This window comes from Scomber japonicus, chromosome 8 (genome assembly GCF_027409825.1).
Source record: "Scomber japonicus isolate fScoJap1 chromosome 8, fScoJap1.pri, whole genome shotgun sequence".
In the NCBI taxonomy this organism is placed as follows: domain Eukaryota; kingdom Metazoa; phylum Chordata; class Actinopteri; order Scombriformes; family Scombridae; genus Scomber; species Scomber japonicus.
This window is the reverse complement of record NC_070585.1, coordinates 17,288,003-17,432,181: the sequence shown is the minus strand read 5'-3', so window position 1 is coordinate 17,432,181 and position 144,179 is coordinate 17,288,003. Positions and strand designations below refer to the sequence as shown.

The window sequence follows — 144,179 nt, the reverse complement described above, 5'->3', positions numbered from 1 at the left end:
TTTTGACTTTTTCGACACTACCGGCCCTGTCATTTTTTTCCATTTTTGGCCGCTTTGGAAAATCCTTCACAATTTTCACACAATGCCCTCACGGTGCTTGATTTTACACATTTTTCATTCAGGCCGCCCCTCTGGCCCCTTGTAGCAAGTTTTGGGACAATCCCCCACCCTTCCCATTTTTGACTTTTTCGACACTACCGGCCCTGTCATTTTTTTCCATTTTTGGCCGCTTTGGAAAATCCTTCACAATTTTCACACAATGCCCTCACGGTGCTTGATTTTACACATTTTTCATTCAGGCCGCCCCTCTGGCCCCTTGTAGCAAGTTTTGGGACAATCCCCCACCCTTCCCATTTTTGACTTTTTCGACACTACCAGCCCTGTCATTTTTTTTCAATTTTTACCCCTATGGAAAATCCTTCACAATTTTCACACAATGCCTTCACGGTGCTTGATTTTACACATTTTTCAATCAGCCCGCCCCTCTGGCCCCTTGTAGCAAGTTTTGGGACAATCCCCCACCCTTCCCATTTTTGACTTTTTCGACACTATCGGCCCTGTCATCTTTTTCAATTTTTGCCCGCTTTGGAAAATCCTTCACAATTTTCACACAATGCCTTCACAGTGCTTGATTTTACACACTTTTAATTCAGGCCGCCCCTCTGGCCCCTTGTAGCAAGTTTTGGGACAATCCCCCACCCTTCCCATTTTTGACTTTTTCGACACTACCGACCCTGTCATTTTTTTCAATTTTTGCCCCCTATGGAAAATCCTTCACAATTTTCACACAATGTCTTCACGGTGCTTGATATTACACATTTTTCATTCCGGCCGCCCCTCTGGCCCCTTGTAGCAAGTTTTGGGACAATCCCCCACCCTTCCCATTTTTGACTTTTTCGACACTATCGGCCCTGTCGTTTTTTTTCAATTTTTGCCCGCTTTGGAAAATCCTTCACAATTTTCACACAATGCCCTCACGGTGCTTGATTTTACACATTTTTCATTCAGGCCGCCCCTCTGGCCCCTTGTAGCAAGTTTTGGGACAATCCCCTACTCTTCCCCATTTTTGACTTTTTCGACACTACCGGCCCTGTCATTCTTTAAAATTTTTGCCCGCTTTGGAAAATCCTTGACAATTTTCACACAATGCCTTCACGGTGCTTGATTTTACACATTTTTCATTCAGGCCGCCCCTCTGGCCCCTTGTAGCAAGTTTTGGGACAATCCCCCACCCTTCCTATTTTTGACTTTTTCGACACTACCGGCCCTGTCATTTTTTTCAATTTTTGCCCCCTATGGAAAATCCTTCACAATTTTCACACAATGTCTTCACGGTGCTTGATTTTACACATTTTTCATTCAGGCCGCCCCTCTGGCCCCTTGTAGCAAGTTTTGGGACAATCCCCCACCCTTCCCATTTTTGACTTTTTCGACACTACCGGCCCTGTCGTTTTTTTCAATTTTTGGCCGCTTTGGAAAATCCTTCACAATTTTCACACAATGCCCTCACGGTGCTTGATTTTACAAATTTTTCATTCAGGCCGCCCCTCTGGCCCCTTGTAGCAAGTTTTGGGACAATCCCCCACCCTTCCCATTTTTGACTTTTTCGACACTACCGGCCCTGTCATTTTTTTCCATTTTTGGCCGCTTTGGAAAATCCTTCACAATTTTCACACAATGCCCTCACGGTGCTTGATTTTACACATTTTTCATTCAGGCCGCCCCTCTGGCCCCTTGTAGCAAGTTTTGGGACAATCCCCCACCCTTCCCATTTTTGACTTTTTCGACACTACCGGCCCTGTCATTTTTTTCCATTTTTGGCCGCTTTGGAAAATCCTTCACAATTTTCACACAATGCCCTCACGGTGCTTGATTTTACACATTTTTCATTCAGGCCGCCCCTCTGGCCCCTTGTAGCAAGTTTTGGGACAATCCCCCACCCTTCCCATTTTTGACTTTTTCGACACTACCGGCTCTGTCATTTTTTTCAATTTTTGCCCCCTATGGAAAATCCTTCACAATTTTCACACAATGTCTTCACGGTGCTTGATTTTACACATTTTTCATTCAGGCCGCCCCTCTGGCCCCTTGTAGCAAGTTTTGGGACAATCCCCCACCCTTCCCATTTTTGACTTTTTCGACACTACCGGCCCTGTCGTTTTTTTCAATTTTTGGCCGCTTTGGAAAATCCTTCACAATTTTCACACAATGCCCTCACGGTGCTTGATTTTACAAATTTTTCATTCAGGCCGCCCCTCTGGCCCCTTGTAGCAAGTTTTGGGACAATCCCCCACCCTTCCCATTTTTGACTTTTTCGACACTACCGGCCCTGTCATTTTTTTCCATTTTTGGCCGCTTTGGAAAATCCTTCACAATTTTCACACAATGCCCTCACGGTGCTTGATTTTACACATTTTTCATTCAGGCCGCCCCTCTGGCCCCTTGTAGCAAGTTTTGGGACAATCCCCCACCCTTCCCATTTTTGACTTTTTCGACACTACCAGCCCTGTCATTTTTTTCAATTTTTACCCCTATGGAAAATCCTTCACAATTTTCACACAATGCCTTCACGGTGCTTGATTTTACACATTTTTCAATCAGCCCGCCCCTCTGGCCCCTTGTAGCAAGTTTTGGGACAATCCCCCACCCTTCCCATTTTTGACTTTTTCGACACTACCGGCCCTGTCATTTTTTTCCATTTTTGGCCGCTTTGGAAAATCCTTCACAATTTTCACACAATGCCCTCACGGTGCTTGATTTTACACATTTTTCATTCAGGCCGCCCCTCTGGCCCCTTGTAGCAAGTTTTGGGACAATCCCCCACCCTTCCCATTTTTGACTTTTTCGACACTACCGGCCCTGTCATTTTTTTCCATTTTTGGCCGCTTTGGAAAATCCTTCACAATTTTCACACAATGCCCTCACGGTGCTTGATTTTACACATTTTTCATTCAGGCCGCCCCTCTGGCCCCTTGTAGCAAGTTTTGGGACAATCCCCCACCCTTCCCATTTTTGACTTTTTCGACACTACCAGCCCTGTCATTTTTTTTCAATTTTTACCCCTATGGAAAATCCTTCACAATTTTCACACAATGCCTTCACGGTGCTTGATTTTACACATTTTTCAATCAGCCCGCCCCTCTGGCCCCTTGTAGCAAGTTTTGGGACAATCCCCCACCCTTCCCATTTTTGACTTTTTCGACACTATCGGCCCTGTCATCTTTTTCAATTTTTGCCCGCTTTGGAAAATCCTTCACAATTTTCACACAATGCCTTCACAGTGCTTGATTTTACACACTTTTAATTCAGGCCGCCCCTCTGGCCCCTTGTAGCAAGTTTTGGGACAATCCCCCACCCTTCCCATTTTTGACTTTTTCGACACTACCGACCCTGTCATTTTTTTCAATTTTTGCCCCCTATGGAAAATCCTTCACAATTTTCACACAATGTCTTCACGGTGCTTGATATTACACATTTTTCATTCCGGCCGCCCCTCTGGCCCCTTGTAGCAAGTTTTGGGACAATCCCCCACCCTTCCCATTTTTGACTTTTTCGACACTATCGGCCCTGTCGTTTTTTTTCAATTTTTGCCCGCTTTGGAAAATCCTTCACAATTTTCACACAATGCCCTCACGGTGCTTGATTTTACACATTTTTCATTCAGGCCGCCCCTCTGGCCCCTTGTAGCAAGTTTTGGGACAATCCCCTACTCTTCCCCATTTTTGACTTTTTCGACACTACCGGCCCTGTCATTCTTTAAAATTTTTGCCCGCTTTGGAAAATCCTTGACAATTTTCACACAATGCCTTCACGGTGCTTGATTTTACACATTTTTCATTCAGGCCGCCCCTCTGGCCCCTTGTAGCAAGTTTTGGGACAATCCCCCACCCTTCCTATTTTTGACTTTTTCGACACTACCGGCCCTGTCATTTTTTTCAATTTTTGCCCCCTATGGAAAATCCTTCACAATTTTCACACAATGTCTTCACGGTGCTTGATTTTACACATTTTTCATTCAGGCCGCCCCTCTGGCCCCTTGTAGCAAGTTTTGGGACAATCCCCCACCCTTCCCATTTTTGACTTTTTCGACACTACCGGCCCTGTCGTTTTTTTCAATTTTTGGCCGCTTTGGAAAATCCTTCACAATTTTCACACAATGCCCTCACGGTGCTTGATTTTACAAATTTTTCATTCAGGCCGCCCCTCTGGCCCCTTGTAGCAAGTTTTGGGACAATCCCCCACCCTTCCCATTTTTGACTTTTTCGACACTACCGGCCCTGTCATTTTTTTCCATTTTTGGCCGCTTTGGAAAATCCTTCACAATTTTCACACAATGCCCTCACGGTGCTTGATTTTACACATTTTTCATTCAGGCCGCCCCTCTGGCCCCTTGTAGCAAGTTTTGGGACAATCCCCCACCCTTCCCATTTTTGACTTTTTCGACACTACCGGCCCTGTCATTTTTTTCCATTTTTGGCCGCTTTGGAAAATCCTTCACAATTTTCACACAATGCCCTCACGGTGCTTGATTTTACACATTTTTCATTCAGGCCGCCCCTCTGGCCCCTTGTAGCAAGTTTTGGGACAATCCCCCACCCTTCCCATTTTTGACTTTTTCGACACTACCGGCCCTGTCATTTTTTTCAATTTTTGCCCCCTATGGAAAATCCTTCACAATTTTCACACAATGTCTTCACGGTGCTTGATTTTACACATTTTTCATTCAGGCCGCCCCTCTGGCCCCTTGTAGCAAGTTTTGGGACAATCCCCCACCCTTCCCATTTTTGACTTTTTCGACACTACCGGCCCTGTCGTTTTTTTCAATTTTTGGCCGCTTTGGAAAATCCTTCACAATTTTCACACAATGCCCTCACGGTGCTTGATTTTACAAATTTTTCATTCAGGCCGCCCCTCTGGCCCCTTGTAGCAAGTTTTGGGACAATCCCCCACCCTTCCCATTTTTGACTTTTTCGACACTACCGGCCCTGTCATTTTTTTCCATTTTTGGCCGCTTTGGAAAATCCTTCACAATTTTCACACAATGCCCTCACGGTGCTTGATTTTACACATTTTTCATTCAGGCCGCCCCTCTGGCCCCTTGTAGCAAGTTTTGGGACAATCCCCCACCCTTCCCATTTTTGACTTTTTCGACACTACTGGCCCTGTCATTTTTTTCCATTTTTGGCCGCTTTGGAAAATCCTTCACAATTTTCACACAATGCCCTCACGGTGCTTGATTTTACACATTTTTCATTCAGGCCGCCCCTCTGGCCCCTTGTAGCAAGTTTTGGGACAATCCCCCACCCTTCCCATTTTTGACTTTTTCGACACTACCGGCCCTGTCGTTTTTTTCAATTTTTGGCCGCTTTGGAAAATCCTTCACAATTTTCACACAATGCCCTCACGGTGCTTGATTTTACACATTTTTCATTCAGGCCGCCCCTCTGGCCCCTTGTAGCAAGTTTTGGGACAATCCCCCACCCTTCCCATTTTTGACTTTTTCGACACTACCGGCCCTGTCATTTTTTTCCATTTTTGGCCGCTTTGGAAAATCCTTCACAATTTTCACACAATGCCCTCACGGTGCTTGATTTTACACATTTTTCATTCAGGCCGCCCCTCTGGCCCCTTGTAGCAAGTTTTGGGACAATCCCCCACCCTTCCCATTTTTGACTTTTTCGACACTACCAGCCCTGTCATTTTTTTTCAATTTTTACCCCTATGGAAAATCCTTCACAATTTTCACACAATGCCTTCACGGTGCTTGATTTTACACATTTTTCAATCAGCCCGCCCCTCTGGCCCCTTGTAGCAAGTTTTGGGACAATCCCCCACCCTTCCCATTTTTGACTTTTTCGACACTATCGGCCCTGTCATCTTTTTCAATTTTTGCCCGCTTTGGAAAATCCTTCACAATTTTCACACAATGCCTTCACAGTGCTTGATTTTACACACTTTTAATTCAGGCCGCCCCTCTGGCCCCTTGTAGCAAGTTTTGGGACAATCCCCCACCCTTCCCATTTTTGACTTTTTCGACACTACCGACCCTGTCATTTTTTTCAATTTTTGCCCCCTATGGAAAATCCTTCACAATTTTCACACAATGTCTTCACGGTGCTTGATATTACACATTTTTCATTCAGGCCGCCCCTCTGGCCCCTTGTAGCAAGTTTTGGGACAATCCCCCACCCTTCCCATTTTTGACTTTTTCGACACTACCGGCCCTGTCATTTTTTTCCATTTTTGGCCGCTTTGGAAAATCCTTCACAATTTTCACACAATGCCCTCACGGTGCTTGATTTTACACATTTTTCATTCAGGCCGCCCCTCTGGCCCCTTGTAGCAAGTTTTGGGACAATCCCCCACCCTTCCCATTTTTGACTTTTTCGACACTACCAGCCCTGTCATTTTTTTCAATTTTTACCCCTATGGAAAATCCTTCACAATTTTCACACAATGCCTTCACGGTGCTTGATTTTACACATTTTTCAATCAGCCCGCCCCTCTGGCCCCTTGTAGCAAGTTTTGGGACAATCCCCCACCCTTCCCATTTTTGACTTTTTCGACACTATCGGCCCTGTCATCTTTTTCAATTTTTGCCCGCTTTGGAAAATCCTTCACAATTTTCACACAATGCCTTCACAGTGCTTGATTTTACACACTTTTAATTCAGGCCGCCCCTCTGGCCCCTTGTAGCAAGTTTTGGGACAATCCCCCACCCTTCCTATTTTTTACTTTTTCAACACTACTGGCCCTGTCATTTTTTTCAATTTTTGCCCGCTTTGGAAAATCCTTGACAATTTTCACACAATGCCTTCACGGTGCTTGATTTTACACATTTTTCATTCAGGCCGCCCCTCTGGCCCCTTGTAGCAAGTTTTGGGACAATCCCCCACCCTTCCCATTTATGACTTTTTCGACACTACCGACCCTGTCATTTTTTTCAATTTTTGCCCGCTTTGGAAAATCCTTGACAATTTTCACACAATGCCTTCACAGTGCTTGATTTTACACATTTTTCATTCAGGCCGCCCCTCTGGCCCCTTGTAGCAAGTTTTGGGACAATCCCCCACCCTTCCTATTTTTGACTTTTTCGACACTACCGGCCCTGTCATTTTTTTCAATTTTTGCCCGCTTTGGAAAATCCTTGACAATTTTCACACAATGTCTTCACGGTGCTTGATTTTACACATTTTTCATTCAGGCCGCCCCTCTGGCCCCATGTAGCAAGTTTTGGGACAATCCCCCACCCTTCCCATTTATGACTTTTTCGACACTACCGACCCTGTCATTTTTTTCAATTTTTGCCCACTTTGGAAAATCCTTGACAATTTTCACACAATGCCTTCACGGTGCTTGATTTTACACATTTTTCATTCAGGCCGCCCCTCTGGCCCCTTGTAGCAAGTTTTGGGACAATCCCCCACCCTTCCTATTTTTGACTTTTTCGACACTACCGGCCCTGTCATTTTTTTCAATTTTTGCCCCCTATGGAAAATCCTTCACAATTTTCACACAATGTCTTCACGGTGCTTGATATTGCACATTTTTCATTCAGGCCGCCCCTCTGGCCCCTTGTAGCAAGTTTTGGGACAATCCCCCACCCTTCCCATTTTTGACTTTTTCGACACTACCGGCCCTGTCGTTTTTTTCAATTTTTGCCCGCTTTGGAAAATCCTTCACAATTTTCACACAATGCCCTCACGGTGCTTGATTTTACACATTTTTCATTCAGGCCGCCCCTCTGGCCCCTTGTAGCAAGTTTTGGGACAATCCCCTACCCTTCCCCATTTTTGACTTTTTCGACACTACCAGCCCTGTCATTTTTTTCAATTTTTGCCCCCTATGGAAAATCCTTTACAATTTTCACACAATGTCTTCACGGTGCTTGATTTTACACATTTTTCATTCAGGCCGCCCCTCTGGCCCCTTGTAGCAAGTTTTGGGACAATCCCCCACCCTTCCCATTTTTGACTTTTTCGACACTACCGGCCCTGTCGTTTTTTTCAATTTTTGGCCGCTTTGGAAAATCCTTCACAATTTTCACACAATGCCCTCACGGTGCTTGATTTTACAAATTTTTCATTCAGGCCGCCCCTCTGGCCCCTTGTAGCAAGTTTTGGGACAATCCCCCCACCCTTCCCATTTTTGACTTTTTCGACACTACCGGCCCTGTCATTTTTTTCCATTTTTGGCCGCTTTGGAAAATCCTTCACAATTTTCACACAATGCCCTCACGGTGCTTGATTTTACACATTTTTCATTCAGGCCGCCCCTCTGGCCCCTTGTAGCAAGTTTTGGGACAATCCCCCACCCTTCCCATTTTTGACTTTTTCGACACTACCAGCCCTGTCATTTTTTTCAATTTTTACCCCTATGGAAAATCCTTCACAATTTTCACACAATGCCTTCACGGTGCTTGATTTTACACATTTTTCAATCAGCCCGCCCCTCTGGCCCCTTGTAGCAAGTTTTGGGACAATCCCCCACCCTTCCCATTTTTGACTTTTTCGACACTATCGGCCCTGTCATCTTTTTCAATTTTTGCCCGCTTTGGAAAATCCTTCACAATTTTCACACAATGCCTTCACAGTGCTTGATTTTACACACTTTTAATTCAGGCCGCCCCTCTGGCCCCTTGTAGCAAGTTTTGGGACAATCCCCCACCCTTCCCATTTTTGACTTTTTCGACACTACCGACCCTGTCATTTTTTTCAATTTTTGCCCGCTTTGGAAAATCCTTGACAATTTGCACACAATGCCTTCACGGTGCTTGATTTTACACATTTTTCATTCAGGCCGCCCCTCTGGCCCCTTGTAGCAAGTTTTGGGACAATCCCCCACCCTTCCTATTTTTGACTTTTTCAACACTACCGGCCCTGTCATTTTTTTCAATTTTTGCCCGCTTTGGAAAATCCTTGACAATTTTCACACAATGCCTTCACGGTGCTTGATTTTACACATTTTTCATTCAGGCCGCCCCTTTGGCCCCTTGTAGCAAGTTTTGGGACAATCCCCCACCCTTCCTATTTTTGACTTTTTCAACACTACCGGCCCTGTCATTTTTTTCAATTTTTGCCCCCTATGGAAAATCCTTCACAATTTTCACACAATGTCTTCACGGTGCTTGATTTTACACATTTTTCATTCAGGCCGCCCCTCTGGCCCCTTGTAGCAAGTTTTGGGACAATCCCCCACCCTTCCCATTTTTGACTTTTTCGACACTACCGGCCCTGTCATTTTTTTCCATTTTTGGCCGCTTTGGAAAATCCTTCACAATTTTCACACAATGCCCTCACGGTGCTTGATTTTACACATTTTTCATTCAGGCCGCCCCTCTGGCCCCTTGTAGCAAGTTTTGGGACAATCCCCCACCCTTCCCATTTTTGACTTTTTCGACACTACCGGCCCTGTCGTTTTTTTCAATTTTTGGCCGCTTTGGAAAATCCTTCACAATTTTCACACAATGCCCTCACGGTGCTTGATTTTACACATTTTTCATTCAGGCCGCCCCTCTGGCCCCTTGTAGCAAGTTTTGGGACAATCCCCCACCCTTCCCATTTTTGACTTTTTCGACACTACCGGCCCTGTCATTTTTTTCCATTTTTGGCCGCTTTGGAAAATCCTTCACAATTTTCACACAATGCCCTCACGGTGCTTGATTTTACACATTTTTCAATCAGCCCGCCCCTCTGGCCCCTTGTAGCAAGTTTTGGGACAATCCCCCACCCTTCCCATTTTTGACTTTTTCGACACTATCGGCCCTGTCATCTTTTTCAATTTTTGCCCGCTTTGGAAAATCCTTCACAATTTTCACACAATGCCTTCACAGTGCTTGATTTTACACACTTTTAATTCAGGCCGCCCCTCTGGCCCCTTGTAGCAAGTTTTGGGACAATCCCCCACCCTTCCCATTTTTGACTTTTTCGACACTACCGACCCTGTCATTTTTTTCAATTTTTGCCCCCTATGGAAAATCCTTCACAATTTTCACACAATGTCTTCACGGTGCTTGATATTACACATTTTTCATTCAGGCCGCCCCTCTGGCCCCTTGTAGCAAGTTTTGGGACAATCCCCCACCCTTCCCATTTTTGACTTTTTCGACACTACCGGCCCTGTCATTTTTTTCCATTTTTGGCCGCTTTGGAAAATCCTTCACAATTTTCACACAATGCCCTCACGGTGCTTGATTTTACACATTTTTCATTCAGGCCGCCCCTCTGGCCCCTTGTAGCAAGTTTTGGGACAATCCCCCACCCTTCCCATTTTTGACTTTTTCGACACTATCAGCCCTGTCATTTTTTTCAATTTTTACCCCTATGGAAAATCCTTGACAATTTTCACACAATGCCTTCACGGTGCTTGATTTTACACATTTTTCAATCAGCCCGCCCCTCTGGCCCCTTGTAGCAAGTTTTGGGACAATCCCCCACCCTTCCCATTTTTGACTTTTTCGACACTATCGGCCCTGTCATCTTTTTCAATTTTTGCCCGCTTTGGAAAATCCTTCACAATTTTCACACAATGCCTTCACAGTGCTTGATTTTACACACTTTTAATTCAGGCCGCCCCTCTGGCCCCTTGTAGCAAGTTTTGGGACAATCCCCCACCCTTCCTATTTTTTACTTTTTCAACACTACCGGCCCTGTCATTTTTTTCAATTTTTGCCCGCTTTGGAAAATCCTTGACAATTTTCACACAATGCCTTCACGGTGCTTGATTTTACACATTTTTCATTCAGGCCGCCCCTCTGGCCCCTTGTAGCAAGTTTTGGGACAATCCCCCACCCTTCCCATTTATGACTTTTTCGACACTACCGACCCTGTCATTTTTTTCAATTTTTGCCCGCTTTGGAAAATCCTTGACAATTTTCACACAATGCCTTCACAGTGCTTGATTTTACACATTTTTCATTCAGGCCGCCCCTCTGGCCCCTTGTAGCAAGTTTTGGGACAATCCCCCACCCTTCCTATTTTTGACTTTTTCGACACTACCGGCCCTGTCATTTTTTTCAATTTTTGCCCGCTTTGGAAAATCCTTGACAATTTTCACACAATGTCTTCACGGTGCTTGATTTTACACATTTTTCATTCAGGCCGCCCCTCTGGCCCCATGTAGCAAGTTTTGGGACAATCCCCCACCCTTCCCATTTATGACTTTTTCGACACTACCGACCCTGTCATTTTTTTCAATTTTTGCCCACTTTGGAAAATCCTTGACAATTTTCACACAATGCCTTCACGGTGCTTGATTTTACACATTTTTCATTCAGGCCGCCCCTCTGGCCCCTTGTAGCAAGTTTTGGGACAATCCCCCACCCTTCCTATTTTTGACTTTTTCGACACTACCGGCCCTGTCATTTTTTTCAATTTTTGCCCCCTATGGAAAATCCTTCACAATTTTCACACAATGTCTTCACGGTGCTTGATATTGCACATTTTTCATTCAGGCCGCCCCTCTGGCCCCTTGTAGCAAGTTTTGGGACAATCCCCCACCCTTCCCATTTTTGACTTTTTCGACACTACCGGCCCTGTCATTTTTTTCCATTTTTGGCCGCTTTGGAAAATCCTTCACAATTTTCACACAATGCCCTCACGGTGCTTGATTTTACACATTTTTCATTCAGGCCGCCCCTCTGGCCCCTTGTAGCAAGTTTTGGGACAATCCCCCACCCTTCCCATTTTTGACTTTTTCGACACTACCGGCCCTGTCATTTTTTTCCATTTTTGGCCGCTTTGGAAAATCCTTCACAATTTTCACACAATGCCCTCACAGTGCTTGATTTTACACATTTTTCATTCAGGCCGCCCCTCTGGCCCCTTGTAGCAAGTTTTGGGACAATCCCCCACCCTTCCCATTTTTGACTTTTTCGACACTACCAGCCCTGTCATTTTTTTCAATTTTTACCCCTATGGAAAATCCTTCACAATTTTCACACAATGCCTTCACGGTGCTTGATTTTACACATTTTTCAATCAGCCCGCCCCTCTGGCCCCTTGTAGCAAGTTTTGGGACAATCCCCCACCCTTCCCATTTTTGACTTTTTCGACACTATCGGCCCTGTCATCTTTTTCAATTTTTGCCCGCTTTGGAAAATCCTTCACAATTTTCACACAATGCCTTCACAGTGCTTGATTTTACACACTTTTAATTCAGGCCGCCCCTCTGGCCCCTTGTAGCAAGTTTTGGGACAATCCCCCACCCTTCCCATTTTTGACTTTTTCGACACTACCGACCCTGTCATTTTTTTCAATTTTTGCCCGCTTTGGAAAATCCTTGACAATTTTCACACAATGCCTTCACGGTGCTTGATTTTACACATTTTTCATTCAGGCCGCCCCTCTGGCCCCTTGTAGCAAGTTTTGGGACAATCCCCCACCCTTCCTATTTTTGACTTTTTCAACACTACCGGCCCTGTCATTTTTTTCAATTTTTGCCCGCTTTGGAAAATCCTTGACAATTTTCACACAATGCCTTCACGGTGCTTGATTTTACACATTTTTCATTCAGGCCGCCCCTTTGGCCCCTTGTAGCAAGTTTTGGGACAATCCCCCACCCTTCCCATTTTTGACTTTTTCGACACTACCGGCCCTGTCGTTTTTTTCAATTTTTGGCCGCTTTGGAAAATCCTTCACAATTTTCACACAATGCCCTCACGGTGCTTGATTTTTACACATTTTTCATTCAGGCCGCCCCTCTGGCCCCTTGTAGCAAGTTTTGGGACAATCCCCCACCCTTCCCATTTTTGACTTTTTCGACACTACCAGCCCTGTCATTTTTTTCAATTTTTACCCCTATGGAAAATCCTTCACAATTTTCACACAATGCCTTCACGGTGCTTGATTTTACACATTTTTCAATCAGCCCGCCCCTCTGGCCCCTTGTAGCAAGTTTTGGGAAAATCCCCCACCCTTCCCATTTTTGACTTTTTCGACACTATCGGCCCTGTCATCTTTTTCAATTTTTGCCCGCTTTGGAAAATCCTTCACAATTTTCACACAATGCCTTCACAGTGCTTGATTTTACACACTTTTAATTCAGGCCGCCCCTCTGGCCCCTTGTAGCAAGTTTTGGGACAATCCCCCACCCTTCCCATTTTTGACTTTTTCGACACTACCGACCCTGTCATTTTTTTCAATTTTTGCCCGCTTTGGAAAATCCTTGACAATTTTCACACAATGCCTTCACGGTGCTTGATTTTACACATTTTTCATTCAGGCCGCCCCTCTGGCCCCTTGTAGCAAGTTTTGGGACAATCCCCCACCCTTCCTATTTTTGACTTTTTCAACACTACCGGCCCTGTCTTTTTTTTCAATTTTTGCCCGCTTTGGAAAATCCTTGACAATTTTCACACAATGCCTTCACGGTGCTTGATTTTACACATTTTTCATTCAGGCCGCCCCTTTGGCCCCTTGTAGCAAGTTTTGGGACAATCCCCCACCCTTCCTATTTTTGACTTTTTCAACACTACCGGCCCTGTCATTTTTTTCAATTTTTGCCCCCTATGGAAAATCCTTCACAATTTTCACACAATGTCTTCACGGTGCTTGATATTACACATTTTTCATTCAGGCCGCCCCTCTGGCCCCTTGTAGCAAGTTTTGGGACAATCCCCCACCCTTCCCATTTTTGACTTTTTCGACACTACTGGCCCTGTCGTTTTTTTCAATTTTTGCCCGCTTTGGAAAATCCTTCACAATTTTCACACAATGCCCTCACGGTGCTTGATTTTACACATTTTTCATTCAGGCCGCCCCTCTGGCCCCTTGTAGCAAGTTTTGGGACAATCCCCCACCCTTCCCATTTTTGACTTTTTCGACACTACCGGCCCTGTCATTTTTTTCCATTTTTGGCCGCTTTGGAAAATCCTTCACAATTTTCACACAATGCCCTCACGGTGCTTGATTTTACACATTTTTCATTCAGGCCGCCCCTCTGGCCCCTTGTAGCAAGTTTTGGGACAATCCCCCACCCTTCCCATTTTTGACTTTTTCGACACTACCGGCCCTGTCGTTTTTTTCAATTTTTGGCCGCTTTGGAAAATCCTTCACAATTTTCACACAATGCCCTCACGGTGCTTGATTTTACAAATTTTTCATTCAGGCCGCCCCTCTGGCCCCTTGTAGCAAGTTTTGGGACAATCCCCCACCCTTCCCATTTTTGACTTTTTCGACACTACCGGCCCTGTCATTTTTTTCCATTTTTGGCCGCTTTGGAAAATCCTTCACAATTTTCACACAATGCCCTCACGGTGCTTGATTTTACACATTTTTCATTCAGGCCGCCCCTCTGGCCCCTTGTAGCAAGTTTTGGGACAATCCCCCACCCTTCCCATTTTTGACTTTTTCGACACTACCGACCCTGTCATTTTTTTCCATTTTTGGCCGCTTTGGAAAATCCTTCACAATTTTCACACAATGCCCTCACGGTGCTTGATTTTACACATTTTTCATTCAGGCCGCCCCTCTGGCCCCTTGTAGCAAGTTTTGGGACAATCCCCCACCCTTCCCATTTTTGACTTTTTCGACACTACCAGCCCTGTCATTTTTTTCAATTTTTACCCCTATGGAAAATCCTTCACAATTTTCACACAATGCCTTCACGGTGCTTGATTTTACACATTTTTCAATCAGCCCGCCCCTCTGGCCCCTTGTAGCAAGTTTTGGGACAATCCCCCACCCTTCCCATTTTTGACTTTTTCGACACTATCGGCCCTGTCATCTTTTTCAATTTTTGCCCGCTTTGGAAAATCCTTCACAATTTTCACACAATGCCTTCACAGTGCTTGATTTTACACACTTTTAATTCAGGCCGCCCCTCTGGCCCCTTGTAGCAAGTTTTGGGACAATCCCCCACCCTTCCTATTTTTTACTTTTTCAACACTACCGGCCCTGTCATTTTTTTCAATTTTTGCCCGCTTTGGAAAATCCTTGACAATTTTCACACAATGCCTTCACGGTGCTTGATTTTACACATTTTTCATTCAGGCCGCCCCTCTGGCCCCTTGTAGCAAGTTTTGGGACAATCCCCCACCCTTCCCATTTATGACTTTTTCGACACTACCGACCCTGTCATTTTTTTCAATTTTTGCCCGCTTTGGAAAATCCTTGACAATTTTCACACAATGCCTTCACAGTGCTTGATTTTACACATTTTTCATTCAGGCCGCCCCTCTGGCCCCTTGTAGCAAGTTTTGGGACAATCCCCCACCCTTCCCATTTTTGACTTTTTCGACACTACCAGCCCTGTCATTTTTTTCAATTTTTACCCCTATGGAAAATCCTTCACAATTTTCACACAATGCCTTCACGGTGCTTGATTTTACACATTTTTCAATCAGCCCGCCCCTCTGGCCCCTTGTAGCAAGTTTTGGGACAATCCCCCACCCTTCCCATTTTTGACTTTTTCGACACTATCGGCCCTGTCATCTTTTTCAATTTTTGCCCGCTTTGGAAAATCCTTCACAATTTTCACACAATGCCTTCACAGTGCTTGATTTTACACACTTTTAATTCAGGCCGCCCCTCTGGCCCCTTGTAGCAAGTTTTGGGACAATCCCCCACCCTTCCTATTTTTTACTTTTTCAACACTACCGGCCCTGTCATTTTTTTCAATTTTTGCCCGCTTTGGAAAATCCTTGACAATTTTCACACAATGCCTTCACGGTGCTTGATTTTACACATTTTTCATTCAGGCCGCCCCTCTGGCCCCATGTAGCAAGTTTTGGGACAATCCCCCACCCTTCCCATTTATGACTTTTTCGACACTACCGACCCTGTCATTTTTTTCAATTTTTGCCCACTTTGGAAAATCCTTGACAATTTTCACACAATGCCTTCACGGTGCTTGATTTTACACATTTTTCATTCAGGCCGCCCCTCTGGCCCCTTGTAGCAAGTTTTGGGACAATCCCCCACCCTTCCTATTTTTGACTTTTTCGACACTACCGGCCCTGTCATTTTTTTCAATTTTTGCCCCCTATGGAAAATCCTTCACAATTTTCACACAATGTCTTCACGGTGCTTGATATTGCACATTTTTCATTCAGGCCGCCCCTCTGGCCCCTTGTAGCAAGTTTTGGGACAATCCCCCACCCTTCCCATTTTTGACTTTTTCGACACTACCGGCCCTGTCGTTTTTTTCAATTTTTGCCCGCTTTGGAAAATCCTTCACAATTTTCACACAATGCCCTCACGGTGCTTGATTTTACACATTTTTCATTCAGGCCGCCCCTCTGGCCCCTTGTAGCAAGTTTTGGGACAATCCCCTACCCTTCCCCATTTTTGACTTTTTCGACACTACCAGCCCTGTCATTTTTTTCAATTTTTGCCCCCTATGGAAAATCCTTTACAATTTTCACACAATGTCTTCACGGTGCTTGATTTTACACATTTTTCATTCAGGCCGCCCCTCTGGCCCCTTGTAGCAAGTTTTGGGACAATCCCCCACCCTTCCCATTTTTGACTTTTTCGACACTACCGGCCCTGTCGTTTTTTTCAATTTTTGGCCGCTTTGGAAAATCCTTCACAATTTTCACACAATGCCCTCACGGTGCTTGATTTTACACATTTTTCATTCAGGCCGCCCCTCTGGCCCCTTGTAGCAAGTTTTGGGACAATCCCCCACCCTTCCCATTTTTGACTTTTTCGACACTACCGGCCCTGTCATTTTTTTCCATTTTTGGCCGCTTTGGAAAATCCTTCACAATTTTCACACAATGCCCTCACAGTGCTTGATTTTACACATTTTTCATTCAGGCCGCCCCTCTGGCCCCTTGTAGCAAGTTTTGGGACAATCCCCCACCCTTCCCATTTTTGACTTTTTCGACACTACCAGCCCTGTCATTTTTTTCAATTTTTACCCCTATGGAAAATCCTTCACAATTTTCACACAATGCCTTCACGGTGCTTGATTTTACACATTTTTCAATCAGCCCGCCCCTCTGGCCCCTTGTAGCAAGTTTTGGGACAATCCCCCACCCTTCCCATTTTTGACTTTTTCGACACTATCGGCCCTGTCATCTTTTTCAATTTTTGCCCGCTTTGGAAAATCCTTCACAATTTTCACACAATGCCTTCACAGTGCTTGATTTTACACACTTTTAATTCAGGCCGCCCCTCTGGCCCCTTGTAGCAAGTTTTGGGACAATCCCCCACCCTTCCCATTTTTGACTTTTTCGACACTACCGACCCTGTCATTTTTTTCAATTTTTGCCCGCTTTGGAAAATCCTTCACAATTTTCACACAATGCCCTCACGGTGCTTGATATTACACATTTTTCATTCAGGCCGCCCCTCTGGCCCCTTGTAGCAAGTTTTGGGACAATCCCCCACCCTTCCCATTTTTGACTTTTTCGACACTACCGGCCCTGTCATTTTTTTCCATTTTTGGCCGCTTTGGAAAATCCTTCACAATTTTCACACAATGCCCTTACGGTGCTTGATTTTACACATTTTTCATTCAGGCCGCCCCTCTGGCCCCTTGTAGCAAGTTTTGGGACAATCCCCCACCCTTCCCATTTTTGACTTTTTCAACACTACCGGCCCTGTCATTTTTTTCAATTTTTGGCCGCTTTGGAAAATCCTTCACAATTTTCACACAATGCCCTCACGGTGCTTGATTTTATAAATTTTTCATTCAGGCCGCCCCTCTGGCCCCTTGTAGCAAGTTTTGGGACAATCCCCCACCCTTCCCATTTTTGACTTTTTCGACACTACCGGCCCTGTCATTTTTTTCAATTTTTGCCCGCTTTGGAAAATCCTTGACAATTTTCACACAATGCCTTCACAGTGCTTGATTTTACACATCTTTAATTCAGGCCGCCCCTCTGGCCCCTTGTAGCAAGTTTTGGGACAATCCCCCACCCTTCCCATTTTTGACTTTTTCGACACTACCGACCCTGTCATTTTTTTCAATTTTTGCCCGCTTTGGAAAATCCTTCACAATTTTCACACAATGCCCTCACGGTGCTTGATTTTATAAATTTTTCATTCAGGCCGCCCCTCTGGCCCCTTGTAGCAAGTTTTGGGACAATCCCCCACCCTTCCCATTTTTGACTTTTTCGACACTACCGGCCCTGTCGTTTTTTTCAATTTTTGGCCGCTTTGGAAAATCCTTCACAATTTTCACACAATGCCCTCACGGTGCTTGATTTTACAAATTTTTCATTCAGGCCGTCCCTCTGGCCCCTTGTAGCAAGTTTTGGGACAATCCCCCACCCTTCCCATTTTTGACTTTTTCGACACTGTCATTTTTTTCAATTTTTACCCCTGTGGAAAATCCTTCACAATTTTCACACAATGCCTTCACGGTGCTTGATTTTACACATTTTTCAATCAGCCCGCCCCTCTGGCCCCTTGTAGCAAGTTTTGGGACAATCCCCCACCCTTCCCATTTTTGACTTTTTCGACACTATCGGCCCTGTCATCTTTTTCAATTTTTGCCCGCTTTGGAAAATCCTTCACAATTTTCACACAATGCCTTCACAGTGCTTGATTTTACACACTTTTAATTCAGGCCGCCCCTCTGGCCCCTTGTAGCAAGTTTTGGGACAATCCCCCACCCTTCCCATTTTTGACTTTTTCGACACTACCGACCCTGTCATTTTTTTCAATTTTTGCCCGCTTTGGAAAATCCTTGACAATTTTCACACAATGCCTTCACGGTGCTTGATTTTACACATTTTTCATTCAGGCCGCCCCTCTGGCCCCTTGTAGCAAGTTTTGGGACAATCCCCCACCCTTCCCATTTTTGACTTTTTCGACACTACTGGCCCTGTCGTTTTTTTCAATTTTTGCCCGCTTTGGAAAATCCTTCACAATTTTCACACAATGCCCTCACGGTGCTTGATTTTACACATTTTTCATTCAGGCCGCCCCTCTGGCCCCTTGTAGCAAGTTTTGGGACAATCCCCCACCCTTCCCATTTTTGACTTTTTCGACACTACCGGCCCTGTCATTTTTTTCCATTTTTGGCCGCTTTGGAAAATCCTTCACAATTTTCACACAATGCCCTCACGGTGCTTGATTTTACACATTTTTCATTCAGGCCGCCCCTCTGGCCCCTTGTAGCAAGTTTTGGGACAATCCCCCACCCTTCCCATTTTTGACTTTTTCGACACTACCGGCCCTGTCATTTTTTTCCATTTTTGGCCGCTTTGGAAAATCCTTCACAATTTTCACACAATGCCCTCACGGTGCTTGATTTTACACATTTTTCATTCAGGCCGCCCCTCTGGCCCCTTGTAGCAAGTTTTGGGACAATCCCCCACCCTTCCCATTTTTGACTTTTTCGACACTACCGGCCCTGTCATTTTTTTCCATTTTTGGCCGCTTTGGAAAATCCTTCACAATTTTCACACAATGCCCTCACAGTGCTTGATTTTACACATTTTTCATTCAGGCCGCCCCTCTGGCCCCTTGTAGCAAGTTTTGGGACAATCCCCCACCCTTCCCATTTTTGACTTTTTCGACACTACCAGCCCTGTCATTTTTTTCAATTTTTACCCCTATGGAAAATCCTTCACAATTTTCACACAATGCCTTCACGGTGCTTGATTTTACACATTTTTCAATCAGCCCGCCCCTCTGGCCCCTTGTAGCAAGTTTTGGGACAATCCCCCACCCTTCCCATTTTTGACTTTTTCGACACTATCGGCCCTGTCATCTTTTTCAATTTTTGCCCGCTTTGGAAAATCCTTCACAATTTTCACACAATGCCTTCACAGTGCTTGATTTTACACACTTTTAATTCAGGCCGCCCCTCTGGCCCCTTGTAGCAAGTTTTGGGACAATCCCCCACCCTTCCCATTTTTGACTTTTTCGACACTACCGACCCTGTCATTTTTTTCAATTTTTGCCCGCTTTGGAAAATCCTTGACAATTTTCACACAATGCCTTCACGGTGCTTGATTTTACACATTTTTCATTCAGGCCGCCCCTCTGGCCCCTTGTAGCAAGTTTTGGGACAATCCCCCACCCTTCCTATTTTTGACTTTTTCAACACTACCGGCCCTGTCATTTTTTTCAATTTTTGGCCGCTTTGGAAAATCCTTGACAATTTTCACACAATGCCTTCACGGTGCTTGATTTTACACATTTTTCATTCAGGCCGCCCCTTTGGCCCCTTGTAGCAAGTTTTGGGACAATCCCCCACCCTTCCTATTTTTGACTTTTTCAACACTACCGGCCCTGTCATTTTTTTCAATTTTTGCCCCCTATGGAAAATCCTTCACAATTTTCACACAATGTCTTCACGGTGCTTGATATTACACATTTTTCATTCAGGCCGCCCCTCTGGCCCCTTGTAGCAAGTTTTGGGACAATCCCCCACCCTTCCCATTTTTGACTTTTTCGACACTACTGGCCCTGTCGTTTTTTTCAATTTTTGCCCGCTTTGGAAAATCCTTCACAATTTTCACACAATGCCCTCACGGTGCTTGATTTTACACATTTTTCATTCAGGCCGCCCCTCTGGCCCCTTGTAGCAAGTTTTGGGACAATCCCCCACCCTTCCCATTTTTGACTTTTTCGACACTACCGGCCCTGTCATTTTTTTCCATTTTTGGCCGCTTTGGAAAATCCTTCACAATTTTCACACAATGCCCTCACGGTGCTTGATTTTACACATTTTTCATTCAGGCCGCCCCTCTGGCCCCTTGTAGCAAGTTTTGGGACAATCCCCCACCCTTCCCATTTTTGACTTTTTCAACACTACCGGCCCTGTCATTTTTTTCAATTTTTGGCCGCTTTGGAAAATCCTTCACAATTTTCACACAATGCCCTCACGGTGCTTGATTTTATAAATTTTTCATTCAGGCCGCCCCTCTGGCCCCTTGTAGCAAGTTTTGGGACAATCCCCCACCCTTCCCATTTTTGACTTTTTCGACACTACCGGCCCTGTCATTTTTTTCAATTTTTGCCCGCTTTGGAAAATCCTTGACAATTTTCACACAATGCCTTCACAGTGCTTGATTTTACACATCTTTAATTCAGGCCGCCCCTCTGGCCCCTTGTAGCAAGTTTTGGGACAATCCCCCACCCTTCCCATTTTTGACTTTTTCGACACTACCGACCCTGTCATTTTTTTCAATTTTTGCCCGCTTTGGAAAATCCTTCACAATTTTCACACAATGCCCTCACGGTGCTTGATTTTATAAATTTTTCATTCAGGCCGCCCCTCTGGCCCCTTGTAGCAAGTTTTGGGACAATCCCCCACCCTTCCCATTTTTGACTTTTTCGACACTACCGGCCCTGTCGTTTTTTTCAATTTTTGGCCGCTTTGGAAAATCCTTCACAATTTTCACACAATGCCCTCACGGTGCTTGATTTTACAAATTTTTCATTCAGGCCGCCCCTCTGGCCCCTTGTAGCAAGTTTTGGGACAATCCCCCACCCTTCCCATTTTTGACTTTTTCGACACTACCGGCCCTGTCATTTTTTTCAATTTTTACCCCTGTGGAAAATCCTTCACAATTTTCACACAATGCCTTCACGGTGCTTGATTTTACACATTTTTCAATCAGCCCGCCCCTCTGGCCCCTTGTAGCAAGTTTTGGGACAATCCCCCACCCTTCCCATTTTTGACTTTTTCGACACTATCGGCCCTGTCATCTTTTTCAATTTTTGCCCGCTTTGGAAAATCCTTCACAATTTTCACACAATGCCTTCACAGTGCTTGATTTTACACACTTTTAATTCAGGCCGCCCCTCTGGCCCCTTGTAGCAAGTTTTGGGACAATCCCCCACCCTTCCCATTTTTGACTTTTTCGACACTACCGACCCTGTCATTTTTTTCAATTTTTGCCCGCTTTGGAAAATCCTTGACAATTTTCACACAATGCCTTCACGGTGCTTGATTTTACACATTTTTCATTCAGGCCGCCCCTCTGGCCCCTTGTAGCAAGTTTTGGGACAATCCCCCACCCTTCCCATTTTTGACTTTTTCGACACTACCGGCCCTGTCGTTTTTTTCAATTTTTGGCCGCTTTGGAAAATCCTTCATAATTTTCACACAATGCCCTCACGGTGCTTGATTTTATAAATTTTTCATTCAGGCCGCCCCTCTGGCCCCTTGTAGCAAGTTTTGGGACAATCCCCCACCCTTCCCATTTTTGACTTTTTCGACACTACCGGCCCTGTCGTTTTTTTCAATTTTTGGCCGCTTTGGAAAATCCTTCACAATTTTCACACAATGCCCTCACGGTGCTTGATTTTACACATTTTTCATTCAGGCCGCCCCTCTGGCCCCTTGTAGCAAGTTTTGGGACAATCCCCCACCCTTCCCATTTTTGACTTTTTCGACACTACCGGCCCTGTCATTTTTTTCAATTTTTACCCCTATAGAAAATCCTTCACAATTTTCACACAATGCCTTCACGGTGCTTGATTTTACACATTTTTCAATCAGCCCGCCCCTCTGGCCCCTTGTAGCAAGTTTTGGGACAATCCCCCACCCTTCCCATTTTTGACTTTTTCGACACTACCGGCCCTGTCGTTTTTTTCAATTTTTGGCCGCTTTGGAAAATCCTTCATAATTTTCACACAATGCCCTCACGGTGCTTGATTTTATAAATTTTTCATTCAGGCCGCCCCTCTGGCCCCTTGTAGCAAGTTTTGGGACAATCCCCCACCCTTCCCATTTTTGACTTTTTCGACACTACCGGCCCTGTCGTTTTTTTCAATTTTTGGCCGCTTTGGAAAATCCTTCACAATTTTCACACAATGCCCTCACGGTGCTTGATTTTACACATTTTTCATTCAGGCCGCCCCTCTGGCCCCTTGTAGCAAGTTTTGGGACAATCCCCCACTCTTCCCATTTTTGACTTTTTCGACACTACCGGCCCTGTCATTTTTTTCAATTTTTACCCCTATAGAAAATCCTTCACAATTTTCACACAATGCCTTCACGGTGCTTGATTTTACACATTTTTCAATCAGCCCGCCCCTCTGGCCCCTTGTAGCAAGTTTTGGGACAATCCCCCACCCTTCCCATTTTTGACTTTTTCGACACTATCGGCCCTGTCATCTTTTTCAATTTTTGCCCGCTTTGGAAAATCCTTCACAATTTTCACACAATGCCTTCACAGTGCTTGATTTTACACACTTTTAATTCAGGCCGCCCCTCTGGCCCCTTGTAGCAAGTTTTGGGACAATCCCCCACCCTTCCCATTTTTGACTTTTTCAACACTACCGGCCCTGTCATTTTTTTCAATTTTTGGCCGCTTTGGAAAATCCTTCACAATTTTCACACAATGCCCTCACGGTGCTTGATTTTACACATTTTTCATTCAGGCCGCCCCTCTGGCCCCTTGTAGCAAGTTTTGGGACAATCCCCCACCCTTCCCATTTTTGACTTTTTCGACACTAACGGCCCTGTCGTTTTTTTCAATTTTTGGCCGCTTTGGAAAATCCTTCACAATTTTCACAGAATGCCCTCACGGTGCTTGATTTTACAAATTTTTCATTCAGGCCGCCCCTCTGGCCCCTTGTAGCAAGTTTTGGGACAATCCCCCACCCTTCCCATTTTTGACTTTTTCGACACTACCGGCCCTGTCATTTTTTTCAATTTTTACCCCTATGGAAAATCCTTTACAATTTTCACACAATGCCTTCACGGTGCTTGATTTTACACATTTTTCAATCAGCCCGCCCCTCTGGCCCCTTGTAGCAAGTTTTGGGACAATCCCCCACCCTTCCCATTTTTGACTTTTTCGACACTATCGGCCCTGTCATCTTTTTCAATTTTTGCCCGCTTTGGAAAATCCTTCACAATTTTCACACAATGCCTTCACAGTGCTTGATTTTACACACTTTTAATTCAGGCCGCCCCTCTGGCCCCTTGTAGCAAGTTTTGGGACAATCCCCCACCCTTCCCATTTTTGACTTTTTCGACACTACCGACCCTGTCATTTTTTTCAATTTTTGCCTGCTTTGGAAAATCCTTGACAATTTTCACACAATGCCTTCACGGTGCTTGATTTTACACATTTTTCATTCAGGCCGCCCCTCTGGCCCCTTGTAGCAAGTTTTGGGACAATCCCCCACCCTTCCCATTTTTGACTTTTTCGACACTACCGACCCTGTCATTTTTTTCAATTTTTGCCCGCTTTGGAAAATCCTTCACAATTTTCACACAATGCCCTCACGGTGCTTGATTTTATAAATTTTTCATTCAGGCCGCCCCTCTGGCCCCTTGTAGCAAGTTTTGGGACAATCCCCCACCCTTCCCATTTTTGACTTTTTCGACACTACCGGCCCTGTCGTTTTTTTCAATTTTTGGCCGCTTTGGAAAATCCTTCACAATTTTCACACAATGCCCTCACGGTGCTTGATTTTACAAATTTTTCATTCAGGCCGCCCCTCTGGCCCCTTGTAGCAAGTTTTGGGACAATCCCCCACCCTTCCCATTTTTGACTTTTTCGACACTACCGGCCCTGTCATTTTTTTCAATTTTTACCCCTGTGGAAAATCCTTCACAATTTTCACACAATGCCTTCACGGTGCTTGATTTTACACATTTTTCAATCAGCCCGCCCCTCTGGCCCCTTGTAGCAAGTTTTGGGACAATCCCCCACCCTTCCCATTTTTGACTTTTTCGACACTATCGGCCCTGTCATCTTTTTCAATTTTTGCCCGCTTTGGAAAATCCTTCACAATTTTCACACAATGCCTTCACAGTGCTTGATTTTACACACTTTTAATTCAGGCCGCCCCTCTGGCCCCTTGTAGCAAGTTTTGGGACAATCCCCCACCCTTCCCATTTTTGACTTTTTCGACACTACCGACCCTGTCATTTTTTTCAATTTTTGCCCGCTTTGGAAAATCCTTGACAATTTTCACACAATGCCTTCACGGTGCTTGATTTTACACATTTTTCATTCAGGCCGCCCCTCTGGCCCCTTGTAGCAAGTTTTGGGACAATCCCCCACCCTTCCCATTTTTGACTTTTTCGACACTACCGGCCCTGTCGTTTTTTTCAATTTTTGGCCGCTTTGGAAAATCCTTCATAATTTTCACACAATGCCCTCACGGTGCTTGATTTTATAAATTTTTCATTCAGGCCGCCCCTCTGGCCCCTTGTAGCAAGTTTTGGGACAATCCCCCACCCTTCCCATTTTTGACTTTTTCGACACTACCGGCCCTGTCGTTTTTTTCAATTTTTGGCCGCTTTGGAAAATCCTTCACAATTTTCACACAATGCCCTCACGGTGCTTGATTTTACACATTTTTCATTCAGGCCGCCCCTCTGGCCCCTTGTAGCAAGTTTTGGGACAATCCCCCACCCTTCCCATTTTTGACTTTTTCGACACTACCGGCCCTGTCATTTTTTTCAATTTTTACCCCTATAGAAAATCCTTCACAATTTTCACACAATGCCTTCACGGTGCTTGATTTTACACATTTTTCAATCAGCCCGCCCCTCTGGCCCCTTGTAGCAAGTTTTGGGACAATCCCCCACCCTTCCCATTTTTGACTTTTTCGACACTATCGGCCCTGTCATCTTTTTCAATTTTTGCCCGCTTTGGAAAATCCTTCACAATTTTCACACAATGCCTTCACAGTGCTTGATTTTACACACTTTTAATTCAGGCCGCCCCTCTGGCCCCTTGTAGCAAGTTTTGGGACAATCCCCCACCCTTCCCATTTTTGACTTTTTCGACACTACCGACCCTGTCATTTTTTTCAATTTTTGCCCGCTTTGGAAAATCCTTGACAATTTTCACACAATGCCTTCACGGTGCTTGATTTTACACATTTTTCATTCAGGCCGCCCCTCTGGCCCCTTGTAGCAAGTTTTGGGACAATCCCCCACCCTTCCTATTTTTGACTTTTTCAACACTACCGGCCCTGTCATTTTTTTCAATTTTTGCCCGCTTTGGAAAATCCTTGACAATTTTCACACAATGCCTTCACGGTGCTTGATTTTACACATTTTTCATTCAGGCCGCCCCTTTGGCCCCTTGTAGCAAGTTTTGGGACAATCCCCCACCCTTCCTATTTTTGACTTTTTCAACACTACCGGCCCTGTCATTTTTTTCAATTTTTGCCCCCTATGGAAAATCCTTCACAATTTTCACACAATGTCTTCACGGTGCTTGATATTACACATTTTTCATTCAGGCCGCCCCTCTGGCCCCTTGTAGCAAGTTTTGGGACAATCCCCCACCCTTCCCATTTTTGACTTTTTCGACACTACTGGCCCTGTCGTTTTTTTCAATTTTTGCCCGCTTTGGAAAATCCTTCACAATTTTCACACAATGCCCTCACGGTGCTTGATTTTACACATTTTTCATTCAGGCCGCCCCTCTGGCCCCTTGTAGCAAGTTTTGGGACAATCCCCCACCCTTCCCATTTTTGACTTTTTCGACACTACCGGCCCTGTCATTTTTTTCCATTTTTGGCCGCTTTGGAAAATCCTTCACAATTTTCACACAATGCCCTCACGGTGCTTGATTTTACACATTTTTCATTCAGGCCGCCCCTCTGGCCCCTTGTAGCAAGTTTTGGGACAATCCCCCACCCTTCCCATTTTTGACTTTTTCAACACTACCGGCCCTGTCATTTTTTTCAATTTTTGGCCGCTTTGGAAAATCCTTCACAATTTTCACACAATGCCCTCACGGTGCTTGATTTTATAAATTTTTCATTCAGGCCGCCCCTCTGGCCCCTTGTAGCAAGTTTTGGGACAATCCCCCACCCTTCCCATTTTTGACTTTTTCGACACTACCGGCCCTGTCATTTTTTTCAATTTTTGCCCGCTTTGGAAAATCCTTGACAATTTTCACACAATGCCTTCACAGTGCTTGATTTTACACATCTTTAATTCAGGCCGCCCCTCTGGCCCCTTGTAGCAAGTTTTGGGACAATCCCCCACCCTTCCCATTTTTGACTTTTTCGACACTACCGACCCTGTCATTTTTTTCAATTTTTGCCCGCTTTGGAAAATCCTTCACAATTTTCACACAATGCCCTCACGGTGCTTGATTTTATAAATTTTTCATTCAGGCCGCCCCTCTGGCCCCTTGTAGCAAGTTTTGGGACAATCCCCCACCCTTCCCATTTTTGACTTTTTCGACACTACCGGCCCTGTCGTTTTTTTCAATTTTTGGCCGCTTTGGAAAATCCTTCACAATTTTCACACAATGCCCTCACGGTGCTTGATTTTACAAATTTTTCATTCAGGCCGCCCCTCTGGCCCCTTGTAGCAAGTTTTGGGACAATCCCCCACCCTTCCCATTTTTGACTTTTTCGACACTACCGGCCCTGTCATTTTTTTCAATTTTTACCCCTGTGGAAAATCCTTCACAATTTTCACACAATGCCTTCACGGTGCTTGATTTTACACATTTTTCAATCAGCCCGCCCCTCTGGCCCCTTGTAGCAAGTTTTGGGACAATCCCCCACCCTTCCCATTTTTGACTTTTTCGACACTATCGGCCCTGTCATCTTTTTCAATTTTTGCCCGCTTTGGAAAATCCTTCACAATTTTCACACAATGCCTTCACAGTGCTTGATTTTACACACTTTTAATTCAGGCCGCCCCTCTGGCCCCTTGTAGCAAGTTTTGGGACAATCCCCCACCCTTCCCATTTTTGACTTTTTCGACACTACCGACCCTGTCATTTTTTTCAATTTTTGCCCGCTTTGGAAAATCCTTGACAATTTTCACACAATGCCTTCACGGTGCTTGATTTTACACATTTTTCATTCAGGCCGCCCCTCTGGCCCCTTGTAGCAAGTTTTGGGACAATCCCCCACCCTTCCCATTTTTGACTTTTTCGACACTACCGGCCCTGTCGTTTTTTTCAATTTTTGGCCGCTTTGGAAAATCCTTCATAATTTTCACACAATGCCCTCACGGTGCTTGATTTTATAAATTTTTCATTCAGGCCGCCCCTCTGGCCCCTTGTAGCAAGTTTTGGGACAATCCCCCACCCTTCCCATTTTTGACTTTTTCGACACTACCGGCCCTGTCGTTTTTTTCAATTTTTGGCCGCTTTGGAAAATCCTTCACAATTTTCACACAATGCCCTCACGGTGCTTGATTTTACACATTTTTCATTCAGGCCGCCCCTCTGGCCCCTTGTAGCAAGTTTTGGGACAATCCCCCACCCTTCCCATTTTTGACTTTTTCGACACTACCGGCCCTGTCATTTTTTTCAATTTTTACCCCTATAGAAAATCCTTCACAATTTTCACACAATGCCTTCACGGTGCTTGATTTTACACATTTTTCAATCAGCCCGCCCCTCTGGCCCCTTGTAGCAAGTTTTGGGACAATCCCCCACCCTTCCCATTTTTGACTTTTTCGACACTACCGGCCCTGTCGTTTTTTTCAATTTTTGGCCGCTTTGGAAAATCCTTCATAATTTTCACACAATGCCCTCACGGTGCTTGATTTTATAAATTTTTCATTCAGGCCGCCCCTCTGGCCCCTTGTAGCAAGTTTTGGGACAATCCCCCACCCTTCCCATTTTTGACTTTTTCGACACTACCGGCCCTGTCGTTTTTTTCAATTTTTGGCCGCTTTGGAAAATCCTTCACAATTTTCACACAATGCCCTCACGGTGCTTGATTTTACACATTTTTCATTCAGGCCGCCCCTCTGGCCCCTTGTAGCAAGTTTTGGGACAATCCCCCACTCTTCCCATTTTTGACTTTTTCGACACTACCGGCCCTGTCATTTTTTTCAATTTTTACCCCTATAGAAAATCCTTCACAATTTTCACACAATGCCTTCACGGTGCTTGATTTTACACATTTTTCAATCAGCCCGCCCCTCTGGCCCCTTGTAGCAAGTTTTGGGACAATCCCCCACCCTTCCCATTTTTGACTTTTTCGACACTATCGGCCCTGTCATCTTTTTCAATTTTTGCCCGCTTTGGAAAATCCTTCACAATTTTCACACAATGCCTTCACAGTGCTTGATTTTACACACTTTTAATTCAGGCCGCCCCTCTGGCCCCTTGTAGCAAGTTTTGGGACAATCCCCCACCCTTCCCATTTTTGACTTTTTCAACACTACCGGCCCTGTCATTTTTTTCAATTTTTGGCCGCTTTGGAAAATCCTTCACAATTTTCACACAATGCCCTCACGGTGCTTGATTTTACACATTTTTCATTCAGGCCGCCCCTCTGGCCCCTTGTAGCAAGTTTTGGGACAATCCCCCACCCTTCCCATTTTTGACTTTTTCGACACTACCGGCCCTGTCGTTTTTTTCAATTTTTGGCCGCTTTGGAAAATCCTTCACAATTTTCACAGAATGCCCTCACGGTGCTTGATTTTACACATTTTTCAATCAGCCCGCCCCTCTGGCCCCTTGTAGCAAGTTTTGGGACAATCCCCCACCCTTCCCATTTTTGACTTTTTCGACACTATCGGCCCTGTCATCTTTTTCAATTTTTGCCCGCTTTGGAAAATCCTTCACAATTTTCACACAATGCCTTCACAGTGCTTGATTTTACACACTTTTAATTCAGGCCGCCCCTCTGGCCCCTTGTAGCAAGTTTTGGGACAATCCCCCACCCTTCCCATTTTTGACTTTTTCGACACTACCGACCCTGTCATTTTTTTCAATTTTTGCCTGCTTTGGAAAATCCTTGACAATTTTCACACAATGCCTTCACGGTGCTTGATTTTACACATTTTTCATTCAGGCCGCCCCTCTGGCCCCTTGTAGCAAGTTTTGGGACAATCCCCCACCCTTCCCATTTTTGACTTTTTCGACACTACCGACCCTGTCATTTTTTTCAATTTTTGCCCGCTTTGGAAAATCCTTCACAATTTTCACACAATGCCCTCACGGTGCTTGATTTTATAAATTTTTCATTCAGGCCGCCCCTCTGGCCCCTTGTAGCAAGTTTTGGGACAATCCCCCACCCTTCCCATTTTTGACTTTTTCGACACTACCGGCCCTGTCGTTTTTTTCAATTTTTGGCCGCTTTGGAAAATCCTTCACAATTTTCACACAATGCCCTCACGGTGCTTGATTTTACAAATTTTTCATTCAGGCCGCCCCTCTGGCCCCTTGTAGCAAGTTTTGGGACAATCCCCCACCCTTCCCATTTTTGACTTTTTCGACACTACCGGCCCTGTCATTTTTTTCAATTTTTACCCCTGTGGAAAATCCTTCACAATTTTCACACAATGCCTTCACGGTGCTTGATTTTACACATTTTTCAATCAGCCCGCCCCTCTGGCCCCTTGTAGCAAGTTTTGGGACAATCCCCCACCCTTCCCATTTTTGACTTTTTCGACACTATCGGCCCTGTCATCTTTTTCAATTTTTGCCCGCTTTGGAAAATCCTTCACAATTTTCACACAATGCCTTCACAGTGCTTGATTTTACACACTTTTAATTCAGGCCGCCCCTCTGGCCCCTTGTAGCAAGTTTTGGGACAATCCCCCACCCTTCCCATTTTTGACTTTTTCGACACTACCGACCCTGTCATTTTTTTCAATTTTTGCCCGCTTTGGAAAATCCTTGACAATTTTCACACAATGCCTTCACGGTGCTTGATTTTACACATTTTTCATTCAGGCCGCCCCTCTGGCCCCTTGTAGCAAGTTTTGGGACAATCCCCCACCCTTCCCATTTTTGACTTTTTCGACACTACCGGCCCTGTCGTTTTTTTCAATTTTTGGCCGCTTTGGAAAATCCTTCATAATTTTCACACAATGCCCTCACGGTGCTTGATTTTATAAATTTTTCATTCAGGCCGCCCCTCTGGCCCCTTGTAGCAAGTTTTGGGACAATCCCCCACCCTTCCCATTTTTGACTTTTTCGACACTACCGGCCCTGTCGTTTTTTTCAATTTTTGGCCGCTTTGGAAAATCCTTCACAATTTTCACACAATGCCCTCACGGTGCTTGATTTTACACATTTTTCATTCAGGCCGCCCCTCTGGCCCCTTGTAGCAAGTTTTGGGACAATCCCCCACCCTTCCCATTTTTGACTTTTTCGACACTACCGGCCCTGTCATTTTTTTCAATTTTTACCCCTATAGAAAATCCTTCACAATTTTCACACAATGCCTTCACGGTGCTTGATTTTACACATTTTTCATTCAGCCCGCCCCTCTGGCCCCTTGTAGCAAGTTTTGGGACAATCCCCCACCCTTCCCATTTTTGACTTTTTCGACACTGCCGGCCCTGTCGTTTTTTTCAATTTTTGGCCGCTTTGGAAAATCCTTCATAATTTTCACACAATGCCCTCACGGTGCTTGATTTTATAAATTTTTCATTCAGGCCGCCCCTCTGGCCCCTTGTAGCAAGTTTTGGGACAATCCCCCACCCTTCCCATTTTTGACTTTTTCGACACTACCGGCCCTGTCGTTTTTTTCAATTTTTGGCCGCTTTGGAAAATCCTTCACAATTTTCACACAATGCCCTCACGGTGCTTGATTTTACACATTTTTCATTCAGGCCGCCCCTCTGGCCCCTTGTAGCAAGTTTTGGGACAATCCCCCACTCTTCCCATTTTTGACTTTTTCGACACTACCGGCCCTGTCATTTTTTTCAATTTTTACCCCTATAGAAAATCCTTCACAATTTTCACACAATGCCTTCACGGTGCTTGATTTTACACATTTTTCAATCAGCCCGCCCCTCTGGCCCCTTGTAGCAAGTTTTGGGACAATCCCCCACCCTTCCCATTTTTGACTTTTTCGACACTATCGGCCCTGTCATCTTTTTCAATTTTTGCCCGCTTTGGAAAATCCTTCACAATTTTCACACAATGCCTTCACAGTGCTTGATTTTACACACTTTTAATTCAGGCCGCCCCTCTGGCCCCTTGTAGCAAGTTTTGGGACAATCCCCCACCCTTCCCATTTTTGACTTTTTCAACACTACCGGCCCTGTCATTTTTTTCAATTTTTGCCCGCTTTGGAAAATCCTTCACAATTTTCACACAATGCCCTCACGGTGCTTGATTTTACACATTTTTCATTCAGGCCGCCCCTCTGGCCCCTTGTAGCAAGTTTTGGGACAATCCCCCACCCTTCCCATTTTTGACTTTTTCGACACTACCGGCCCTGTCGTTTTTTTCAATTTTTGGCCGCTTTGGAAAATCCTTCACAATTTTCACACAATGCCCTCACGGTGCTTGATTTTACAAATTTTTCATTCAGGCCGCCCCTCTGGCCCCTTGTAGCAAGTTTTGGGACAATCCCCCACCCTTCCCATTTTTGACTTTTTCGACACTACCGGCCCTGTCATTTTTTTCAATTTTTACCCCTGTGGAAAATCCTTCACAATTTTCACACAATGCCTTCACGGTGCTTGATTTTACACATTTTTCAATCAGCCCGCCCCTCTGGCCCCTTGTAGCAAGTTTTGGGACAATCCCCCACCCTTCCCATTTTTGACTTTTTCGACACTATTGGCCCTGTCATCTTTTTCAATTTTTGCCCGCTTTGGAAAATCCTTCACAATTTTCACACAATGCCTTCACAGTGCTTGATTTTACACACTTTTAATTCAGGCCGCCCCTCTGGCCCCTTGTAGCAAGTTTTGGGACAATCCCCCACCCTTCCCATTTTTGACTTTTTCGACACTACTGGCCCTGTCATTTTTTTCAATTTTTGCCCACTTTGGAAAATCCTTCACAATTTTCACACAATGCCCTCACGGTGCTTGATTTTACACATTTTTCATTCAGGCCGCCCCTCTGGCCCCTTGTAGCAAGTTTTGGGACAATCCCCCACCCTTCCCATTTTTGACTTTTTCGACACTACCGGCCCTGTCATTTTTTTCCATTTTTGGCCGCTTTGGAAAATCCTTCACAATTTTCACACAATGCCCTCACGGTGCTTGATTTTACACATTTTTCATTCAGGCCGCCCCTCTGGCCCCTTGTAGCAAGTTTTGGGACAATCCCCCACCCTTCCCATTTTTGACTTTTTCGACACTACCGACCCTGTCATTTTTTTCAATTTTTGCCCGCTTTGGAAAATCCTTCACAATTTTCACACAATGCCCTCACGGTGCTTGATTTTACACATTTTTCATTCAGGCCGCCCCTCTGGCCCCTTGTAGCAAGTTTTGGGACAATCCCCCACCCTTCCCATTTTTTACTTTTTCGACACTACCGGCCCTGTCGTTTTTTTCAATTTTTGGCCGCTTTGGAAAATCCTTCACAATTTTCACACAATGCCCTCACGGTGCTTGATTTTACACATTTTTCATTCAGGCCGCCCCTCTGGCCCCTTGTAGCAAGTTTTGGGACAATCCCCCACCCTTCCCATTTTTGACTTTTTCGACACTACCGGCCCTGTCGTTTTTTTCAATTTTTGGCCGCTTTGGAAAATCCTTCATAATTTTCACACAATGCCCTCACGGTGCTTGATTTTATAAATTTTTCATTCAGGCCGCCCCTCTGGCCCCTTGTAGCAAGTTTTGGGACAATCCCCCACCCTTCCCATTTTTGACTTTTTCGACACTATCGGCCCTGTCATCTTTTTCAATTTTTGCCCGCTTTGGAAAATCCTTCACAATTTTCACACAATGCCTTCACAGTGCTTGATTTTACACACTTTTAATTCAGGCCGCCCCTCTGGCCCCTTGTAGCAAGTTTTGGGACAATCCCCCACCCTTCCCATTTTTGACTTTTTCAACACTACCGGCCCTGTCATTTTTTTCAATTTTTGCCCGCTTTGGAAAATCCTTCACAATTTTCACACAATGCCCTCACGGTGCTTGATTTTACACATTTTTCATTCAGGCCGCCCCTCTGGCCCCTTGTAGCAAGTTTTGGGACAATCCCCCACCCTTCCCATTTTTGACTTTTTCGACACTACCGGCCCTGTCGTTTTTTTCAATTTTTGGCCGCTTTGGAAAATCCTTCACAATTTTCACACAATGCCCTCACGGTGCTTGATTTTACAAATTTTTCATTCAGGCCGCCCCTCTGGCCCCTTGTAGCAAGTTTTGGGACAATCCCCCACCCTTCCCATTTTTGACTTTTTCGACACTACCGGCCCTGTCATTTTTTTCAATTTTTACCCCTGTGGAAAATCCTTCACAATTTTCACACAATGCCTTCACGGTGCTTGATTTTACACATTTTTCAATCAGCCCGCCCCTCTGGCCCCTTGTAGCAAGTTTTGGGACAATCCCCCACCCTTCCCATTTTTGACTTTTTCGACACTATCGGCCCTGTCATCTTTTTCAATTTTTGCCCGCTTTGGAAAATCCTTCACAATTTTCACACAATGCCTTCACAGTGCTTGATTTTACACACTTTTAATTCAGGCCGCCCCTCTGGCCCCTTGTAGCAAGTTTTGGGACAATCCCCCACCCTTCCCATTTTTGACTTTTTCGACACTACCGACCCTGTCATTTTTTTCAATTTTTGCCCGCTTTGGAAAATCCTTGACAATTTTCACACAATGCCTTCACGGTGCTTGATTTTACACATTTTTCATTCAGGCCGCCCCTCTGGCCCCTTGTAGCAAGTTTTGGGACAATCCCCCACCCTTCCCATTTTTGACTTTTTCGACACTACCGGCCCTGTCGTTTTTTTCAATTTTTGGCCGCTTTGGAAAATCCTTCATAATTTTCACACAATGCCCTCACGGTGCTTGATTTTATAAATTTTTCATTCAGGCCGCCCCTCTGGCCCCTTGTAGCAAGTTTTGGGACAATCCCCCACCCTTCCTATTTTTGACTTTTTCGACACTACCGGCCCTGTCATTTTTTTCAATTTTTGCCCCCTATGAAAAATCCTTCACAATTTTCACACAATGTCTTCACGGTGCTTGATATTACACATTTTTCATTCAGGCCGCCCCTCTGGCCCCTTGTAGCAAGTTTTGGGACAATCCCCCACCCTTCCCATTTTTGACTTTTTCGACACTACTGGCCCTGTCATTTTTTTCAATTTTTGCCCACTTTGGAAAATCCTTCACAATTTTCACACAATGCCCTCACGGTGCTTGATTTTACACATTTTTCATTCAGGCCGCCCCTCTGGCCCCTTGTAGCAAGTTTTGGGACAATCCCCCACCCTTCCCATTTTTGACTTTTTCGACACTACCGGCCCTGTCATTTTTTTCCATTTTTGGCCGCTTTGGAAAATCCTTCACAATTTTCACACAATGCCCTCACGGTGCTTGATTTTACACATTTTTCATTCAGGCCGCCCCTCTGGCCCCTTGTAGCAAGTTTTGGGACAATCCCCCACCCTTCCCATTTTTGACTTTTTCGACACTACCGACCCTGTCATTTTTTTCAATTTTTGCCCGCTTTGGAAAATCCTTCACAATTTTCACACAATGCCCTCACGGTGCTTGATTTTACACATTTTTCATTCAGGCCGCCCCTCTGGCCCCTTGTAGCAAGTTTTGGGACAATCCCCCACCCTTCCCATTTTTGACTTTTTCGACACTACCGGCCCTGTCGTTTTTTTCAATTTTTGGCCGCTTTGGAAAATCCTTCACAATTTTCACACAATGCCCTCACGGTGCTTGATTTTACACATTTTTCATTCAGGCCGCCCCTCTGGCCCCTTGTAGCAAGTTTTGGGACAATCCCCCACCCTTCCCATTTTTGACTTTTTCGACACTACCGGCCCTGTCGTTTTTTTCAATTTTTGGCCGCTTTGGAAAATCCTTCATAATTTTCACACAATGCCCTCACGGTGCTTGATTTTATAAATTTTTCATTCAGGCCGCCCCTCTGGCCCCTTGTAGCAAGTTTTGGGACAATCCCCCACCCTTCCTATTTTTGACTTTTTCGACACTACCGGCCCTGTCATTTTTTTCCATTTTTGGCCGCTTTGGAAAATCCTTCACAATTTTCACACAATGCCCTCACGGTGCTTGATTTTACACATTTTTCATTCAGGCCGCCCCTCTGGCCCCTTGTAGCAAGTTTTGGGACAATCCCCCACCCTTCCCATTTTTGACTTTTTCGACACTACCAGCCCTGTCATTTTTTTCAATTTTTACCCCTATGGAAAATCCTTCACAATTTTCACACAATGCCTTCACGGTGCTTGATTTTACACATTTTTCATTCAGGCCGCCCCTCTGGCCCCTTGTAGCAAGTTTTGGGACAATCCCCCACCCTTCCCATTTTTGACTTTTTCGACACTACCGGCCCTGTCATCTTTTTCAATTTTTGCCCGCTTTGGAAAATCCTTGACAATTTTCACACAATGCCTTCACGGTGCTTGATTTTACACATTTTTCATTCAGGCCGCCCCTCTGGCCCCTTGTAGCAAGTTTTGGGACAATCCCCCACCCTTCCCATTTTTGACTTTTTCGACACTACCGGCCCTGTCATTTTTTTCAATTTTTGCCCGCTTTGGAAAATCCTTGACAATTTTCACACAATGCATTCACGGTGCTTGATTTTACACATTTTTCTTTCAGCCCGCCCCTCTGGCCCCTTGTAGCAAGTTTTGGGACAATCCCCCACCCTTCCTATTTTTGACTTTTTCGACACTACCGGCCCTGCAATTTTTTTCAATTGGCCGCCCCTCTGGCTCTTTGGTCATACACAACTTTATCATATTAATCAAAAACTTTTGGATGTTGCCAAAGTCCCATCTAAACAGAAACCGAACAATAGAAATTAGTTCCCTTGAACTGAGACCTGCTTTCTTACCTGCCTGTTTCTACATCTGTTTGTCCACCTCACCTGTTGTTTCAGCTGGCTCTGTCACAGCAGCATGTTGGATGCTGTCCTCCTCTCCTATGCCTAACGAATCTATCTCTTTCTCTCCCTGACCCTGTCTTTCTGCTTGAGCAGCACTGGTTGAAGCCTGAAAATATTGTAAACAAATTAATAACATAGCTAATTACACTGGTCGGACTGTTCAGCTCTGTTTCAGACTGATACCTCCGGTTCAGGCTGGTCCTCATCCTCAACACGTCTCTTTTTCAATCGCGGGAAATATTTTTCAATACTCATCTGGATTTAAGCAGCAAACATTCAGTGTAAGGGTAAAAAAACTACATAACAGTACTTATAACAACTTTATTTGATTCACAGCTGCTAGTGTTTTGACCTCGACAACCCAACTACATTTTACCGCAAACTTGCGACTAATTAACTTTATAAAGAAGGTGTAAGGGTCGGGTCGGGACGGGACAATATTGTATTCAAAATATAAAATATTTTATAAGACTTTTTAATGTGTGATTTTATAAAGGTGCACGTGATACCAATCTTTCTTGAATTTCACCAGCCGTCTTCTCTGCACTAAGGCACAGCTTCCACGCTTCTAGGGATGATCTCGCTGATGGAGACACGCGGTGTGCACGGAGGGGAGGGGCTGTGTGTGTGTGTGTGTGTGTGTGTGTGTGTGTGTGTGTGTGTGTGTGTGTGTGTGTGTGTGTGTGTGTGTGTGGGTGTGTGTGGGTGTGTGTGGGTGTGTGTGGGTGTGTGGGCTATGTGAGAGAGACGCGTGAGTGACAGAGAGACGCAGGGAGAGCAGGGAGAGGAAATGCAGCTTAACGAATACGATGCGTATTTTTTAAATAGCGTTAAAAAAAAATTAATAACGAAACGCAATATGTGGCGGCCGGTGTTGAATCTGTGGCGCACCGCCACGAATTAGTCTATGTGTGGGAAACACTGCATCAGGGGAGTGTGGGTTGAAGAGCCTGCGAGGCCGGCGTGCGCCTGCGGGGCCGGCATGTGCCTGCGAGGCCGGCATGTGCCCCACGGGGCGCTCGGCTGCGGTCTGCTGCTGTGTGACGAGAGGAGAGCCGGTTTCCCACGAATCTTTAGTCAAGTCGGACGGGTTGATCTGCAGTTCGTAATCCGTGGTGAGTTCACTCTTGGAGTAGTAATCGTAGCATTTGTTCAAGTTTTGTTGATGCAATGCGGGAAGTACGATCTGTTTCTGTGATGACCATGAAAGCTTGACTGAGACTGCCTGCACGTGAAACTCGAAAGCGAGAGTGAACGAGGGGGAAGCTGTTAGGTCTGTTTATATAGGAGCCGGAAGGGGTGTAATTGGTGTGTGTTCCCGCTCCTGAAACTGCGCTTATCAAGCTTCGATTCAAGAAAAACTAACTAACATGAGATATCTATTCAAGTGCATTGACCTCTGTTTCAGGTCAGGCGCTGTCACCAAGTTAAAGTTTGTGTTTGTGAATGAGGTATGATAAATACAATATTAGATAAACCATGATCATCTTCATAGCTGCAGATCATTCTTACAGACTTTGTTGTATTGCTCTTGTATACATATTTACAGCTCAACAAAGAGATCTTCACACTGCTAAACATGATGATGTGGTCCTGTTGGCTTCATCAGATCGTGACCTCCAACTCTCACTGGATCGGTTCGCAGCCGAGTGTGAAACGGCCGGGATGAGAATCAGCACATCCAAATCCGAGTCCATGGTCCTCAACCGGAAAAGGGTGGAGTGCACTCTTCGAGTCGGGGATGAGATCCTGCCCCAAGTGGAGGAGTTCAAGTACCTCAGGGTCTTGTTCACGAGTGAGGGAAGGATGGAACATGAGATCGACAGGCGGATTGGTGCGGCGTCTGCAGTAATGCAGACTCTGCACAGATCCGTCGTGGTGAAGAGAGAGCTGAGCCGAAAGGCAAAGCTCTGGATTTACCAGAGAGTTCCTACCCTCACCTATGGTCATGAGCTTTGGGGAGTGACCCAAAGAACTAGATCGTGGGTACAAGCGGCCGAAATGAGCTTCCTCCGTAGGGTGGCTGGGTTCTCCCTTAGAGATAGGGTGAGAAGCTCAGTTATCCGGAGGGAGCTCGGAGTAGACCTGCTGCTCCTCCGCGTTGAGAGGAGCCAGATGAGGTGGCTCGGGCATCTGATTAGGATGCCTCCCGGACGCCTCCCTGGTGAGGTGTTCAGGGCACGTCCCACCGGTAGGAGACCCCTAGGAAGACCCAGGACACGCTGGAGAGACTATGTCTCTCGGCTGGCCTGGGAACGCCTCGGGATCCACCGGGAAGAGCTGGATGAAGTGGCTGGGGAGAGGGAAGTCTGGGCTTCCCTGCTTAGGCTGCTGCCCCCGCGACCCAACCCCGGATAAGCGAAAGAGGACGGTACGGTACGGTACACTGCTAAACATAAAACATGCAGTATCAAGTGCCTACCATCCACAAACCAATGGCCAGGTAAACATGGATACATTTTTTTTCATGGATGGATGTTACGTAGACATTACATGATATATGTGTGTAATATGTACATAAATCTGCAATTCACATTGTTATTGTACAGGATAGAGGACAAATCAAAATATCAAACGTGCTCTCCGGCGCTATGTGAATGAGCACCACAACGACTGGGACATTCACCTGCAAGCTGTGGTGTATGGCATAAATACCGCCAAACAGGTGTGTTTTTTACTTTACAATCACTAATGCTGTTAAATTTGCATCTTGAGGAATGTCACATGTCACATTGTTTTTTACTGTGAACTTAGAGCTCCGCGAAGAACACCCCGTTTTTCCTGTTCTTCAACCGCCACTACCTCCTTCCTGAGGTTCTCAACGCCTGTCCCATGGGAGACCACTTTGAAGTTGGAGACCCAGAGGACGATCTGGAAGCTAGGATGAGGACAATCACAGACCTCAATGAAAAGGTAGTGAGGCACAAAGCTCATATATTGAAGTTGTTGTATTTATGTGTTTCATGTTATTTACTTTATTTGTGGCTTTGGCCAATAGGTTCTTGCCAACATAGAAAAGGCCCAGGAGAAGCAAAAGAGCTGTTATGCAGCACGCAAAAGGAAGCGCTGCAAAACAGTAGAAATTAACACAGGTGATGACATTCTCCTGTCTTCTGAGCCAAAGAGGCAGCGGCTGGGGCATGGCCTGAAACATATGCATCAAGGCCCCTACAAAGTCCTTGATATGTCAGAAAATGGCGTGGCCACCATCCAAAAGAACACTGGGTCCTTGCAGAAGGTGAATGTCGATCGCCTGAGCCCGTACTACAGACAGAAACGTAAGTGTTTTTAGTGTACTGCTAAACTGTTTGTGTGGCCATTGTTCCATTCTCCACTCTTGGTAACAACCAGATTTGGTAGTTTGTACTTTGTCTATGGGATCAATGCCCAACTTGTCTTACTTCAGATCGACAGTCTAGAGGACTGTCTAGGAGAGAGTGATCAAATCTGAGCTGGACATCTACGCCAAATACAGTAAAGTCATCCTCATCATCCTCCTGAAGTACCTGCCTCCCCATCTACGTCAATTTAAATGACACCCTTTCGGTCTCCACTCTCGGTAAGAGCCTGATGTCAGTAGTTTGTACTTTGTCTGTAGGATCAACACAATACTTAACTTATTTCCATCTTCTTGTTGTCTTAATTCAGATTGACAGTCTAAAAGACTAGGAGAGAGTGATCAAGTCTGAGCTGGACATCTATGGCAAACACAATGAAGCCAATTGTGTTTAAATGACACCTGTTCTCGGTAAGAAGCTGATTAGGTAGTTTGTACTTTCTCTGTGGGAGCAATGCCTAACTTATCTTATTTTCAATTTCTTGTTGTCTTACTTCAGATTAACAGTAGGAGAGGGTGATCAAATCAGAGCTGGACATCTACGTCAATTGTGTTTAAATGACATGCTTCCAGTCTCCACTCTCAGTAAGAAGCTGATTTGGTAGTTTGTACTTTGTCTGCCTAACTTCAATTTCTTCAACACTGACGGCATCAATGACAAGAGGTGCAGTTCCAGGGAAGGAAGCTCTTGAGAGGAGAGTACAGCATCCCAACACAAGACACTGAGGTAAAGTTAACTAGTATGAGGTAGAACTGGTGCTTAATTTGTTTTATTAACTGTAATATCTACTGAGTGTGTGGACACATGTTTAAAAGACAGTGCCATATAGCTTCAAGTTTACTATAATATCTGTTGTACTAATATCGTTATTTTTGTGCAATTTCAGGAAAAGATGAAGATGATCGGGAGACTGCACTGTTGACAATCATCCTTCTGCCTTAATCAACTACATACCTGTATGCTCCAGATTCAGATTGCTTCAGTCTTTCTCTCTCTTTCTGTATCAACCCCAACCGGTTAAGGCAGATGGCTGCCCACCTAGAGCCTGGTTCTGCCTGAGGTTTCTTCCCATTACGGAGTCGCCAAGTGTTGCTCATGGGGGAATGTTGGGTCTCTTTAAATTAAAGAGTATAGTCATATCTTCTTATGTGATTACATAAAATTGTCTTTACTTGAATATGTGCACAATTTTTCATATAGCTATGTACATACATGTGTCTTTAGTTTCCTCCATTGTTTATATTCATTTTTTAAAGCATGTGGTTAAAATTCAAGATTTAAATTCTTTGACAGTACTGTTTAAGCTCTGTCTTTTGTTTTTTCCATCTCTGACATTAATTTGATGGAAACACATTTTTGTATTTTTAGATTAAAATGTTTGGTTCATGTTCAATGGAATTCTTTGGTCCTTCAAAGTTATAAACTAAAAGTTAACAAACTTTCAGTACTGGCTTGAGCATTCATTCATTTGAAATGGTCTTGTGATAGTGTGTCAAACAGAGGCATGCATACCACAGTTTAAATATCTGTCTGCATCAAAACAACAGCTGAGGAAGTCCATCAGGTGAGTGGAGGAGCTGTGACAGAACTAGAAAGGGTGGTACCTGTGTCTATAACAAAGTATAAAAGAGTGCACATCACACATCAGATAAATCTTGGCCTTTTTTTCGTTAACAAAACTGTTCCAAAATCAAAGCTCTATGAATGTGAAATGGATGTAATGTAATGTTAAAAACTTCTGTTAGTTTATACCATTCTCAATTGAAAAAATATAAAATATATAATATGTTTATAGTACAATATATCTATATATACATATACATATATAATAAAATAATATGATATAAATATATAAATAAAACAGATAGATACATAAGATAGTGTGTATCTATCTATATATATTTATATATTATATAAAGATATATATACTATCTTAACTATCTATTTTATAGCTATATATAGATATATATTGTGTATATATATACTATCTTATCTATCTATTTTATATATGTATATAATAAAATAATATAATATAAATACGGTATATCAATAAAAATATAGATAGATAAGATAGTGGATAGATAGATATAATTATTATTACTATTACCTCATATTATTTTATTTCCATGTCTGATTTCCAGATAGTTCAATGATATGTATACTTACTCTTAACCTCTGACAACTATTTATAACCAAACTATTTATATTCATTCATATTTATGTATTTATACTATTGATTTATTTTATTTATATTTATACATGTCTGATTTCCAGATATTTCCATGATATGTATACTTACTCTTAACCTCTGACAACTATTTACAACCAAACTATTTATATTTATTCATATTTATACATTCATACGATTGATTTATTTTATTTATATTTATATGTTTATACAACTGATTTATTTCGCGTATCGCGTTTTGAGTCTGGGGGCGTTTTTTCCAAGCAGAGTTGCCGTACATAACCGTCCAAGATGGTGGACGATCGAGAACGCTACTGCGCATGTCAGACTCACATCGGGTAGTGACAGGAACCTCTGCTGTCTGAGTCGCGTGGAGATGAGGTCACGTCCTTAGCAACCACAGCTTAGCAACCACCTGATCTTAGCTGGAGCTAAAATTGGTTATCAATTTTACCATGTATTGTATTAATCAAAGTGGGTTTGAAAACACCTAAAAAAAAACAACAACAATTTGACCACATAAGCTAAACATAAAAACGCATCTCTTATCTTCCAGTGGAGTACTTAAAAAAAAGGATTCTATGTTTAAGAGTTATTTGAACTTTTTTAAATGTTTATATTGTTCCAATCTAAAACCGAAAAAACATTATTGAATGTTGTGGCTCTGCTCTAAAAAACTAAAGCTATACAAAAATACTGCTTATGTTAAGCTAGAAAACACAAACCAAGAGGCACAAAATAATTAGGAAAACAAGAAAAACTTTATTTACCAGACAGAAATATAAAAAGGACAATAAACCATTCAGAAATGGAGGTAAAAAACACAGCAAGACTATATTTGAAGAATGTGTTGGTACAGAGATGATCCACCAGGTGTCACCATGTATCCAGAAGATAAGAGCCAATGGAGCTGGGATCATCAGAGGAGAGACATCCAGTTTGATCACCCCTCATCATTTTGCATCCATGGGTCACATCTCCTGAATGCTCAGCTGTACGAAAGACAAGAAATGTTCTGTTAACTCTATTGAATCAACAACTGTTATCAGAGCACTTAGCTACACTTAAAAGGACGGGTTCACTGTTTTTCAAGTCTCAAACAACTTAAAACATCGCTCAGGAGTCTCAAATGAACACTGAAACATGTGTTTTCGCTGTAATCATTTCTCCTGTTCATAATAACCGTTCATATCCCTTCCCTTCATATAATACAGTTACTATTTAAGTGTCGGGGGTCAAAATCTACAAGCCTCCTTCTTTGCAAAATAGGATTTAAAAGTTAATTTGAAGCTTCAGCTGTCCAAATAGACTGTAGATTTTGTCCCCAGGGGATCTTTTAATAGCCAGTACGAACAGGAGGAATGATTACAGTGCGGAAAACCTGACTGATTGTTTTAAGACACATTTGAAAATGGTGAGCCTATCCTCTCAGAGGTGCAATGTGTAGGATTTGGTAGCATCTAGTGGTGAGGTTGCAGACTGCACTCGACCTAAAACTATTCTGAATCCAAAGAATAAAAATGATTGCACTTTAATTACTTGAAAATGGATTCCACCCATATGCATTACAAAGGATTCATGCAAGCTGTCAATTTGAGCCTACTATGATCTGTATTTACTGTTGATTTCATCTTATTGAAGCTTCCAGACTAAAACTCCTGAATATTTCCACTGAAAGTAACGAAACTAGTCCACTGGTTGAAGGTAGGCAGTCTGTTTTAAGCTCAACTAATGAGCAGTAATAAGCCCCTCGGCCTGATGACTCACACAGGAATCAAAGGACATTCAAGTCAGGACACATGGCTCTGGAGAAAAATACACTGAGGAGACAGTAAATCCACCTTCATCTGCCAACAGATTATTTGAGGAAATGCTGGTAAAAAAAACAAACAACAAATAAACAATGAATAAATGTGTTCTTGTGAGTCCAGCTATGACAAAGAATGCAAAAACCTCAAACTTCTTGGACAATGACTTTCAAACAGGAGCTTAGCTCAATAGTCCATGTTCGGTTCCCACATTTGAGGAAACTCTGAAAGCTTCCTTATAGTTAAATAATGTACTGTTAAGTGTCAAGTCTCATTTGACCCTTATTTTTTGTATTTGTTGCAGCTAATAAATTATTTACTGTGATATTATTTTCCAAATGTTTAAATGACAAACCTTCACCGTGCATCTACTCCGCCTTCAGAGCCTCCTGCACAGCAGCAACTACAACATCAGGTTGAGGGAACTTCAGTTTACGAGGCGGACCCTTCTTTATTCCAGTCCACAGAGACGTTTCTGTCGACATGAGGCATCAAAAAGACTGTTGTGTTATTTGTGGGAACAAGATACAAAATAAACAGTAATACTTCTGTTCAAAACATTTTTGAAGGACTAACTAAAATCAACCAATTTCAAGACAGCTGACTCTGATGCTCCAATAAGTACTATATGGTATGGTAACTATATGCACCAACCTCTTAACTTATAGCAATATATTCATCATACATAAACCCATGGGATACATTACACCAAATTGGACAAGGGGCTGTGCTCATTCTCAGTACAAACTTTAAACTCTCTGGTGGTTTTTCTGTACTCCTGGTAAACATTAGCCTCCTGTTGACTGTTGGAGCTCTGTTTAATGTGGCAGATCAAAGCTCAAAGGTGCTTTAATGGCCAAGTAGTCAGAGACATACAAGGAATTTACTTTGGTAGTTGCATAATAGTTCCATAACGAAACACCATACCATAGATGAAACATTTACTCAAGTCAAAGTTTTTGTCAGATTTTACTCCCTAAGTTAACACATGGGACTTCCAGCTGACGTGAACATTTTTCAACATGAAAATAAAATAAAACTCTCTGGTATGGTTGAAAAAATGTGTTCAGCTTTGTGGTTGTGGTGATTTGAATTCAAATTTAAGAATGAACACAATAATATAATATCTGAAATATCAGCTCAAAAAATGAAGGTCTTAAAACTAAATTTACACATGGGGCACCTCTTCAAGATCGAGTTTAGCTTGACATATTCATAGGACTCATGGGACAAATTCACACACTGTATAACCCACAGTCCTGGAAACAGTTTTAAACTCAAGACAGAAAACAAGGAAAACTGTTTAAAGCGATGCCTGTCATGTTTCTGAGTAACTGGTGTTTTGGGTAAAGGAAGTTATTTGGTGGTAAAATGTTTCAATGCTTTCAACACGTCACACATTTCCTTTAACCTCCAACACCATTCATTTCAAAAGATGAATATATCATATCCTCAAAAAGTAAAGCTAATTTGGTAGCATGAGGAGGAAGCAGTATTAATTTCTGTAATGTTTAATAGTAGACTCAAATGGCTCAAAGATGTCAAGAACAGAAGTAGCAACATTCAGCTCAGAATGATGGTCTTCCTTTGGGGACGCCAAATGGTTGAGGTATTTTTGGATTTCCACTTTCTCACCTTTGCCTCCATCCAGCAGGGTGATCTCGAAGCTCTTCTTGCGGGGTTTCTCAGGGTTGAGGACCACAGTCAGTCTGGGGCATGCAGCCAGGAGTGCAGATTTCACCTCCTCGGCATTACGCCCATACACTCGTCAGCTCTTGCTGCCAGAAAGAACAGATTGACCATTAGGTTGGACATCTGTGCAAGACTGCTGCTGCATATGATAAAGTAACAAATTACATATAAATCTGATACTAGTATAACTTGAACACACCTTTGAGATACTTGTACTTGATGTGAGAATTTTAATTTATACTTCACTACATTTAAGATGGAAATGTTGTCTATACATTTTTTGTCAGCCGTAGTTAAGGACTATGGGCGGAAATCAACTATAATAACATCAAAAAGCACTTTAGAACTACAGATATGCAGCATAGACTTTATGAGCTTCAAGCTCTGATGTTGGAGAAGAAATATCAGCTCATAGAAAAAGGTTTACACTGTCTATACATCATTAAGTGCTGCTGCTACTTTAACAAGCTGTTTTACTTATTTACTGCCTAATGTTCAGGATACTTGTGCAGTAGAGCAAAACCCCTGGCAAGTTTAGCAGGTACACTACACGAATTGAAAGAGTAAATGTTTTGATCAATTATCAATTACCTGTTATTCAGTGAATATATGTGGTTTTAGGGGCTGTTTGTCAGATTAAAAATCTATTTCAAATGCCAGCTTTGGCTCTGACTCTTTCATGACCAAATATTGGGTTAACACGACTTAAAAATACTTAATTTGATCAACAATTAGCTGTTAATTAATAGCAACTGTGTGGAAAAAGAATGATGATTTATAAATCGGCCCTCCACGTGTACATTTTGTTTACACTTTAATCAAAATACAAACTCCAGTAATAATACATAAATAAAGGAGGCCTTAATGCGTAATTGACAATAATTGATTGATTTTGATACTTGATATTTAATGTGCATTCTGAATGTAGGACTTGTAATGAAGTATTTTTACATTGAGGTACACAAATAAAGAGTACTGATCATGGATTAACCTCACCAGTGTTCAATAACCACTCTTTGGCCGTCCTCCCCTTCTCCTCTCTCCTCCTTCTCCTCCACCTCCACGGCTGGTTTCTCCTCCTCTAGTGGAGCCTCCGCTTTGCGCTTCGTCCCTCGGCGACCTGAACGACACGTTAGTTTCTTTCATCACGCAGGTTTCAAAACAGCTATATTTAAGGAAATGTTGGAGTAACGTATACATTGAAAGAAGCACAACTACTACACACTGACCTGCTTTGGACGCCATAATTACTGCTGCAAAACTTGGCGCGCTGCTCCTTTCTTCTTCTTCTTACAGGTGCATTTACCGCCACCTACTGGACTGGAGTGGGTCAGTACATGAGCAGAACTATAAAAAAACAACAACAATAAAAAAAAACAACTAAATCTTAAATATTTCACCAAAACACCCAACTCTTTCTGTGAAACACTCCTTAACAAATTCCCCAATGTTATGTCCAGTTTTTTTCTTCATTCAATAGTTTCACCAACTCCTGGCGCTCACTAAAGTAGGCCTATGTTTCTGCTTTTGTTTCCCCCCTACTGACAAGACCGAAAGGTTTTTGAGAAATCTGATTTTATCCTGAGTTAGCAGAAAGTCTTTAATTGAAAGTCATCTCTTGTATCAACATGATGACAACAGAGAAAACTGATGGTACATCCGCAAGTTGAGGTGTAGGAAGTGTGGGACCTACAGTGATGTTGGAATAATGTACATTCTTCTGTACTTATTCACCTGCAAGTAGGTTAATTCAGTGTTATGATCAGAGGTGGAAAGAGTACTGAAATATTTGACTCAAGTAAAAGTACCACTACTTTGAAGAAATTTTACTTGAGTACAAGTAAAAGTACTGGTCTAAAAATATACTCAAGTAAAAGTAAAAAGTAGCTTGTTAAAAAAATACTTTGAGTAAAAGTTACTTAGTTACTTTTATAACGGGGGTGGGTGGGTGGGGGGGCGGCTGTAGGACAAAGTGATGGCTCATAAATCTCTAACTAGTTGTTTTAATTAAAGATAAAGGTATACATTTACAAATTCAGCTTCAATGACAAAATATGTCGACACACAACATTTAAAACATTTATGGAGATATGTGTCATTTTAGTGAAGACCATCCCATAAAACATTTTCAAATAACACAACCATTAAATTGAAGGTGGCATAATTGTGGATTCTGTAAACCCGGAGCGATTTTAGGCTTTTTTTTTTGATTTTCTAACACCCCTAAATTTGATCTTAGCACCCCTAAAAATAAATGATAAACCCTCCATAGTCTCTAAATATTGTGTGGGAAACACTGAATGATTATTGGGGTTTTTTAAAACACTTGCAGGGCATTGAATGTCAAATTCTCATTAGGAGCTGAGCCCCTCTAAAGCTCTGATCCTAGTCCTACAATCACCCTGTTGTAAACCAACAGTCATACTACATATCTATGAATCACTACGGTTCAAAGTCACAAGAGCAATAACTTTTCTTTAAATGACCCAAAGAAGACCAAACTTTTAAGTACCCATGTTTAAAAGGCTGTGCCCCTGTGCAGCTTTCGCTAAATTCTCTCATTTCCGACGCTGTCCTTTACATGTGAACGCATCATGCTCAATGCCTCGTCCTACACGAAGAGTGAGACAGATGACAGCACAACGTCTAACGGACATGTCTTTTAGAGTTTGTTGTGTTGTGTTAGAGTTTATATGTCGCTATGAGAGCTAGCTGCCAGGTGTAACAGGCTGCATGAATGTTAAGTCATTGTATCATGCTGGTTAATGATTCTGTACGATACTCTTTGCTTTAAAAAACATTCGGCCAACATTTTTTACTCAGTAACGGATGTGATTTAAAATGTAGCGAAGTACAATACTTCACACAAAACATACTTAAGTAAAAGTAAAAGTACAGATTTTTAAAACTACTTTAAAAAGTACAAATACACAAAAAAGCTACTCAATTACAGTAACGTGAGTAAATGTAATTCGTTACTTTCCACCTCTGGTTATGATGAGTCAGATAGGCACTTTGGGCAGGACTAAACACAGACAGCCTGCTGTATTTAGCAATGTTGAACTAATATTCTTGTGTTTCTGTATTTCCAGGTGAGCAAAAGTACTGAGGTATAAAGACACGTAACGGACGATCTGCTATGCAAATATGAGATTTACCTGAATTTTGTAAATTAAATGATGTAAGGTGAAACAGCACTTTATCTGGTAGTGTAACCACTTGTAGCCTGCTAAAATATGAGTTATATGAGAGTGTAGAATGGTGCAAATGTGAGTGAGTTTGACAAGAGTAAATCATCTCAGTCTGTAACAGAGAGAATGCAGTATGTAGCAATGCTGAGCTAATGTGCTTGAGTTTCCTTATTTCCAATTTGTTAAGGAAGTAAAGAGATCATTTTAACTTTTGTACACTTGAAAGTGTCTTTTTCTTCACCAGTGCAACAGATGCATGTAAAAAAAACAATACTTTGAGATAATCTACCAATGGACTTTTTAATGTTTTTTCTTTAGTTTGCTGCAATGGTGCCACAATTGAGTAGCTAGTTATATAAAATGCAGTATGTAATATAACACTGTGTAAAGTTTTCACAGGTTAGAAACTACTTTTCATCCACAGATGCTGTCATGAGACCTCTGACAGACACATGAAAGCCAGGTCTTTGGTCTCATATGTGCGTCATCTCATTCTGCTAAAACCTGGATACACTAAGAGATCAGTCCCCCTTCTGTCAGTTCCAACTGAAGATCTGTGTAATGTCCTGTGTAAAGAAAAGGACAGATGAACACAGGTCCCAAGGGTTGTGTACCCACATTTTATAATTAATCCCTGAATGTAGACTTGTTGTGGCAGGATGAAAGACATCATCCAAAACAAACAAGAAGACACTGAGAGAAAAGCCTGCCAAGTAGCAGATGAATGTGTTTGAGAACTCAAAATTCAAGAACAAATATGGTGTTACCGGAATAGCAGCACAGAATCCCTGTGTCTTCCAAAGTGGATGTGGTAGTCACATTTTTGGGCATACAAACCAATTTTCTGACAACGTCACCATTTGCGTCTGTGCCAACAAACAAGAGCTATACAATCTCCCAGAGCGAGGCAGTGTGACTGAATCACAAGTGCTCATCAAATCCATGTTCTTTTGTTTTCTAGTTGACAACGAACTCAAGACCCACATGTCATCTTGACCATGCCATCACTTTTACACTGTCTTTGTCATATGATTCAGTCTTTCAATCAGTGAGTTTCAGTATTACACCAGACACAAAAATACATCGAATTTCTAATGTTTCTTTGCCTCCCAATCTGTATTTGCAGTCTGTTGTGGTGTATTTTTAGCTATGTGCGTAAACCTTCAGAGGGATGGACAGACCGTGGGACAGATGTGCCCCATCTTCACCCCACTCTCCTCATTTACTTCAGGGTGACTCAAAACCGGATGCACAGAAGTCCTGGCTGCCTCCACACTTTACAAATGTGTAGTCCTATCAGTGCAGCATCCAATGCTCACAAACACCCATGCATGCACACAGCTATTACTGTCTGTATACTCAAGCAAGCAGAGGAGCAATAAAAGACATCAAGTATTAGTATGTATTTTTGCTGCTATGAGTTACAGTATCCAATCTGAAAAAGTGCTGATAGTCTTTTTGTTTGATAATCATGTTGTACTTCTTTCTTTTTCAGTGGGTTTGTAGTAAATCTGTAAAGTGCTTTGAAATTTCAATTTGAAAGCTGCTTTATTAGATTTTTATAATTAGCTCTGTGTGAATGAAACACACTTTTTCTTATTTTTACACTGTGGCTCAAGGAATGGCAGTGTTGGTCTACCAGTCCACCACCACTGAAATATCTCCTCAACTATTAGATAGATGTCCATGACATAGGTAAGGATATCCTACTGACTTTGGTGAATTCTGACTTTTCTTCTAATGATACTAGCTGGTCAAAGTTTTAGGTACCCATTGAAATATCTCAACATCTATTGGATGGGTTGGAACAAAAATCGTATACAGATATCCGTGTTCCTTACTAGATGAACTGTAACAGTTTCCCTTTGTGTTTAATGTCATTATGAAATGTTGGCAGCCAAACATGCAGTAATCAGCATGTGAAATTACTTCTAATGACAATGTTAGCATTGTCATTAGAAGTATGTAGACTATTGTCTTATGTTCACAGTGTGCTTGACATGCAACTTTCCAAACCATTTCCAAGCAGTTGCATGAAACAAAAAGATAACTGAATGCTGTGTGGCTGTGTAGGGATGCAAACTAATGAATATATTCTTTATTAATTGTTTTGTCCACAAAATGCTAGATCATAGTGAAAACCCTTATCATTTCTCATGGTAACTTCTTGATCTTGTTTTATCTGATCAACACTAAAAATATTACATTTAATATAATTTATGACACAGAAAAGCTTCATATCCTCAAGTTCAAGAGCCTGCAACCAGAAAATGCTGATGATTTATTTCCGCTCAACCAATCAATCAATCACCTAACTGTTGCAAAAATTTAAACAAAGTTAATTTTCTTAGTCCCCGAAGTCCTTCTTTCTGGTATTTTGCTGGTTGACCACTGTTGCTCTTCATGCATTTTATCAATTGCAGTGACACACAAACAAGTGATGGGCTTGTTATTGTTTAGCGGGTGAGCAAAATGTCACTGTTTCTGTGAGAGTAGCCAGTATTGCCACTAGTCCAAGGATCTCCTCATCGCTCTGTTTTTCCTCGCTCTCTTTTTTCTTTCCTCTTCCGTTTGATGGGTTTACAGAAGGAGAGGTTCACTGCACCAGAGGCTCATGTTTCCATGTGCTAGACAAAGAGAGCTGGTCAGTGCAATAGTGCTGCAAATGGCGTTCATCTATTATAGATGTGATAGGTCAGCTGTCACATTGAATGTCGTGCTTCATTGTTACAGTTATAAAGCTTTTATGTTCTATTGTATTACTTTTCTCATAAACTCAGCATGCCATTATTTCATCTTTCTTTCTGAAAGTCTCTCATCCTCTTCATTTCCACCCTCTGACGTCAGGGTGTGAGCTTCAGTTCATCCTCTGCAAATAAGACATGTGTGAGTGTGAACGTCAGCGAACACGCCAATGACACGCAAACCAACACGCCAACTCATGAGAGCCAGCACACAGGCTTGGCCAAGAAAGGCATAACCATGTGAGGAAGACTATGTGACAGAGTGCTGGTATGATAGGGGTTCAGACAAAGACTGAGTGACAGCATGAAAGGCAGGCCGGCACACAAAAGAGAAGGAGGAAAGCAGAGGCAAGTAAAATAGGATAGAGAGTTGGGGGAGAGTGAGTGGGCAGAGTGTGTGATTAGTGTACATCATCAAAGTCTGACGACTTCAGAGACATTTTCTGCACTAATGGCTTATAGTCATGTTCCTGCACCGGAAAAACTATAAATATGTCCTGTGACCACCCAGGCAGCTGCTTGCAGGTACAGAGGGCAAATGCCTATAGTTCAGCCGTGAACCTGGAGCTTAGAAATATGGGAAAGGTAATTACAGTGGTCACGATTCAAATGTGCATGAACTCTGGTAGGAAAAGCTGTGAGGGGATGTCCACACTCAGAATCATCCACTTTGAACAACTTCATAAAATTAGGGCTCAAAGTAAAAGTGTTTTTACCTATTATGAGTTCAAAAACAGCTTCCAAATCTGTTTTAAAATGTATTGTTTTCAATTGCCATAAGTCACAATGTGAAATATAAAATTTAATTTGTTTTCCTATCACAAATAGTCCAATAAAAAGTCTAAACCCATTAACAGCATCAGTAACATTGGCTGTCTTCTTGAAGTCATGCTCCTGATTTAAAAACCTGACATCAAAGGAAACCTCCAGCCTCTGATTCTCCAAGCAGCCTCAGCAGCTTCCGCTTTTATCAAAATGTGTTGTTCCACATATCCCAGAGAGCAGGTGTTGACTTGTTCCAGTTAGAACTTTGAGGTGAAAATAATTTTACTTGAGAAACAAAAGCACTCCCTCTAAACATAGCATGGATTTAGTGGTGTCTTTTGATGGAGATATATAAAGAATTACCTTATTTGAATAATAATTTCTGTCTAATGTGATTTTTCCACAAAATGCCCTTAGAATTTTTTACTGCTGGACACAAGATGTCTCCTACTTCATTGAAAAGTCCATTCTAGATGTTTGTGCACTGGAGGTTCCAACTTCCCACATCACTCATGTATAAGCTGATTACTGAGTAGTGGACCACATCTGTCTCCAGACTAGTCGTTATGGCACAATTCATGCTTGTAGGTTCACAACCTAAACAGAGAAAGTTTCCCCTTTTGTTCAGCAGATAAATGTGAAAACAGTTTCAACTGTAAAACTCTGCATACACATCATTCTCCACAGTGAAGATCAAATATCCAACTGAAGAAACAAGAATAAAGCCATATTTGTTGTTTCACCATCCACAAAACATGGGCATAACAACAACATGGACTCATAAATGTAAGATTTATTGGCATGTGCTTATGAATGATGTGCAGATGAAAATTAGCACAGACTCATGAGAGGCTGTTATCTCTCTCCTGCAGGGCTCAGCAGCAAATAACACTCTGCTGCATGAAATAATAGACTTTTCACGAGCAAGGACCACACTACCAATGAGATACGTTTGACAGATTTATTAAACAAGATTGAATGAATGAATTGTTGTGCTCTTGATGCAGTGTGGGGAGGCCGGATGAGGGATCCGCAGTAGCGCCTGGCCAGCAACGAACCCCCTAGAAACCTATGAGAAAGGAGAGAAGAACAGGACTCGAATACGAGAGCAAAAAAGGAGGGAAGAGAGTTAGGTCTCTTTATAGAGGAGCCGGAAGGGGTGTAATTGGAGTGTGTTCCCACTCCTGAAACTGCGCTTATCAAGCTTTGATTGGAGTTAGTACACAATAACATTTTCATTATAAAACCAATTCTATATTGTTTATGCTTTATATCTTTAAGTTTAATCTGTAAAAACATGTTTTTCCTTAACAGTGTAATCATTATTCTTAAAAATAGCAGGGCTTGCTGATGGATCAAGAGAACACAAAAATTCTTGAGCCCTGTTGCTTCTCCATCAAGTCACAGGTCAATAACCACAACCAATAATCAGACATGCAATATTAAAGTCAAACATCTATGTGATTAACAACAAAAATTATTACCTAAATTAATTCTAAATCTGCAGAATGTTATCTCAATGCAGAACTACCAGAAATGTTCTTAAAGAAGGCCACTGTCAAGGACAAGAATGCATGTGGGTTTGATTATTTAAGCTACGACTGCAATGTTCACAGAGAGGAAAAAATAAAAGAGGAAGATGAAGAACAAGAGATGATAACAAAGTAAGGTGTGAAAGTGATGAATAATTTGTGAGTTTGAGGAGAACACACATTAGACTCATGTAGTTACAGCCACCTTAAACAAACTTGAGTGAACTTCATGATTTGCATATGTGCATGTATTTGCACATGGAAGTGTATATTCATGTGTCCATGTACTTGCAAACACAGGCATGAGTGTGGACATCATCATCATCATCATCATCATCATCATCATCATCATCATCATCACTATCATGGTAAAAGTTAATCTGTTGTGGGGGTGTGCTGATTCCGGCACAAATTGTCACATTTTCATCCTGGCATGTTCCCCACTCTGCCCCTTCCCTGAATCATAGCTCTCAGCACCCCCTCACACTCACCTCCACTCCCCCCCCCCCCCTCCTCCTCCCCCCCCCCACACACACACAAGCACACATGTATACACGCACACAGGCACACATGCACACATGCACACATGCACACACACAGATATTCTGACAGTTTATTCATCTCTGTATGTGTATAATATGGCCCAATATAGCTTCCCTCTACACATGGTGAGGAAAATGACTGGGGTGAGGAGTGAACACTGGTGACCATGTACAAGTACTGTGCTCATGTACAATTTTGAGGTACTTGTACTTTACTCAAGTGTTTCCATTTGATGCTGATTTGTACTTCTACTTCACCACATTTAAGAGGGAAATATTGTACTTTCTAGATTTACTTACTTTTCAGATGAAGATTGACACAATAGATAATTTAACAAGCTTGAACACATAGTTTATTATTAAACCAATGGTTTACAACCTTTTTGGCTTTTGACATCTCACAAACTTTGTTTTTTCTTCTTTCCTCTCCCATTAATCATCTCACAACCCCTCAGATTTATCTGTTGACCCTTTAGAGGGGCCCGACCCATAGGATGGGAACCACTGGACTGAACTAGCCATATATAAAATATTATAAAGTATATAAAGTAGTTGAAACTAGCTCCACCCCCAGCAGCCACAACAGTAACATGCTGCTCTAACACTGATGCTTCAGTATTAATAATCTAATAACGTCATATATAATAATATATCAGTCAGAAGGACCAAAACACTACTTTTACTGTAATACTTTAACTACATGTTGCTGCTAATACTTAAACACTTAAGTAGGATTTTCATGCAGGATTTCTACTTGTAATGAAGTGTTTTTACATTGTTGTATTGATACTTTTACTTCACCAAACACACTCACAAGCTTGCACTTCACACACTTGTACACGTCAAACACTATCTAATTATTCTACAGAGTTTACATGTGCATTTGTGGTGAAAATATAAAATAATGACTGTGTAAAAGTGTTATTCAGAATCAATTAAAGACTTCATAACTGTATACATGTGTTTGTGCTTGTGTGCTAACTTCAAATATTTTTTTGTATTCCTGCATCCATAGAGAACAAAGAAAATAGTGAAGCAACAAAGAAACTCTCACTCACTTCTGTTAATTAAATAGTTTTTTATTTTTTAATAAAGCAGAAACACTTTCCTACCAGGTTTTCATTGAAAAATACAGCATCTAACAGTGTCACAGTATTTCATATCCTATGCAGAAACTCACAATTAATGGTTGGTTGGTTGGATTTAAGTGGGATTGACAAGGAACATATGGCCTCAATAAATAATGCTGATCACAGTCAGGATGGATTGGCATTGTGTTGAATAGATTGCTGAGTAAACACCCATCCCTTCTGCCGAAAACACACACTAAAGTCAAAGATGAACATTAATAAAGTACACGATCATGGTCTTTTTATGATCTGTATAGGACCATAAAGTAAATGCAAATGAAAGTGAAATACACACATAATACACACACTCACACAGACTAACACTGTGCAAGACTGGGACCTAAGGCCTAAAACAACACAAAGGACTGTGTAGGACTTGTTTAATAGCTTGTTCTGACTTTCTTAGTTTCCAATCTGCCTAGAAAATCAAAAACAGGTTTTCAGGTTGCCTGAGAGGAAATAACAAGACTGAAAAACACAAAGGGTGAAAAGGAGTTTCCACATTTCATTTCTCTGCTTTTCGTGTCCAACCTATCTACCTCTTCTATCACCATAAGCTGAAGCTTACTAAGTGGTAATACAAATGAAAAGTAAAAATCCAGCTATTCAGAGTAGAGTGTGATGGGTTTAAGTACAGCGATGTGTGTTGTATGTACAAGTGTGGGTGGCGGTGGTGGTTTGCTGGCATCTCTTGAGAATCACACGAGAGTTTGAATCTGAATAATCCCTCCATCCTTATCTGTCTTCAGATGAATGTCTAAAGCTTGACTTGAAAGCTCACGCTACTCCCACTGTATTGATTTTCTTTTCACTTCTGGCTATAGTTCTTTCGTTCCCTGTGTGTTTCTAGTCTTCGATGCTAATCCACCACTTTCTTCTAGATTCTTACAACATCATTAATCACCACTTGTATACATGATAGAAAATAAATTAGAAATAAATGAATGAGGGAAAGCATTAGCAGTGGAGCACCAGCTGATATAGAAAATAGCGGTAGAGAATGAGTCACAACGCCTGCGTTGTTTCCAGCCACACAACAGCTGTGATATTAAAACACATCAAGACCCCACCAGCTGTGAGTTGTGTCTATAGCATGTCATAACGTTGCAGTAGGTTTCTGCCTTTGTACTGTCACTAACAGGGTCTGTCTGATCCCTGCTTTTATAGAAGCCCGTACTACTGAGCAGCAGCTACTTCAACAATGAAATCACGTTCTGCTCTACATCAACTCAGCTGATCTTTCTCTTTAAAACAGCTCCCTGCCGCCTTGCCTGTCTCCTGTGTCAGTGTAGTGCCCCCTGCATCTCAAGGGGGTAACTGAAAGGAATCAAGATGCAGGTTTTAGTTAGCATTGGAAAGAGCAGGGGGGGAAATTAGAGGAGAAAAAGGAGCGTGGAGGAGAGCAGAGTTCAGCCAAACAGGAAATGGAGGGAGAATGTGACTATGGAGAGTGAGAGGAGGTAGAGTAGGAGGGAGAGACTGGTTGGTAAGGAGGAGGATGAGGATGGGAAAGCTGAATTGTCGTAGCCTGGGGGGCACTCCAGATCGATGCAGCGGATGGAGGCGTCTTCATTACCGTAGTTGGCCCAGTATTCTTCTTGGTCGAGCTTAGGGAGCGCCACCTCATCCTCTGACAGTTCGTATTTGGAGGAGAAGGTTTCAGAGTGGGTTTTGGGGAGGTACTGAGGCTTGACTGCTGCGAAGGGGAAGGCCTTCACCGTGTCTGTGCTCTTCTGGTATGAGGACTTGGATGAGGAGGCAGGCTTGTGCTTGGAGAACCACCAGCGGGTCTTGGTGCTGAAGGTGGTTGTGGTGCTTCCAGCCAGGGAGCCGGGATCAGGCATAGGGCAGAGGGCGAAGTCCAGCTCCCGGAGGAATCTGAGGTCCTGGCCACGACGTTGGGATGGTGAGGTGCACATGAGCTCAGAGGAGGAGATGCGGGCCTTGCGGAACCACTCCCAGAGGGGACGGGCCTCGCAGCCGCAGGACCAGGGGTTACCATTGAGACGGAGGAACTGGATGCCCTGGGTGTCTTTCATGGCCTGGCCTGGAAGCTCGGCCAGGGAGTTGTTGAACAGGTAAAGAATGGTCAGGCGGCCCAGGTCACGGAAAGCCCGACGGTTGACCTGCCTGATGCGGTTGTCATGGATAAGGAGGCGGTCCAGGTTGACCAGCCCTCTGAAGACATTCTCAGAGAGGGCACGGATGCGGTTTCCATGCAGGAAGAGATGGGTGAGATTGACCAGATCTGAGAACAGATCATCCTGCAGAAAGTGTAGCTGATTGTCCTGAAGCAAAAACAAAATACACAAAGATTTAAGCAAAAGATCTTTAAGTTAAATGTTTTAATTTACGTCTCAGATTCATCAAATGTTAGAAATAATTAGGAGCTATGGCTAATAAAGCAAAAAAGTAAAATAGCACTTTTTAATTTTTATCTGTTTTTGTTTGAATCTAATCAGATTGTAGATGTCAATAACACACTGTCAGCTACAACAACGTATGTTTATTCATTGAACAATTATTTCTTATAGGTATAATGGCTATGAGTGTGAAATAATTTCCCTTTGAACAATCACTGAAGTGAAGTCCAACATTTTAATCATTCGTAGGAGGGAAAAATACATCCCTCACTTCCTGTGACGTTAGCATCCATGTGCACTTGAGGAGCATCCTCGTGAGTAATAAACTGACACGTGAGCAATAAACTGACACGTGAGCAATAGCAATACAGTGGTCGGAAGCGACTTCTGCTGCCTGAAAACCCACTGAACATGCGAGGGATTTTTTATTTTTTTATTTTCTTGGCAGAGACTTATTTTCTGATTGGACGCAAGCTCAAATTGGTGCATTGGAGGACAATCCAGCAGCTGAGATCTCCCTATCAGCTGCCAAAATGCTGATGACAAATAGAGGCAATGTCCTGAAAGCTGATTTTACAGAGTGCACTGATAATAGGAGTTAGTGGCTGCTTGAAATATAGGAAATCAAACCAAAACATAGTGCTAAGCATTGCAAGAAACTGTGGCTAAAAGGTTAAGTATACAGTATTTTCAAGGTCCTGAAAACGAAATGTTGGTCTCCAGCTCATTCCTTGATTTCAATTTGAAGTTTCATTTGGTTTGTTTCTCTGCTGTCTAGAGGAAACGTGTGGGCACATGCTCCCTTTTGTGTGTTATACACTCATTTATATATGCATGAAGAATTTGGCGGTTGCCCACTAATTATTCTGTGTAATTTCCTCACTGCATTCAATCTGCTGTACATTAGCAACACGATAAATTAATTTTTCTTTTTGTTTTGGCACTGCTTAGAAATGCTAATAGTGGTGTGTTGTTTGATTCTATATCCTCTGGGTTTTTTAATATTTACTCATTTGTACTTACAACTTTGCATTTTTGCGACTGTGTACTATGTGCATCTCAATTAAACTACAATATGTACAGTAACAGCATTTGCATGCATGTACGTGACTGATATTTCCATAAACTGATTCTGCAAACATTCTCATCATGCATGACTATCCAGTATGTATCTGTGTATGTATGTTTTTGTGTGCACAGATGCTGCCTTTACCTGCAGGTAGAGAAACTGCAGACTGTACAGTTTGTGGAAGAGATCATGAGGGAGAGTAGCCAGCTTGCAGCGGTGCATGTGCAGGCTCTGCAGCTTCTCCAAACCCCTGAAGGCTCCACCTTCCAGGTGCCGCAGTGAGGGGTTATCGCCCAGATCCAGCTCTTCCAGCACCCTGAGGTTACTGAAGGCCCCGGCCTCAATCCATGTGATGTTGTTGCCATATAGCCAAAGCACCTGCACAGAATGAAGCGAAAATAATGGGTTGGGACAGGAGGTTTTTTTTTGGAATATCTCAATATACTGCCAGGATATTCAACAGTGCAACACACACACACACTATACACAAAGTGCTGTTCTCACCTGTGTCTCGAAGCCAAAGGAGTCCGTGCGAAGCTCTGTGATGCGGTTGTTCTGCAGGAAAACACGTTGTGAGTCATAGGGCACACCAGCCGGCACTATGGTGAGATTCAGGGACTGGCAGCTGACCGTCATGGGCGTAGGGTAACACACACACAGCTTGGGGCATGCAGTCACCCCGCCCGGCTTCACCACTACCAGCCACAGAATCAGCCACAGGGACAGTCCACCTGAGACAGAGAAAGGGAAAAAATAGGTGATTATTATGAGAAAACCACAATTTATGGTCAGATCAGAAGCAAATGGTCATTGTTGTTAGTCCTTCATACACAATATGTGTCAGAGAGTGACAGACAAAGAAAGAGAGTTTGATATCAGCTTTTGGTGACAGCTTTTCTTTTCGGTCTGTCAAGCCTGTTGTTGTCAGTGATTCTTTTTGGCACTGCTGTGCTCTCACCCATGACTTGTTGATGGTCCCCATAATTTTGAGGCTCATATATAATTCAATGGGTACATTACAGAAATCATTCACCCTTTCATATCCACCTGATCACATTACACAGGTATCAATGGTTGTTTTTGCAAAGTTACCTAACTCTGATGTCAGCAGTGCAGAATAGAAAAAACAACACACATCTACAATACAGATGTGTAAGGGACAGAAAACGTGAATCTCACGTGTCTCGGTGCATTACATTAACCTGGTTTCCTAGTTCTCAAGCTATGTACACCAAAAGGATGCTTCCGTTGGGGGGTTTTGCCACGCAGTAGGCACGCGTAAAACCAGTAACTGGACACAGGTCAGTTTCGGTTTTCATTAATAATTCTACAGCTTCTTGTCACAGCTCGGATAACGGCGCACAAAAAGGGCCCCCATGGGAAAAGTACATGCATGAAATAATAATGAGGTTCCCATTCATCTACTGTGCGCAAGATTTTCCAGCGGCTCACCTCTTGACCTCTCAACAAGTTCGACTATTAGCTGAGCTGCACGCTGAGGCAGAACCGCAGTTGGGGCGTTTAAGTGGAATAAGACACCTTTTTAGGATCTAAGTCTTATTTACCCCAAAGTTGAAGCGAGATGAAGAATAAAGTTCTCTTTTATGCGCACATAAATCGTGCCCATGCGTAAAACATATGTAGAGATTTGATTTAGGTAAACTTTGCAGGAGAGTCAAAACAATAACTGTGATCACACTAATTTACAAATAAAGGGACGATTATAGATCTGCTCACGAGCTTTTAGTTAACAGACCACATTTACAAACAAAATACTACCATGGTCCGCAAAACTGGCCTCCTCTATTTGGCTACATTACTCTAAATGTCTAACATATATAACTGACAAGAAATTTAGATTTCAAGAGCTGTTAATTAATGTGTAAATTGTGATAAACCATTTAAAATAAGCGCAAATGACTGTGCCTAAAAGTAGCAAAAAGCATATAAAATCAGCAATCTTCCACCGAAATATAAGGCTGCTGAAACATACATAGGAAAAATACTGTGATTTTAAAGTTTAAAGCTGACCAAATTATAAACATGCATTACAAAACAGGTAGAGAAACTCACCTTTAAAGTTGTGCGCGCTGGAGGCCCTCATGTTGCAACGGGTCTGCATCTCGAACCAAAGCCGAAAGCGAGTTAGCCTGAGCGGCGAGGAAGTGCCTGCTTGCTGCTATCTCTGCTGATGTTCAGCTCTGGTGAACGAGTCGCTGCTGCTTCAGGGAGTGACGTGCTGGAGTCCCGGGAAGCCGTTTATACCCGCGGCCGGTTCCTCGCCCACGACAGTGGGCAGCGGAGGATCCTCTCTACGTCAGCCCGGGAGGAGGGGGGAGAGTCACCGGAGGAAGCGACAAGAAAGGCAGTGGCAGGGCGGCTTTTGTCACTGCGTCTCACTGATGCGTTACCTAAAAATGTAACGCATCACTCTCTGTCAAAGATAAGATGATGACTTAATGAACAGTGGTAAATAACCCTAACCCTAGTCATATGTAACACTTTCAGAGATGTTTAAAGATCATGAACATGAAGAAGTCTTTCAAGACATGTATTCCTAATTTAGTCATAGTACTCTGTTAAAGTAACGTCTTTATTCATCTTTGGAGACAAAGCACAATGTGGGTCGAATAATAATGAAGGGTGGAGGTGGGAAGAAGCTTTAGGCGACAGTAAACCAACAGTTTATGTGGGAAAGTATAATATTTACGCATGACTGAGAGTGTTTGTGTGGATACCACCGTGGCACGTGCGCCCACAGGGGGGTTGGAGATAGGACAGTGGACAGTAGGTGCGAAAACTCATTTGGCATTAAAGTCATTTGTCTCATTTAGTGTAGGCTAGCTTGGAAAGAAGCCGAGAGCCGCCTTCAGCTCAGAACAACAGATGAACATGAAAAGGAGACCCAGCGGTGGAGCGAAGTGATCTAACACAACATGGACTGCTTACATTTGTTGGTAGCAGGGAGGGAGACGACATGCCAGTGACAAATTGCCGTGGGACAACACAAATATGGCTGCATCCAGGTAGCATTTTACACCGTTTGTTTGGGTTGTTTTAAGACCACACAACATGTCAGGTGTTGAGAGCTAAGCAGACACATTTGTACAGGTTATTACAACCGACTCAAGACAGAGCGGCGCGTAAACATGTTCAAACGGTGGAAACTGGCCAGCAGAGTATCTTCGCTGTTTCTGCTGGCTACATTTTACGCGTATACACCAATTCTCCTTCTCTATCTTCAACCAGTCCTTTTCGTTTTACATTAATTAAAGGGCAGGTTCACAGACTTGAACAACATTGCTATAATCATCCCTCCTGTTCATACTGGCCATGAAGAGATCCCTTCATAATGGACTTACAATGTAAGTGATGCACAGTCTGCTTTCTGTGCAAAAATGTATTCAAAAGCTTATTAGAAGATAATATGAGGCTTCAGCAGTACTCATCAATTCAGTATTTTTCAAGTGTTTGTAGTGCCACATTCCCTCTTTTTGTTATAATCCTTCCACTGCAGCTAAACAGAAAAAGACTATAAAATACTGTTTAGAGGATATCCACTTTATTTTTCTATCTCAGATGGCTGAAGCCTCCTAATATGATCAGATAACTTCTAAATATTTTTTTAACCAAACAAGTTCTGTGTAACTTGTTCTACATCCCTGGAGGGATGATTTCAGCAAGCAAAATCTGTTTGAATGTTCATTTGGGCAGCTGAAATTTGTTTTAACACACACTTGAAAAATTGTAGGCCTACTCTTTAAACAGTTCTCAAATAGACAGGTAATATGGCTTTTCCTTGCACAGAAGCTTTGTTTGAAGTTGCTGTCAACTCATGTAGTGTGTGTGTGCCACTGACAGTGACACAAGTGCCTATCTTGTGAAAAAAGTCACAGCTTATGGTCTAATTGTACATTGGCTGCACTGCAACTGGCTTTCTGGAGACGATGTGATCCTGAGTGTGGGCAGGATGTGGGATGGGACATAGAGGTCCTCTGCATGTCAGGGTAAGGGTGGGCTGGCCTTACTCACTACTTAGTCCTCCCTCCACAACACGGGTCAAGGCCAATTCCACCATGATGCACATCATCTGCTCCCGAGTGAACACACACTCACCAAAAGCTGGTCCATGGAAGGTCATCTGCAAGTCCAAGCTGTGAGCGCAGCTCGGGGCATAAGTTATGCGTCTGGAATCACATGGTTTCTTGGCTTTGGTGTAGTGACTGGGGGAGGCAGACAGCTCACCAAGCAGGCATTAGTAGTCTCCACAGGGGGCCGTGGGACAGATAAGGTTGAGTGTGTGTTTGTGTGTCTGTGTGATGTATTCACACTGTTCTTGGCCCCGGGGTAAATGGTGGAGGCAGCCAGCTCACCGACCAGACTCCATCTTCATGGAGGCTGTGGGAGTAGTGTGTGTGTGAGTGTCTGTGTGTGTGTGTAGTGATCAACCTGCTGAATGTGGGAGGTTCTTGATGCCCCTTCCACCCTATTTATCAAGTATCCAGATTGACACTGTAGACACATTCAGTGTGTTTGTGCGTACCTGTTCAGAGACTTCTGTGCATTACATAACCCACTGTGTGATGCTGCAGTAAATCTACCCAAAATAAAGAGAAAAAAAACATGCATATATGTATGTAACAATGTACACACATACACATCTCCACTCCCAGACCCCCTCCCTTATATCCTCTCACTAGCCTGCTGTGTCAAAGTGAATCACAGACACACTGGCATTTGAACTGGTGTAAACACAGCATGTTCAAAGGATCTGTCCTGATCTTATAAAAATAAACGTGTTGCTGACTCCGTCCATAACCCCAACTCACACACACAAACACACTCACACACAGAGCTGAGTGTGTGTTTCTGCCCACAGTACATCAAGGTTGAGAGGAGAAAAAAACTGGTCAAAACTGAGTGTCATGAGTGTTTTTGACACACTGATCACTCCCTCTTTGCATGAACTTTCTCAAAGTTACTCCAAATGTCCTCAGGTTTTTTTCTTTCCTTCTCAAATAGAATGTCTCAGGAGGCCATTTTCATTTCAAACAGAACAATGCAAATAAACATGAAACACAACTTTTATTATGGCCGAATAACTGCATGGTAAAACTATATGAGCAATTACTGTCAGGTTACAAATTAAATATGTCTAAAACTCAGGTTTTAACCTTTAACTACAAGCCAAATAAAGAAATCAGGAAGAGATATAAATTAAATTGGAATGCTAAGTCGATAAAATATCTAGGAGTGATAATAACTCAGGAATTCGACAGAATTTACAAAACAAACTACGAACTAATGAACGATAAAATTCAAAAAGATGTGGCACAGTGGTCGACTTTAATAATGGATTTCAGCTCAAGAATAGAGGTAGTCAAGATGAATCTCTTGCCTAGGTTGCTATATCTGTTTTTATCGCTACCAATTAGAGTACCAGTTTCACAATTCTCAGCATGGGACAAGCTAATATCCAGGTTCATCTGGGCAGGGGCCAGGCCTAGGATAAGACTCAAGACCCTTCAGCTAGACAAAGAAAATGGAGGATTGGCTTTGCCAAACTTGAGAGAATACTACTATGCTGCACAGTTAAGATACATAGTATATTGGTGCTCTCCAAACTATCAAGCCAGATGGAAGGACATTGAGATGCGCCTGGGCCAGGCCCCTCCACAATCAAGGTTGAGTGGAAAAGAGTACACGGATCCTAAGGGTGAAAACTCGATCATGAGAGAAACGTTTGAAATATGGTATGATGTGGTTAAAAAATATAAGTTAACAGGAGACTGTAAACTGTTGATATGGCCTGCTCACACTTCTAGGTTCAGACCAGGAATTTTAGACAAGACCTTTGAAAAGTGGAGAGACAAAGGAATAACAGCTACCTGTACGCTGGTAGATAAGCAACATTTCAAATCATTTGGACAACTTAAAAATGAGTTTGGTCTGGAAAATGGAGACTTGTACAGATATCTCCAATTAAGACACTTTTATGAGACAGAAATTAAGAACGAGATCTCACTAGAAGGGAATGATGTGATTGAGGTGTTGACGGGTGCGTTTAAGAAAACTCCCTCAAAAATTGTCTCTAAACTATATAAAGGTTTATTGAAACAACAGGGAAGAAATACAGTATATATAAAAGTGAAATGGGAAAGAGAATTCAATGTGGAGTTATCTGAGAATGATTGGCAGTCCATGTTTAAGACCCAACACACATCAACAAGCTCTAGAACATGGAGAGAGTTTGGTTGGAAAAATTTAACACGTTTTTTTATTACACCTAAAATCAAAAATAAACAATTAGGCCAACAACAATATTGCTGGAGAAATTGTGGGCAACTGAACGCCAACCATTCTCACATATTTTGGTCATGTGTGCAAATACAGTCATTTTGGGAGGGGGTTTTAAGAACCATGGGTGAAATCTTTGGATATAATATTCCCAATGATCCTCGGTATGTATATTTAGGACTAATACCTGAAGATGTAGTAGGTAAAGAAGACAAATATCTGTTCAAGATCCTATTACTTGCAGCTAAGAAAGCCATTACAAGGAGTTGGTTGAGAACTGACCCACCTGGACTGAGCCACTGGCTGGACATCGTAGGAGAAATTCGAACAATGGAGCAATTGACATACAGCCTCAGACTCAATACAGAGCTGTGTGCTCTAAGATGGACAAAATGGCATCTTTATGTGACTAAGTAGTGCTCATTCCCCCTTGTCTTTTTGTTTTTGTATTTCTGTATTGATTGGAAAAAAATAAAGTTTAAAAAAAAAAAAAAAAAAAACTATATGAGCAACAGTATGCGCCTGTAGGCACAGTTTGTCAAGTAACTGAAATCTTAGGTTGGTAACTAAACGCCCCATTTTTGACATTCTTTGTATCCCAGTTATTAAATGCAATGTGAGTGTGTGTAAACGTGCATGAATCAGACAAGATGTGGGTGTCATTTGGGATAGTAAAGGTCTGACAAGACTTTGTTAAGAAGATAATGAATCATGTGATATTTAGTTGCAGTGTCAGAGGACATTCTTCATATCTGTAAGCAATTTAAATAAACACCCAGTTAGATTTTTTTTAAAGGTCTTGGTGGTTCTGTCAGCTTTAAATGTTTTTAGGGCATGAGAAAATCAATGCAGCTTCATATTTTAACCTTCTCTTCTTAGTCTTGTTTAGGCAAAATCTGACATCTGCAGTCACGTGTAGCTTCAGTTTTAAAAACAAGTAAGTGTGAGATGGCAATCTATGTGCTGACAATCACAAGTAGACACTGAAAAAGGCAGAAAAAGTGAAAAAGTGGTGTAACAATAGACTTTGCACATTTGCTTCAAATGGCTTTACAACATACAGCACCCTCTGTTATTAGACTCTTTATACTGGATGAGTATAAACTCAACAATGAAACCCTTTAATATAAAGAAGCTTTGACTTTCCACAAGATGTTGGCACCTGGCTCTGGAGATTTACTTGCCTTCAACCACAAGAGCATTAAAGAGGTCTGCTGATAATAATCAATTAACTTAATTAAACTAAATGTTATGGCCCAAACCATGAAAAGACTGAAGTGCAAGTCAAAATATACAAAACATACAAAAGTATTTACAAATATGTGGAGTGATCCACATACATTTGTCCATATAATGTAAATCATGTTTTTTTGCTTTATTAGTCACTTTTCATCAGTCTGTTGTCCTCAATTTTGGGTGGCAACCCCTAAAAAAACCTGAGGATCATAAGCACACTGAACATACTGTGGCCTGTTGAGCCATTCTTCCAGTTTCAGAGATCATTTCCCATCAGCCACCTGCAGCAGATAGAAGATGAGTAGCACATAAACACAGACAATTTGGGGCCACTACATTTGTTCCCTCTTGCTTCAATTAGAGAGAACAGACGCCAGTTAGTTGGCATGTTTTGAGTTAGCCTGTCAAATCTGTGTGTCATAAAGACATCCTCAGTCGGCAACAGATTCAGTCCAGTGGGAAAAAAACAACACATAACACATAATAAATCACCTCATTAACAGACAGGCTTATTTTTATCCTCATCTCCTCCCACCTTCACCCCTATTTCTGTTGTACATTTGTTTATGCAAGTCTGTATTTTTAAACTGCTGAGATACTGGAGTTGTGATCATCGATGACGCAGATGCAAGATAAGAACCTGTCACCATGCGCACACACATACACGCATATTATTCCCTCACACACATTCGAAGTGACAGACTTTATGGAGTTGCATCAAGTTTTCTCTGGGTGCACTGGGTTGTCGCACAGCAGGTGCACAGAGGACTGGAGTGGATGTCCCTGTTATTTCAGGTTTAACACAGTGCCAGAGCTTTTTCTTCCAGACGATACCGCCTCATATGAAATCTCTCCAACACTACCAGCAACAACACAGCAACTCCTACCAAGACTGCCAAAAGTCTTACTGGAGACGACAGACTGTCCTCTGAGGCTGCTGTGAATCTTGCAGGTTTGGATTCTGCCCATCAAATCAGAGCTTTCCTCAACAAGGAGTGGGTCCAGATACACGTTGAAACTTTTAATCAGTTGTCTTTTGTTTGGACGAATGCCTTGCTTCACTTTATATATCCAGCTGTAGAGTTCCAGTTAGCTACTGTCTTCGCATTGATCATCGTTCTCTATCTGATCAGGGATTGTTTCCTGTCATTGTCTTTTCTCTCACGGTCTCATGCACAACCACTCCACAGGAACATGGAACACTTTTAGGGCAGTAAAATACAGACCTAAAAGTTCTGAGATTTGTTTTTTAAATGGGTAATCCACTGATTAATATTGCACACTGATGAATGTGGACTTGCGAGACAGACTTTCAATGCCTACCCTACCCAAAATACAGATGTCAGACCTTGCCTTGCCTGGTAAACACTCAGCTCTTCCAAACACTACACATCCAATTTGTAATGCATCTATTATAGTGTTCAGTCCCCCAAACCATCTCCATGTCATTGACAGTGCTGCCAGAACTCTGGGAGTACTATTTGATGTATATTTAAACTTTGAACCACAGATCAAAAAAGTTGTCCAGTCCATAAGATTTATTGCAAGAATTAAATCAATGCTCTCACACTGTGACCTGAAAAAAGTCATTCCATTATATTTCTAGACGTGACTACTGTAACTCCCTCCTTTCTGCCATAAACCAGAAGTCCCTCTCTCACCTCCAACTAGGTCAGAGACATCTTACTGGTTTTAACAGACGACATCACATCCCTCCAGTCCTGGTTTCTCTTCACTGGATCCCTGTTCAATTTAGTATTGATTTTTTTTTTTTTTTTTTATTGATCGCTTTTAAAGCACATCTATGTTGATCCCATATGAGCCACAGCACAGATCCTCAGGTGGGGTCCTTCTGGTAACTCTAAACTTAAGTGTTAAATAAATCTAAAGGTGGCTGTGCTTTTGCCAACAGGACCCCTCAGCTTTTTAAAACACCTGCCTATGGAGATAATCATTTCATTCTTTTCATTTGAATTTATTCACATTTACATTATTCAGTATTTTTTTAAATCTTTGTACTGTATATCTTTCATCATCCTTCTGTATTCTCTCTGCTGTGTTTTTACATCTTTTGTCTTCTTGTTTTACCTTAATTATGTCTTGCTTTTGTTTTTTCCTTACTGTTTGGCTTTCTGTTGTTGTAGTGTCTTCTGAGTATCCTGCTTTCCTTTCCTTATTATTATATATTTTGTTATTTCTTCAGACTTTAGAAAGCTTCCTCCAGAGCCACAAAGGGAATTATACTGAACAACTATTTTCACAAGCCGAGTGTCGCTTATATTTGTCATTAAATAAATGGTTTAAAAGAAATACTATGAAAACATGGTTTGGTTTATCATTTGCATATAATTTCATGTAGTCAGATGTATGTCAGAGTATAAAACATACAGTATGGTCCTCATAAATATCTGCTTGCAAGATAATAATTGCATTTTCTATACCACCTTCAATTCACAGTTGCTGGAAAATACATTTATTCTCACAATAATTGAAAACAAACATTTTTGAGGGCAAAAATAAAAATAAGTAATTACATTACACTTTGCTGTTCATATCAAAATATACATTTCAGAATGGACATATTTATAGTGGCAATGAAGCAACATTAACACCATGTAAATCCTGGCACTTTAGAAAAATACACTGTCTAACTGAAACATACATTTACTGGTAAACACTGTAGGCAACCTATTTCCCTTTATAATCTTTCACACAGTTATGGTTCCCTTTCCACTGGAAATCTGAATCCTTCATGACACCAAATTCTACTCAGATACACACCTGAGACTTCACATATTGGAGGCAACTAAAACATGATGTCAGCTCATTACTGTTGGACAGTACTTGGCACAATGGTGACTAACAGGGTCACTTTGAGGCCAACAGATGGCAGAGCTGTGCTGCCTGCTGCACTTTCCTCACAGGGCTGAAACTGAACTGCACTGATGAATCTGATGAACTCACAAGATAACAGTGCATAGACATCATGTTAGTGAGCAAATAGGACCATTGCTCTGGCAGTGAAGCTTCACTGATTTATTCATGTCAAAGATGAGACATGTTTTTGCACCTGCACATCACTGATACTTTTAATTAAAACAACACAGATTGATATTTGTGATTTTGACTTGTAAATATCCCTCATATTGTCACTACACTCAGCATCCTACTGTCGTATTGTTTTAAGGTTAAAAATATAGATATAGACAACTTGAAGAGGTTCTCACTGATATAAACATCATCATGTTTTCAGCTGTGTTCAATAAAGTGCGTTATCACTTGGCACTGGCTATGCTGCTGGCAGCTGGTTTTACACATAGTACATAAAACTGCAAGAATGCATGTTACATTATGAGGTTAAATAAAAAAGCAACATAAGACACATCCCATCCTATGGAAACAAAGAATTAGAGCAGCCAATATGTGTAATTTTACAAAAAAAATAAAATCAACAGACAAAGCTCAGTGTTGTTAAAGCGGTGTTAAAGATCCCTTCAGCAACAAGTGTTTGATATGTATTGAAAGAGTAAATCAGTTTGATGTGATACACAAATGTGTATATTAAACACAATTTTGCATCCTGGACTTTTGACAACAGCTGGAGTTTATGCTCATTGTACATCAGGACCCATATTTAACAAACTTTTATGAATTACATTTAAGAATACTCTAATGAACCAATTTAAGAGTAAAAATGCTTTTGGCTGAATGTGAAGATACTTTCATCAAGTGACTTACAGCATAGTGTAAACCTTTTAAAGACAACTTTCATGTGATCAGTATTTGAAACAGTTTTTAAAAATCAGGGCTAAGCCACCTCCATGATCAGTTGTTCTTGGGGATTTAGCAAGCTGCAGTGGGAAGGACAGATCACCAAGTGAGGTGAGATCACCAACAGTAGACCAGGTCTCAGTTACAAATAAAAAGTCTGGCTGATAGGGAAGGATAAGTGTCCTTTAATATAAAGTCTTGTTTAATAGGGATCCAGCGTTTTTTAAGGCAAATTTGAATCGTGACACACTTGCTTTAGCGGGGAGAGAGCGAGCTCCATATAGGAAGAAGCAGCATCGGCCACGGGGACATCAGCAGTGTGAGTTGTGGCACCAGCATGGCAAAGCGATCAGAGAGGTTTTATGGATGGAGGCGAGGCAGCTCAGAGTTTCCCCCTCTTACCACCTCTGACCAGGTAGTTTATGAGCTGCAAGTAGAACACGAGGAGGCCCGGCAATGTGATAATGGTGACCAAGATGGCTGAGGTCAAGACTGAGATAGCTTTGGCCTGTATGGCTGCGGTGTCAGGTAGAAGAAAGTCTCTTTTCTCACAGTTCAATTAAGAGCTGTTGAATATCCTCCTTGAACTTAGTAATGTGTCGTTTTTGCTTTTAGGCAGATTCATTGTTTTTATTCTTAAATTTTGTTTGTAGGATTAAAAGTAAAGAATATGACTTTATCTTTCAAGTCCAAAATGTTACGTTTAGTAGTTTGATAATTAAGCGCCCAGAAGCTCGTCATTCTATTTGATTATGAACATGCTCATGAACTATGACTGCACATAAAACCACACTTAACTGTGATCTTAAATCAACTTGAAAGCGCTTGATGTTACTCCACAATTGGGCAACACATGGCAACACAAGCACTATTAATCAGATAAAGAGCTATTAGTGTCACTGGTGACATGAAGGACATTTTAAGAGTGAATGTCATTTTACAGACTTGAAGTGGAGGCAGACTTGGCTCGCTGAGAGGCAAGGCTTCGACAGTGCAAGTAAACAGAGAGGGGATGGATGAAGGCCAGCAGACTGAGCACCGTCAGAGCAATGTTTACCTGTAAACATGTGAGCAGAGAGAGGAGAGGGCAGTCAGAGGAGAGTTTGTGATTATAGAGATGTAGGTAAATGAGATAAAGAACAAAATGTGGAAAAAAGTCACACAAAAAAATCACAAACTAGAGCAAAAAGAAACTAAGTAGAGTAACGTGTTGGAGAGTTACAATTGTATGAATCATGTAATGTACTTACATATAAAGGATCTCCATTCAGAGCTCCTTTCACCAGGGCAAAGCAGGGATACTGCAGCAATGAAAACACTGCAGACAAAGCCATGACCCCGCCGTACAGCTTCCCAAAGTGACATGATGGGAAACTACACACACACACACACACACACACACACACACACACAGAATGACAACAATGCAAAGAGAGGGAAGTGATAAAAAAGGAGGTAACATTAATTATCTGTTTATACATGAGCCTCCACTTATGGATCTATAGTCAATGATAAATACATTAACAAACACTTACATCTGCAAACAGCTACATTATATAAATCATTTATTAAATATTGGTATACTAGTTATAAATGCTAAATACAGAAACTTAAAATTACTGCACACTTCTCTTTTTCCCCAAAGTTGTACTTACTCATACTATCGCTTTTACATCATTCTTGCCTTTGTTGAGTTTATAACTAATAAATAATTATTGTTGTGTGACATATTTCTATATATTTCTATATTGCTCTTCTGCTTTTGTTACAGCTTGTTTTTTTAAATATTTTCTCCAGTGTTTTCAGTTTAGGACATTACAACTAAATGTGGTATCCAAAGCCTTGTGGAGCATCCTTGTGATGAGAGGACTGGTACACAATATAATCAAGGTAAATAAATAAAACTAACTAGAAAACAAAGTGTTGTTGTGCAGTTTGTTTGTTTGATTGTCTGGCTGCTTTGTGACTATATGGATGCATGTGAGTTAAAGTATGTGTCTATTTGCTGCCCCATCTCAAGAACATCTGTCTGTGAGTATACTCACGCAATGCTGATGAAGGCTGCGTTGCCACCGTAGAGGAAGGAGCGGTTAACCACCTGCAGGATGAAGGTGAGGTACTGCAGCGGCAGGTACGGGGTGGAGGCACAAACTGAGAACAGTACACACTGCAGTGCCGTCAGGAAGAGAGAAAGCACTGCGGCCCGCAGGTCTGCCTCCTGCTCACTCTCTCCTACACACACACACACACACACACAAATGAATAAACATACCTGTTCCCCTAAAGAGAAATAATCATTAGGACTCAGATTATATTTACAGAACTTCTGCAAGCGAGAAAGAATCAATTAGTGAAATTATTGACTATTTATTATTTATTAATGCTTTATAGTGGGTTGTTTACTGTGAATAATCCCTTTTGGCTAATGGATATGCTTCCCCGACTGAACAAGTGATGATTTGTCATGAGTTTCTCACTTTTAGCCACCAGGTCTACGGTACATATAACTTAATAAATCATTCATAAAGAGGTTTTCCAATGAGTCACTCAGTCAGATGTTCTGCTGTCCTAACTTGCATAAGTTCTATGGTCAAATGGTCCATTTGGAGGAGCATCCATGATGTAAACAACAAAAGGAAAGGAGAAAAGGAGGATAAACAAAAGCCAGAGAGATTTCTCACAATTTACCAAATGGAGTATTACAGAATTAAAAATAATATAATAAATAAATTACAACTAAAAAAATCTTATAAAGGATGCTTTAGCTAAGGGGTACCACCATTTGCAACTATGAGTTAAGTCCCACCTCTGAAGGTTTTTTCATTTTCAGTTTCAAGGGGAACATGCTTCTGTACTGCTGTTTTACCAGTCTCAATCAATAATGGGACTTTTGTAACCCATGTCTTGCCCAGTGACAAATGACTGGTTTGGCAGATGCTCTGGTTCAGTCACTATTAGTGTGGTACCTGCAGCACGGGGTTTGCCCTTGTGTCTGTCCATAATGAGGCCATTCCAAGGAGCACAGAGCACCCCACACAGCTGAGTGAAAGCAAACGCATTGATGTACCGGCTCACTGCAGAGACACACATACAAAGATGATTTATTTTTACAGCAGTATTTATACAAAAAGGCATAAAAATAATTACTTAACAGAATTACAAACAAGAATAGAAAAAGACTATTTTAATGTATCGCATAAAAGACATATGAAAATATATGTATGTAACCATAACATGTAAACATGTTATGGTTACATACACTGCACATGTAAACAAATTTAAACATGCACAGTTGTTTCAAATTATTTTCTATTTTTACTACATCAGTTCTTCAATCAGTAGAATCTATTATTATAAAATTAAGATCAACGACAGTGCACAAACAGGCACTTTAGTGTGCAGTTAAGGCTTCCAATGCAATCTTTCTTCTTTAATGTCCCTTGATGACTATTAAAGTTGTGTTGAAGCAAAGCTTAAGTGTTAAATATTCAGGGCTAGGGTTAGTCTGAACTTGCCTCCCTTAGGGAGACTGATTAAAGTTTGCCAAATAAGGTAAATGCTTAGACTGTGACGTGATGTTAGTATTGGTGTGTGTTTACCCAGTGAGGGCTCTCCCTCCGTCAGCCGCTGCAACATGGGGTTGAGTGTGCCGATGAACAGGTAATGTCTGAGCTGCATCACTGACAACCAGACCAGGTGCCACAAGAATAACCTGGACAGCAAACACTCACGGAAACTTTTCTCTGAGGGAGACGAGGAGCATACACAGATATGAAAAGAGCAAAAAGGACAAAGGGGCAACAAGAAGTGGATGAAAAAGGGAGAGTGGGAGAGACAGAATATATAATAACCTTATTTCAGTGATGTTATCTTTATCTCTGCGCCATATCAAACTACACAAATTTGCAGTTGCACACACCTTGTTTTACAGGGACGTCCTTGTTGAGCAGCGTTTCCTCTGTTGTTGTCTGTGAGTTACCATTCGCCACTGTCTGCTCTGGCTTCTTTGATTTACCAAAGATTATCCTGAAAAAGGTCAAAGGTCACAATAGGGTCAGCCACAGACTGAGGGAATGGTGAACATATTTTCCACAATATTTTAAACACACTAATTTATGTAGAAGAGGAAGGCTTAGCGCTTCCATTTTTACAGATTTTCACTGAAAAATAGTTTTTCTTACAGGAGCACATTAATTCAAACTGATTTCATCCAGATTTCATGCCTCATCACACCCAAAACTTGTTTTTCTTGTTGTAAGAGTACACTAGTAGGCACTGCAAACTGTACAGTATACCAATATGTTTACAGTCAACAGGCAATAAAGCAAAGAGCACAGATCAGAAACTCCTCTGTGTCCATCTATGTTAGAAAAAAACAAGAAATGATGAAACTACACTGAAATGTATATTTCTAAAAACATTTTTGCTTGGATCATTAATTGTATTACCTACTTTTCACTTATATTTCCATATAATAAAAACTATTAACATACTAAATTAAATTAAAATGAATGTAATTAATTACAAAACGAAGATAAGAAGAAGTCTTATTTTCACTCGATGCACCGTTCAAGAATGTTTGTTAGATGTCTGTGTGCCTGGTTTGGGATTCATACCCGTATGTGTAGCTTTCAGGCAGCGGGTAGGGAATGAACTTTTTGGGCAGGAGGAAAAAAGTCCTGAGCAAGTGAATGACGCTGCAGGCAGACAGAACCAGGAAAGAGGCACGGAGAGAGATGCCAGACTCATATAACAACTGCAGGGAAAGAGAAGAAGGAGGTGGAGATCATCAGTAGTACATAAGATGGTATTTAAATCTAAATGACAGCAGTGAATGAAACCTTCAGTCTGTTTCTTACCTTGATGACGAGGAAGAGTGCTGAGGAAGAGTCAAAGGCACCATTGTAGAGAGTGATGATGGTGGAGCGATGAGTGCCAAACAGATTCCCTACCTGCAGGAAGAAAATGGAAATTGATAACAACTGATGAACGATGTATGTAAGTGTCTGTTTTCTCTCATTCAGCAATAATATTAATAAAATGTATTCATGTAGAATAGAGCAGAGTGACTTATCAAGACTATGCCTGCAATGTAAAATTATTTTTTTCTGAGTTGAATTTCCAGTTGGATATGAGGTTATGGTTTGTAGGCCAGGCCCAGCAGACGTAACCACGAGGGTTTTGTGTTTTCTCCCCATGATATCATGAGCTCAGTATGAGTAAAGCCCTGCAGTCAGTACAGTAACACTCTGTCTTTTTCTGTTTCCAGTTAAGTAATGACTCGAAGACAGATCTGAGTATTTTTATCACTAAAATCATAAAATCAAACCGTGGCTTCCCAAAAAAAGCTCCAACAACTGTGCTTCTCAGAGAGATTTCCTTTTCATGATAGGCTACTCATTCACTGAGCATGCAGATAGGCACTGAGTATTAGCCTATAACATATCATATAATCAGGGTTGGCAAGGTTATTTTTGAAATGTAATAGGTTACAGATGGCTAGTTACCCTGTTTAAAATGTAGTAAGTAATGGAACTATTTCAATTACTTAATCAGCTGTTAGGGTAAGTGTACCCATTAAGCCCGGCAAAATGTAAGTTCAGATGTTTTTCATGGATACTGACATGGTTTGTGAGGTCATTTCTCATAAAGATTTATCTCTCATTTGAAAATGTATTCACTAGTTCATGTAGATGTTGGAATATAAAATAAAGATATTTTATGAAAAGAGTCAAAAGTCTGGCATGGGCTTAATTGGTACTGTGACACCATATGTGCTCCAAATAAGCCTACATCATGATTTATATACAAAATATAAAAAATATTGTTTTCAAAGAATTAAAAACAGCAATATATGTATTCAGTAACATGTTAAATATTTTAAAAATGATGAAAAAACCCTCCTTAGCAAAATCATAAAAGGTCTGACTTCAGATGTAACCCCCTTTGTAAACATCAACATTTGTAACAGATTACAGTTACATCTATTTTGTAATTAAATGACATAACTCCATTACATGTAACTATAGTTACTCCCCAACACTGTATATAACCAAACTAAACATAATGACAGACAGAAGCCTGCAGATGTTCTTTGCTCATGCACAAATACATTTAACAATCACACAGTCAAATTTTAAAACTGCCTTGTAGGGATTTTCTAATTGCAACTTTAAGCAAACATGAGCCATCCGATGATTCTGAGCTAAAATTATTTATGTGATTATTTGGTTAAATTAGTTGGTTATCTTATATAATCATCAGTCATCTTAAAGCTTAAAACATACTAAACATTATTTGATTCCATCTTCTCCAGTCTGAGTATTTGCTGCCTTTTCATACATGAGACACCAGTATCCTGGTTATGATCAGGTTTTTGGAATATCAAAGGTGTGTGTTGCACATGTAATCCTGCATATGCTACCTGGAGCACTCCAACAAATACCAGGACACTGTGGCATATAAATCACCTGATCCAGGTTTTCTTAACATTCTCTGTTGGTAGAGAAATGGGCAGCTAAGATGTTGAGAAAACACATCTGGAAAGCAGGGCTTTCCACTAAGGCACAGACTAGCCAGCCATAATAAATGAGTAGATAGCTGGGGGGTCGGGGGGCAACTGTTGGTGGTTACAAATAAAAATACTCTGAAGTAAAAGACATTTCCAACATAAATTATAAAATAAATAATAGATAGCCTAAGTGTGCCTGCATAATAGGCTATATTATTTCTTAGACATTTGCTCTATATGCTAATGCACCCATTTAAACTGTGATTTGCTCACATAGTATTACATCATGAGGCGTTCTGGGCTTGTAACTCTTATTTTCGGTGCATGACACATTCACGCAACTGAGTATGCTATGAATTAACAACGCCAGCAGTTTGCAGTGGTGGTTACACAATTAAACACTCAGCGAACATTTCTCCCTTTGTAACTAATGAAAATACACTCTTACGAGACCGTTTGGTTTCATTTGTACAACTGACAGTGTCTTTTGATGTCAGCACGTGTCGCAGGTGGTGCTAATTGAACGCTTGAAGAGAAGACTGGACTACCGGTAGGACCTAATTGTGCAGTCTGCTATATGGACGCTGTACTTTGAGTACTTTGGAGTTCTGGACTGTTATGGACAAAAAAAGCAATCTGAATATGCCAATTTGGCCTGAATGATATGTTGTTGTTTTTTTTAAAGGCACAGATTGACCGATCATGAAAAGAAACAATCACTCAGTCTGAATAACCACCATTGTACCTGCATGTTTGTCATCAGGAACAAGATGCCACCCACAGCCAGGAGGGAGAGAGCTGGAAAGAGCAGGATGGACAGAACTGATGGAAAAAAAGACAAAAATTAGGAAAATGCACCTCCACATCTTGTAGCTGAAACACCTCAGTCCTTTATATGTCAATATTTATTCAGTCAATAACAGCACAAAACAAGCAAAGAGAGAAAGTGTCTTCACCTGAGGATGAGAAGGCCACCATCACGGTACCCATGGTGTAAAGAAATCTGTTGGAAAAAAGAGATTTCATCGGTCATAATGACTTCTTTAGGTTGAGGTCTTCACAATACCAAACATGAAGCTGATAGAGATGGTGATGGCTTTAAAGGACTAGATAAAAAAAACAATGGGTTAACAGTAAGAAAACAGGACTTAAAATGAATAAAAAAGAAAGGGACATTCAATACATAATAGTAAACACACATTCACATGCAGGCTTTCTGTCATGTTTGGAGAACTTTTGCCCTACTTTAATTTTCCTTTCTTGGCTCTATTCAACTCATTTAAACCCCTTGTCCACTATTTGCATTCCTTGGCTCTTTATTTTCCCTCCACCCTCTTTTAGTGGAAACATATGGATGTCCCTAGTGGCAGTTTGTTATTGAAGATTAAGATATTTCTGGGGGAAAAAACTTGATAGATATGTGTGTGAGTGTCAATGTGTTTATGTTATATGATAGATGTTAACTGTGGTGGTAGGGAGGAGTTACTGAGTTACGGGATCTGAACTTCTGCAGAAAAACACACGTTTTCTATGTGTCTTAATCCATTTTCCTTTTTCCAGTTTTAGTTTTTTAAGGCTGTGGTATTTCAGTGCGCTCCTTTTTCTCATAAAACATTTCTCTACATTCTGGATGGCTTGTACTGTCAGGCTTTGGCATATACACACATCTCCATTCGTTCAACCGCTGCCTGGAAATTTCAACTACTTTATGCAACATTCCTCAGGATGTTGCTGTTTCTTGCTTTTCTAACTTTCCTACAGCATGTGCCCCTTTTTAATTCACAAGAGCATGAACAGCATATGCACACTAACATTTCACACAAACTCAAATTATACAATGTCCTCTCTGTATGAGAGAGGACTCTTCTCGGCTGTTGTTGTAAGCAAACAGATTTGGGATACCCTCAGAGGGAAATACCAGAGATTGAAATGAAAACACAGCTTGCCTCTTTGCAAAGTAGCATTAGCTTAGCCACCACAGGCAGTCGCAGTCACAGCAATGCAAGGAATTAGTGAAGACGACAGAAGCCCATCTGTCTTTACTGAAAATGTGTTTGGTTTGGCAGAACAGCAGGGTGCTGCAAACCGCCACTCTTTGATGTTTTACTACTGCAGCATCAAAAAAATGAATGTATTGGCTAAGAAACCCGAATGGTTAATAATTCAAATAGGAGTTGCTGCACTTTCTTGTCTTGCTTTTTCTACTAATTTATTTCTCAGCACATTGTGTTTTATCATGGCTGACTGTGCTATTAGATTACTTAATATAATGTCATATAATTTATATCTGTACAGCCTCTACACTCTTATTTGGAAGTATTTATTTAAAAAAAACTACCTTAACTCAGTGGATGATATTTGGCCATCCAGAAAGAAGACAGAAAATGCTTTGAGGCATGAATGTTTAACTTCCACTGAGGGTTGAACTACCATCTTTGTGTATCAATACTAACCAGTATTGTGCACTTCCTTTAGTTTTTTTTAAGTCATTTTCAGACAGTAAGTTTCACATTTCACTTTCAACTAATACAGTTGTAAATAATCTGTTTTTTCTGTGTTTTTTTATTTGAAGATGTGAAAAATTAGTTTGAAATAAAAATCTGCTCAAGAAATTTTATCACTAAAATTAACTTTTTTAACCTAAGACTCTGGCAAACCAATTCGAACCCCACAAGTTTGTCCATATGAGTAAATGTATGTTTTCACATGAGATCAGAATTCAAAATTTCAGCTTTTGGGCCAAATTATTTCAAATTACACAGGTCAAAATGATGCCTCATACAGCAGAAAACCGAGTTTGTACTGAAGATTTTTATATAAAACACTTAGGTAAAGGTAAATTAAGAAGATATTTAAAGTCACACTAATGAACAACCTTTCTTACTTACTTACTCACTGGGTAACTTTTTTGACAAGAAATTACATATTTAAATTCATTGACAATTTAATTAAAAAGGTTTTTAAGGTGGACTCACATTCCAAAGAGCCGAGCCACAGTGGTCCCAAACCGATCAAAGAGGAAACCATTGGGCAGTGTGAGGAAATTATTCATAAAGGAGGCAATGGTGAAAACGAGAGAGAACTGTTCATCCTGTCCACTGCAATCTGTCAGAGGAAAACATTAAAAAATGGAGAAGATAAGAAATATGTGGTCAAAGAAAGACAGTTGAGCTGAGCTGTGTTTTGCAGCTCATCCTCTCTTGATAATTCAATAGACATCAGAATTTAAAGTACTACAGGTGGGGACATTTAACTGACCTAAAGCTGTGCCATTGACTTGTGTGACGTTGACGCACAGAGAGCTGAAGTATCCCTCCGTCTTCAGAACAAAAACAAGCGAAGCCCATCCAAACACAGCCCCGGCAAAACACAGGCACTCCACCAGACCTGTAGCGAAGGTGAGGCTGCGCTGCACCATCAATCTCTTCTCAACACCGGGCATCGTCCCACGTTGACTCACACACACAAGCAGACAATTCACAGACTGTATTCACACGTGCATGGATACACAAGCACGCAGCTGGATTTCCTCACTTTACCTGCCAAAATAGAAGAATAGAAATAAGACTTTGATTAGATTTTGTCATATTTTCTGTTATTTGGAAAAAAGTCAATGTTGACTCCATTGTGCAATCCTAAAGCAATGATGAACAAATTTCCATAAATGTGATAAATGCGATGTTCAACAGCTTTTGGAAAGAACATCTTTCACAAACAAAACAAGGGCTCACATCTGGACACAAATTGTGTTGCTTGAATCCAGTCCTTTAGAACAAATCTCTTCCAAAAAGATACATACAACTCCTTGCTGTGATACTAGTAAGTCTTAACTCCTACTTTAACAACAGAAGGACATAATTGAAATATACAACTATAGATCACAAACAAAGTGACTTTCTTTTGAATCCACAAAGAGAAGAGATCCTGGAAGACAAAAAACACTCATGTTAAGTTGCAGTATTCTCCGGTTTTTAGAAAACGTGGTTCAGACCTTATCGTATTTCCGCCTCTGTGTGTCTCCCCTGATGTTACAACACCACGATACTCTTACACCATTCTTCCTTATATATAGCTCAGCTCTTCCTTCCGCTTTTTCACCAGTGTCCCCTCCCCATTGTTTTTCTGTCTCGCTCTCAGTCACTCTCACTAGAATAAACAGTGCTGCAGTCTAGGCGGGCCAAACATCTGCTCCACTCAAGTAGTGAGACATACTCCAGATGTAGAAGCTAGAGTTGTTAAGCCAAAAGACCATGTGACTTGCGAAAGAAGGCAACACGGTGAGTGCTATGTGGAAATTGGGTCCATATGAACAAAGCATCCTTGATAGGCCTTATCACTCTTTGATGGACTGAGAAAGAATGGATGGCTCAGTAACATATGACCAGTTATGCTGCAGGCGTCCCCAGAGGAAAACTTCACAACTGTCTTTTCTGTATCTCCTGAGAAGTAAATCATATATTTTACAAATAGAAGAAAAAGCTAAAAAAGGGTTATAAGTCACTTGCATTATCTTTAAATAAGATAAAACGTTTTTTATTTTTCATGTAAAGCCAACATTTCCATCTGTAATAATATTCATGTATGGTTCCCAAAGCTGAATAAAGTCTCCAGCCTAATACACAGCCATAAAACAAGTAGATAACTCCTTTATCCAGACTATCTTAATGAATTCTTGGATCAATACTATAGCGTTGGGGTCTTTATGTGAATAAAAACAGCTGTGTCGTCAGCAAATAATTAGACACTTTTTTAGAAACATTTTATTAATCATTAATTTAAATTTAAAATAATGATGGCCTTCCATTTCAAGAGATGCTATAAAATACTTTTGACTACTAAGCTGTCAGTATCTTTATTTTAAGCACACATGAATCTGCACATGGTTCACTTACATATGTGCCAGCAGACTCCCTCTTCATTAAATTTACTGCCACTATCAATAACCCACAATATCATGCCTGTAACTTAAGAGAATTAACAACACTAAATCAATTACAGTATGTCAGACATACTATCAAGCTCCAGTCCACCAAATCCCTTAATTATCAAACTCTGCCATCCAGACAACTCTGAGAATCCAGAGACTATAAACCATTATTATATTTTTTTGGAGGATAAGACAATGGTTGAGTTAAATGATTTTAGTTTGTTTCTTTGGTTGATTTCACTGGTGAAGAGGGGTGCAAATTGGTTGCAGTGACATTACCACAGAAAGGATCAAGACATTTAGTTCAGAACAAAATAATGCATCAATTTGCAAGTAGAAGGTTGTTGCTATGAGACGGTTGTGATGGAAGATGAGCAATCAGGGCACAAACCGTTACATAATCTTCATCATTAGAACAACGTACTTTGCATAACTTTCAAACGTCTCTTTTCTATCAGTGTGATCAAGCAGGCTTCTCCAGGTCGAGGGGAGTTTACTACTGGTCACTGTTGAAAGTCTTTACTTTAACTATAGCACCACTCATAAGACCTCATGTACATGCTTTACTACTATCGTCACCTGATCACAAGACACAGATCTCATAACACACACATTGGCACGCAAACTAGCTTTTACGCACTTCCCCAAACCAACGGCTGAGTGTTGACACAAGCATCACTGCCCCAGCTTACATCTGTGTGTGTGTATGTGTGTAGATAAAGCCTTGAGACACGAAATACAAAGAAGGTCTTAAGGATACACAAGGCAGACCTACTATCGTTTAAAGGATAATGCCTCCATTATTTCACTTCCTTACTATGCTAACAAATTGCATATAAAGATCAAAATTAAGAGTGGATTTATCCTAATTGTGTATACTGTATTGTGTGTGCAGCCACAGCATGATAAATCTTATATTGTACTCTCTGCCCCCCCCCCCCCTCTCCATTAATGTCATAAAACCATAAAACAAAATACAAAGAAGTCATAATGGTGCACAAATTAATTGACTAAAACCAACATGCTCAACATGGATAAAAAGTCCATGTTCCTCCTGTAAACCAATTTCCCTCGATGGCATTTTTAAAAAAGTTAATCGTCCTCAGAAAGACAAAAAGAAAAAAGCAACTTGCAAGGGGGACCTTAACTAACAAAGAGCTGCAATTTATCCTTATCTCTGTGCAGGGTGACCTGTTTTCCTCTGAAGGAATAACACATGGCTCCAGGTTTGGGAATATGCACTAATAAAGCAACAATTTCAGCTGAAGTAATTAAGGTATAAAAGCTAGATTTTCACATGAAGTAAGAAAAAAGGGGGCCTCAAGATAAGCACGACCCTCCTTATCATATGAGTTAGAGTTGATTAAACAACCACAAATCAGTTGACACACAGTAACCCTGGTTTTGTAATCCAGCCTTACAGTAAATATAGGTTATGGTTAGGGTGCTGGCATGGGGTAGCCATGTAGTTGTGATGGTAATAATGGATAATAAGGAAATGCCGATGTCAGCAACTTCTGTTACAGCGAATGGTCAGATGTCATCATGTTTCTGTTTTACTGGTACAAAAAGCCAAAATAGAGATACATCACGGGACTTACTTCATCACAATCACTACTTCTTCTTTCTAAAAATGTTTAGGTCAAAAGTAAAATGGAAATGCCTCACATGATTTATAGGATCATCTGATGCCAAAAAATACTAGAAAGATTATTCTGTTAGATCCTGCTTTGTATGATAGACAGGTGACAGATTAAAGGAAAAACCAACATAAAGTGTCTAAGTAAGGTGTTGGGCTACCATGTGCTGCCAGAACAGCTTCAATGCCCCTTATCACTGATTCTACTCTGGAGGGATGAACACCACTATTTAAAAGAAATCCCCAAAATCTCTCAGAGGTGTTCATTTTGGTTGAGATCTGGTGTCTGTTAAGTTATACTGTAGCATATGATTCACATCATTTTCATACTTGGGGGCATTGTCATCATGGTCGAGACCACTTTGTGTTGATTTGCAGTGACTTCTCCCTAAGGGGACAAGTGGACCCAAACCATGCCAGCAAAATGTCCCCCACAGCAGTACAGAGCCACTGGATGCCCTCACTGTAGGGGTCAATCATGCAGGCCTGTATCATTCCTCTCCTCTTGGTGTAAGTCACACATGGACTCACCCACCCCTGAACTCTTAAATGTGCATTCATCTTTTGTAATGAGGGGTTTACTACAACCCCATTATAATATTCCTCTCTATGTAATTATGAACTGTTCCTGCAGACATTCTGATCTCATCCTGCATTGACATTCTCAGTCACCTAGGGAGGAGTTACTCTTCTGTTTTTCCTCACATATCACACTAATGCACAAGCATCACAGTCATCAAATGTGTGCTGTCGACTGCAATTTTCAACCCTATTTAATGATGTCTTTCCCATAGATATAAATGCAGATGTCACTTTAGTCACTGTTCCTTTATTAAACAGCCGACAAGTTAAGCTGTCATTGTGACTGAAGCTCCTGCCATCTGTGCCCCAACAATGAACCCTCTTTCAAAGTATCTTAGATCTTTCCCTCTTGACATCTTGATCAGAAATCAGAATGAACTGGGCCTGCTCAGCATTTTTATACATGCCACAGAGCATGATTTGATGTAAACTGCTTAATTGTACCATGTGGTGCACCTGTGTGTGTGGAAGCATCTGCACTCATTATGTTTCTCCACTCATTAATTCAGGGTTTTCATTTAATTCATCTATGTGGGCTTCTTCATTTCTCCTGATGGACAAAAAACATTTTTTATTACACAGAATTGTATAAACTTATAAAATGTATTTAACTGGACTCAGTTTGACTGAATTAAGCCAGTTGAATTCACATCTCAACTAGCAGAGCATGAAGAAATCAATGTCTCTCTGTCCACTGATGAGGTTAAACAAACACTTGAAATGACAACCTGGGTAATGATTAAAAGGTCAAGAGCAACACAATACTACTAAACCTCTGTCAATTAAAATCTGTTCATATTTATATACAATGTAAATCATGCATAGCATAGCAGGATAGTGACATATTTTCTGTTTTCTAAGGGAGAAATCCTTAACCTGAAGACCATGCAAAAACCAAGCAGTTTGTTACTATGGCTGAATGTTGGAATGACCAGTTTCACTCGTCAAAATGGTCAGACTGGCCGAATATCACCACAGGGCATACAAGAGTCTGCTGATGTTTGTGAGTCATACTGCAGTGGATTCGCAACTTCATTGTAATTTGTTTAATGGAAATGTTGCTCCTTATCTGGTAATATTTTGTTATACTGTACATATGCAGTGGACAATTTCAACATGAAAGATGATTGTGTGTTCTGTTCTGTGTCTCCCAGTATCCCAATACTGCTGTTACAGGCTGCACTGTGGGTACATAGTCAATAGTTAAATGCAATTTCACCTACTGAATATTGTCACTATATCAGCCTTTACAGAACAGTAAATATAGCTTTTAAATTTATAGGGAAGCCACAATTGCAAGTGAGAGATATTAATTAAATATTAATAGCAAAGCTCTTCAGCTAAGTGATCATTCGTGCTCTTTGCACTCATACAGATACAAAGAGGCACCAGAAAATGTAAAGCAAGTCCTTCTCACCAAATACAATTACAATACTGCATGCATAGCCTCCCCAGGCTTTCACAAACATTTAACTCCTCTCCCTTTTTATTTAAAGAATGTTGCACAACATGAACACAAGTTCAGTGACATAGTTTCTCAAACTTTTCTGACTTTTCTGACCTTCTTTTGGCTTCCTACCATGACATAAAGTTGCTAATCAGATACAAGTATCAAGTGCTTTGTGTTCTGTTTTGGGGAGGAAACTCCAAATGGATTACATAGAGATTATTCCATATTAGTGGATTATTTTTATTCCAAATACGGCATGTCAGACACATAATGCAACTGCAACAAACAGTTATTTTCATTATCAATTATTTTCTTAATTATTAACAACTAGAATGACAAATTGTTTAGTCTGTTGATCACTGTTTACTATGATCCTATGATCAAAGAAGAATAAAGAATCTCTATTAATCTGTATTATATTGTATTCATTTTAGAGGTTGGATCCAGACAGACGATCCATTTTCTGTTGTTTGGTTAGACTCAATATTGAAGCTCTAACCCAAACCTCAAGGAGGATGAACACCTATACACACACACACACACACACACACACACACACACACACACACCTTTTCCTGATTGATCAGTGTGCTTTTTAAGGATACTGCCTATGTAGAAAAGCTATGCAGCATGCATTTATTACCAGGATGTGCTTTAACATTACTCAACAGGACAGTCATTCTCCCTTTGCCCATACATGGCAGTAATTTGACTACAGTTCAATTAAGTCAAGCTCTAGTGCATAGTACATGAAGTTCAGCACTGAATCAAAATACATGACGTGCTTAAAGGTGTTTGAATGAGTGTTTTATCCTGCTTGGGATAAAATCCATGCATAAAATCTCACAGCCACAACTCCCTCTCGCTGACTTAATGCTGCATATAACATTCACATGCTGCAGTGTCTTCTCAACCCTTTGCTTGGGGCTAGAACTGCTGGTCTGCTGGTCTGTGGCTGCTGCCCACACTGAGCTATATTTGTGTGTATAAACAAAAGAAAACATAAGCTTTGACGTAAATGTCGCGCATGGGATCTCAGGATTTGTCCCGAAGGCGAGCTTCTGATCTATTTCACTGTACAGCTGTATGATGTGTGACGCCCTTTCATAGCAGGATGTAAACTTACGTGATGTTATGGCCTCCTACCGTGGTCCTATTGTCCATATCATCCACATATTGTCTGAACCATAGGGTGTGAGGACCCACATGCTGCGGCCGCTGTTGACAGGCTGGGCGGGGTAGAGAGGTTTTTTTTTCTCCCCCCGATAAAAAACACATAGTCTGCTTCGCTCTGCACCTATCACTGATCTCTCGTAGTGTTTCCTCCAGGTCCAAACGCCCTCCTTCACAGTTCCTGAAAACATTGAGCTACCTCCTCACCACAGTAATAGGAAAGGGTTACTGCTAGAGTCATTGTTGTTAAACTGGATTTAACATTTTAAACAGGGTTGTAGTATTTAAAGTTTTTGAAAATGTATTAGTCTTCCAATATAATTAAATTAAATACATTTTGGGATGATTTCACCACCATCATAAAATAATTTAAATTAATTAATTAACAGGCTATAGCTGCATCATCTCACCAATTTCAAGGTTTTATAGGCAATAAATACTGTAAATACATTAAATTATTTTTAAAAAGCTGAGCAATTTAGCCTACAACAATATAAAAGTGTGTAGGCCTATAGCCTGAATACAGGGGCGCACTTGAATTGTTTAGTCTGTTGGCTCCCCAGTGTGGTCATTTAGTAACACTGCATGGCTCCTGTGAGAGTTGTTTACTTTCATCAACTAAAACATGACTTCTACAAACAATTCGATTATGAAAAAAATCTTCTCTGATCTGTAGTCGTTGCTGAATACAACATAAAACTGCCGATGAAAGACTTTTCAGTTAGTTTAACTAATGAAATAACCATGTTGTAATTTATGATGCTCATTAGACAGACCAGGGGGTATTCCAGAAAGCTGATTATGTGAAAACTCAGTGTTATCTGTTCCAGAAAGAGAGGTAACTGAAACTCTGAGTCAGTCACCATGGTAACTGACTCTGTGACATAACCTGCTCGCTGGCTGGTTTTCTTTAAGAAACCCTGAGTTTGAACCTGTCTCCTCCTACCTGAAGTAAGCTGCCAGACATGGGTTGTCCATTTCTTCGCAATCTGATAGATATAGAGGCAGACTTAATTCGCAATGCCTTATGTCAGGAGATGTATTCAGGTCTCAATTGGATGTGCTTTCATTCCGAGATGAATATCTGTTAGAACAATAGGTTCACTGTTCATTACACTCAATCATTTCTAACATTCTCCGGCCATATCTGCCTTCTTGTTTATCTTATTTTTATCAATGACTCCAATATGTAGGCTATAATAAGTAAGTAGGATCAAATGAGAGGACGTGTTAAACAGCTTTCTGTTGGGGATTTAAATTACTACATGTTGAAATAGCCACTGAATTAATATTTACTTAGTTTAATAGCTACGTCAACTATGAATAACGTCAAAGCGAGGTACAATCATAACCCTACACTTCAATAAACCAAGAGCTGAAATATTGCTGCACTCACACATCACAAGACAATGATACAGTGGATTAAATCATTTGAAGGCAGTGTATGGCTGAAGATGATGGTAATATCAGTGTTCACTGAAAACCACCCAAGCAGACAGCACAACAGTTATTATTGATACATGTGACAACAATCACACAGCACATCTGAATACTGGTTTCAAAATAAGTCACTAAGTGAGGTGCGCAACTTCACACACTGCAAAAGCCAACATATAATGCACCTGACATCAACTACCACACAACAAACAGCGTCACACAGTTATACAGTCTATGGTCACACCCAGTGTTGGGAAGATTACTTTGGAAATGTAGTTGGTTACAATTACAAGTTATTCTGTTGAAAATGTAATAGTATTGTAACTATTTCAATTACTTTCTCAATGTAACTAATTACATTTGATTACATTTTGATTACTTTTCTTAATTTTGAATGAATACTCTCGACTGTTAACCATTTTCACATTTTAAGACCTGATAGTGTTACTGTTTACCTTCACCGCTGGCAAACAATCTTTGCATTGTACTACAATGTCAGGGCCCTTGTCTGCTTTCTGTACTAATTTAAGGGAATTTCGTTGCGATCGGTGTCGATCTAATAAGCAGCAACACAGAGCTATAAGGACGCTTTGCTCTCACACATGCCGCATTTATAGTCACACATACACATGCACAGACACTCTCTAGTGTGCACTCTGCTCACTCACTCCAGTTTCCAGGAGATTGTATCACTAGCGTCAGGAAGCTGCTATCAGGGAGATGGGATGTCTGTGTTTGTATTTCCAACATAGGAATGTATTGTTCTGCGCCTCTGACATGTTGCTGAGTCTGACTGAATGGCACATGACCAGAGACAGCCAATCACAAGCATCAGGATCCAATTTGCGGTTTTGGAAGGAGATATGAAAAAACTACAGTATTTGATAAATCCGAGCTTTTGCGGCGATTTTTCAAATGTAGCCTAACTAAAATTGTAATCATGGACATTTCCAAAAGCAACTGTAATTTAATTACGCATTTTCTCCCAGTAATGTAACGGATTACAATTGTGTACATTTTGTAATTAAATTACGTAACGTCGTTACATGTAATTCGTTACTCCCCAACACTGAAGCTACCACATGGCTTTAGCTTGCAAGCTAAAAATGGACTCAAATCGAAGTTATTACCTTTGGCTTTTTAATAAGTGTTTGATTTTTAAATGACTAATAACCTACAAGCTTTTAATACAAAAACAACACCAACATGAAAAATTACTGTGACCCTTAAAAATGACAAAATATCGCCTCACTTCAAATTTTGTGTTTGATCCAAAAAATGCCAATGCAAAAAAAAAATAAAAAAATGCCAATGCAAAATGGGCAGGATGTTAGACTCATAGACATAATAAAGAGTAATAATTATGTCTATGGTTAGACTGACTATCTGATATCAACATCAAGCCACAGCGCTCTCTAGTGTGTCTGTAATAAGCACTGTGACAACCAACCCCGGTCTCTCCTATATTTTTTCTCCCATCATGGAGGGCCCCTTTCTGATCTAGGGAACACTAGGCACTTGCCCAGATTGCCTGTATGGTAGATCCGGGCCAGACTTAAAGTAATTTTGTGAAATATGTGTTCATAATTTCACAATATTACGTAAATGGCCCTGACTATAAAGGACAAAATTGTCATACCAAATACCAACAAACGCAAATAAACATACATTTGTGTACTCACTGTCTGCATAAAAAGAGATAATAAAGGCAACAGATCAACCTTTTGCACCTGATTTGTGTTAGACTAATTGGTGAGGTTTGATGACAAATCCACCTTACCTGAGAGTCATCCACCATCAGCTGTCCATCATTAACTCGTTAGGCTCTGATTGGTCAAGTTTGGTCTCTGGCAACATTTATAACCCATTTTAAACAGTTTCTCTACTCTTGGCCTTCAACATGATGACTGCTCGGTTCCTCTCAGGGTAAGCAATTGTTTCTTTCAGTGGTCTCTTTAATGTTTGCTAGGAAATATTTGTTGATGTGTTGTCTTCTAAAATCATCACAGGGCTTCCCTCTTTGCTTTGCTGATTGTGGATATATGCTGCCTCCCTGTTAAGCAAGGTAAACTACCAACATATTTTCCAGGGAAGTGTTGTATGCTTTCAGCTGAACTGTCCAATTTGCTTTCTCTTGTAACAGGCCCCAAATCAAGTGCTCAAACAGATGTGACTGATTTCCTGAGTGAGAGGTCACATTTATTCTAACATCTATCCTGATGGCAGTGTCCTCCAGAACAAAAATGGAGCAATGCTTTGATTAGTGACATTAATCATATGCTATGGCCTTCTCAGTCGTCAAAGCTGAACTGGGAAATAATGGCAAATTTTGGCGTGACATGTTGTAGGCTGCACCAAATGAGGGAATATCTTGAAGACAAATATGACTAGTGCATGGATGTCTTGGCTGATGCAATAACAGACATTTTACTTGTATGGCCTTTTTAAATTGTGACGCAATGGTAGCGTGTCTGGATCATGCAATCAAAATATTGCATGTTCAAATCACGTCAAGGTCACAGGTGACCTATTGGTATGAACAGGTGGTCAGCCTGAGCATTATTAATCCTTCATGAGCAACATTTGAGGTCACTGTCAGGAAGTGCAGATAAGTACAACTGTTTTCAGGACAAACATATTCACAAGGGTTTTTTTTTTTTTTTTTTTTTTTTCAGGTTTCTTCCAAACAAATTTTATGTTTGATTCTGTCTGTAGAGTCTCTAAAGATAAAACAACTTATGACTTCATCTTTTGAGAAACATTATGGACATCATTGCCAGATGATTTAGGTTGGTGAGCAACATTGCTTATTCATCTTTTAAGATTGTATAAGAATAAGAGAGTTCTTGTTTAAACAGGAGCTGTGATTAGTTGGCGCCAGTCAGCTAAGAACCTCTGATCACCAAAATGGCATTGAACAAAGGTGAGTATATCTGTTGCTTAACAACACATCTGATTACAGAGTAGCGTGTCTGTGAGCGTTGAAATATCTGTTTGTGTTTGTGTACATGCAGGTGAGGTTAGTAGGGAAAAGAGGGTGAAAGCACTGAAGTGGAAAAGAGTCAGTGATTGTGAAGTGAACTTGTTTTGATTTTATTTCCATGTGGGGTGTGAATGTCCTTATTCACCAGCAGTGACTGGCTTGCTTTCTCAGACTCAGATGCTGATGGCAGCTGTACTCTCGCTCATTCTGGTCTGCAGCATAGTTAAAAAGGAAACGGGGAATCAACTCAAACACAAGCGAAGCACAGAGGTTATCCTTCACCTATCCTCTGCAGCAAGAGTGATGGGTTACACAGTGGTCTTGTGTGGCCTAGTTACTGTTATGTACATACAGGGGTACTTCTTTACATAAGCAAGGTAAACTATCAACATGCACTCCAGGGAAATATTGCATGCTTTCAGCTGAACTCTCCTAATTTGCTTTCTCTTGTACCCAGCCCCCAAATCAAGTGCTTCGCAGAGCTACGATGTTTCCCCTTTTGCTGGCTCCTCTCTGATTGGGGTTCAGAGAGAGCCAGCAGCATCTTTTTAGTTCTAGTTACTCTTCTGGACCTGCTGTTGGGAAACAGGGGTGGTTCTGTGAGGCTAAACCCTGCCAGTTCTGCACATTCAGTAGCTGCATTTCAACCTACCTCAGGAGCTAACAAATCTGATGCTTGCTATGTGGATTTTAAGGTGTTTTGAAATCTCCAACAAAATGATCTGTGATAGGCATCTGGTCAGAAACTGCAGTTCATTTTGACTTTATCCCTCTACCCAGACATGAATTGGGCTGTTGCCCCTCTGTGTCTCTGCAAGTATGGAAAGGTCAGCTGGCACTCATGGCGTTGGTTGAAGTGGACCTGCGAATGTGAGCCCACCCATTTATCCTCCCCCTCCTCCAGCGTACCAGGCGGGAGAGTTATCCCTTCTTGAGGAAGCTTTTGAGCATGGTAACTATGAGACAGAGACCGAGGACCAAGGCTTCTATCCTCCTCCTATGCAAGCATCTATTGGACAAGCCTTCTCCAGCCAGCCTCTGCCAGGGCCCGGCATGGGTCGTTACTGGGGTGGTTACCGGGGAGGTTACCCTTACTATGACTACATGTTCCTGACTGGGCAGTATCCTCCAGGCACATACACTCACTTGAGCTTCAACAAAGAGCAGGGAATGGACAACTGGGAAGACATTCACTACGAAAGATACTACCCTGCACAGCAGACTGGGACCGGCTGTCCCCAGCGCTCTAAGGACCCCAGGCCAGCTGTGAAGGCCCATTATGGACAATATGGTGCAGCAGCTGGTGTGTCTGCTCCTTCTCGTGCCAGCTTCATGCAGCCAGCTGGTGGATACAACCTGGGCAAGGTAAGCTGGATGGCGTCAGACAACAGCATGGAGCCCTACTATTACTTGTACTAATGTTGCTCTCCCCGTCTTTCAGCGCCACTAGGTGATGGATCTCATCAGCATGAACAACGACTTCAGAATTCAATCAAGATTTTGTCACATACTTGTGCTTCGGATTAGTTACTCTTTAAGAAAGCAGCAAGCATCTTAAAAAACTGAATGGTGACCTAAATGGCAATGTTGTGTAAAATCAGGCTTGTAAAACATCTGTATCTTCAACTGCTTTATGTACAGTATACAACATGTAGGTGTTTGTATAAGTAGCCTTTTGAGGTACAACACTTGAGTATTAATGGCAATATGCTACACTAAATATATAGTGTTGCATGTTGTGGTTTACATGGTGCAGACGCAGTTTTGTAACATGAATCATTCATGTTATGATAAATGACCAACATTTATGGATTTATCAGTCACTAGACTGAATGAGAGTTATGGATGTAACTACAGTTCTATGAATCCTGGATGACCGCCAGAGCGTTCACTCGGAATCTTGGTGCATTTGCGAGAAGATTCCAATGGAACAGATCCTCAGGGGACACCGGAATTTATTCCTTGTTGGATCACGTGAGGGTCACAGGTGACTGTGTTGGTTTATGTACTCGACCCGAGCATGCACAAGATGGAGATATCCAGTGCTCTGGCGGTCATCCAGGATTTATAGAACCGTAGTTACATCTAACTCTTGTTTCAGAGTTTCAGATCTGTTTTTCAGAGTTTCAGATCAGTTTTCCAGTTTCAAATCTGATGCATACATTTGCTCCTGCAATTGGCCAAGAGAGGGAGGGAGTGCAACTGTTACGCCGCTGCTGACATATTTATAGCCCCCAAGACAGAAAGGATGAGAAGAAGGATGTGGGGGTAGGAGAAGATAATGACAGAGTGGAAATAAAGATAGACATTTATTTTTAAAGCCATCTGGTTTGTGTTGAATGACTAGATTGACTGTAAAGTGGAAAGCCCAGCTAATGACTGACAAGGAGACAGATCATATATGAATAAATGCAGAAAGATGACATGTTTGAAGTAATCTAATGACGTCTAATTAACTGGATGCAGAGTTGTTTAAATTACTCTGGCAGCCAGGTAGACAGAGGGAAGAAGTTGTTCAAAGAAAATCTACATAGACAACAAAAGAGTGTGTGTGTGTGTGTGTGTGTGATCCTCTGAGAAATGAAAAATGTTTCCCCTTTCTGCCACCTAAGTGCAATTTGCAAACTCAAACAACTAAGAAGAGTCTCTTTAGTTTCTCTCACCATTCTAAAATAAAATCTGACACCTTAAGTCATTGAAACATACCAGAATTATTCAGGTCGGCAGTACATAGAGAAAGAGTTGTTGTATGAGTACACAAGTGTTTATTGGACTCCATGCACGCATCCACGTGTGTGTGTGTACCACGGTTTCCACAGCAGACACAGCTGTCCGGCCTGTTGGCCTGCGCCTATGTCACTATGATTCTATTTCGGGACCCTGTGTTGTTGTAAAGGTCAGATAAAGAAGCACAGGAATCCTCACAAAGCAGAGGGGAGGGGGTGTTGGGTGAAGGGGGTGAGGGCAGACCTCCACAAACCCACACGCACATCAGACACCCAGCACTGCAGACAGAGACAGGGACAGGGAAGGAGACATACACTTAAAGTTGTTAAAGCAGAGAGTGAGACATTGAGTAGGACTCCAGTGAAGAGGCTTTCCTGTTAGACTGAATTCAAACTTCCTAGAGAAGACAGGAGGCATAATTAAAGAGTACTGGGGTAAAAGAAGTACAATTTAGCCTTTGACCCAGTGGATAATCAGACATATTTGACCGTCATGGATGGAGAAACTATGTGCCAGGAGACATCTGAGTCTACAGAGACGACGAATCACACTGACACCAACAACAACAACAACCAGGTCAGTGCTTTTACATCAAATTACTGCATAAAAGTTTTTTTCACATTTGCAAAATCTACAAAGACCCACTGGACCAAGAATAGGCAGTAAAAGTATTTGTGGCCATGGCAGGTGTTGCATTTGTATAGCAGGTTGGGAGAAGTGATTTCGGCTGCTACCACTGTGTTACACCTGTTCTTACTCCCGAGTGACTTTACTATTCTGACTGATGAGTCACTCTGTGCTGGAGTGACTGTTTCTCCCGTAGGTCATCAATAATCAGAGCCCCTGGGCCTAATACTGATTTCAATAACTATATTTTAGATATAATTACATAAATCTCCAGCAGAAATCACTGAATTTATTTTATTTTATTTTATTTGATATTTCAGTGTATTGAGCCACAAGGGTTTAGTTTCATAATTCATCTGGGATTTGATTAGTTTGATTGGGATGATTTTGACCAGTATTTTAGGTTCAGGTGTAATTTAAAAACTGCAAAAAGCTCATTCTCTATCTGAAAGTCCACCTGAACAGTTTTCTGCCAGATCTAAATAAGTGAGATACTCAACAAATCCCACACAGTAGTTTCAGGTCTCACATTACATTATGCTCTATGTTTGAGGACCATGTCATCCCCAGAGTAAAGTGTGGTTACTAATTTTAGTACATCTTACATAATGTTAAAGAGAAGTTGTGTTCTTAATAAATCAAAAAAGAATTGATTAATTTAATCTACTCTGTATTTTTTTTAAACAGTTACAGTGAACAGATTTTTAGATCAGGTATTTTCTGTATTGTGTAGTAATAATCAACATATGCAAATTACAGTAAACACATCCACCATGAATGAATAAATGAATGAATGAAGTGAGGTCATAATCTGTAGTTTCCCCACAATCTGTGACATGTTGCATTGATGAGTGTATGAGAAGTTTAGTGTTTTTCTTGTGTTGATAAGAAATATATTGAAAATATATAAAGGCACAGGTGAGGTGCGTCAACACAAAAAATAGTATGTCTTTTCTTTGGCCAGTTGGTTCTGTGTTGTTTGATACCAGAAACAGATCATTTTACTTAGTTTTAGTTTAGGAATAATGGGAGTATGAGAAATAAAAGTCTGCATATATTAATCAAATTATAGAATACAAGTATTGAAGATACTGCTACAAAGAAACAAAATCTGAATCAAAAAGCTTCAAGTGTCCTTCCTCAGCAGATAGAGGTGCTCAGTTGTCATGGAGTTGGTTTATTTGTTACTTAACCCATTTAATCCCAAATTTTTACCTACAAAATAAGTGCATGCATTTCATTCCGTAGACCTCCCTAGTCCATAATATGTGCACCGTCTGCATCTTTGGTAGCGTTTTCCATCACCTCTTGTGGAATCCCAAGGTTTCGCAATTACAGATCTTCTGCCTTGACCAAGAGGTTGTTTTCCATATCTCTTAAGGAGATCGATGGACAAAACCTGTTGAAATGTCAGGAGGTCATAATCACTGCCAATAACATCTCTGAAGAACAGCCAGCTGTTCACTACTGGATTTTCATCTGAGCATCTCCTTTTACTGCGCTGTGGGGTATCAATAACCATGGGGCATCTTCTTTTTTCTTTTTCGGCTTGTTTCTTTTTTTTTTCACTTGCATCAAGGGATATTTAGTTTATTATGGTGTTTTGGGGTTTCATTTTCCCCAGGACATCTCTTTTTTTTTGGTAGTGGAGTCTCATTTTCCTCAGGGAGTCCCGTTTTTTGGCTGGACACTGTTGGAGACTCACCAAATAGTGGCAATGGGTTTTCTTCATTACTAAATGCTGCAGGAATTAGAGGTGAGAGGGTGCAGCCATTGGGGGGACAGAAAGGGTCTGGGAGTATGTCTGGTCTTGTCATGATCAAATTTTCCTCATCCACCTGATAGGTCACTTCTGCTTCATCATTTCGTCATCGTTTCGCCTTGGTACTCTCTATGTGAGCAGTCACTATCACAGTCACTTTCAATTGCATCTTTTTCAACTGTAGGAATGACTGTGATGTAGCATGTATCACTTTGGGTTTCCTTATGGGCTAGGAGATCCAGAACCTCTAATAATTTTAAGCTGTGTAGAAAAAAAAACAAGAAATACAGAATAAACACCTAAAATCTAGCCTAGCATAAAACTTAGCATAGCCTAGCCTAGCATAACACTATGACTATGTTTTATGCTATCGGCAACAGATGTTAAGCCATGCTTATATTTACTCTTATGATCAAAAGATGCATGAAGAATTATCATATCTAATTATTTATCAGAAGTAGACCCTTTAAAGATACATGTTGAAAATATTTTAGTTATATCTGTACATTAAGGTATTTTACTTACTTCCTCTTGTAAAATTTTGAGGCAGACATCTCCTTCTGGAGGTGCAGGAAGTAAAGAGGCCTGGTCATGTGACCATTCACACACATTATATGATATTGATATAATTTATAGGAGACAACCTATTGTTTCATTTTAAAACTTAAATTAGCTACCCAAAGTTAAACCAACACTTCAAGAGATTCCAGAAGTAAAAAAAAAAGTGCGGCAACTATTGTTGTCAGTAGACATTTTGGTCACAAAATCACAGATCATATTAATTAAATATGAATTATGATTTAATACATGCCAAATCTGGAGAATTATGAAAGACGCATAAGGTAAAAACATGGACTGTAACCTATTTATTTATCCGACCGTATTTAAAGATGTTGATACAGCCTGAAACTAAACTCTATCTTATTTGTTTGTCCTCCAGACAGATGAGCCAGGGCTACTGGAGAGTAAAAACCAGGGGAAAGACACTCCAGCAGGGGAGACAGTAGAAGGTCAGGGGGTAATGGTGGAGGAAGGGGAGAATGAGGAGAAGGGAGAGGCGCAGGGGGAGGAGGATACCATTGCACAACAGGGAGGAGAGAAAGCCAACGCCGGAGATATAGACAAGTCCCAGATTGTATCAAAGCCTGTTGGAGGTGATGCTGAAGAGGACAGACAAGATAACGATAAGCCATCTACAGACGTGAAGGATCCTGAATCGACAAACGATGAAAAACAAGAGGAAGGAGAGGGGGAAGAGGATAAGAAAGGAGGGCCGGTGGAGGAGGTTAAAAACAGTGAGGCTGAGAAAGATGGAGAGGAGATGAAGGACAAAAGCAAAGAGAAAGAGAAGACTGAAGAAACAGCAAAGAAAGAAGAGAAAGATGTGAATGGAAAGACGGTGAATGGGGAAGAGAAGAAAAAACAAGTCAAAGAAGTGGAAGCTAAAGATAAAGGAGAGGGGGAAGAGGATAAGAAAGGAGGGCCGGTGGAGGAGGTTAAAAACAGTGAGGCTGAGAAAGGTGGAGAGGAGATGAAGGACAAAGGCAAAGAGAAAGAGAAGACTGAGGAAACAGCAAAGAAAGAAGAGAAAGATGTGAATGGAAAGACAGTGAAGGGGGCAGAGAAGAAAAAACAAGTCAAAGAAGTGGAAGCTAAAGATAAAGGAAAGATTAAGGAGGTAGAAAAGCAAGGGAAGACAAAAAGAAAGAGCGGACCCCCCTCGCTTAATGCTCTGTCTCGACCCAGACCCTCCGCCCGCTCTATTAGAGCATCCGCTAAGAACGACATTATTGCCAAGTTCCAACAAGGTGCACCAGAGTAAGTCAATATACAGTCCTTCGGAGATTAGGAAGTGACAGTAAGCATTGGTGTAGTAGAATTTAATAAGGATCTGTGTAACATTGTGACATTTTTAGGACATCAGTACCACGTAACTTCAAAATCCAGAAGTCATCTACAGCTTTGGCCACAGGTGCTTCAATCAAACAGAAGATACTTCAGTGGTGTCGAAACAAGACTCGCAACTACGAGGTGAGATCAACACACAACAAACAGGCCTCACTATACATGTCTCTTCAGATGACATCCTCTTGTTTCTTGATCTTTTAGGGCATCAACATAGAAAACTTCTCATCGTCCTGGTGTAACGGGCTGGCATTCTGTGCTCTGATCCATCGTTTCTTTCCTGATGCTTTTGACTACAGCTCCCTGAATCCAAAAGAGAGGGAGAAAAACTTCACTCTGGCCTTCGAAACTGCAGAGTAAGAGCTATGCAATTATCTTTCTTTAATTAACATGCTATCTGCATGAAATTGGTTGGTATTATGGCCCGATAAACATTTCAGGGAGCCGGAGGGCATTGAACACCTACTGCCTCAAAGTTCCTATTAGGTCCTCCAAATTACACAAGGCAGGAAATCTGAAAATCTACAATTTCTTAAAAAATAAGCAAACTCCAACTGCAGAGGAAGACAGTGTAGTAATATTTTAAGCACTAAAACAGCAATGAACTGACCAAATGTAAAGAAGAAAATAGAAAAGCTCTAAAAACCAGATTTTGACAAGGGGCCTATCTGCAAGACAGAGCCACAAAATTAGTTAATAGTGATGGTGATTAGTGATGTACATGCCCACCAGAATAAGTAAAAAATCTAATTAACAAAACCTATTAACATGCTCCTTTCCTTTCCTCTTCTCTTCTCCCCTATCTATCTATAACCCGTTTACACCTCCCAGGTCCCTGGCTGACTGCTGCCCTCTGCTGGAAGTGTCTGACATGCTCATGATGGGTAACAACCCAGACCCCATGTGTGTCTTCACCTATGTCCAGTCTCTCTGCCACAGCCTCTCCAAAATAGAGAAAGAAAGGAAGGACAAAGAAAAGGAGGAGAAAGGAGAGGAGAAAGGAGGAGATGCAGCTGCTGAGCTTTCGACGGAGAAGGACGAGGGAGATCCTGCTGAGAATGGGGAACTGGACAGCAGAGATGAGAAGGAGGGAGAGGACGCTGAGACAGAGGGAACTGGCAAGGAGGAAGATGCTGAGACAGAGGGAACTGGCAAGGAGGAAGATGCACCAAAGAGCTGTGAGGTGGAGGAAGATGGAGGAGTGTTAGTTGGAGCAGAATCTTAGAAAAGTGTTGACAGCAAACAAAAAGACTGAAAAGACCAAAATATTATCGATGAGGTACGACATTGAGTAAGTCTTATTTTGGTGTAGCACAGCAAAGGTTGGCTTCATTCAAATGCAGTTAGTGATGTTAAACTGTGTCAAGTGTACTTACTATGCTGTATTTTTTGCATTCACTGCTGTGTTGTTGCATATGTTTGTTTTTTGGCACAAAAAGTAGAAATGTTCAGTTATTTCATTTATTGTATGTATTCCTAGAAAAATATTTACATTAAATTATACATTTATGAATTGAAAAGTTGTTAGTGTGACAATTAAATATTTGGGTTGTAAAGTTCAGCGTGGATGAATGGAATAAATTATGACAACAATGTGGTGCACTGTATAAAGTATATAAGAAAGATATACAGGGAGTCCAAAAAAGTCTCTTTACAATTTAAAAAAAATCATTACAAAAACGATTGAGATATGTTAATCAGATTTGTTCTATGTACTCAGTGGTTATCAAAGTTTTTAATCAAATTGTATTTGTGTATCGTGTATCGAACAAAGATACGGGACATCAGCGACCTGAAGCATAAGATCACTGATGCCATTGCCACCATTGCTGAGGTCTTGATCTTCCTTCAACTAATGGTGCCCATATAGAGGTGTATTAAATGATTACATTTCCACAGATTTGTCTATTCATTTGCTTTTGTAATAAATTTGTTAAATTGTAAGAGACCTTATGGACACCCTGTATGTGTTAAATGAACACATATATCTTTCTTATCTCCTTAACACTGTTAACCCTACACAGTATGTGCTCATAATTAGTCCCAAAACAAAACTTCTGAACCACAGATCTATTTGACATTCATACATTTCTGATGAGTCATTAGTGGGTGGGTGATTAATCCCCAGAGAGGAGAGAGTGTATTCTTTAGGTTTTACAATATTTGTTTACAAAGAAAAAACACTATACTTAGCACACTATATACGGTTATTTGTTACCTAAAACTGGAGAATATAACATCATTTCAGTGACGTTATTGGATTTAAAGAATGCAACAATTTTTCTGATTTCTCCACCTGATATTTCCAAAGTGAACCATGTGATTCACACTTTTTTACTTCATTAATATTATTATTATAAAGTGCATAACTACTTAACTGAAAGGTAAGAACTTTTCCAAATCCCTCAGCCACAGATCAGGGATTGTGTGCGATCTTGCTGAGTCCACAGGTTGCTTTGGTTCTTGATCACTGACTGAAATCACAAGGACAATTTGGGTACAGTATCTGCAATAGTAAGACTTGAACCAAACCAACCTTGTTCCCAGTTGTTGCTGTAGAACATCTTCTGCCAATTCTTCAGTTCCGACAGGATGTGTTCATCTATGTGGCAAGTACACACACAATTAAGAGCATATGCTGAATCTCCTTTATCATCATGTCTACAGCAGAGATAGCAGAACAGTAGAGCTGTTAGGACATCGGGTGGGAATCCCTCCTGATGACGTGTTACTGTCAGTGTGTGTAAAATAATGTTCATTCGCCTGAGGTACTAATTTAGAGGTTTCAGGATCTGGGCAGTAGGTTCATTTTGTTATTTTCATAAATTCAATTTTTCGGCACCTCAGGGTAATTTGACTGTCAGAGTATGTTTTATTTGGACAGGTAAGATTAGTGCATCCAGGAAGGTTTTTATTTCGTTTATCTCAGCTGTTTTTCAGCTGTAGTGAGCCTTTCTCTTGGATAAATAGCCTATGATGGTCTGACAGTTAGTCTTAAACTTTTCCCGGACAGGACAGGACTTTTTAAAATATTTACTGAATATGACAAAAACAGGTCATTTTTTGTTTCCGTGTGCAAGTTATTTTATTTTTTATTATTCAAAATATGAAAAGAAAATCTTTTAGTCATCATTTTTTAATTCCTGCTCATCCCCTTTTGACCACGAAAAAGAAAAACAGCTCGTATTTCAATTTAATCTTTTGCATTTTAAAATGAATGACCAAAAGACACATGAACCCTAAACGAATGGTGTTTCTGGTGATTTTAGTACTTTACAGTGACTGAATGAATGAAGCCGCTACAATTTTGACATCAGTTCTTACACGCTTTTACCGTAATGCAGAGTCTATAAACTACAGTGATCGACATTTTCTGACATTTTAAGGACCAAACAATTAGCTAATCGATTAATGGAGAACGTAATCGACAGATTAATGGATAATTCAAATAATCAATAATCATTCGTTACATCACTAGAAAACGATACTGTTGCTATAGTTGCAGACCTAATATAAATAAAACATTAACACTGACCGACCGCAGAGAAACAAGTTATACGTTAACCTGAAAACCTCAAACGACAATGCCGTGCTTTCTAAGTTTTACGGTAATCAGCGTCATGTTACCGGAAAGGCCACTGTGTTGCCCCTTTTGTAAGCTAACCCAACGACTGTGTCGCGCTTTTCCCAACACAATAATCGGCTGCAGCGGATTGAAACATGTCTACAAACAGCCTGAACCTAGAGTCACAGCTTCTGTCCATCATGGACGTGTTGGTGAAAGCGGCGGTGACGGAAATCAGTCAGCTGTTCTCAGAGAGCTCGGCGTCGCTGCGCCTGCATTTAACCCAGAGCCTGAAGGAAAACGAAGCCCTGAGGATGAGGATGAAGGTGATGAGGAGTGAACTCTTCTCCCTCCGGCTGCAGACGAGAAGCAACCGGCCGGCGAGCCGCTTTTCTCCGATCAGAGCCAACATACCCAAACCACGGGCGAAATCACAAGGTAATGATTAGTTTCACACTTGGAAATACTTCCAATAACATTCACGCCCTCCTCCTTCAGCTCAATTAACTGCTGAACACACACTTTTCTCTTACTCAAGTACTTATTGTTCTATTACAGCGCATTACATTTGTTTTGATGGTTTTTGTTTTTATTTTGGAGGAAAATGTCAAACATGACAGCTGCTCCTCATCACGTGACACATGGTGCACTAACTCCGTGGTTTATTCCCTGAAGGTGATCAATAAGTTAATTAAATTGGAGACTAACTTTTAAAAACACATGTTTATTTTGTGTTGTGGAATTTCCAATTAAAAATAACTACACTTCTGTTTAGGGCTGCAAAATAATGCTTATTTTCATGATTGATTTTTCTGTTGATGATTAGGTTCTCAATCAGTTGATTGGTCGTTTGAACCATAAAATATCAGAAAATGTTAATTACTCTGTGAGGCTTCTGCTTCCGGGTGACCTGCACTGACCACAGTCAGCTGGGCAGCATTCCCCTCATTTATGTATTTATTTCATTATAGACAATAAACAAGGCTAATGTTTGCATTATGTAAATTTAACACACAAAAAGTAAACTGGATTCATGTCAGCTATGACTACAATCAGAGCACTCTACACACTACAAATAGACAAAGCAGAGCTCGCCACTTTGATAAGATCAATAGTGGGAAAAGAACTTACTTAAGGGCTTGACTTAAAACTAAAGCCCATTAAGGATATGTTGAAAGAACTTCATGAAGATGCCTTGTCAGGTCCAGGATTTGGAGCGTTCTGCTTACGAAACTGAGTCTAGACTAAATGCTGCTGAAACTAAAAACACAAGGCCAACAACTAAAAGGAAAACAGAGGAAAAATCACAGCAGAAAGTTTGATCTGAGAAGAATCGCACACAGAAGCAGATAGATCAACAAAGTTTACCACTTAATTGTTGTATGATCTTTTCGGGAAAAATGCTGTGGGTCCTAACTCGCTGATAAGTGTCACTCATGGCAAAGCATTGGAGGCCAGCCAGAAGCTATGCACGATTACACCAGCACACAGCTTTGATGTTAAACATATCATCCTCTAAGTGGCTGCAGACAGGGGAAAACAAGTTACTCTCCAATGCCAAGGCCAGAAGATAAGTATTTATCCAGACCTGACTGCTGACCAATAAAAGCAACATGCAGCCTTAAACGAAATCAGAGACCCACTTCAGAGGACCAAGCTGAAGTATGGAGTGGTACATCCAGCGAAGATGCTGATTACTTTCAATAATGAACCACAACCATTAACACCGCTGAAGGATGACTAGATTATTATGAGGTGTGGCCTCAAATGGAAATATAGGCTTAAGTAACAGACTGCACCAGATTCGCCAAGATGAGACAATTTGGATGTAGGAAATTAAGTTTCTTTTCCTTTTTCAACTGGATGGAAAATGGGTTTTAAAAATAAAAAAATAAAAAAAACCTGTACTCATTAAAGAAGAGCCTGTTGGGACTCATAAGGTCTCTGCCTTCAAAGAGATTGTTCCTGTACTGAGACTATGGCGTAGGCCTGCATAGTACATTTATTCCTGTATCTCCTGTATTGATATTTAAAGGGGAGGGGGTGGATAAAAATAAAAAAGCAATACCAAAAGAAATTAGGAATGATAATTATAGTTGATATATAATTATAGCGTTATAGTTTAAAAGAACTAAGAACTCAGGTCACTAGGGAGAGGGGTAGGGTCAGAAAAGATGAATGAGGGCTTGGGGGTTGAAGAGCAGGTTCATTGAGGGTTTCAAAATGATTTATAATGAATTGTGTTTGATTTTATTTGAAAGTTTTGCGAGGGTATAGCACACCAATCTGCTTATCTTGGATGCTCCTGGGTACACTTTTCTTTTTTGTATTATTCATCTCATAGCATGCAGCTGTGTACAGCGTGCTAACCCTGACAACCCAGCTGTATTCTCATATTAACTTATTGCTATTTCTACCAGCTGGGCTCCTTACGTGTTTGCTTGAATGCATCATTTTGGACACAGGTGCGCATCAGACTGGGGACATTATACCTCAGACCATCGGAAAACAAAGAGGCCTCTTTTGTAGATTTCGTACTTTGAGGTCAATCAAACTCTTTGTAATACATAGCACTGCCACCTCTATTGCTTCAACCAAAACTGACCAACACATAAGTTAACAAGACCCATATTATGACCTGTCATGTCAAGCACAAGAGACTTGTGTAGTCAGATTTCCAACAATGTTGCAGATGTGATGGCAAGGAATATTTCAATAAAGTCTATCTATCTATCTATCTATCTATCTATCTATCTATCTATCTATCTATCTATCTATCTATCTATCTATCTATCTATATATCTATCTATCTATCTATCTATCTGTCTGTCTATCTATCTCACCTGTCTTTAATTCTGTTTTTTCATTTAATTAACAAAATTCACGTACCTCCTGACTCTTGGTACTTATCTATCACCATCAGCTGTCCTGACTGTTAAATCTTGTCTTTTGCTTTCCTCCTCTAGTTGTCATAAAGCCACCAGTCGCTCAAAAGGTTGTTAGGGAAGCTGCATCTATCACCCTGCAATCAGAGAACAAGAGCTCCTCTCCTGCCACTGCAGTGGAGGTAAAAGCAGCTCATACATGTACTCTCAGTAACAAATGAAGGAATTTTGTGTGCTCATGAATATTCATTCCTTTTTGTTAGTGCGCAAAAGTGGAGACCCCAGATGTCATCCTGATCAAAGACGAAGATGACATAGGAGGATGTGGGTCAGTTATAGGTTAGTAGGATGTTTTTATTCATTTAAGCCCTAAGCCAAGGGAGCAAGAAGTCATTTACTATCTTTCTAAAGAGCACAGAAGCAGGTCCTCATTGATCAGACTACGACAAGTCTCTGCTTCTAAAATGCAAATCGACTGAGACTGAATCAGAAGCTGCAGACTTAATTTGACTAGATCCAGGCCAGTATAATAAGCCATGTTCTTTGCAATGAATACATTTTTTTTGACCACACCATTGCTGGTAGTTGTTGTTTTTTTTCCTTTCAGGGGATTTTTGACAAAATAATGAATAATCACATATTAGCAGAAAATAAACTATAAACGATTAGATTAGAGTTTTAAAAAAAGAAGTATTTATTTGTTAGTGTCCTTCACAGCTCAAGGAGTTGGATTCAAAATAAGAAATGACATTTATCCTGCCTGAGAAACCTTTACTGCTGGAAAACCAAAAAACAATCATTTATTTAATTTCCCCACAAACACTTCATATTTTGACAGGACAGATCGTTAGGGCTGCAATCACAGAGATAAAACAGTTATTGTCTTTATTGGTTAATCTGCTGATTATTTTCTTGATTAATCGCTTCATCAAAAAAATGTCATAAAATAGTAAAAAAAAAAGACCGCTACAGAGTCAATATGTCTTTAAATGTTTTGTTTTGGCGGAACAAAAGTCAAAACCCCAAAGATTCATTTACTGTATGTATGACAAGGAGAAGTATTAAATCATCACATTTACTTTTTCTGCACTTCCACCTGTAACATTTATTGATTATCAAAAAAGTTACCGATTTAATTTTGTGTCTATTGGCCAACTGATTAATCATGGCAGCTCTACAAATCATTATCACTTATACATTCAAATCTGGCTTGTTTGAGTTTTTATAAATTAATAATATCCTAAATGGCACATCTAGTGTTGTCAGTATAATTACATCTTTGGGTAATTATCCGAGTGTTCAAGCTTTCTTCTTGCATGCTTCAACATATTGTCATCTTGGATAATGATGAGCAATAGACTTCAAATGGATGAATACAACACAGAGTGCATTAAATCATGATGATTGACATGATTCGGCCATGACTCATAGTAACTGTTTAAAGTTCACTATGACTCACTGGTAGGGAGGGGGGGTGCATTCTGGGTAGACATTACTGTACTGTTATTTTTAGAGAGAACACTTAAGAAATACACATATACTTTGAACAGAATAACCTTTAGCTTCCCTATCTAAAATATGATGTTCTTTACAAGATATTTTAGAGTTGTGAGGCAAAAATGATTTATGCACCTGTTCCCAGTGGTGGACGAAGTACACAGACCACGTACTTGAGTAGAAGTTGAGATACCTAGTGTAAAATATTACTCCAGTAAAAGTGAAAGTGCTCCCTTTAAATGTCGACTTGAGTAAAAGTATAAAAGTACTTGGCTTCAAATGTACTTAAGTATCAAAAGTAAAAGTAATTTGGTGTAATGTAGTTCCAATGTCTTGGTATGTCCTTTATACACTCAATCAAGTCATTTAAGGTTAAAAAGCCCACTAACACCACCCTGAAAACAAAATGTTTTCCATTTGTGATATCTGGTATTGATATCTTTTGAAATTATCATAAGCACATCATACTAAATGGAAATCACCTGATTAGGAATTAATAGGGAGGGGGAAAACCACACTAGACACATATTTCTTTAACTTCCATGTGTTGGCAGGGCAGGCTACTGGACAGCGAAACTTTGTCAAATGAATGCTAATAGAGATATGGATGGAGGAGAAGGCAAGTTGGGACAAGTAGCCAGGTAGGGGGCCGGGCCAAAACTGCTCGACACACGATGTGTTCTGATTGGTACACTTGCGGTGCACGTTCATTTGGACCTGTCACAGCAGCTGGTCATGCATGCATGTTGTGGAAAGGAACATTGAAAGGAACGACAGGTTTTTGGAAAGTAGTTGAGTAAAAAGTAAGATTTTCCTCTTCCAAATGTAGTTGAGTCAAAGTATAAAGTCTCACAAAACAATGATACTCAAGTAAAGTACAGATCCGCTAAAAAGTTACTTAAGTACAGTAACGAATTACTTGTACTTCGTTACTGTCCACCACTGCCTGTTCCAGATTCACAATGCCATTTTGTCATTTCAGGTCACGATGACTTCAGAAATCACAGTACACAGGGTGGTGTTGCTGCTGGGGTTCAGAGTTTAGAGCCAGCTGGTTCTTCCTGCCTGACAGGTGATAATGAGGAACTGAGGATTGTGAGTGTTCACGGCCGAGGGGAGGGGCCTCTGCAGGAGGAGAGCGATACCCTCTTCAGTGTTTCTGAACTACAGGCTTTTAGCTCTCTGTCTCCTGACCACACCGTCACCCATGACACACTCCTGACTATCACATCTGGTGCCAACGACAGACCCCAAATGAGAGGGATGCACGATAACAGTGTTGGACTGGTGAGAAACAACCAGAATCCCTCCACTCAAATCAGTGTACCATCATTAAGTCCTGTAATAAAAACGTCAGTAGGGGCCGATGGTAAAGGAGGTCATCCCAGTCACATCAGCCAGTTCTCCCAGCAGCAGAGCTTCCCTCCCACCATCAACAAATCCCTGGACTGCAGCTTCTGTGGCGAGCGCTTTTTAACCCGCGAAGACCTGATTGTTCACCGAGCGAGTCATACCGGAGAGTCACCTGTTCCTTGCCCTTTATGTGGCAAATCATTCGTTAACAAGACCACGCTGAGCATCCACATGCGCATTCACACTGGGGAGAAGCCATACGCCTGCCCGCAGTGTGGGAAGCGCTTCACACAGAACGGCAGCCTGAAGATCCACCTGAGGACTCACTCCGGAGAGAAGCCGTACACTTGCTCTCAGTGCACCGCCAGCTTCAACAACCCGAGCAACCTGCGCAGGCACATGATCACACACAACAACGAGGTGCACTGACACTGTGTGATGAAAAGACTTAAAGGATTCATTTAGATTTTATTTAAACATTAGCATGTTACTTTTAGACTCTTTTTTTAATGTCTTAATGTATTTAAGGGAAAAATGTGTTTCCTTTGGCGCCGTGTCATGAATTAGTGTCTCAGCTGAAATGTACTTAATAATGTGTGAGTACCCAAATGTATATCTTGACAACTTTCCAGTAAAGTTAATAGACTGTCGTGGTTTAAAAAAGGGCACAAACAAGCATGATCTCTGTTCAATATGATGAGACCTGCATTCTTTTTAATACCAGGAAAGTACAGTAAACTTTGAAAATCCAAAAGCCTTTTTTAAATTTCTAACCCCCTATACGAGAGAGAGAGAGAGAACTAGAATATTTTTTTTATACTGTCCGAATAGAAAACAAACTCAAATGCCTCACATCACATCACATCACCTTAATTTAATACTAATTTAGTAAATGCTCACTTTTCCTACACTGACCTAACAAAATCTGCCTGTTATACAACTGTAGCTCAACACTTTTTATTTATTCAGAGTGAACTTTACGCTCATTATTTAAGATTTTGTGTCAATGACTTGTCTGACATCATGAATGCTGATGAGCTGTAACTACAGGAATCATTCCTCATGTTACTAGAGGAAACTGTGCAGGTCAGAGATGGTTAGCTGAGTGTACAACAGGTGATTATTATTATTATTATTATTATTATTGTTGTTATTGTTATTACAGTGAAATTGGAATGAAAAAGGAAACATGGTACAGTTTGGACTGATGGGGTTGAAATGTTCTAATGGAGTACACGTAGTTTTATATTGTGATATCAGTACAGTGTGATATTCAGTATTGAGTGATATTGTGATTTACAAACTTTTCTGTACACTCAAGAAACAGTTGAGAAATAATGACGGGTATATCTGCTTCTGGCAAATTAAGGTCTTTTATCACATTAATTCAACAGTCCTTTTAATTCCATATTGCCTTAAAGATTCACCACACCTGTCTGATACAAATATTAAAGGAAGCGCTAACATGTTGTGGACTTATCCAGTTATTATATGGCTGACAAATATCTTTTGTGTCCTGTATATAATGACTAACATCCAACCCTAGGTACGATAGAAAGCGTTGAGTGTCCATTTAAACTGTTTTAGAAGTTTGCAGAGTTAAGAGCAGTTTAGTAGTTTCTCAACTCACACAGTAGACAGAAGCTTTCAGAAACACATATAAAACTTGAGTTCAGGATTTATCAATCTAAACATTACATCTAATAAGGAGAGGGCTGTCTACCCTTCATTCTTTCTTTGTGCATATGTGTGTGTTTCATTTAAAAATCAGACTACCTCCAGTGATGTCCTTTGCAGCTCTTTTCCTCTTTTTGTACTTCCCCTTTGGTTTCAGACTCAGCAGCAGTCAATTTAGTGTGGACTCTGTGGATTTGTAGTCTGAATATGCAATTATGAATAAATACCGATTTTTTTCAGCAACTGATAATCTATTTTTTCTTCTTTGAACGTCTTACACATAGCTCACCTCTAGAGTGCAGCATTGTTTTTATTCCCAGCAACTGCTGTGACTCAGGTTTACTCATACTTCACCTCTGTGGGGGACTGTGAAGGAAACTGGGGGAAATTCCTTGCATTGTTCCTCTTTCCACCCTGCCCAAACTTAAAAGTATTGTTTAAACTGTTTCTGCTTGTTTGACTTTGATTTCACCCCAATGTCTAAACGGGTTGACACATAATAACCACTAATAAACAGTGGAAATGACTGTAAAAGCCTAAAAAATGAGAGAAAATGTACAAGTTTGCAATTTAAATAGGAGATTTAGAAGTAATGTCATGTGTGACTTAATCAAGTGATTACAGTAACTGATGATCAGCTGTAACCCATTACTGGTCGCCCACATGTGGAGGCTGAGATAGTCACTGGTAGTGGTTTTATGTGCCAGTAGTTTTGTCGTGTTTGTGAGGAATGCTGTTGTTGTACTTCCCCACGAAATGCCGCTTCCTCTCAGTCTATTGTTCTTGGGCAATCAATGAAATGACATCAGTGTGTGTATATGTGAGGGAGCTGCAGACGGAAATAAATGGGAGGAGAGAGGCGGTAGGAGGAGGCGGAGGGAGGTAGTTTACTTTTTCCACTACTCTACTCACTTATTACACATTTTCAATCATATTCGTCCTGTTACCGGTCAGTGTGTGTGTTAACAGCTGACAACTGCATGACTAGGGCCCGCCCTGCAACTTGTGGGGGGAACACCTGTATGAGGAGTGGAATTTACGTGTGCGCCGTGTGGCTGTTTTACGGTAAAGCTAGCTGATCCCGCCCTCTCTTTGATAGAAAAACTCGGTGATGTCGCTTCGTCTTTAACGAGCTTGACCCAGAAGCCAGGGAAGGAGGGGGAAAAAAGAGGGGTGAAAACACACTAAAAACGGAATAGTCCGGGACAGGCTTTCCACGAACAGGTGAGTAAAATTAAACATGTTAGCAGATTGTTAATATAACAGAAGGCCGCGTTTTTTAATGTGTACAGATGGGTGCACTGCAGCGTTGGCAAGGAGTGGTCCCATCATCGACAGATCACCAACACGACTCACCGAGCGGCTAACGGAGCTAAAGTTACACTCGAGGCTGTGCTTTTTTCTACTGTGCTCCCTCTTTGATAGCCGACAAAAGAAAGCAGTCTCACTCAATAACGCGATAATAATCACCGATGCTGAGAATAAGGTGTAAATTAGCCCCAAAAGGCCGCTTAACTTTAGCTTCTCGCGGGCTAATCTGTGTTTGCTATGCTAACTTAAACACGCTAGCCTGGCTGTCGGCTATGTGTGTGTGTGTGGGTTATTGTGATGCTAACGTAGCAAGACAGCCAAACCAGGTCACACGGGTGCAGAGTGGAGCTTTTTTTTACCCCCCTCTCACCAACTGTGGCTGATTTGATCTCCAACGTTGTCATTTAACTGTGCAGCAGCATTAGCACAGCCACCGAGCAACTCAACACTCAAATGTCTTTGTTCCAGACACTCGGGGTTTTTTTTCATACCGGCGTCTTGTTATTGTTCAACTGGCTGGTTAATACTGCCAGCTCTGGTCGATGCTTCTGCCCTACATTTCTCTTTCTTTCTTCTTTTTTTAATTCAGCAAATCAGTTCAGGACAGTCGGTGCTATCTGGTCAGATCTGGGGGATGCTAGCTAAATGTTAGCGGCTCCTGATGGGTCAGGACTGGGAGGAAAAACACGGGGGAAATAAAAACGTATATATATATTTACACAGTTTAAATATGTGGTGACTAGATATACACATTTTCCGTGCTTTCACTTTTGTTTTGTTTTTTATCATGTTGCTTCGTTTTTAAGCATTTTTCTAACCGAAAAAGTAGATTTCAGCTCTTCAGTAGTTATCAGTAAGGTGCAGTTCAAAGGTAATTGGAAACCCCTACTCTTTTTTTGTCAGTCCGGTTTTGTGTATTTGAATGCGTCTCTTTCAAGGGTGGTGGTCCTCCAGTTGTAGTCTGTTGTCAGGCTGGGATTGTGACTGTTAGTTTGTGAACCTGCTGGGTGGGTCCTGTATGAACTTGTTTTGGTAGGAAAATACCTGGGTGTGGATAACTGTCAGCCTGAGAACAGGTTAACTAGCTGTCCCCTTGTAAACGATAGTGTAAAACTTTGGGACACTTTCTTTTTTTATTTTCATTTTCCATTGTGTGCTAATTTGTACTGCTGCTTCACTACATCATCTTTTTGCTCCATCTGCATTTTATTTCCCAGTTACAGTTTTCAAGTTAAGACTTTACTTACAATATATTTGTTTAAATGACCTGCTCTTTTTATAAAATGTGATCTTCACTTTGAGCCACATTAATGTATGAAAGGTGCTATATAAAATGTTATTTAAAATAACAGTACACTTATAATATGGTGCAGTGCCATTAATCTCCCTGTAGTATCTGTAATTGCCTCCACATTGATGAACTACATCATTAAAATGCTCTTATTGGTTAGTGATTAAAACTTATAATAACATAACTCTGTAAAAGAAAGCAGTCTGCATAACAACTACTTCTGATACTTATTGTATATAACTCGAGTAATGTCTTGAAATAAGGACCGTTGTGATAAAGTATTTTTAGACTACAATTGTTCTACTTTTATGTAAGTAAAGGATCTGAATACATATTTAATGCTGCAAGTTTGTACCAAGTATGTCTGTGGCTAATTTGGTGTTGGCTCTGATGTGCTGCAGGTGCCACCACTAATAACACCATATGCCCCTGAACACCCATGTATCAGCCTCCTGACTGCCTCTTTGTCTCTGAGTCATTGTCTGACTGTTGATGCATGCTCCCAACTCCGGCTGCAATTGTGTCTGCTCTCTTGAGGTGTGCAGGTTAATCCACACAGAGCGACCTAATATGTTTGTGTGTGTGCATGACCATGTCTGTGCATGTACTTTAATTGTGTGTTTGTGTGTGTGTGTATGTGTGAGGAAGTAAGTGGATTAGCGGACTAAAGCTTCAATCCCATTACAAGCCACGCTCAGCTTAAACCAGTGCCAGTGGCATCACACAAATTTCAGCGTCAGGTTAACCTAGAGACGCATGGACAGATGTGCATTTTGACTGTGACTGTGTTGTTTCAGGGAGCTGCTGGTGGCAGGTGTAGGCGCTCATTGCATGAACCAATGTTTTGTTAAGTGCACAAAGGCTGCATTGTTGGTTACATGTTCATATGATCACAGATATCTTCTGACAGAGTTGAGTGAGTCACGCTGACTGATGGTCCATATCTGATTGAGCTGTATGACTCGTGGTTTGTAAAGGCATGACTATGATGTTTGAGGTGTGTGTGTGTGTGTGTTGACCTTTAAGTCATTCTGCTTGACATTTTGACCGTTTGCTGCCATCATGTTTGGGAAAGCAGATCATGACCCTTTCCTCTGTGTCCTCGCTTAGACGTTTAAAAAAACACTTCTTTTTTTGATACTGTTGTTGTTTTACACATGAACTTTTGAACACTTTCCGTGAAGAACTCAAAGATGTTTCAACCCATGTGTTTTTTTTCTCGCTTACTAGTTTCTGTTCTCTTTGTCAAGGTATCTTTTTTCAGTTTTTCTTAATTTCAATTTCACTCTTCATCTCAGGAAAAAAAGGACTGCAGCAAACGGCTATTTTCATCTTTTTCTTGATTAAATGACAGGCTTCACATTGCTGGTTTTGCCCATTTAAGAGACTAAAGCATAAACTAATTTAAAATGTTTTATCATAGAAGACAAATAAAACCAGAAAAAAAACCACATTTGAGATGCTTTAGAAATCTCTTACTAATTAAATAATTATGTTAACTAATCTTTTAAGAGACAAATGTGATTGACTAAAGGGCTGATTTAGTAGATATAATATGGGAACAGCTCTTTTTTTCCCCTTCTTTTTTTAAAAATATGAAAATGTGATGTCTCAGGAAGAAAATTGCTTGTGAAAGCAGAACTGAAATCAGTAGATAGATAATATTAGAAAATGAGAAGTAGTTTGTGGTCATATGATGAACATATTGACTGTTGGTAATTTTCACTGCACAAGCACTCCAATAATGGAGGAATCCAACCGTCTCTGACTGGTTTTGACCACCATGGTTTGTGTATGTTTAGTGCTGAAGAGGAGAACGGTTCTTTGCAGCCCAGTGTGTGGCTTTTGCGTTCCTTTTTACTCATCTCTGATGTACAATCCATAACATCCTGTTTCTCAGGAAGTGGGAAGAAGGGGAAAGGAAGGGGAGTGGCGACGGGACAGCGCTGATTGTTTTCATTGTTCGACGAAACTCACCACTGACTTCCAAGGCCAAAACTAACAGCTGTGAAAGGTGGAGGGCAGGAGTCATGAGTGTTAAAACAGTCACATTAGCTCGACCCCCCCCTCCACCCCCCTTCCCTCCTTCCTAGATGCACACAAACACAGATGCGCTCAAATGTGCATGTGGACCTTTTGCACATTTTACTAGATATCCTCCTTGCTCTCAAACTTCTTTCACACTTGCGCCCGTGCTCTCGGTCGCAACAAACTTCTCATTGTTCCCACTAACCCTCCACAGACTGACAGCTGCAGATTCCCTCCTCTGGTTGCGGTTTAACCACACGTACACATTCCCAAGAACACTTGCCAAGTAATATCATTCTCAGTCTATAATTCATCACGGGTGAATGACAGCCACGCTCCAAACTGGAAAAAGAAAGCATGTAGCATATTAATGATAACTAATTATCTGTTTCTGAGATAAAGGGAAGCGGCGAGACTGTGTTTATTTGACTTATCAAATTAAGGAAAGATGCCACAGGAGAATAGTTTTGGTTAAGTAGTTTTTGTTTTTGTTAATGTTCGGGTCATTGTGTCTGATTGCCTTGAAATGCGGCGTCTCGGTACAGTAAACCGAGTCCTGCTCAGGTCTCCTTTGAGTGCAGTGGGTTGGTTGCTGTGCTGAATTGGCAGGAGACAATGTTAGGAATGTAAGATTAGCTTTTATCTTTTGTTCAGTTCTCCTTTCCTTATCTCTTCCCCCTCCTCTCCTCCTTACCCTCTCCCCCCCCCACCACCTCCTGTCTTTTTCAATGCCGGTCTTTCTACTTGTTTTATTTGTTTTCTGCTCGTGTGCTCTGCCTGTCTTTGTCTGTCTGTCTGTAGTATATAATAACAGTCCTGTCCTGGCTGTGACCATATATGGGCATGTGTGGTACAGGACAGCGGTTTTTGATTTGCTCAGGTGGGAGGTTGTGGCTCTGGAGCGCCTCGGCTACTAAGCAAATGGTTTTGTGTGTGTGTGTGTGACAGTGACATCATGCCTTCCTGTCGGTCATGCCTATCCTGCATGCAAATCCTGGTTTTGGTTTTTACAAATTCTTCCTAATTGCACTTCAGCCACTCCTTGTTCTCTTGTCAGACTATCCGGCCATCCCATATCCCTCCCCTTTTTCCCACACTGGGCACACCCCGACCTGGGAGGTGTGTGTTAGTCATTGATTTGACACATATACAGGAGCAGACGCAGGTTCCACAGATTCATATTACCAAGTGAAGGGTGTTGTAATCGTCTATTTAACTTCTGATATCATCATGTCACATCATTGATTTGCACAATCTGATGCAGGCGAAACTGTGAGTCAGCCGTCTCTCATCGTCTGCCTGTCTGTCCCATTGAACTCATCCGACACCTTCGTTCATGTCTGATTTCCACTTGTTAACACTCTTACCTATCGTGCACACAAACACCTGCTGGCTAAAATGTAAATACAGGCCGTTGTGTGTCTATGCATGTTGGCCAGACAGAGAGAGACAATGAGAAACTGAAATTTGGTCAGCCCTCCTTTTAACTTGTCCAACCGGTTATGCAGGTGTGTGTGTGTGTGTGTGTTGGTTGGGGGTTGGAGGGGAGTGGAGGGGGGGGTGACAGAGTTTATTCACCTTTCAAGCCAGCCCTGACAGGGAGCCAGGTTGCTGCTGTATCCACTGATAAGAGGATCTAAGTCTCTACTTGTTTGGCTCTGATATAACAAGTCTTTCACTTAGAGCACGGCCAAGATAACAAAGAGGGGAGGGCTAAAATGGCAGTCAAGTCGAGAGAACAAGAGTAGCGGACTGACAGTCGGGCCAGAGGCAGATGAAGACTCATTAGAAAAGAGAGTCTGTTTTTTTGGATGATGTTAGAGTCTCTAAAACTGTGTTTCCTTTATGCTGACAGTCGATGTTCTCTGGCCCAGAAAGAGTTGGAGGTTGGTCGACTTCCCGCTGCTAGCTGCCGTCCACAGGCCAAATGTTGAATAAATACAGGGTGTGTCTGAAGGCTGGTGCTACTGTATGTGTCTTTTTCTTTCTCTCTTGCTGTCAGGCTGTTTTGTATTTTTTGTGCACACACAGCAAACTCCCCCCCCCCCCCCCCCCCATCGCGTTGACCACCGTCTCACCATGTTGCTGCTTTTCAAACAGGGGTGCCTTCACTGAACTCTCTCTATCGATCTCTCTCTCTATCTATCTCTGTATCTATCTATCTCTAGTCCATTCCTCCCTGTTGATCCCCCTGTTTCTGGGCTCGGTGGTTCGGTGACCTTCTACCCATGAGCAACTAGAGCTCAACCTCTGACCTTGGCGTGATCTCTCACCTCTTCTAACAAACCACGCCCGCAGGTGAAGGTGTGTATTTCTGAATTTTCTTTCATGACCTCTGCAGTGTGTCTCTGTTGTGGTGCTTAAAACCACAAAGAGAAGTGTGCAGTTCCCTCCTGGACTGAATATTATATCATATTAAGCTTCATCCTAAAAGTATAAAAAAGTGCTTTCTTGTAATCTGAAACAGGCCTCATCCTCTTTTGGCAGTCTTTTTTTTTATGGATACTGTATCTTTATTGTTATTAAATTGAGCTCCTGATGCTCGGATAAACTAGTCACAGAAAATCTGGATAGCTTAAATTTAGACCTGCGCCATGCTTCTGGGCTTAACTCCTCACATTTCTCTAAATGGTAGAGAGAGGGGGGAAAAAAAACAACAATGCTGTGGACTTCAAGATTAGTTTTTTTAGTAGCGCTGCAGCAATGCGTCAGTGCTGTTTTGCAAAGTCTACACATAAAGGCACTGCAGACATTAAACATCCATCTTTGCCCATGGACCATATTTAAAAAAGCACTTTCGGGTGTGGTGTCTGAGAGGATCAAAAGCCCGGAGAACTCCACCCTGCATATGTTGAATGGTAATGACTCTATCAAGCTGCTTTTTAGAGGATGGTGCTGAAGACAAATGTAACATTTCAGTAACCATTTCCACTTTATCTTCATCAATATGCTTCAATATTTATGGTCAGTGCAATAAGCAGAGTTTTAAAGTGTCTGACTCTCTGCTCCATCCTCCGCTCCTATTTCTATCAGACCAGGCAAATTTATAGTGGCATGCTAGTCTAGTGAGTTATGCTTTGATGGCAGTAATTAGTAGTTTTCCTTGCCAATGTCCTGTTCCATGTGTCACCAACATGGAAATAACATCACTGTAGTATTTATAGTTTACAGTGTAACACAATTGTTGTGATATATTGTTGATTTGAATTGTTTACAGATTCTTTTCTCAGTAAATTGTTTTATATATAACAGGATGTGAAAATAGTGAAAACTCCTCATTGTAATATCCCACAATATGTTCAAATAGCTTTTTCTTTTTACCTGGCCAAGATGGTCAATTTATTATCATACAAGGCAAAAACAAACCTCAAAATCCTCACATTTGAGAAGCTGAAAAAAAGCGTGACTTTGATTTTTGACTGATCTTTTCAGCTTAAGTTTCATCACTGCTGTGTGGACAGGTGTTGCTCATAGTGGCATGACATTTGAGAAGGACGGTCACCAGGAATGAATGAATGACTGACTGACTGAATGAATGAATCATGAAGCCACAAAAGGCTTTCAAAGGACGTGTAGGACAAAAAAATCCCATTGTTTCTGAAGATTTTATGTCACGTCTTTACAGTGGTGGTGACTCCTATATTCATTATTAAGGCCAAAGCCCCTGTTATGCAATCCCACTTCTCATGGCTTTCCAGGAAGGCTTTTTCCAAGAAGGCGCCGCAGCCACAGCCACCAAACAAAATCTGTCAGCAGACAAATCAGGCTTAAGCTTCCTACTTAATGTCAGACCCCAAAAGGCTGCGAGTTGTGACTGTTTTTGTTAGACAGTGCTGTAGTGTGTGTATGAGGCTGTATGGATGTGTGTAACGCCCCCCCTCCCCACTTTCTCCCTTTTGGGGCCGTGTAGTGTGTATGGAGCAGTGTGAGAGCGCAGCAGCTCTGCTGGAGTCGGTCAGGGAGCAAGAGGTGCAGTTTGAACAGCTGACCCGGGCGCTGGAGGATGAGAGGAGGAGAGTGGGCCTTCCCGCCACCAGCCCCTCGGCGCTGGGTCGCCCCCTCCCTCACACACAGGTAAACGCTCCCCAACAAACTGTAACATCCCCGTCCAGAGCGTCTAATAGCTGCCCCCCTCCTTCCCTCCCTCCATCTTCACCTCCTCAACATCACATGGCTAATGCTCTAGTCCAAATATCCGGTTCATCATCCTCCCAATAAATTCATGCATCATTTTCTCCCTCTGACATCCCTCCATCCATCAGTAAACCCCTCTCTGCCTCCGTCCCGCCTCCTCTCCAACAGCGCTCGGCCAGTTTTTTTGTTTGTGCGTCACCATTAAATGTCTCGTCTGCATTCAAGCTGTATCTCACAAGTCCATCCATCTTTCAGCCCTCATCTGCAAACATATCGCTTTGTGCCTGCACACATACTTTCAGCGCCGTTAACATCCACATCTCACGTTCAGCATGCCTTCGGTGTCACTCACCGGATACACTTTGACATAAACACACATGCACCTTTTCATCAGCTCCTCTTGTGGTATCTCAGTTATTTCCCTCCCTGCTGCAGCATGTCGTGAGGAATGCGGTCATCTGTCGTGCATGTGTCGCACAGTCCTGCATCCAATGTGTGTAATAATGAACAGGTTTCTTTTGATCATGAAGGAGTTTTGTCTTATTTTGATTTAAATCGTATATCAAGCTTGTAACGGATTTGACCTTGTTGCTACAAGCTCTTTGATTCATTGTCTGTCGTTCCTGTTGTATCTTTTTTTCTTTGCATGAAAGTTTTTTTTTTTTTAGTTCTTTGATCTAATGCATGATAATTGCATGCTTAGTGATTCAAGTATGTAATAAAATGACTTGTACTTTTTATTTTTCTGCTCTGTTTTACAGCTTTTGCAAAAGAGTCGGGCAGTGTAATAATATATTCCATCAGACAATGTTTTTTTTTCCTACCATCAGAGGTTTTGGCACACTGTTTATAGTCTATTACTTTAATATGTGTGGTTTTATGGGGCACTTTTATTGGAAAATCAATGTCTTTTATGGGGCAAAATTTGATTTTTATATATGATTTGTGCTCTTAGTGATCCGTACGGCATTTAAACTGGTGGCTGAACTAAAAACACTCCCACCTGATTATTTTATGTGTTCAGTTGATTATCTTTCATATTATTATTATTGACAATTCAATGCAGAATAATCACTGTGGCCAAAAAGCTTTTACTATATCGCCCAGACCTTGTTTTTCTGTGTGCTGAATCTGTCTTTTTGCTCTGCCCTGAGAGTTTTAAGACTTAAACTGAACTGGACACAGTTACTGTTGTCTCCTCTTTGTTGTGTTTTTTTTAGCCCTTCGATTAGGCAGCAGAGCCATTGTCAGATAACACCAAAGGTCAGATTACACAGAAGGTCAGACAGTGTATTCAGGGATTGCCAGTTTAAGCATCTTTTCCATCTCTTGGCACTGTACACTGAGAGAGCATCAGTGTCGAATCTGCCCCTAAATATTTATCTTCCTTTTTAAGGACATGCTGACATTGATTAGATCTTTTGTTTTGACTTTGTGAATTCTTGGAAGTATTTCTTTAGTGTCTGGCAGCTGGAGGATGAAGGCCAAAAAGAGTTTTTTGGCCTTGTGCTAACTGTCAATATTTTATTCTTAACAATAACAGTGTTGATGATGATGATAATTACAGTCTTGCTTTCAGAGCACTTCTCTAAAAGCACTACAGAATTGTTGGTAAATCAAACTGAATTATAGGAAGGACCAGCTGTAGAGGAAGTGTGCCCCTCTTCTTGTAAATGTAGTCTGCACTTCCCATTGCTTTTTAATAACAGCCCTGCCTCCCTGTGGACATAATATCAAGTGCAGAAAGACATGCTTCTGCAACTGGAGTCATTTTACATTGATTTCAACACTTTTTCACTTGTATTTACACAGAAATACTGAACTGAGCTATGAGTGATGGAACAGCTGCTGAAAAAGATTTCCAAAGTAGCTCAATTATGTGTGTGTCCACATGTGATTCAGCCTGAGGCCCCTGCTGATAGCGAGTATGACTCCTGTTTTAGGTAGAAAGTCCCTAGCTTATACAGTGTGACAGTCACTGATGATGTAACAGAGGAGAGCAGGAGGAAGGTCTGGCGTGGGGATGAATGGCTGCTTTCCAAAACGTCCTCCCTCATGTCTTGCAGTGATTCACTGACCATAAAAATGCAGGGACAGTTCGGTCAGCGCTGAATGTGCTTCAGCAGCAGTAATATCATCTGGGTGGTTGTAAGAAAGTAGACGGCACTGACAGGAAATCATGCCTTTAACCACACTTGCATTACTGTCTCAGTAAAACTGTAATTTGTCATTATTACACTGAATATTTCACAGTCGTGTGTTCTTCTCTCTCCCATTACAGAACGGGCGTTTAGGGGATGCAGACATAGAACGACTGAAACTAATTGACTCATATATTAACGGCTCACAGGTGTGTTTCTGAGTTTAATTTCTCTTGTAAGCCTGATTTGAGTGATTGTTTTGTTTCTGTAATAAATATCAATGATCAATAATTTAAATGTGGTGTGTGTGTTACAGTACAGGATGGTGGACCCTGCACACGGCGCTCTAGATGAGAGCTACACACCGGAGGACGAATCCCAGGAAGTACATTCAGTCTTTTCTGAAGAAGGAACCACACGACGGTCAGACAATGGGGTAGGTGATATGAAACACGCTTCAAGATATCATCAAAACTTAAAAAAAAAAAAAAAAAAAAAAATCTTGCCTAGGCTTACTACTTCTTGTCAAAACAAAAGAGAAAGTAACAAAAAGAAGAGACAGTTGAATTCAGCTGTGTGGGAGAACTCACACCCTTTTATCATAAACATATTTTGATATTCCGTCTTGTTCTCCCGCAGATGAAGAAGCCAATCTCACGCACAGTCCTACCTTCTGACTCAATGTCAATTGATGGGGGCTTATCGGTGTCGGGTATGGGTGGCTACAGTGCCACACTGGACCGTCCTTACAGGCAGGTCGGAGGCGGAGACTACCCCACCGCCACAGTACCCAGAAACTACCACTACGGTCCTGTAATGGCTTATAATGACTACCGGGGAGATGCACCGTCTGAGGCGTACACAAGCCTGAGCAGGGGCTCACACATGGACGACCGCTACAGGTACAGGACCCCAGGAATTTGTAGTCAAATCATACTAATGAACCACATAGTAATCATTTATTTTATCAGTGTATAAAAAAAATCACATTTTTGATAAGGAACAAACCAGGGTACCACATCTTAACTATTAAAACTTGAATGTTAGCCGTTTAAGCCGATAAATCACTGGTTGTCACTGTTAACACAGACCTGGATCCACAACTGTAATTCATGCATTTGTGTCTCAGTTTTAGCCCAAAATGACCCCAGACCTGAAATAAGCCTTCTCTAGTTATACAGTTGCTTTTCAGTTTCCCCCATAGTGTCCACTGCAGTATTTACTCAAAACATTCAACAGATATTGTAGACAAAGTGATTTAACCACATTTTTTCCTTCCTTTGTTTTCACCTTATGGAAAGTTAAAGAACCTATCTGTGTGCTTTAATCATCAAGTTAGTCGGAGTCTGATGAGAACAGAATTTATGGCTAGGGGGCTCGAAGTCGACACCGTATTAACCGTACACTAAGCTATAGTTACTGTTCACTGTTTGCCTCATTAAACCAACACTTGAACTGGTCCTTTTTTTTCAGGCCGGTTGATGGCTACAGGACTTTGGATTCTGGCTACCGAGCACCAAGCCGTCAGCAGCTTGACCCCTATGCAGCACAGCCCCAGGTGGGCCGTGGAATGAGGGCCATGGGCTCCGCGATGGAGATGCGATATGGCCACGGCCACTATGGGCTTGAGGATGACCAGAGGAGTGTGGGATATGATGACTACGGCATGGGGCCTCCACCCATGCACCCTGGAGGTTACGGCACTATGCCACGCCTGGGGCCTGGACCCGGTGGCACTATAGACAGACGAAGACTCAGGTAAAGCCGATGTGTAATATTTAACATCTTACTTGAGATCTCAGTTGGGATGCACCTAACAAACATTTCTCTCTTCATCTTCTTGTGCCACATGCAGAAGCTGTGAGGATACTTTGGACGGTGATATGGGAGGAGGTGATCCGTATGCCTGGGGTGTTCCCATGACGATGGAGAGAGGAAGTATGGCTTCATTGGACAGCACGCTCAGGAAGGGTCCTCCTTCTTCATGGAGACAACCAGAGCTGCCAGAAGTGATCGCCATGTTGAACTACCGTCTGGACCCTGTCAAAACCAACGCTGCTGCTTTCCTCCAGCATCTTACATTCAAAAATGATAAGGTGAGTAAGCCATCGGTGACATTTAAATAAAGTATAACAGCAGTCGGTTATCTTTTTGTGGTTTATCCGTTTACCTTGATATTGTGTGTGTTTGTCCAGGTTAAGTCAGAGGTGCGTCGCCTGAAGGGAATCCCAGCCTTGGTGTCACTGCTCGACCACCCCAGCAAGGATGTGCACCACTCGGCCTGCGGAGCACTTAAGAACATTTCATACGGACGAGACCAAGACAACAAGATCGCCATCAAGAACTGTGATGGAGTGCCAGCTCTGGTCCGGTTACTGAGGAAAACCCGTGACCAGGACCTCACAGACACCATCACAGGTATCACTTTTGTTACAGTCAGATTGGTCTTACTTTAAAAATCAGAGTAAACATAAGAGGGAAATGATAGACTAATTAGATCTTTTAACGGCTTTGGCATGATTAATTCCTCAATTTATATGTTACTATTTTCAGGGCGAAGCTACCTGCTGCTGCAGTGATAGTAATGACATTTTTTCTGTGATCATAGGCACCTTATGGAACCTCTCATCCCATGACTCGGTAAAGATGGAGATTGTGGACCATGCCCTGCACGCCCTAGCTGATGAGGTGGTAGTACCCCACTCAGGCTGGGAGCGAGCGAGCAATGGAGGAGAGGAGAGCTGCAAACCCCGCCATCTGGAATGGGAGACCGCCTTGACCAACACTGCTGGCTGCCTTAGGTACAAGACTGACCTAAGTCTTCCGAGAAGAGGGCGCAGAGATTTATTTTTAGAAGAGCATGAAATTATACGTTTTACATGTTTGCTCTCCTCAACAGGAATGTGAGTTCAGAACGCAGCGAGGCCAGGCGAAAGCTGAGGGAGTGCACAGGATTGGTGGATTCGCTCATGTATGTCGTACAATCACAGATCAACCGCAAAGATGTGGATAATAAGGTAACTGATCACTTTTTAATGCTAGTTTCACCAGACAGATTTCTATATCTGGTCCATTTTTAATCATAAGGTCAAATCTTTCTTTGTATGACTCCACCTTTTGATCATCTCATCTCTTCCTGCAGTTGGTGGAGAACTGCGTTTGCCTCTTGAGGAATTTATCCTATCAGGTTCACCGTGAGGTCCCCAGCTGTGAGCGCTACGCAGAGTCTGCACCCCTCAACCAGGGACCTGCGCCTGCTGCTAACAAAGGTGGCTGCTTTGGCTCTCGGAAGGGCAAAGGTCAGTGTCAGACAGCTTTTACTGGTTTAAGTTACACAGTGTCAGAGAGATTTTGCTGCTGCGTTTGAGCTTGTTGGTTGCGGAAGCACCTGTTGCTGTTTTTCACACTCTGCCACTGTTTCCTTCTTTTTCCTCTTCCCTCTCCTTCAATCTTCCTCTTATCATCCTCCCATTTCTCTTCTGTATTTAGATGAGTGGTTTTCCAAAGGTAAGATTGTCAGCTTGGTGAAGCTATTGACCGCTTATCAGCCATTTTACTAACGCAGAATATCATTCAGTAAAGAAAGAAGAATGTCTAATACTGTTGAATTCACATCCAGTTCATCGGCATGATCACCTGACCTCACACAAACACCATCGCATGGTCACAGTGCTTGTTCCACCGGTTGCATGGTCGCATTTTGTATGTTTTTAACAATGTACCAAAGTGAATGCTCATCCCATCCAACTCCACTCACTTTCTTTTAGTTCTTTAGCTCAATCTCACCTGTTCTCTCTTTTCTGTCTGCAGGAAAGAAGGACGGAGATGACGGAAGTGGAGACCAAGTTGACATTCCAAAGAGGACAACACCTGCCAAAGGTGTGTGTGTGTGTGACTTTTTTTTTTTTCTTTTTCCTCTGACTGGTCTGTCTGGTAGCACACTTACATGACCAAATCCCTTCAGGTCTTGTTTATTTCTGTGTGCTGCTGTCGGTCTTATGTAATACCTGCTGCTTTCCTGTACAAAGATTACATCTGTTTGTGGACTAAGGACTTTTTTTGGTGGATTTCTCTTTTTATGTTTTATGATATTGTTTACATCACACTGCACTTATTTGACTGTATTACTTATTTTTAGTCACATTTAATAAACTTTCAGGACAGTCATGCCTGAAAATCAGCTATGAGTGATTTATAAAATAATCTGTGTCCAGCACAGGTGTTGTCAGCCGTACTCTGTAAATCTAAACTGACACCCTCCCCCTCTCTCTGCTGACCTCAGGTTACGAGCTGTTGTTCCAGCCGGAGGTGGTTCGTGTTTACACATCGCTGCTCAGAGAGAGCAAGAACCCGTCAGTGCTGGAGGCTGCTGCCGGTGCCATCCAGAACCTGTGTGCAGGCCGATGGACTGTTAGTACTACTGCTTAAATAACATTATATATGCTGTAAAAAAACGGAACGCAGTATAATTTATTATTAGTAATGTTCTTAAGAAAAGTCACTGTCTTAAATTAAATCTGAATTACTTTTTAGGTCTGTTAAAGTAAAGTCTGATTGTGTCAGCTGTGTTTTTTTTGTTTTTTTTTTCTTGCTTGAATGAAACAGTTGTCGATGTAAAATGACCTCCCTCTCTTTGTGCTTGTTCTCCAGTATGGTCGGTATATTCGGGCCACAGTGCGTCTTGAGAAAGGTCTTCCCATGATGGCAGAACTACTGGCTCACGGCAATGACCGCGTGGTTCGGGCAATGTCTGGAGCCTTGAGGAACCTGGCCATCGACAACCGTAACTGTGAACTGCTCGGTACGATTGTTGGATTGTACAAAACTCTCACATATTATATCAAAGAATATGCCTTTTAAATTCCTCAGTTTGCTTGATGATGATGATGATGATGATGATGATGATGATGATGATGATAAAAACCTGAATTCCATTATACCCAACTGTGTTTCTTCTGTAGGTTTGCATGCAGTGCCTCACCTTGTGGCCAACCTCCCTGGAGGCCAGAGCCAGTCTGGACGCACTCTATCAGAAGAGACGGTGGTGTCTGTACTGAGCACACTCGCCGAGGTGCTAGGCAACAGTCTGGAGGCAGCAAAGACCCTTCGAGCCTCGCAGGGCATAGAGAGGCTGGTGCTCATTAATAAAGACGGGTGAGTGCGTTTTGTAAGGTGAGCTAAGAATATAACAGGAAACGTGGTGCTTCATGTTTTCTTGTTGCTTTCATGATTTGTTGCTATGAATGCGGCTTGTTCCCCGCTCAAAAACAAGTTTAATTTGTCAGTGACACGGTGCTAAACTTAATTAGCTGTGTCAAAAACAAGACACTTAATTTCAACATCTGACAATTTTTAAACATTTCTCTTTGTGCTCTACAGTAAGCGCGCCGATCGCGAGGTGCGGGGGGCCGGCCAGGTGCTGCAGCTTGTCTGGGCCCACAAGGAACTACGTCGACCTCTGGAAAAAGACGGCTGGAAGAAGACAGACTTCATGGTCAACCTCAACCCCAGTACCGGCACCACCAACGGCCCAAGTACCAGAGCCAACGGCACCTATGAAGACAGCACCATGCCACTGCTGGACAGAGGTCAGTGGGAGAAATGATTGATGTTAAAATGATTATTATGGGATATTTCACAGAAGGAGAAGATGTGGGAAAGGCTGAAGATTTTGGTTTTGTTTGACTCTGTTTTGCTTCATTTTAGGAGAAAACAGGGACATGATTCCACTAAATGACCTTGGCCCTGGTTAGTACATTTAACATCACAGACTTATGGAAAATGTGTGTTTTTTAAGGTGACATCTGGGGTAATTTTTTCACATTCTTGTCATCTTTCCTTAGAAGCCTACTCTACACTGGACCAGAGGGAGAGGAGACACACTCTGGATGAGACCACAGACACTTTACCGGTACTTTTTTAAAACAAGCTCACAACCATTCACATGTTGCTTATTTAACTACACTAACCCCTGACCGCCTGCACCACTGGAAAGAGTTCCTGACTTAAACCTGTTTTCCACTGGCAGCCATTAAAACCTCAGAATTACTGACATTTTTCTTTTCTCACACTCACTACCTCTTCCCTTCTCTCTCTTCTTCTGTTTCTCTGGTTGTCTCTCAGCGAGGGGTTTATGGGGGCAGAAAGGGCTCCCTGCCCCTGTTGGACTCCTACGATGGTTAGCCCTCCCCCTCCCCTCTACCCCCCTCTGCATGTAACAGCATGGTATGTCCAACTCACCTCTTGTCCTGCATGGACTCTGAGCTCTGTTCCTTTGTCTTTTATAACGTCAAACCCTCAGGGAAACCTGGTCTTTGTCTTTGGTTGTGTACAGAAAGACTGGTTGAGGTCTGCTGTACTAGTATTTAACTGTATGAAACCCTGATGTGACGTGTCAACGCTGGTATAGTATGCTGCAAGGTGCTCCTTGTGCATTGTGTCAGTGTGTCGGTGTAGAGATGAACCCAGGATGATGATGATAAAGATTTAAAACCTTAAAGAATAATACATTTTGTTTGTGCAGTAGTGTTGTCACAATAACAGAATTAGACTTTGGTATCAATGCTGGTGCGCTGCAACTAATGATTATTCGTATTATTGATTATTTTGAAAAGCTCTAAAAAATCATCACTACTGTAACATAGCATCAATGAAAAGTAATGTAATGTCAGAGAAAAAGAATCTCTTAAGCCTTGTAGCTTCTGCAGTGGGCATTTTGACCTGATGTTCAATTTTGTTATGTTGTCAGCTTTTGACCTATTAATGACTCCACATCAAATATCAGTCTGCTGCTGTCCTTTTAAACCTGCAGTCTAGGATGTGTGTCCTCTAGTGGCTGAAGAGGATATTACAACAACAAAAACCCCAGACTATCATCAGATCTAATTCAATTGATTCTTTCTGTATTTGGTTTTAGACAACTTAATGCCTGCTATTGACTTTGAAACTTTAAAATTTGATTACTAAACAACTACTACTAATCATTATTTTCTAGATATTATCACTGCTACCTTCTTAACTTTCAGCTGGTGTTTGAAGATTTTCAGTTGACGCTTTTCTCCTCCGCACAGTTATTTTTCTATCTGCGTTACTCCTCTACTCCGGGTAGAACATTTAGCAGCAGTTGAGGAGCTGTTTGTACCTTTTACCTTTTTTATTGAACTTCTGCTCACATGTTCTGATGACAGCAAAGTACTTTGTTTAAATACTACAGCACAGTTCAGTACCTACTTTAAACTATATTTAATGTCATTTGATCTAGGTATTTAAATACTGTACAAGCATTGGTTATTGTGACATCACTACTGTACATTGTGCCATACTTATACCGCAGAGTGAGTCTTTGTGTTGCCTTCGTGTTTATCGTGTAAATTATCCACATTTTATGTTTATTCCTTTTTTTTTTATTCTGACTGTTTATTAATCAACGTGTTGCACTCTGTGCTTTCAGAAAAACTGATAGTGTGCATCACCCAGACTGGGCCGTCCCTGCCCTACCACTGCTACTGAGGAGAGAAGATCCAGATGCACAGACTCTCTCCCTCCTCCTCCTCCTCCTCCTCCTCTCCCTACTCTCCCTCCCCCCTCTCTTTCTCTCTCTACCACCAGACAGATGGGACCAGGTGATGATGAGGGTTCGGCATCCAAAGAAAAGTGGTTGTGTTGCGGGCGAAGATAACACACACATACATACACACACACACACACACACACACACACACATACACACACGTGCAGATACATACAAACCTACTTTTTACAAATTCATTGTAGCAACAGAAGTATATTCCGTTTTTAAATTATAATTATTCTGTAAAGGCAATCACTTTTGTTGACAATCATTTAATTCTGGTGTTGTCATCCTGCTTGTTTTTCTTTTTTTTTTCCCTTTCCCTGCTATTGTCAACATTTTGGTAAATTTTGTCATGATCGACATGTTGCTGCCAACACCTGCATCCTAATGTTGAATTTGTACGTAGACTTCTATGTAGGGTATATACTGTATATATAAAAAGAGAATGGGATGACTGCATTAGTTTTGGCTCATTAATTTAACTCGTCCCTGTACTGGGATTGTTGGGAGGTTGGGACGTGCCGGCACACCGGTGGGACGCGGCCGCCCCGTAGATTGAGAATGTTGTTTATATAGGATTTATTTTCCTGTGTAGAATTATTTTCTCTCGGTTGGGATGGGCACAGAAGTAGATGAGAAAGGGCAGGTGTGTGTATATTTGTCATACAATAAACCTGTGTGTGTGTGTGTGTGTGTGTGTGTGTATGCATTTTTGAAATGAATACGGACCTTTTTTGAATGAGAGAGAGAGAGAGTGTGTGTGTGTGTGTGTGTGTGTGTGTGTGTGCACGGACCAGACCCAGAAGACCACACGTTGTTCATTTCATCCATTCATATTGTCTGTTTTTATCTTGTGCTCCTTTGACAGAAGATGTTTTTGTTAGTTTCTTTTTGTACCAGCTGCCTCTTTTTGTGTTTTAAACTTTAATCTCTCTCTCTCCACGTGGAATAAAAATGACAGTTTGCGCTGCTGTTTTTAACCTTGTTGTCTGGCTTCAGCTGACCAAACCAGTGCAACATGTCATATTTGGCAGTGGGAGGTGAAACTGGGAACATACACTACTAAAAAAAACCACTAATTCAGTCTGACAAACAGCTTCTGAAACTGAATAAACCCCTGTCTCTAATGTTAAAGATTCACACTAGACACTATCTACTCGACAAACACGTCAAGAAGACTGTCAGATAATTTATCTCCTTTTTCAATTTCCATTTATCGAAGAGAAAAATCACTACTTGTTGTTTTTACGATGTAGCCACTCATATGTGCACATTGACATTTGTGCTAGCTGTTTTTACCAAAAAAAGACAAAATTGGGAGGCTTCTTCACTCAGAGGAAACTCGAGTTTGGACTGACAGATTGGGAGAGATGCGTTTTAATTTTGGAGTTGGACAGAAAGCACATTTTGGTCAATGATCCTTTTTTCACTTTGTGTCTGGTTTAGTTTTTATTTTATTTCGGGGTTTGTATGTGTGGGAGTGGTGGGTGAGAGCATTATGCAATTTGTTCTAAATTTTAGTCCCTGTTTTACCACCATATTGTTTTTATGGCAAAAGAGACCAATCATCTTTGTGTCATTTTTTCTTTTGTTTTTTTTTACTCTCCACACACATACTATATTTGTAATGTTGTCTATCCATGTAAAATTATGATGTACCATTCATACCTGCCTTGGCTCTGAGAAGTTGCTTTTTTCAGTAAAGTATGTAACTGGTAAAACTGTTTTTATAAATAAAGATCTTTTCTTAGACAAGATTAAGTGATGTGTGATTGATGTTGCTGTGTGGTGTGGTGAAGTGAGGAACAACTGTAGCATTTAGATATACAAGTCTAATTAAAGAGAGGCAGTCTTTCCGTCTAGTAATTTCATCCCCTCACTCTCGTTAAGGCAAATGGCAAACACTCAAATTTGACACTATGTCAGATATTTGCCCCCAAACACCAGCGTGCTGTATTAGGCTTGTATTTTTGGGTGCGCTGATTATCAAGGCTTTTTATCTGTGAAGTCATTCGTGTCAAAACAAATACATTCATCTCCCAAATTAAGGCCTCCAAACTGTGCTCAGGTCATGTGTCCATTCCTGCATAAATCCACGCTTTAAAGACTGTTAAGTGCTGACATTCTCAGCTTGGCTGCCATCTCTGGTTGCCCGCTGTGCTTGTGTGTGTGTGTGTGCGCGCGTATGTGTATCAGTCTCTATGTTCGTCAGGCTCCAGACATGTCAGAGGAATGCACGAGGGTTGTTTGAGTACGGGAAAGTGTCTTCAGTATGCATGAAATGCTTCCCACGCAGACTGAAAAACATCTGCTGAATCACGAGGGTGTTAAGAGCACATTAGAGTGTGAAAGTTTGATATTAAGTCAAGTTACGATGTGAATGTGTTCACATCGTGTGGGTCTGTAACGCAGAGTCACAGTTTCAAGAAGTGTCTTAAAATGCTGACTTGAAATGTAGATGAAGACACTTTCCATGAACTGACCCCATTTCCAATTCATGTGTGTAACATGCAGGCAGTGCTGTAGCTAAAAGTGAAAATTAGTGAATAATGTCAGCCTCACTCAAAAATGTGTTCAGTATAATGTGAAATGGGTAAAGCAACAACTTGTCATGTGAGAGAAGTTGGAACCATCATGTGACATTTCTGCTTGAAAAAACTATTAATTATCAGAATGGTTGCCAATTAACTTTGTGTTGATGGATTGACTAATGGTAGTAGCTCTTGTAATGGATATGATGACAGTCTCAGATAACTTCATTACTACATTCTGTATATTTCTTTTGACCCATTTTTATTTTAACATAATATAAATCAAAGTTCATAATGCATCAGTGTCAAATATATATTTTTGTCTCCATAAAACAGTCAAAAAATAGAAACTTTATTTAAATTGAGAAAAATCAGATAAATATCAGCTAAAAAGACAAAGTGTCAAAGTGTAAATCATCTTTTAAAAAGTGAATGTTGGGGGTGGGTTGGGGTGGATTTGAGGCATTTGGACTAGCTACCTCTGTCTCTGTGAAACCCTGACCCTGCCCAGATGTACACAGCTTAATAACAATCCTGCAGCTGTACTGGTAGCAGACACAGGTGCCACAGTGTAGTATTCATCATATATTATCACAGCTATAGTAAACTATATACACATGGTTTTGTGCTCTCACTGGTTCAAACTGAGTGACAAGTGTGTGTGTGTGTGTGTGTGTGTGTGTGTGTGTGTGTGTGTGCATGTCTGTATTAGTCCTAGTATGTATTAGTGTGTGTGTTGTCTGTAACCTGTGAAGCTGGTCACACACCCCATTCCTTAAACCTGAGACCACCAAACGCAACAAATTCTCCCTCCCTTCCTCCCTCCCTGTGTCCTGTCACACTTGGTGTCATATCTATTTAAGGATCACCCGCTGTTCTTCATTTCCTCTCTAACTCTCTCTTAAAGCTCGTACATGAGCAGCGACATTTAAATCCAGCACATCAGATTTGGGAAAGAAACTGCTGGGAGGATAAGACTGAAGGAGTAAAGGACATGTGCAGTGAGGAATGATTGTTTGGAGGATTTAAGAGCTGCAGGATCTATTGGAGGGTGCCGAAAGGACACCGCTTGCCTGGTTACCATGCATGATCATTTAGGGAAACCACACCACTGGGGAGTGTCTGCATGGCCGGTTTCCTTCCTTATGATCCTTGATTTTTGGAAGAAAGTGAGCACTAACAGCTGCTGAAGAGCTAAGTAGACACTCAGGTACTGTGCTGTCTTGCCGCCTGTCTCATGGCTTCAAATTCAGGTAACGAATCCTCTAATAGCACTCCAGCCCCAGACTCATCTCGTCACACCTCCCACACAGGGAACGACAATGGGCTCAGTGGCCTGGGATATGGTTTTGGGGTGGCCTGGGACCACTTAAGGCCCTTCGTGCCCTTCATCCTCATCAGCTTAATGGTTGTTGGCCTCATCTACCTGATGCAGGCCATCATCTACGGGGGGCCCTTCAAAGATCCGCTGTTCTTTGTCAAGTTCTATGAGCGTTGGCCAAGGCCCGCTCTGGACCAGCAGGACTCTCCACCCCCTACAAAGTGTTTCACCCCGGTCCCCTCTGCGTCCTTTGAGCAAGTCCTTCTTAAACTGCTCAGACACAATGAGACAACGTGAACAGTTTGTTTCTGTTTCAGACAGGAAATGACTGACAGACCTTTTCTTTCCTCCTGTGGATATGAGCAACAGACACTCCTGCAGGTCTTGTACTATTAAAAGACAAAGGCTCATACTTGACTGTAAATGTGAGTCATTGTTGCATATTTCCATATGCTACAGGTTAGGAAATAACGTGAAACTAGGCTAAGGATATGAAATCATTTTCAACAGCAATCATTACATGATACAGTGTGCATATTGCTTTTTAGGAGACATTTATGTATGTATTTTGTTTTTTGTAAAGCATTAACATGGAGGAAAATGGCCATCAACCTTGTAAAAAAAAAGCTACAAAATATGCCTGCCCGACATTTATAATAAGGCACCAATGATATCACATGCTTGAGGTGTATTTCTGTCTGTGACAGTGATGTTAACCATCATGCAAGCTCTCTTCTCCTGCAGTGTTTCCTCACAGCATGAAAGCAGCGACACAGTAGACTGAACATCATGAATCATCACTTCTGTTCCCTGTTGTGACCTTGAAACAGACTTTAATCTGGTTTGCATCTAAGTGTGACAAACTAAACTTCAGTCTTTGAAATTGAACCTGCAACAAATTTGTAAACTTTAAATGAGCTCTGGTTGCATATTGCAGCGGCTCCCACCTCACACTAAGTGACAATCCCAACCAAACAACTGGACCTCACTGTCAAGACAGAAATGTTTTGATGTCCTATGTGTGTAAAACTATTTGTCAACTGCCACAAATAGACAGGCACATAACGTAACATGCCTGGAATAGTCCTTTCACCTTTGGTTTCACCATCTGCAAAGTTAGTGAGACATTTGGACACCTGTATAAATGCTTCATTATAAATGGACTCATTTGGCGATACTGTTTTTAATTTATCACTCTAATGAGGCAGATTGACAGGCAGACTGAAACAGAGCTGTGTACAAATCTATATATATATACTGTAGTTTGATTAATAATGATGATTGTGCTAAATTTGTCCTAATTACTCAGGGGCAGGGTGTCAAAGGTCATTAAAGTCATTAAAATTTTTAAAGTTTTTCCCAAAACAGTCTGTGGCAGCTGGGTGATAACTTTTTAACTTGGTGTTATGTTTTATTGTATCTCAATATAGAGTGTGTGCCATCTTTAATGATTTTATTTCTTATAAGTGATGGATGGCAGTGGAAAGAGTGAATGACCTTGTTTTTATGGGTTTTTTTTTAAGCTCTGCCACCTGTTGGAGAAACCGCAGTTTCACGGAAGGAGCCAAAATGGCGGCGGTAAACGCTCTGATGACACTTTCCTCCAGCTTACTCAAAGAAGTAGCATTATACATTTAAAATGTTAATTGCAGTAAGGTCACACACCTCTGCAGCTAAACGAAAGAATTAATGTCGCCCACCTGTTACTCCTGCTCAAAAAAGGGAACTGGCAATAAACATAGTAAATTAGCCCCAGCAGCTGGGGCCCAGCTAGCTTAGCTATTGAGTCTATTTGATTGGGAAGTCTAATGAGGAGCTAAAATATTCCATTAGCTGAGAAGAGTCAACACCTTGGATCTTTAAAGAGAAGCCGAAGAAAAGAGCCAGGCTTTGGAAAGGTTTTGGAGTTGGCGCGATATTTTTTTTTAACAAAGATGGTGGAATCTGTGCCTGCACGGTGTGAAGAAGAGGAGGTGAGGATGACGGTGATCCATATGTCAAAACTTAGCTTTGGACTATGAAGGCTATAATGGCAGAAAACACCCTGCAGAAGCACAAGTCTGCGATGTCTATACTTTCCGATCACTATGAGACATTTTCACAGCATGTCCTGAACCAGCTATACATTTATTATGACGTTTATAACTGAAAAATATTGATTTGTGTTACTATTCTAACTGTACCCTGAAATAACTTGTAAAAGACCTTCAAAATACTCTTAAGAATAAGCAACTGTATGCTAATTCTTCATTGTAGCACCACATTTATCTGACTGATACAGTCTGATTGATGATTGATTGATTGATAAATGTTACTGGTTGCAGATTCAGATTTTGATAACAGTATAACAAAATGAATGCACGACTTTGTCAGTATTTTAATGTATAGTAGCCTATTTATAGTTTTGTAGTTGGAGATAGTGTGAAAATAAGATAAGACAGAGTTTGCTCAGGGCCCCCAAATCTGAATACCTGAAACAAATAAATCTCCAACTCAACAGGACAAGAGGAGCAGAAGCCTGCAGACTCCAGAACGAAAAGGCAAGACAAAACGTGGGGAGCGAGCAACTCCTGAAGAGCATTAGCTGCAGGAAGTGTCAGGGAAATGTCCCTGTGCACTGCCCCGCCACCAGAATATGTTCTGGGATATATATGGGGGAAAACATCAATGAGTGATGGTCCCAGCTGTTGACTCTGCAGCTAGCAAAGTCTGGTGGAGGTGTGACATGCCTACAACTCAGCAGGACAGAAGACCTACCTGTACAGATTAAACAAGGAAGATCTTACTCCTTACAAAGAAAGAACCGACTGTGACCAGTAATCCAGCAAGTCCATCAGGAGAAGATCACTTTGTCGGAGCGAGATCATTTTTGGATAACAAGGAGAAACACTGACTTATCTGATGCCTGCTTTCTGCACATAACCAGCATTCAGGTTACAGTGGTTCTGTTTCATAATTTCATTCATACATTTATTTTCAATTAATGCTCGAAGTTTGAGAGACAATACTAAACAAAAGGCATTACTCCTTCATGCAAAAAAACTCCCAGGAAATGCATTCTGTTGATGAAGACTGAAAGTTTTGGAAAGCGCAGCAGGGCTCAGCAGGAACTCAGTCTCTTCATTGGGTGGATCGTCCTCACTCGAGCTGACACACATGGAAACCCCATGCTTATGGTTCCTTCTTACAGTAAAAAAGGGAGATAAGACGGCACTCCAATTTGACTTTTCAATATTGGCACACAGGCAATTTCACAATCAGTAGACACAGGTGTGGTTAAATATAGGTGACCCCCTACTGGCACAGCAAGGACATCCCAGCAGGTGGAGCCACAACCATTTCAGTCAGAGAGGTTTATGATGTACAAACATTAAAAAAACACTAATTATAACATAATAACAATAAAAAATAATAAGCTTTATTTATACAGCACCTTTAAAAAAAGAGTTTAGAAAGTGCTTCACAAACATAAAAACACAGTCCAGTTAATTATAATAATAATTTCACTACACTCAAGACATAAACAAAGATATTTGTTATTTTATATTCCAAAATCTACATGAACTAATGAATACATTTTCAAATGAGGGATAAATCTTGCTTCATAAGTAATGATCTCCCTTATACATCATATCAGTATCCATGAAAAACACTTAGATTTTGGTGCTTAATGGAAACACTTTAAAAGTTGAAAACATTTGTTAGAAAATTTGACAAGTAATCAAATGTAATAAGTTACAACTTTGATTAAGTAATTGAAATAGTTACTTAATTACATTTTAAACAGGGTAACTAGTAATCTGTAACCTATTACATTTCCAAAGTAATCTACCCAACCCTGAAAGATTGATGATGATGATGATGATGATGATGATGATCATGATAATTGTTCATGTTTATGGGTACAAAGAAAAACACTAATATAGATGCTCTTTTAGAATGATTTCTTATTTTTTGTGATGTTTCCACTTCATTCAGCATCCACTGCCTTGTTAGTAAACCTGTTGTCTGCTCCTTTGTTTAAATAAAGTTTGATTTGTAAAAAAAAAAAAACCTAGTTGCCGCTGATGACCACGCTGACCTTTGAGTGACCTCACAAAATAAAGACAAACATAAGAAGAAAAAGTACTTTAATTTAGCCTCACTGTAAATATATATAAATACTCTTATCTGTATTTTAAAGACTGAGCTAACTGTACTTTGTTGACGTTTGGAGGATATATCAGCGCTTTGCTAACGGTGAGTGTCTCTAAATCATCACCTGCCTGCCTCCAATGGAGACAGAGTGGAGTAAACAGCCCAGATTTACTGTAAAGTTTAGTTTGAGTTATTTAATATGGTGTTCATGACATGTTTACTAACACAGCATCTGTAGTGACCAGTTTATACCTGTTCAGTTTGGGCGGTTTCGGGCTGCTAGCTGTTAGCATCCCTGCTAACAGACAGGTGAGCTTTCATCCCACCGCAGAGCTGACTAATCAATAGGTCGAGTTTTATAAAAGTTCACTGTCATGTCAGGACGTTTTATTGCTGATTTTATCCTGTAAATATATACACTAGGTTGTAGAAATAACACTAAGGAGGGAAACTTCACAGTAAAAAAGGAAAGTTATGTTACACTTTGTTCTCACTTCGGACTAATTTCTTGTATTATCTTTTTTAATAATATACCATCCTGACATGTAAGAAATTCCGTTTTAAAATAATTATGAGTGAGCTATTAGCAGTGGGATTTAAGGCTGTCAATATCTGATTGTAATTTATCAATATTGGACACTGAATTAGTAAAAACAATACCATCAGCTCACTTAAAAAATAAGGATCTAAGCCATTGCGTATGATTACAGTAATAACTCAAGTGCTTTGCTGTTTTGCATACATTACTAACAATACTACACTCAAATTAAAACAACCTGTATTCATAATATGGTTTAATACACCTCATTGCTTGGTTACTTGTTGCACTTCAACATTAACTAAAACATAGAAGATACATCTTTAGCTGTCAGTCCTGCTCTTTATTTTTTGGCACAGAACATAAACTTCTCTTTACTCTACAGTTTCTTAAAAACACAAATCTTAAACACTAAATCAAGTTGTTACACTAACAGCCTTTAAATTCATCAGATGCTGATGGTCAGGGGAAGTTTCACTGTATCATTGACTAAGATGCTGAACGTGTGCCATATATGTGATACCTGAATTTTATTAATGATACCTTACTTTGAGAAATATAAACCCTTTTTTTATTTACCAAAAGAAGTCAGGGCTCTCAAATGAGTAAACAAGATTATGCTTTGAACGAGACATGTGATACCACATTTTTTTAACTATAATTAAATAAGATAATTGCATTGTTTGTTCCTCATCACATTTTATTGATTTATCCTCTCTATCTGAAGTGGATGGGGAGATGTGGTGCTACCAGAAACCTGGGTTTGAAGCCCTCCTGCTCGCTGAGCTGCAGAAACAACAACAGTGCAGCCAGTTCTGTGACACTCTGCTCAAGGCAGAAGGTACAAAAACACATCAAGCTAAATTATACATTTATTACCTTAACTGCTTTAATTCTTTTAATTACATTTTCCATATCTCATTTTGTAGTGTAAGTTTTTGTGAAAACTACAACATTATTGTCCTCCAGGTCTTTCAGTGCCAGCACATGGTTGTATTCTCTCAGCTATCAGCCCCCATTTCTCCTCCGCTCTGTCCTCTACACCGGCGCCCCCAGCAGGTCAAAGTCGTCTCCTGGAGTTTCGGGCTCTTGGCACCTGTACGCTTCTCCACATGGTCAGACTGCTGTACTCTGGAGAGATGGCAGGGGAGGGGGAGGAGGAGAAGCAAGAGGCTATTTCTGCTGCGGCCAAGCTTGGCATCCACGGACTTGTGGAAGTAACAAAAAGGGATCATAGAAACAGAAATAGGGTAGGAGACTGCCAGCATAGAGAGGTGGGAGTGCAGACAGAGCCACTGATGCTTGAAGAGAGTGAAGCAAGACAGAGCAGGTGGAGGAGAGAGGTGAGGGATGGGAGCACACTTCTGTGGAAAGAGATACTGTCAAATGGTGGAAAAGACTCATGGACACAGACAGTAGAGCTGCAGGTAAACACTGCTCCCTCTTATCCACCTGCAGCCTCCTTTGAGACCATTGATATGACTGATCTGCAGAGTTTAGGAGGCCCCCTGTCCCTCCTTCCTTTTTCCAGTCAAGTGACCCCGTGTGCTGCTGATCCTCATAACTTGTGGGCTGGTCCTCAAGGAGCAGGCAGAGATGTCGCAGCAGGTGAGGAATGGGAGGACGAGCGTCTCGAGCAGTTTCAGGGCAACATCCCAGGATTCATCAGCTACTTCCTGAACCCGGACATGGTGGAGGAACCCGTCAGGGGGCGACCACGGAGGCGTCAGGGAGCTGGAGATGGAGGTGCCAGGAGCGCCGGAACAGGTGAGAGACGAGCCAGGAGACCACGAGCAAGAACAGGAAGGAGGGGACGAGGAGGGTTAATGCAGACGGTGGATGTGCAGGACGTGGGGGTGAGCGTGCTGCAGAAGCTGTTCCTGCAGAGGTGGGGCATGTATGTGTGCAGGACCGGTCAGGGCGGAGGAGCTGTAGGCAGGAAGTTGTTCCTGAAGACCAGAGAGGTTCTGAAGAAGAGCCGTCCAAGGAAAAGGGGGGGTACGAAAGCGTGTGATGTCATCCAAAGTGGAGAACTTGTGCCTAATAGTGAGATGGGAGGAGGAGGGACCACGCAACGCGGGAGGAGGACTACAACGAAGGTGAGAGTGCTACAACATGTTTGTGGCGTCAACTCAACATAACACGAGAGGGGTGGCATGGTTTTTAAAGTTCAACATTGTATCAGTCCAAACTTTCATTTGGGGCTGTAGTAAAATAATTTTCACTCTATGAATTCTCAGTGAAACAGCATTTTGAGAGTGTTTTATGTACATTTTCTGTTGAAACTGAAAATTTTGAATCTGAAATACTGTTATTGATCTAAAAAGGTTTGGTACTTAATGAAAAGTTCCTGATCTCATGAATCCTGACATCATAAGGTTTTAAACTTCCTGCCCTCATCACCATTAATCTTGCAATGCATTATCATTAGGTTGCCTCAAATAAGTAATGTGACATTTTAGGAAATACGCTTATCTGCTTTGTTGTAGAGAGTAAGATGAGAAGATGGTTACCACTTACATCTGTTCAATTAACTATGAAGCTAGAGTGTATTAACTTTTTATGCTGTTAGCTGAGATGGTCTTACTGCTATAAAACAGCATGAGAAACACTCTAGTAATAGTTATAAGTGGTATGCTTAATCTGCACTTGTGGTTTATATGTAAAGACTTGGCTACACTTTTCTGCTTAAATTCAAGTACTTTTCTCCCCTGTTACAGGACCCTGTTGGCAGGCGTCAGAGGACGAGAGCCAAATCAGCAGCACCAGTTTCCCCTTCCTCTATGTTGCCTTCTCCGTCTCCCCACCTCATGTTACCTGCAGCCTCCTATGCCTGTCCAGCATTGTCCCTCCTCCAAACCACCGCCCTTACTCCTCTAGACCCTCCCCCCCACGGGGACCAGCCAGAGCATTTGGATCGTCTTCTGGAGGAAGTGATAATGGACCTCGACTATTCCTCTTCTGTCAATAATTTCTCACAAAACAAACAACCAAGTCATACCACTGGCCTCCTGGATGCAGGTTCAGGTCTTCATGAAGCTGGCAGATCCAGTTCTGCAAACAGTAAAGGGGTGCCCATTCTGCAGCAGAAGGGCGAGGGCGAGCTGACTGAGATGCTGGACCACTTTCTGCAGTCGTTTGAGCAACATATTGACAGCTGCACTGTCAGAGAAGAGGAACCGATGACCAATGAGGGCACCACAGAGGCCAGCCAGCCGTACACCACCCTGAGCAAATACAGCAGAACTAAGATCCAGATCACAGAACCTCACACTCCTCATCCACATTCTACACACACTGCCCGTCCTGCACAGAGACACCCTGATAAAACACCACAGAGCCGTTCCCAGCCATGCAAGGCGTCTTCTCACAGTGCATCTTCCCCCAATCACACTGAGGGAGTGCCTGTGAGAGTCAGAGCCAAACGGCACAGAAAGAGAAAAACAAAACAGTATCTGTTCTCAACTGAGAGCCGGAGGGTGAAGAAGCCGTTACGCAACACAAAGACCAAAATCATGCATGATCGAGAAGACATACAGTTACTGAAGATGCCTGTGGTGCAGCTTGAGAGGAGTGGCCTTCTGCCAGTGAAAGTTGCATCGCAGGGACCCAGTGGTCAAAGTCTGGAAGTCAAGGTGACAAATATTTCTAAATAGACTCCACTAATTCTTCTGTTGATGTCATCTGTCAAAGCCAGTTAACTGATATTAGTATGACGTTGAGCCACTGAATGTTATGCAAATATTTTTTTCAGAATCCCGAAAAAACAAAAAATAGTTCATCATCATCAGTGAAGTCTACACGTGTCAGCTTGTCTGAAGAGAAGCCGCTGGTCTCATGGAGCAGAAAGATCTATCCAATCAGGAGTCGATTCAAGGAAGCGCACATCACGGTGAGCAGTGATTATGAGAGTAGTTTCCTCGTGTAGAGAAGGGAAGCACAGATCCATGATGTCAGTTATTGGCCAGACTGATCCACATTGAATATATAATATCATATATATATACATCGCATTGAATTGACGTGTTAAGGTACTGCTGATACTCATCACTTCCTCCATCACTGTGTTGTGTGAAAGCAGACATGTAGACAGTGACATTTGCAGTAGGGCAACAAGGAATCGATAATTTCTTTATAATTTATCTTTTATTTAAACAACAGAAAATACCTCTTTTTGTATAGCATACATCTGTATAGAATAGAATAGATCTTAATTATCATTGTACATTGTATAACTAAATTGAGATGCAACCCCTTATTAGTGCAAATCGATAAAAAGTGCAAAGATAAAAAACATTAATAACAGTATAAAAATAAAAAACATAAATAACGAGCACACACCTCACATACGTCATTCAAATAATTGCACAGTCCCAGTATACTGCATGTCATTCAAGTTATTGAACAGTCAATCAGATTATCGCACAGTCAGCATTTTTTCAAGCCTTCACTGCATTTAGCGACACTAATGCTTTCAGGTAAAAACTGTTCTTGAACCTGTTTGTCCTGCATTTTATTGACCTGTATCTTCTGCCAGAGGGCAACAGTTCAAAGAGTTCATGTCCAGGATGTGATGGGTCCCTGAGGATGTTTTGAGCTTTTTTAAGGCACCATGCACTGTACATTTCATCCAGGGAGGAGATTACCTGTACAGCCTTAAAAAAACAAATGTTTTTTGTTAAAGCTATCAGACATCAACATTAGTTGTTTTGTTTAAATTATTATTTATAATTTAATATTACTTTAATAGCTCAGGGACATCCAAGCAGCAACCTGTTGTTTGAGAACTTTTTTGCATTATCAATTTGAAATATTGTTCTGTTTTTCAGTAAAGGGGTGGAAATTTAAAAAAAAAAAAAAAGTGATCAATCGATTATTAAAATAATCGTTAGTTGCAGCCCTAATTTGCAGTTAGCTACTCTTTTTTTTTAAACATTACATGGCTTATATTAGTTTTATGTTTATTTTATGATGCTACTTATAAACAACAAGCTTCTGGAGTAAAAAAAACAACTCTGATCTTTATTATCATTTATCACAGCTGAGCACGTGTTTGCCCTCAGATCAGGTGATGGTGAACAATGTTTACCATTATAACCATTATAACAACACTATCTCATGAACTATCAAAATCTAGTCTGCTTTGAGTGATTCAGTAAAAGCAGGATTAACATAACGACTGCAGTAGCACAAGGTGAAACGTCTTCTTTCACCTTTTAACATCCCTGTATATAATATCTCCATTATTATTTCTTATGTGTAAAATTGGTTTGATAAATAAGGTAAAACTGTAACAGGAAGAGGCAACAGGACTGTAAGTGAGGCATTAAGAGAGTAGTATTCAATTATTGATTGGCTTTAAGTGATGAAGTTGAGGTGTGAGCATCAGTGTGAGCGTCCCTCGTGCTCAGGATGGTCTCAAAAAAAAAAAAAAAACTCCTTCCTTGTTACTGTAACATTATAACTAACCACTCCCTTTCACACCCCCTCTGTGCTTCCTCTCGTGCACCAGGTTTCAAATATCCCGCATATATTATCTTACCTTAGAAACATTAACTTAAGGTACACCTGTCTGAAGGATAAATATCCATCACTTTATCAGCGTAATGAAGCCAGCGATGTTACATATTCCATGTCTGAAAATGTCTTTACATAAAAATAATCCCAGTGAGTTCCATGCAGTTGTATGGATGTTGAATTTAGTAGAAACGAGAGCACAGGGATCAGTGGTCATGAGCTGTACTCATCACTATCAGCAGATAATTTGAGTTTAATTTAATTTTTTTGATCAAGGTCTTTTTTATTTAGTTTCACAAATTACAATTTAACATAGGTCCAAAAGAGGGCAGCGAGTTTAATTTAATTTAATGTAATTTTTGACTTGTTTCACAGGACAGTATGCCCTTTCTTGAGCAGCCGTTGGGTCGAAGGAGGGGCCGGCCCAGGAAAAATAAACAGCCTCTCAATTTATCTAATGATGAGAGGCCAAAAACCCCAATTCAGCTGCAGCCTGCAGAGCTCTGTGACAGAGATGAAAAACTTGAGAGAAATCAGAGATATGAAGAGCAATTGACAGTACTGCCACAGGAAGATGCCACAGGACAATCAGGAAGGGGGACGAAGAGAGGTGCAGAGGAGAGCAGCAATGAAGGCAGTTTGGCTAAAAGGGTTTGCTTTGAGCAAATGACAAGGCCAGCATCAGAAAGCCATGAGACATGTTTACCCAACTCTGAATCTACAGTCTCTGCGCCTGGATCAGAACCCGTGGAGACCGAGGACGTGATAGATGTAGAAGCCGTCTCGCTGACTAGTGTAGAAGACTCTTTACAAAGAAAGGAACAAGTAGGAAAAACAGTGTGGAGTGAAATCAAATGTGAAGAAGCTGATCAGAATGTGGAGTGGCGGGAACATTCAACAGATGAGGAGATGGAGAGCAGCAGCGATGAGGTAATCAATGTGGACGGAGATTCTGAGGGGAGCATGGAGCTGAAGAGGGGGGATGACTGCCGAGTGTGGGCAGAAAAGATCCACCGAACAGAACAGTTTGTTAAAGTGCAACCTTCTTCAAAATGGGTCAGTCTGGGGTCAACAGGAAGCTGGGAAGAGGACAGAGACGTCGACGTGATTGGAGGGTCCAGTCCCCTCCCAGACCCAGTGATCATCAGCTGGACAGAGTCTTCAGGCGGTGAGGAAGAGGAAGGAGACGAGGAGATTGACATTACCTGAGAAAAGACAGACTACACTTCATAAGCCGTCTTCACGATGAGTAAAGATGAGTAAATATCACCCTGAGGTGCTCTTGTGTTTCTGTGACAACCATCCCAGTGCAAAGTGTTGTCATTTTTCCTTTCCACTTGTCTTCGGTTTCTTACATTTACAAGAAAACTTCAATTTGTTTAATTTAGTTTAAGAGGCAGGAAGAGAAATGAATAGAAATCAAAGCCAAATGTGGGTTCATTATAAACGTTCATTTATTAGTGATGTTTGAATTGTTCTGTCTTTATCATGTTCAGCTCCACATGCAAACACACTGACTATCAGGTGAGGGACATGTTGGAAGACAGAAAAGATGTGCATCATAATACCTTTAACCAGCATCGACATACGATCGCGTAGCTTACGTAATTGTCAAACTGTTCTCTTTTTGTACTTGTTAGATATTTAACTATTGATTTTATGTAAAGAGTTTCAAGTTTGTTACCGTTAAACAGAAATGTTGAGCAACGTTATCGAGTGTTGAAAACAACACAGTTTGAAAGTTTCAAATGAAAGGAATCAAGAGTTGTTTTATTAGTTGTAAATATGACTATGACTGTATTAGTTGTAAATATGATTGATAACATCAGCCTCTGTTCTGTTTGTAAATGTTCCAGGAAAACTTTTGTCTTCCTCGTTTTACTGATGCTAAAATAAAATGTTCTCTTTGATTGGGCGTCTGTCATCAGTTTAAACACAGACGCTCCACTTTTCTCCCTTGCTTCATCGTTAGGATTGAAACTAAAGATACAAATGTGAAAAAAAATGTCAGGAGACTGACCAATACAGAGCATTAATTCATTTTTAACCCTTTAAAATACTAACACAACATATTTAAGTCAGTATCCAGTAAAACTTCACAGTAACACTCACAGTATTACAGCTAAAATAAAAATTGTGTTTTTCTCAGTTTACAGTCACCAGAATATTTCTCTACATTTGTGTTTTCCCATATTTGCGTCACAGTTCTTGCTGCTGCATTAGTCGTTTGTGTTCATTAAATTACTTATTACTTGCAGGGTTTCCAAAATGCTACACAAGTTTAGTCAGAGTGGTGAAGATGTTCCAGTGCATAGAGCTTTGTCAGCCACCAGTAAATATACACTATATGCATGTAAGGTTTATAACTGTATGTTTTTCCAACATCCTAAACCTGTTGTAATCCATCCCAACTTCCCTTTACAGTGCTTGCAGCCTGCCATATTTAACACCTCACATTAGTTTGGCAGATATGACCACATGGCTTCATTTTCAGGTTTTAAGGATCACTTAACACCTGAGCTGAAAATCAGCTGTAAAAAATGTGTTGTTTCATCCTAGTTTATAGAGAACATTGGCTGTGTGGTGTGAATTGTAGATTTCACAAGTTTCAAAACTGAGGAAAGT

General features: G+C 41.3%; 6 protein-coding genes and 1 long non-coding RNA gene across 9 annotated transcripts; 4 read left to right on the top strand and 3 right to left on the bottom strand.

Annotated features, from left to right (window-relative positions):
- Positions 1 to 40,168: 40,168 nt before the first annotated feature.
- Positions 40,169 to 40,547, top strand: LOC128363510 (uncharacterized). Its single transcript, XR_008321671.1, has 3 exons — positions 40,169 to 40,225; positions 40,315 to 40,414; positions 40,503 to 40,547. It is a non-coding gene; the product is annotated as an uncharacterized LOC128363510 (long non-coding RNA).
- A 2,403-nt stretch (positions 40,548 to 42,950) lies between these two features.
- On the bottom strand, positions 42,951 to 47,050 carry LOC128363088 (selenoprotein H-like). The gene is made up of 5 exons (XM_053323990.1): positions 46,922 to 47,050; positions 46,689 to 46,812; positions 45,636 to 45,778; positions 44,356 to 44,475; positions 42,951 to 43,184 (listed from the first exon to the last, which is right to left on the bottom strand). The coding sequence occupies exons 1-4, from the start codon at positions 46,935 to 46,937 to the stop codon at positions 44,369 to 44,371; spliced, it is 390 nt and encodes a 129-aa protein (XP_053179965.1). The 5' UTR covers positions 46,938 to 47,050; the 3' UTR covers positions 42,951 to 43,184; positions 44,356 to 44,368.
- A 9,955-nt stretch (positions 47,051 to 57,005) lies between these two features.
- rtn4rl2b (reticulon 4 receptor-like 2b) lies at positions 57,006 to 61,150 on the bottom strand. The gene is made up of 4 exons (XM_053324018.1): positions 61,102 to 61,150; positions 59,533 to 59,759; positions 59,173 to 59,406; positions 57,006 to 57,884 (listed from the first exon to the last, which is right to left on the bottom strand). Exons 1-4 carry the CDS (start codon positions 61,148 to 61,150, stop codon positions 57,006 to 57,008), a joined length of 1,389 nt encoding a protein of 462 aa, XP_053179993.1.
- Positions 61,151 to 71,102: 9,952 nt separating this feature from the next.
- slc43a3b (solute carrier family 43 member 3b) lies at positions 71,103 to 86,718 on the bottom strand. 3 transcript variants are annotated; one of them, XM_053324413.1, is made up of 13 exons: positions 86,568 to 86,718; positions 80,102 to 80,382; positions 79,819 to 79,948; positions 77,800 to 77,846; positions 77,589 to 77,665; positions 75,192 to 75,284; positions 74,949 to 75,088; positions 74,252 to 74,358; positions 73,932 to 74,075; positions 73,299 to 73,406; positions 72,378 to 72,564; positions 71,583 to 71,706; positions 71,103 to 71,389 (listed from the first exon to the last, which is right to left on the bottom strand). In XM_053324413.1, the coding sequence occupies exons 2-13, from the start codon at positions 80,283 to 80,285 to the stop codon at positions 71,270 to 71,272; spliced, it is 1,461 nt and encodes a 486-aa protein (XP_053180388.1). In that variant the 5' UTR covers positions 80,286 to 80,382; positions 86,568 to 86,718; the 3' UTR covers positions 71,103 to 71,269. The 3 variants fall into 3 exon arrangements, with proteins under 3 accessions (XP_053180388.1, XP_053180390.1, XP_053180389.1); XM_053324415.1 differs by having other exon boundaries at positions 86,588 to 86,718; XM_053324414.1 differs by lacking the exon at positions 86,568 to 86,718 and adding an exon at positions 80,835 to 80,865.
- A 7,535-nt stretch (positions 86,719 to 94,253) lies between these two features.
- On the top strand, positions 94,254 to 99,359 carry smtnl1 (smoothelin-like 1). Its single transcript, XM_053323631.1, has 6 exons — positions 94,254 to 94,337; positions 97,091 to 97,435; positions 97,547 to 97,968; positions 98,067 to 98,181; positions 98,260 to 98,411; positions 98,887 to 99,359. The coding sequence occupies exons 1-6, from the start codon at positions 94,254 to 94,256 to the stop codon at positions 99,278 to 99,280; spliced, it is 1,512 nt and encodes a 503-aa protein (XP_053179606.1). The 3' UTR covers positions 99,281 to 99,359.
- A 7,897-nt stretch (positions 99,360 to 107,256) lies between these two features.
- LOC128362777 (zinc finger protein 500-like) lies at positions 107,257 to 107,922 on the top strand. The gene has a single exon (XM_053323630.1). It carries the CDS (start codon positions 107,257 to 107,259, stop codon positions 107,782 to 107,784), a length of 528 nt encoding a protein of 175 aa, XP_053179605.1. The 3' UTR covers positions 107,785 to 107,922.
- A 2,042-nt stretch (positions 107,923 to 109,964) lies between these two features.
- LOC128363412 (catenin delta-1-like) lies at positions 109,965 to 129,265 on the top strand. Its single transcript, XM_053324412.1, has 22 exons — positions 109,965 to 110,256; positions 115,831 to 115,966; positions 117,573 to 117,736; positions 120,078 to 120,146; positions 120,254 to 120,373; positions 120,577 to 120,839; positions 121,411 to 121,695; positions 121,793 to 122,033; positions 122,133 to 122,355; positions 122,546 to 122,738; positions 122,837 to 122,954; positions 123,080 to 123,236; positions 123,427 to 123,444; positions 123,748 to 123,816; positions 124,220 to 124,347; positions 124,588 to 124,738; positions 124,899 to 125,091; positions 125,317 to 125,525; positions 125,644 to 125,685; positions 125,781 to 125,848; positions 126,061 to 126,162; positions 127,389 to 129,265. The coding sequence occupies exons 3-21, from the start codon at positions 117,578 to 117,580 to the stop codon at positions 126,118 to 126,120; spliced, it is 2,766 nt and encodes a 921-aa protein (XP_053180387.1). The 5' UTR covers positions 109,965 to 110,256; positions 115,831 to 115,966; positions 117,573 to 117,577; the 3' UTR covers positions 126,121 to 126,162; positions 127,389 to 129,265.
- The last annotated feature ends 14,914 nt before the right edge of the window (positions 129,266 to 144,179 follow it).

Coding starts and splice junctions, on each gene's coding strand:
- rtn4rl2b (XM_053324018.1), bottom strand. CDS start 61,150: ATGCAGACCCGTTGCAACATGAGGGCCTCCAGCGCGCACAACTTTAAA. Junction 59,407..59,532: donor CCTTTGGCTTCGAGACACAG/GTGAGAACAGCA, acceptor CATTCTGTGCAG/GTGCTTTGGCTATATGGCAA. Junction 57,885..59,172: donor TGCAGTTTCTCTACCTGCAG/GTAAAGGCAGCA, acceptor TTTTTGCTTCAG/GACAATCAGCTACACTTTCT.
- slc43a3b (XM_053324413.1), bottom strand. CDS start 80,285: ATGCCCGGTGTTGAGAAGAGATTGATGGTGCAGCGCAGCCTCACCTTC. Junction 79,949..80,101: donor AGTCAATGGCACAGCTTTAG/GTCAGTTAAATG, acceptor TTCCTCTGACAG/ATTGCAGTGGACAGGATGAA. Junction 74,076..74,251: donor GGACGTCCCTGTAAAACAAG/GTGTGTGCAACT, acceptor CGTCTCCCTCAG/AGAAAAGTTTCCGTGAGTGT.
- smtnl1 (XM_053323631.1), top strand. CDS start 94,254: ATGGATGGAGAAACTATGTGCCAGGAGACATCTGAGTCTACAGAGACG. Junction 97,969..98,066: donor TTCCAACAAGGTGCACCAGA/GTAAGTCAATAT, acceptor TGACATTTTTAG/GACATCAGTACCACGTAACT. Junction 98,182..98,259: donor ACAAGACTCGCAACTACGAG/GTGAGATCAACA, acceptor TTGATCTTTTAG/GGCATCAACATAGAAAACTT.
- LOC128362777 (XM_053323630.1), top strand. CDS start 107,257: ATGAGAGGGATGCACGATAACAGTGTTGGACTGGTGAGAAACAACCAG.
- LOC128363412 (XM_053324412.1), top strand. CDS start 117,578: ATGGAGCAGTGTGAGAGCGCAGCAGCTCTGCTGGAGTCGGTCAGGGAG. Junction 122,955..123,079: donor GCAAAGATGTGGATAATAAG/GTAACTGATCAC, acceptor CTCTTCCTGCAG/TTGGTGGAGAACTGCGTTTG. Junction 124,348..124,587: donor TGTGTGCAGGCCGATGGACT/GTTAGTACTACT, acceptor CTTGTTCTCCAG/TATGGTCGGTATATTCGGGC.